The sequence below is a fragment of the Acipenser ruthenus genome, chromosome 32 (genome assembly GCF_902713425.1).
Source record: "Acipenser ruthenus chromosome 32, fAciRut3.2 maternal haplotype, whole genome shotgun sequence".
Lineage (NCBI taxonomy): Eukaryota > Metazoa > Chordata > Actinopteri > Acipenseriformes > Acipenseridae > Acipenser > Acipenser ruthenus.
The window spans coordinates 10,552,168-10,659,023 of record NC_081220.1 but is presented as its reverse complement, the minus strand read 5'-3'; the positions used below and the strand labels follow the sequence as shown (position 1 = coordinate 10,659,023).

The following is a 106,856-nucleotide window of genomic DNA, read 5'->3' as shown; positions in this document are numbered from 1 at the left end:
GCTTAACAGCCTACATCGCTTTGCGATTGCAGTCTGCTAAAAGCCTTACAGCGATCACTGTTTTCTGCTTTCCTCTGCTATTAAGTCGCCCAAAATAAGGGCGTCTGCAAAGGAATAAAATAATAATCATGTTGCAGTTTAAAAGAAAAAAGAGACACGTGTTCCTCCACCGGCTCTGCCGTGCCCCGCTGTGGAATTGACTCTGCTGGACTGCCTCAGCCCACCCTCTTGGTGCGCTTAAAATTTACCCGTTACCCGTATTGCCTTGGGTAACTATTATTTTTTACCCGCGCAGCTTGCGTGGAGGGTGTGTATTTTCGTTTCTTAACTGCCTTGCAGTTTAGAAATTAAAATAAAATAAAATTAAATAAAAATACAGCGTTATTTCCACCGGGACCCAGCACTGCTGGCCCCACTGTTGAGCGGCTTCTGCTGGCTTGTCTCAGCCCGCCTACTCGGTGCGCTGTTTAAACGCTGTCACACACGCTGCCGTGGTGACTGCTATTTTACCCTCACAACCTTGCTGTTGTGTGTGTGTGATGTGTTTTTTTTCTTTACTGCCTTGCAGTTTAGAAAAATAAATAAATAAATAAATAAATAAATAAATAAATAAATAAATAAAATGTAGTATGATATCAAACGGCAGCTCTGCTGTGTCCCACGGTTGAGTTGAATCCACCGGCTTGTTTCAGCCCGCCTACTCGGCGCGCTTGGTCACCCGCCTGGCATGGTGAATGTGTTTCTCCCATAGCTGAATGGCTGGGTATAAGCCTGTATGTACCTGTTACTGCCTTTGCAGTTAAGAAATGACAGGTTGCAGCTCCTTGGGCCTGTGCTCCACCCTGGCATACGCTATGCGCTGCCACGTTATTATTATCCGCGTTGTGTGACTGCACGAGGTCCAGAACCAGGTTATCGCCGCTCTGCACCATGGTGCAGCACCGTGCGCTCCCCTGTACTGCTCTCCTGGTTGCCTACTGCAGCCACTCAAGTCTGGGTATCCACCCTGGTGTATGCTTTGTGCTACCCCAGGTTGTGTTGATTTCACGCAGTTAAGGCTGGGCGCCCCCATTCGGCGCCCTCGGTGTTTAGATGCTCCATACCTCAGTGCTTGGTGCCCCGATGCTTCGGTGCACCAGTACTGTATTCTACCTCACTCAGTGTCCTCGGTGCGTCTGCACCCTTGGTGCCTGAGTGCTTCAGTACACGGCTGAGCTGTACGCGACGCTGGGCCTGGCCAGGCAGCAGGCTCAAGCCCTTGCTGTGGCCCTAGCTCAGCCAATAGCGCCGGCACTGGAGCTGACCCCGCCTGAACCGGTGGTTGCCCCAGATGTTACGCGCTGACATCTTCCGTACTCGGCAGGCTGTCTGGCCGGGCGAAAGGTTTATCACACTGGACTGAAAGAACGCGGATTCCACGTTGCTATTCATCTAGTGCACAGGAAGTATCTCCGCTTCACCTTACAGGGGAGCGTCCTGAGTTTTCTGTGCTGTGGTTAACCTCTCCTTAGCCCCCGCACGTTTCAAAGTGCATGGATGCCATCCTAGCTCCCTTGCGACTGCAAGTGATCAGGGTGATGAAGCAGCTGAATGACTGGTTGATCTGTCCAGTCGCAGGAAGGAGCAGTGGCCCACACAGTGCAAGTCTGCCTGTCGGACGACAGAGTGGCTGCCATTTGCAACTGTCTCGCCTTGTTCAGCAAGGGTTCACAGTATAATTGGTGTTGTGTTAAAAACTATTGGGTCCGATGGCCTCGGCTTCATCACCCACCCATCTAGGGTTACTCCACAAGCGCCCGATCCAAGTGTGGCTCAGTGCCTTAGGCTGCACCCCAAGTGCTACAGACACCGTCAGCTGACCGTGTCTCGCCTAGGCTGGGAAGCCATACGCTGGTAGAAGCAAGCCTCTCTTCTGAGCGAAGGCGCAAGCATAGGAGTGATACTGTCAATTGGTGACGACAGACACACCCAACTCTGTTGGGGGACCGGTCTGGGCAGGTGGAGGAGTTCGTGGACCCTGGTCGGATCGCTGGATATAATGCGTGGTAACTGAGAGCAGCCCACGAGTGGTCCAAAGCGTTTTTTGTATGCTTTCCCGCCTATACCGCTGCTCCCTTTTCTAGGAAAAGTCAGGTTAGAGAAAGCATCAGTTCTCCAGGTGGCCAAGAGAATGTGATTTTCGACCCTGTGCCAGCTGTTGCATAGCCAGCCCTGGGAGATTCCACTTCGTTGGATCTCCTCAGTCAGGTGGAAGGCTCTCTTTGGCATCCGGAGCCACGCAGGTTCCAAATATGGGTCTGGCCCCTGTAAGGGACTGCTGGCTAGCCCTAGGGCTATCGGACCCAGTTGTGGGTACCATGCAGAGCGCTAGGGTGAACTCCACTAGGTTTTTTGTATACCTATAAGTGGAAGTATTTTCAAGCTTGGTGTCTGGCTAGAAACCATGACCCCATCACTTGCCCTAGACCAGTCATATTGCAGTTCCTGCAGGAACTGCTTGGTGCTGGACGGTCACCTTCCACCTTGCAGGTGTATTCAGTGGCTATCTCTGCTTGCCATGCACCCTTAGATTCTATGTCTCTGGGTGCGCATTTTTGGCTACCCATTTCCTTAAAGGCGCACGGTGATTACACCCTCCTAGGAGGACTGTTCTCCACAAATGGAGCCTTAATATTGTGCTAGAGGCTCTCACGAAGGCCCGTTTGAGCTCTTAAACTCCATTGAGCTGAAGTGTCTGTCTATGAAGACAGCCTTCCTTTTAGTTATCACCTCCGTAAAGCGGATCATTGAGCTGCAGGTGCTGTCTGTTCACAGCTCCTGCATGCGCGTGTGGGAGGATGGAAGTGGAGTGTCGCTGCGCACCAACCCCGCTTTCCTCCCCAAGGTGATTACAGCTTTCCACATTAACCAGTCTGTGGAACTGGAGTCTTTTCATCCACCTCCGTTGCTTCAACGGAGGATGAGAGATTTAATTTTCTCTGCCCAGTGCGGGCATTGAGATGTTGCGTGCTAGGACAAGAGCGCTACATCAATCTGAACAGCTCTTTGTCTGTCACGGAACACTGACCCTAGGACAGCCCCTCTAAGCAGCGTCTGTCACACTGGATTGCAGACACGGTGTCGACTGAATATGATGGTGCTGGGTTACCCCCACCTGGTAGAGTAGCTGCACATTCGACTAGGTTGGCTACATCGTGGGCCCTTTTAAGGGCGCTTCGATTTCTGAGATTTGTGCTGTGGCTAGCTGGGCTATGCCGCATAATTTCACCAGATTCTACCGCGTTAATGTGGTAGATCCTGCTGTGCCATCTGTGAGCACAAGGGTCCTTGAGGGTGTACGTTCACACCGCTAACCTCTAGGTTAGACAGCGCTTGTGCGTCCCTCATATGCTGCCGTTCCTTCTCCCTCGCGACGGCTCTGGTATACATTATCCCATACTTAATGTCGGTGGTCGTCTTCGACTTGAAAGGGAATGTTAGGTTACCTACCATAACCCTGGTTCCCTGAAAGAGAAGACGACCACCAACCATTAGGTCGCTCCGGTCGCCCTCACGGGTTTGGCGGAAAAAGAGAGAGATCTTCCGGTTAGTGACGGTTTTATACCCTCGGTAGGCGGGACCGAGTGCGTCATCACATGAAGGGGCCTTCGGCAGCTCTGATATAGAGAGCTCAGTATTACCTACCTCAAGGGCAGGGAATATCCCATACTTAATGTTGGTGGTCGTCTTCTCTTTCAGGGAACCAGGGTTACGGTAGGTAACCTAACGTTTTTATTTGTATGTCATGCGATTACATTTCGTTTCCCGCCAAAACTGTAAGAAAGAGGGAGGGGGTGGAGAGAAGCGGTGTGGAAGGAGATATGTTAGTGACAATGAAAGGGTGGGGAATATAGCGAGGTTCAGGAACTATGGGGTGTTTATATGTTTTACAGTGATGAATAGACTGTCCAATTTCCAGAAATTTATATTCTCAATCACGAACAACATCCAGCTCCCAACAGAGCAGCATTCAGCTGTAACATGGAACGGCGCTCTGTCTTAATGACTCTCCCTGCACTTCCTCTCCCGCACATTCAACAGAGGAAATACATTTGCGCTTCAATGACATCACTATTGCTATTTTAATAAACTGTAGTTACACAAAATGTCCACTAGATGATAGCAGTTACTTAAAGTTATCCAAGTACATAATCCCTACTAGATCTTAGATTGAAATACAATCAAATGATTCGAAGTAAGGCTCATTTTGTCTTTACTCTACCCACTTCAGTTACATTTTATTAATTGTTTTAAAAAAAAAACTGTTTATGTGAGCTTTATGGAGTGAGACAAAACATCTATGAATTATAGATTCTAGCATAGATGGGAAATATAACATGATACAATGATACATGCAGTGACATGAATGTATTATACACACACACACACATAGATACACCGTTTCATGTAAATTACTGTTGGCTAAACAAATACATATTTAGGGTTACATAGGGACACCTCCCTTGGCTCTCCAGCAACTCTCAACAATATATTCTGCCAGAGTAAATAGGAGCTGTGGTATGTGAAAAAAATGATAGCTTTGATTGTAACCCTCTGAAGGCTGAGAGGGGTGCAAATGTACCCCAAAAATGTACCATGTGCACTTTGAAGCAGGATTGTTATTTTTTTCCGATCTAACAACTGTGATTCTTGAAATGTATTTTTCTTTAAGACTATAAGTCGCCCTGGACAAGGGCGTCTGCTAATAAATAAATAATAATAATAATAATAACAAGGTCATCCTTGGTATCAAAATAAAGGTAAGCAATTCAAGTTTAACCACATGTACGGTATATTACAATACACGTTTGAATAACTGTACAGTAGCATAGCAACTGAATCTGACTGAATCAGTTACAATCATTCGATTCAATGGGACGTTATCAAGCAAAATCACCCCACAACCTTCCAATTGGTAGAGCAGGTCCGGATCAAGCGCTTTAATGGACGTCGGGCATAGTAGCCGCTAGAGGGCGTAAACAAGCGTTGCTGAAATCATAGTAACAGTTAGTTTAATAACGTAGTTAGGGTTAGGGTTAGATATTAGGTTTAGGGGTAGAGATTATGTTTAGGGGTAGAGATTAGGTTAGTGGTAGACAATAGGTTTAGGGTCAGGGGTAGAGGTTAGTGGTTAGGAGGGTAGTAGGTACCTACTGGCCCATTCCTATGGGAAGATTTTGCCTGATAACGTCCCATTGAATAGATTGATTCTAATCGGATCGGATGGATAACTAGTTTTAGGTGGCTTGGTTTGTAGGTTAATTCGTGCCCCTGACTGCCACTCCATCTACGGAGGTATCCGGAATCTTGATCAGGGTAGCATTTTACTCTGATTCATGAACTGACTCATAGTTGTGTAAATAGACATTAACATAATTCAATGTAATCATCATAGTTATATTATTTTAACCCATAACTTCAAACACACTTATGGGTGTGGTTTCACAGACCCGTTTCACACTATGGGCTTCCATACCAAGGTTAACAACAGCTAGTCTCAAATGTACGCTAATCGGGGTCTGTGAAACCTTGGGTATATCATAGATATTAAAACTAGAAAATACTGAATTAATATATTTACCACCGTGCATTTACGTTTACACACTTGCAAATTTACACACTTGGAAATTATCTCACTTTTTTATTAGGATTTTAGCAAAGCAACAGAAGAAATACTAAACCTAAAAATAATAATAAAAAAACGCTTACAGAACGGATTCTTGCTTTCATAGAACGCAGTCTGTCTGTCAGTCTGGCTAATCTACAGTATAGGTCCACTGCCTGTCTGTTCAGCACTCTATAGGACTTTAAACACATGTTTCAAACATGTAAAGCTGTTTCTCAGATTAACTGTGATCCACAAACACCAGTTTTCAGGACCTCAAAAGTCTTCTTGTGTTTATGGGAATGTAAAGACACTGAGGCTTTTGTATATTTGTGCATTTCCGAATTGTGTGATTTAGGTGTAATCCTCTCGTGCATGGCGATCTCGTATGTGGACCGATACAAATAAAGCTCCTTTAAGCCTATTCTGACTCAATGCTTAATTTACTGACGCGCTGGCTACTCTTAAACGTAGTCTCTCTCAGGTATGTATCTAGCTGTGGGCGTGGCCTGTGGCTCCACTCACTCATTACTTTCAATATAGCAAGTTTACGGTCGAGCCTCTGTATGGCCATGTGAAGATGTTAATATTGAAACCTATTATGTTGTTTTAAGGACTTTTAATTATCACTTGAAACTTAAGTAGAGCTATCAAATTTAAACCCCAATAATTCTATTCTCTACGTATAATAACCCAATAGCCTATATAATATTTGGAACCCCCTACATTCGTTCTGTAATTGGCCTTTGGCGCTATAAAAACTCCCCATATGGCCCGTTGGTTGAAATTCGATAATGGCTGCAAGAATGTCTTTATCTGAAGAAGAAAAATATCCCAGTTTTTCTATGGAGGAGATTGAGGTTCTGCCTCAATCTCCGATCGCGGTCCTTAAAGAGTTAAACGTGCCCAAGCCCCTTGGTGCCAATCAGACACCACCATACGATGCACTTCGAGATCGGGAAACGTACCCCTGCATTACAATACCTCACTAATGTTTACGATGCTTACCTGTTCTTATCCGTGCTTTCACTGTGCTTTATTACCCTTTGATATGCTTATGGTAAACCTTTACAGAGTACAAAAGACCCCATAGTGCAGCAGTGTGGAGTAGTGGTTAGGGCTCTGTATTCTTGATCGGAGGGTTGAGGGTTCAATCCCAGGTGGGGGGACGCTGCTGTGTCCTTGAGCAAGGTACTCTACCTAGATTGCTCCAGTAAAAACCCAACTGTATAAATGGGTAATTGTATGTACAAATAATGTGATATCTTGTAACAATTGTAAGTCGCCCTGGATAAGGCCGTCTGCCAAGAAATAAAATAATAATAGTGTTCCAGGAGCTTACAAACTGCTAGAGCATGGAAGGCCATCCGGGTCAAAAAACGCGTTATTAAAGCACAGCTTTCAAATATTTAGTACACGTTCTCGTTTGACTTTAATAGGTGTTGTAATTCTAATTACGTGTACTAATTTGGCCAATCAGGTCGCTGAAAATGAAATGACAACAAATTAATTGATTTTTTTTTATCAATTATTCATATTTTTGTGAACCTACATGACCTTTTTCTTTTTTTCTTTTTATTTTGCACCTTATGATACACAGCAGTTTCCCTTTTAATTTTTTTACATTCTCTCTCTCTCTCTCTCTCTCTCTCTCTCTCTCTCTCTCTCTCTCTCTCTCTCTCTCTCTCTCTCTCTCTCTCTCTCTCTCTCTCTCTCTCTAGGCTAGTAAATAGAGAGAGAGAATGTGTGCATGTTTGCAGTCACATGTGGTTTTCACGATCACATCGCCTTCTTGCCAAAATGGTGCTGCTACAGCCTTATATTTTTGCATATTGTCATTGCCCCTTTGCCGCTGTACTTTATGCATCCAGGGCAGGTCAAACATCGGAAAAAAATCGGGCAGTGTTTTCCCGCCTTAATTCTTGACTTTTTAAAAAGCGTATTTCATGTCTGAAATTAAAAAAAAAAAAAAGTTATGCCGGAGGTGGTTGGCTATTCTTGTAATTACGCTGCATGCCTGTAAAATGACCAAACCTTACGTATGTACTACTGTAAAATTACCAGGCACTACGTAGATACTATAATACATGCGTAGTTAATTTACATTTATTTAGAACGCGTAACATTATATGTATTCTGATTGGTCCAAATCCATACCAGTACTAAGTATTTGAAACGCGTACTAATGGCCTTCCATACTAGAGTGTCGTCTGACCTGAGAGCGCGTTTACTGACGCACTCTTAAAGTCAATTTGACCTGCTGCACATAACGTATTTCAATTTGACCTGCTGCAACAGTAATACAGTAACGTATTTCGAATTGTTTTCAACTGTTAGTAAAGAAGAAAACACAACAGCAGCACGGTTTAAATGTATTTTGAAAATCATTTACTTTGTAGTACAGATTTTTTTACCTAGTGGTACCGGGCAAAAATAAATGCCTTTATTGCACTTCAGTTTACTAAATCCAAAATGAAATGGACTGTTTTTCTTTCTGCATATATAATCTATTTCACACATCCAGTACATGCAGGCCGCTAGTTTCTCTCGTGTTTTGTGGCTTACCTGCTTCGGCCTGTACTCGCATATATGTTTCTGCGTTTTTTTAAAGTGATATGGAAAATGTTGTCTGGTGTCCGGAAGTGTACAGCCAGTAAGCGCACAGCGACCTATAAGAATTGCGCTTCTAAATGCAACAACAGTATTTGTTGCAACAACTTCAAAAGATCTCCCTTCACTAGACCAGTCAATGTATTAGCACTCACGATTCTAGGAACCGCTATAAACCAACATCTAAAGTGCAGAGCAGCTCGTTCTGCAACACAACACAACCCCCACAATGGTAGAGGAAAGATGCACATTTATATGTACTGATGTATTGTTTGTTTTGTTATTTGCTTAATAGTAACAACATGTTTAAAAAGACTATGTAGCTAACTTTTACACTGCAAATCAAAATACATGGGAATTGAATATGATCTAATGCAACCGATTTTAGACTCGTCTTCAGTGCTCATTCTAATTTAATGTTTGAGAATTTATTTTTGACCAACACAATGTTAGCAAAATAAAGATGCGATGCGTTTACACTGTAAACGTTTAAATCAGAAGTCATGCTACACGTTTACTTATTATAACTGAATTGCTGATAGTATTATTATTATTATTTATTTCTTAGCAGGCGCCCTTATCCAAGGCGACTTACAATTGTTACAAGATATCACATTATTTTTACATACAATTACACAAGGGCGTCTGCTAAGAAATTAATAATAATACAGAAGCAATGGGGTGTTCTAATACAGAAGCAATGGGGTGTTCTAATACAGAAGCAATGGGGTGTTCTAATAAAGAAGCAATGGGGTGTTCTAATACAGAAGCAATGGGGTGTTCTAACACAGAAGCAATGGGGTGTTCTAACACAGAAGCAATGGGGTGTTCTAAGACAGAAGCAATGGGGTGTTCTAATACAGAAGCAATAGGGTGTTCTAACACAGAAGCAATGGGGTGTTCTAATACAGAAGCAATGGGGTGTTCTAATACAGAAGCAATGGGGTGTTCTAACACAGAAGCAATGGGGTGTTCTAATACAAAAGCAATGGGGTGTTCTAATAAAAAAGCAATGGGGTGTTCTAATACAGAAGCAATGGGGTGTTCTAATAAAAAAGCAATGGGGTGTTCTAATACAAAAGCAATGGGGTGTTCTAATTCTTATAGATTTTCACTCGACTCTATGATTGACCTTTCTGGTTAAAGGATGACTTGGGAGTTCTTAAAGAGCCATATGATATATTTGTGTTTTATGTAACTGTTTCACCATAAATAGCTGTAGACTATGTATAAAATTGTAATCTTGTGGTAGTGAAGGACCTTGCACCGGGAACTGTATACAATATCTGCACTTCCTGGCTTGTCTGTTGCAGCCCCTCTTCTTGCCCTGTTCACTGATACTGTCTGCAGTGCGGATAACACACACAACATCCTCGCCAGCCTTGCTGTGCACTTCCCACCATGCTGCTCCGGCTCATTCTGCTATTCTACACGCTGCAAGGTAAGCGTGGCTTTACTGTTTATATTCTAACATCGCACAACAAATCTGTGTTTCATTTTATATTACTCTTTTGTATATTATTATTACTTATAGTTTTTTTTTTTAGTTTCATTTAACCTACATGATTTATTTTTTTACGGCGCGGTACAATTTATACAGAATACGATTTCAATGTATTATTTAATCAAAAAGATTAAATACCTCTCTACAGTTTGAGGTATTATTATTATTATTATTATTATTATTATTATTATTATTATTATTATTATTATTATTACATTTAGATACTATGACAGATTTACACTTTTTTGTATTTATTCATTAAAAAAATGAAATTACAAAGTTTTATGTCAAATTATTTTTTTCCATTTACCAAGTAGATTCTTCTTTTTTTTTTTGTTTGTTTCTGATATGATTATTTTTGTACGGCGCGGTAGAATTTATACAGAATACGATAGCAATGTATTATTTAATCAAAATATACAACTTTCTGCAGTTTGGATTATTATTATTATTATTATTATTATTATTATTATTATTATTATTATTATTATTATTACTAGTAGTAGTAGAAGTAGTAGTAGTAGTAGTAGTAGTAGTAGTAGTAGTAGTAGTAGTAGTAGTAGTATTGTTATTATTATTACATTCAGATACAAATACATATTAAATGATGACAGCTTTACAGTTTTGTATTCTTTAATAATAATAAAAAAAAGAATGTACAAACTTTATATTTTTATGTCAGATTATTTTTCTTTCATTTACCGAGTACATTCTTAACATATTTTGGTTGGCCATGTTATTGCTGTTTGTAAAACAAAAATAAACTCCATTATTACGATTGGATTATTTTTTTTTTTTTTTTTTTACAGGTTTAGCATTAGGTTATCCTTAATAAAACGTATACAGATCATTTATAAATGCAGAAAGAATTGGACTTTATCAGTGAATGTTGTTAATCGCATTTGATATTGCATATAAGCATCCTGATACATTTTGAATTCTGCCCTAAAAAAACATTATTATTATTATTATTATTATTATTATTATTATTATTATTATTATTATTATTATTATTATTGTTATTAGAGATATAAACAGTAGGCTCTTCGTTTTTCTTTTTTTCTCGTTTCAGTTGCAGATGCAGGACTGTTCCAATACCCGCCCTTAGTCAGAGCCGAGGTCGGGAGCAGCGTAAACTTGACCTGCGATATCGAGGACATGAGTGGAAAGTGCTTCAGTGTCATCTGGTTCAAACTGCGGTCCAACAGCAGCCCGACTATGGAAGCTTATCAAAATGTCAGACCCGGTAGCAGCTTCGTGGGCAACGAAATCGAGAAAACCTGTTCCCTGAACCTAAACAACGCACAGGTGAACGATTCCGGGACTTACTATTGCGCTTTTATTAAGAGCTCAGCTATGTACTTGGGCAATGGATCCACGTTACTAATACGAGGTAAGAAAGAAGGTATTGCATAAGTATGAAAGTTTCTTAAATAATTCCAGTGAACCCACTCCTGACTTTATCAGGAATCAGATCACCATTCCGGGCGAGGTCTGGAGCAGCGGGGCCGTGTGCACGTGCGTAGTGGAAACAGAGAGCGGGCGCAATATGAGCAAAAGCGTGAGCAAGACCGGTAAGAGAGTTAGAAACCTTAACATTTTCAATGATCAATTGTTTTTTTTCCCCCTGTATCCTTAAATACATAAATAAAATAACAATATCGTATAGATATAGGGCACCAAGGTATATCCGGATTTCTGTAATGTAACAAGGTTTAAATCGCGGCCACTTTGATAGATCTATTTGGTGTAGCTTTTATAAATGTGTTTGTTTAGTTATCAATTTACCTTTTTAAAATGTAATCTAATGTTCAGCAAACATCGCATTCGGAATTGTCAACGAGTCGAACAACCCGTTATCATGAGAATTATCTTTTGTATATCATCTCCCGAACACGTGGAACTGTGTCCTTCATATCATGGAATCCGATCGTCTTTCTTTCTCTGGTTTTAAAATCGGATTTGGGGATTGTTATAATCTCATTGCTTCTCCTTCAGTCCGCATTGACAAACAGAGGTCTTATTGAGGGTGTTTGATCTCTGTATGCTGTTGATTAACTAGCCTGATACTACATTCTATTGGTATATGGAAACAAGCCCATGTTTTTATACTTTTGTTATACATTTAAAGCCCTCCCGAAATATAAAACAAATAGCTAGAAAATGAATTCATGAAACCCATCAGTATAATCAGATCGGTGCTTGAAAATCACCTGTCTTCAAGTGAGGACGAGAGATTAAGAATGTCGGAGCATCCTATATCTAACCGAAAGCGACAGACTGTAGTTACCCGAGTCTTCTATGAGCGGTATTGCATTCGAATAGAAACATTACCTTTCATTTTGTGTATCTCTGCTTTGCTTGTGTTTCAGATGCAGATTGCTTTCCTTCGGTCTGGCGGTATGTCTTCATCTCCGGTGTTCTCGTTGCGATGTGGATACACTTTGCTGTAGTTCACTGGAACTATAACAAGCAAAGGTAATTGCAATGACATGTTTAGTTTAGTGTGTTCAGTTTGGGCCCTATTCTCACTTGGTTTACGCGCTGGAAGAAGGGCTTTCAGAGGGGGCGTAAACCCGCCTTCCAGCGCGTGCAAATGGGTCTATGTAGAACCTTTTGATTCCAAATGGAACTCATTCGATAGAACCTAAACGCGCTAGGATTCTAATGGAGGAATCTTTCTTAAATATCATGTTATTTTTGTTAACGAAAATACTTTATACAAGCATATTTGACAGGGAAATGTTTAATAGCGTTTAGCTTATTTGTGATCTGACCAGAATTATTTATCGTCTCCTCACAGACGGCGTTTTCAAGAGGAAAGATGAAGCAATGGAAATGCATTTAACTAAACACGTCCTTTTCTTTATTTGAATACAGCCTTGCTTCTGTCATATTGAACTTCACTTCCATTCTCAAAGTATTACAAGAGTGCATTAAAGGCATTGAAGATGCACCAGATCATACATTCAATTGAGATCTTGACACTAGTGCTTAATGTTTTGTATATGCAAGTAGACTTCGTTATCTTCACAGTAAAGAGCTTGGTAATGTTCCCACTGTGTACAAGTAAAGAAAAAAAAAACGAATAAAATACCTGAATTCAACACTTTGTTGTTGTTGCATGTTTTACTAACTCACACAGAAAAAAACACATGTTTGAAATGTATTGCACATTAAAAACATGTCTTTTTCTAGAAAGAAAACAAAACCCTCCTGCCAAATCCCATTCCTGGTTTTACTATGAAAAGACACACCTGAGTGTGTAACCTGTACACTGTGGATCATGTTTGGAATCGAAATGTTTTTTTTTTTAATTTAATATTTTTGTGCACATTCAATAGTTACACATGTAATCAATGTGATGAGTTTTAAGTCTTACTCATGTTTAGAGAGAAATACATTTTACAGTGATTACATTGGGTCTTCACCTGTAACATATACTCTATACAACCGATTAAAAAAAAAAAAAAACATTATAATTCTTCCCAAGATTCTGACCAGAATCCTTTTTGTATTTTCACACAGATGGGGTATGCCTGAGTTTGATGAAGTTGTAATGGAGGGCCTAATAGGATTTATATTGCTACAGAATTGTTTTGTCCAAGATAAGCATTTAATAATCAAAGCTGTTAAAATTACAACTTGTTTTATCCTTTTGCTATTTACAATATAGAACTGTAAGCAGTGTGATCCAAAGAGGTTAAATCAAACATCTGTGTGTGATGTCAAAACCTGTACACTGTAAAATATAGAATTTAAAGAAAATTGAGTATTGAATTCTTCTTCTTCTTCTTCTTCTTCTTCTTCTTCTTCTTCTTCTTCTTCTTCTTCTTCTTCTTCTTCTTCTTCTACCAAGTCTAAGAATGTAACAAGACTTCTTAACCAACTGATTGTAAACACAATTTATTGTTGAATTGAAAACATACCTGCACACAAAACTACAAATTTAAAAGATGCAACTACTAGCATGTGTTTAAAATCTGTTGCAAACGATTTAAGTTGAATTCTGAAACATCTTTTTTCACTATGTTAATAAGTTGAAATAAGTCTCAACATACAAATTACAACAGCAACACCTTTCAAAGAAAAGCTGCAGTAATGGAAACAACTCTGTGGTTGGTGTGCAAAGGGTGCTTTCATTGTTTAAATCCACATTGATCTTCATCAAATACAATTCGAGACTATAACCACAGCCCATCTATCTATCAAAAAACAAAATGTAGCATTGACCACAAATGAGATGAGCCCTTGGTTTTCATGTATGCGCTGCTGAAACACACAGCACATGTTTTCACAGAGAGAGCAGCATGACTGCGCTGAGTGCATAAGAACAGGAAAGCCAGTCTTTCACACCCTGCCAGCGCTGGCCAGTGTGCACTCATCATCACCACAGTGCATCATTAAAGCAGGTCTTTGTGAAAAGCAACAGCTTTAATAGTGTGTGGGGGTCTCTAGTGCCGTCTTATCAAATACCAATAAACAATACATTCCAGGTGTCAGGCTTTTCATTTGGGATTGAATAAAAATGTAAATTATCCATGCAGCTCTCCTGTAGTGGAATGGTAAATCCCTTAAAAACCCGACAAAAGAAGTGCTTTGGACTGTTTTTTTAATCACCTCCCCTATTATTATTATTTGTTTATTTAGCAGAAACCTTTTACCAAGGCGACTTACAGAGACGCGGGTGTGTGAACTATGCATCAGCTACAGAGTCACTTACAATTACATCTCACCCGAAAGACGGAGCACAAGGAGGGTAAGTGACTTGCTCAAGGTCACACAATGAATCAGTGGTTGAGGTGGGATTTGAACCGGGGACCTTCTGGTAACAAGCCCTTTTCTTTAACCACTGGACCTCACAGACTCCCCTATCATCTTCGTTAATAATGCAAATGAATAAACAGGATGGCAAAGGGGCGGGGCAAGTTGTTTCCTAATTCCCATCACCTGGTCAATGAGTGACAGCTAACAAGGTGTGACATGTTTACTAAAAAGATATACATTTTTTTTTTTCTGTTAATAAAATGCCTTATTATTATTATTATTATTATTATTATTATTATTATTATTATTATTATTATTACAAAGAACAATTACCCTGAACAACATCCCAACCATGGTGTAGTGGCCTGTATTGTAATACTGGCCGCTGTAGGTAAGCGACAATGTCTGAACATGTATTTGCTATTATGCCACTATTGTTATTGAGTTTTCCGCGCCTCCAGCTGGACAGTGTGAGCATTACACCGCCTCTCCAGTCTCGGTGATGACTGAATGCAACCCAAGCTAGGGGGTTTCTTCAATCAGCACACATGTTGCTGCAGAGATCTGTCTGGAGGGAACGGATACAAACTCGGCCCTGAGCAAAAGCAGACGTCATGCTAAGATGACGTTTACAGTATCTGAAAATCAAACACGAAAGGATAAAGAGGCTGTGATATTACAGTTTATTAATCTCTTGCATGCATTCAAAATGAGTCATTTCTTATTTTTATTATTATAATAAAGACAGAAGTTGCCATATAATATACAGGATTTAAACAGTAGGTCTAAATACACAAACACTCATACATTCATAGAAAGTGACACCTTCCAATCAGTACAATATAAAAGGAAATGTAATCTTTTATTTGAAATATGCATTCTAAAAAGTAGAATTATATTATTTATATTATGTATTCATTTTTTTATATATAGTTGAATACTGTCTACACCCTGTAAAGAACGACTTGTCTATAGTAACCACATCCTATAGCAGGATTTCCATGAAGACCAATTGTAACACATGAGAATGTTTGACTGTCATTGCAGAGTGTATAAATTTCAGTAACTGCTCTAACTCTCCAGGTTTCCCAGCCCTGGTCCTGGGGACCCCGCTGTGTCTTCTGGTTTTCATTCCAACTGAGTTCTCATTTGCTTAATTACAACCTTAATTGAACTAACAATGTGATTCATTCGACCTTTTTAATTGTTCTCAGCTCCTAAAAAACAACTTGTCGATTTCAAGTTCCTTGTAAAATGGTGTAGTTAACTTGAACCCTGCAGCTGTTTAAGAGCTGAAAACAAGTAAAAGGTTCTAATTAAGCAAATTATCTCTGTTTAGTTAAGTAATCGAAATCTCAGTTGGAATGAAAACCAGCAGACACATTGGGTCCCCAGGACCGGGGTTGGGAACCACTGGTCTAGACCACTAGATGGCAGCAAAACCCTAATAATCCAGAAATGTTGTGTGTCTTTACCAATACCAGTAGATGGCGCTGCTTCTTCGTGTAATTTAATTTTGTGCAGAAAGTAAATGAAGTATAATTTGGGCTTCTGGTCACACACAAACGCGCGCACGCGTGCACACACGCACACACACACACACTACACTACACACTACAGGTTCTGGCTAGTTTTTTTTCTTTTTTTTAAAGCAACACGTTCTTAGTGTTGACGCTGTTGCACAATACATTTTCAAGATTAAGGTTCATTTTGCATAAAATATATATTTTTTCTTCGTTTTCAAGGTCGATTAACTCCTGGCTTCATTCACGGGTTTTCTTACTTGCTCTCCTACGTTTGCCATGTTGCAATTCCTCAGAAGTGTTTCTCATAGGTGATACAGCAGCCTCGTGTTCACTTACATCAGACTCCATTTCTAAAGGCACGTTGTCTTGCACTACTTCCCTCGGGGTGGAACACGAGGATAAGTCCCAGCAGCAGAGAATTCCTGTCCAAACACATCTATTCTTCCAGAGTTGCCGTACAAAGCTGTGAACCCTGATATATTGACAGCCTTTTCTTCTTCGGGGGTTCAGTGAATACAACAAATATGACTAGTTGTGGGAAAGTTCATTAACTCCATATAGAGAGGGGAGAGGGTAAAGGGGAGAGAAGAGAGAAGAGAGGGGAGAGAGGAGAGAGGAAAGGGGGGGTGGAGAGGAGAGAGGGGAGTGGGGAGAGGGGAGAGAGAAGAGGGGAGAGGGGAGAGAGGAGAGAGGAAAGGGGAGAGTGGAGAGGGGAGAGAGGAGAGGGGAGAGGGGAGAGGGGAGAGAGGAAAGGGGAGAGTGGAGAGGGGACAGGGGAGAGGGGAGAGGGGAGAGAGCAGAGGGGAGAGGGGAGAGAGGAGAGAGGAAAGGGGAGAGTGGAGAGGGGAGAGGGGAGTGGGGAGAGGGGAGAGAGGAGAGGGGAGAGATGAAAGGGGAGAGTGGAGAGAGGAGAGAGGAGAGGGGAGATGGGAGAGTGAAGAGGGGAGAGAAGAGAGGGGAAAGGGAAGTGGGGAGAGGGGAAGTAGATATGTTTTAATAAATTGATTTGTAAATTAGTTTTTCAGCTTTTTGGCACACTGCCCCATTTCCTGTGTTCACGAAACGGAAGCCATGTGATGTATGTGGTACGTCATACTACAGGCCAAACTGTTTTTCAGTTTGCTAAATAAAATTGCCTTTTGCTTCTACTTTATTGACAAATATTTATTTTTCATTTTTTTTAAATTTAACTATTAGTTTTTTGGTAGCACTTCATAATACAGTGAACAAATAACTATGTAATTACTGTAATGTTATGGTAATAATCCAGTTGTTTTCTGTTATTTCATACTGTTGGAATAAGTAGGCAGTTCAATGGAAATTGTCTTGTTTCCTGCTATAATTACACTGTAACAATTTGCTGTTGGCTGTCATGTTAAAGTGGTATTGTCATTAATGCACTTACTGATTGCAATGAGAAACAGGCAGCAAATAAACGAACAGTTATTCAGTTGCAGTATTCCAGTCTATTCCAACAGTAGTTGCAATGAAAGAACAGAAAACAATTGGTATTTACCCAGTAAAACTGGGTTATTATCACAGTAATTACAAGGTTATTTGCGCACTGTAATCTAAAGAGCTACCGTTTTTTATATTATTTTGCCTCCATCTTAAAAAACTGTTTCTGTTTTTTGCTCTAAGCGAACAGCTATTTAGACCACTTACCTGTGTTTTAAACGTACCAATCAGAAAACATCACACGATGCACTTCAAGATCAATAGTTAAGTTGTATTTTCACGACGGGTTTGCGGGAAACGCCCGTGAAGATCAGTTGCAGCAAATGGTAAGATTCATCGTGAAACCACAAGTACTACCTGTACCCCTGCTTTACTATAACTCGCTATTCTTTACAATGCTTCACTATGATTTACCATTCCTCGCTATTCTTTACAATGCTTCCCTATGCTTTACCAGACCTCTCTGCGCTTTACAATGCTTCCCTATGCTTTACCATTCCTCGCTATTCTTTACAATGCTTCCCTATGCTTTACCACACCTCTCTGTGCTTTACAATGCTTCCCTATGCTTTACCAGACCTCTCTGTGCTTTACAATGCTTCCCTATGCTTTACCAGACCTCTCTGTGCTTTACAATGCTTCCCTATGCTTTACCAGACCTCTCTGTGCTTTACAATGCTTCCCTATGCTTTATCATACCTCCCTGTGCTTTACAATGCTTCCCTATGCTTTACCAGACCTCTCTGTGCTTTACAATGCTTCCCTATGCTTTATCATACCTCGCTATTCTTTACGATGCTTCCCTGTGCTTTACGCTTTCATTGTGATTTAATACGCTTTGTTATGGTTTTACTGCTGGAGAATTCTACACTGTACAAACGGCCCCAGAGTGCTCCAGGGGTTTACAAGCTTCTAGAGTGCCGTCTGACGCCGAGAGCGCGTTTAAGTTTGTTGTCAAATTGACCTGCACATGACGTTAGTAACGTCTTCTGAATTGTTATCCGCTGTTTGTAAAGAAGAGAAAAAAACAACAGCACGGTTCAAGTAGGCCTAGGCTTTTCTATTGGTACCATCAAAAATACATCTTTCTTACAATGCTGTTTACTTGATCCAAAATGAAACGTCATGGACCGTTTGTTTTTTCTTTATTATTATTATTATTATTATTATTATTATTATTATTATTATTATTATTATTATTATTATTATTTATTTATTTGTTTGTTTATTTATTTATTTATTTATTAGCAGAATAAACAAATACTGTCGTTTACAGTCGTAAACAAAAAATACATTTCAAGAATGTTTATAGTATGTATATATAGTAAAACCAACAACAACAGCACAATTCACACACCCAGTACATGCAGGCCGCTAGTTTCTCTTGTGTTTTGCGGCTTACTTCTTCCTCTGGCCTGTACTCGCATGTATGTTTCTGTGTTTTGTAAAGTGAAATGGAAAATGTTGTCTGGTATGTCCGGAAGTTTACTGCCAGTAAAGACCTAGGCCTCGCGCTTCTAAATGCCACAACAGTTTTTGTTGCAACACCTTCAAAAGGTCTGCCTTCGCGAGACCAGTCAATGTAATAGCACTCAGTATAAAACAACATCTAAAGTAAGCAGCTAGTTCTGCAACACAACCCGAACCTCAACATGACCCAATCAATAAGAATTTCAGGCATCAGACAGGCAGGTCTCGCGTCTACACATTTCATGTAATGTTACAGCCCTTGCAATTAGTCAAGTTAGAATTTGCTAAGATGATTGTTTTTATATGTTGTCTATAAAGTTATTCAGTCTTTATACAATCTATAACTCAGCTTTTTTCGTGTAGTTCTTTCAAACTGGTCTATATTTTTTTTTAAAGAAGAGCGGTGTGACCTTTTAGTTAAAGCAGCCGATGACCAGGGAATTTTTAAAACGTACAAAACAGTGTACCCTAGATATAATCCAAAATGTCAGACCGGTTTGTGCTTTAATCAGGCATCTTAAACAACTTCTAAAAAGTCTCCTGTGTTTTACCATGTGTGGCTCTGTGCTCCTTTTCTCTTACTATTTTTAGTTAATTGCATGTGTGGCCCCAATGAAAAAAAAATCATCAATGAAATTTGAGAATCACACATTTGCCTATTTTGCCAGTTTTCTAAGATTTTCAGTGCCAGTGGTTTGATTTCATTAGCACAACAAATCCAAACTACAGAAGCAATGGGGTGTTCTAATACAGAAGCAATGGGGTGTTCGAATACAGAAGCAGTGGGGTGTTCTAATACAGAAGCAATGGGGTGTTCTAATACAGAAGCAATGGGGTGTTCTAATACAGAAGCAATGGGGTGTTCTAATACAGAAGCAATGGGGTGTTCTAATATAGAGGCAATGGTGTGTTCTAATACAGAGGCAATGGGGTGTTCTAATACAGAGGCAATGGGGTGTTCTAATACAGAAGCAATGGGGTGTTCTAATACAGAAGCAATGAGGTGTTCTGATACAGAAGCAATGAGGTGTCCTAATAGATTTGCACACGACTGTATGTGCGAGCTTTCTGGTTCAAGGATGATCAGGGAGATCATAAAGAGCCATATATATATATATATATATATATGTATAGGCCTCTATATACATCTGAAAAAGGAAACTGCTATGTACCAAAAGGAACACATTCGAAAAGAAAAAAGTAATGTAGGTACGCAAAAGTGTGAATAATTGATTAAAAACATAAATGATTTCAGGATGTTTCGGGCTACGAGTCCTTCTTCAGGTGGATGGAAAAATCAGTGCTGTAAGCAAACTGTTGTTATAAACAAATAGTCTTTCAAAAGAAAAGTTCCGGAGGATGATATCTACACTGTGGTCGTTTGTGTTGAAATGTCTGGCAATAGGAGATGTAGAGTGTGTTCATTCTTACATCTTACACTCGTAGATGTTGCACGAAGCGATCAGCTAAACGCAGGGCTTAGATTCTTATGGAATATTGGCCGCATCCCAACCGCCACGAATCATTAAAACTAAACGGAAAAGTAAAAGTCTCATGAAAAGAGTGTGTGTGTGTGTGTGTGTGTGTGTGTGTGTGTCTGTGTGTGTGTTTGTGTGTGTGTGTGTGTCTGTGTGTGTGTGTGTGTGTGTGTGTGTGTCTGTGTGTGTGTGTCTGTGTGTGTGTGTGTGTGTTTGTATGTATGTTAAAAAGTACATAAAATGGGCCTACTTAGTTGACTAAACATTATAAAAAGTGAGATTAAAAAAAAAACAGTCATGTCTCAAAAGAGCTGCATTGGGAGGGAGCTCTAGAAAAACTGACTTCTAAAAAAAAAAAAAAAGTTTCACCAAATTGTTTGAACTTTTACAAAAGAAACAATTTGTAAAATGATAATGGTAAGCTTTTTGTTTAAATATTGATATTGGTGTAGGAATACATATTTGTGTTGTATGTATTTGTTTAGACATAATTAACTAGACTATATATGTATAAAACTGTGATGTTGTGGTAGTGAAGGACCTTGCGGCGGGATCTGTATACAATATCTGCACTTCCTGGCTTGTCTGTTGCAGCCCCTCTTCTTGCCCTGTTCACTGATACTGTCTGCAGTGCGGATAACACACACAACATCCTCGCCAGCCTTGCTGTGAACTTCCCACCATGCTGCTCCGGCTCATTCTGCTATTCTACACGCTCCAAGGTAAGCGTGGCTTTACTGTTTATATTCTAACATTGCAGAACAAATTTGTGTTTTGGTTTTATATTACTCTTGTGTTTTGTATATTATTATTACTTGTAGGCTATTTTTTTTTTAGTTTCAATTAACCTATAAAATTAATTTTTGTACGGCACATTATACAGAATACGATTTCAATGTTTTATTTATTTATGTATTTATTATTATTATCATTATTATTATTATTATTATTATTATTATTATTATTATTATTATTATTATTATTATTATTATTATTATTAATGTATTTATTTATTAGCAGACGTCCTTATCCAGGGCGGCTTACAGTTGTTACAAGATATCACATTATTTTTACATACAATTACCCATTTATACAGTTGGGTTTTTACTGGAGCAATCTAGGTAAAGTACCTTGCTCAAGGGTACAGCAGCAATGTCCCCCACCTGGGATTGAACCCACGAACCTCCGGTCAAGAGTCCAGAGCCCTAACTACACCTTATTTGATCAAACCTCATTATTTCAGAAACCATCATACTTATTCAATAGCTTCTTACTTAACTCGTACTACTAACGTGGATCCATTGCCCGTGTACATGCCTGTCCCCCACCTGCGATTGAACCCACGACTCTCCGGTCAAGAGTCCTGAGCCATAACCACTACTCCACACTGCTTTAATAATAGTAATCTAAACTTTCTACAGTTTAGATTATTATTATTATTATTATTATTATTATTATTATTATTATTATTATTATTATTATTATTATTGGGTTGCTTAGAAATATAAACAGTAGGCTCTTGCTTTTTCTTTTTTTCTCGTTTCAGTTGGAGATGCAGGACTGTTCCAATACCCGCCCTTAGTCAGAGCCGAGGTCGGGAGCAGCGTAAACCTGACCTGCGATATCGGGGAATTCTCGAGTGCAAAGTGTTTCACTGTCATCTGGTTCAAACTGCGGTCCAAGGGCATCCCGACCCTGGAAACTTATCAAAATATCAGACCCGTTGGCAGCTTTGTAGGCAACGAAATCGAGAAAACCTGTTCCCTGAACCTAAACAACGCGCAGGTGAACGATTCCGGGACTTACTATTGTGCTTTGATTAGGGGCCAAGGCATGTACATGGGCAATGGATCCACATTAGTAGTACGAGGTAAGTAAGAAGCTTTTGAATAAGTATGAAGGTTTCTGAAATAATGTGCTATTTTGATGAAATGTTTTTGCTTTAAGGGCAGTGGGGCGATGCTGCAACGGGTCAGAGGCTAACATGGAGAGTAGATATATCGTGTTCCTCCGCTGTGGACATTGGGCAGGGTTTAAGCTTGAAGGAAACTTTAATGGGACTTCGAGTTTCCAAAACTTTTAGAAAAAACAGTAAAGCTCAAATACGTAGCAGTCTATTTAACTGTGTGTAAGGTTGACAGTTTACAATAGTGTTTCCTGTAAATTTACAGACATTTAGAGCAAACAAACCTAATCAGTTTAACATTGCTTCAATTTGCCGTCTGCTGTCCGAATTCAAACTGCTTTGACGTTGTTTCACTCTTACTCGAATGCCGGGAAATGTTCACCTACAGCTATAAATCTGACACAGAAAGTTGCCCTCGCATTTCGCGGACCCCATGTATAGAGCCAATGTTTTATTTAGGTTAAATGCACAATTTTAATACTGAACTGCAGGCGGTTCTATAGAATGGGTTCCTCATGAAAATGCTAAGCAGCACTATTCTGATTCTGCGATAGAAATCGCGTCAATACAAATTATGCGCAAGACAGCATTTCTAATCAAATGCGCAAGAATAAAATAACTTGTACAACACTGCTGAACTTCAGTAGTAAATACCCTCCTCCCCCCTCCAGCATGCTTTCTTAATGTTTTATATATTTAATGTCGCTCTTATTGTTTCCAATACAGAACGCTCCGATGACCGCGCTTATATTGAAATCCTCACCCCTTCAGAGTCAGACGGCGAAGTCCAGTCCAGCGGCGCCGCTACTTTAGTGTGTCTAGTGTTCGGGGTATCCGAGCAGGATCGTGTCTACTGGGTCATCGAACACGGACTGACCGACTCCTGGTCCAGAGATTCCAGCCAGTCCACTCCAGACTTTATCAGGAATCAGATCACCATTCCGGGCGAGGTCTGGAGCAGCGGGGCCGTGTGCACGTGTGTAGTGGAAACAGAGAGCGGGCGCAATATGAGCAAAAGCGTGAGCAAGACCGGTAAGAGTTATAAACCTGAACATTTTATGTGATGATTTTTTTGTATTATTATTTATCCATAAATGCATAAATAAAATAACATTATCTTATCGATATAGGTAATCTAAAGTAATCTAAAGTACACCCCGATTTTTATAATGTAACCAGGTTTAAATTGCGATCACTTATGATAGATCCCTTTGGTAGAGCTATAAAGCTGTCTTGCTTTTAGAAATGTGTTTATCTAATGATCGATTACTAATGTGCAGCAAACATCGCATGCACACTTCAGGGTTGTCCACGAGTCGAATAGCCAGTGTAACACCCTTGGGAGAATTATCTTGTGCATATCAACTCCGCAGATGTGGAATTGTTAACATCCAATCATGAAGATGGAATCTGATCATATTTCTTTCTCTGGTTTTAAGATCGTGTCTGTGAATTGCTTAGACTCTGCTGCCAATGCTTCTCCTTCAGCCCACATTCACAAACTGATCTAGGTCTTATTGATTCAGTGCTTGACCTCTGTATGCAGCTGATTAAGTCTGAACCGCACATGTTTGTATTGTGTTGTTTGTACTTTGCGATTGTCCTGAGTACATCTCCCGGTCAAATAAATAAATAAATAAATACATTGAAATGAGGTTATGTCTTGTTAAAGACACTTTTAAATATCGAGTAATGTTTTTGCAATGTAAATCAAGTAAGAAATACCGTTTTTGTATTTAGATACTTGTACTGTAATGTATTTATTTTTAACTTCAGCGTACAGTGCAGTGTATTAATATTAAATATCAATATCATTAACACTCAGGCAGGACCATTTCTGATGTGTTAGACAGCGCTGCTACTGGGTAATAAACTAAAACAAGCGCCCGTTCAAATAAAGCGGGAGCGAAGAACCGTCTCTGAAAGAGGAGCTTGAAAATGATCAGAATTGTGAAGGCGCCGCATCTTCTTGCGCCTCTTAATGCATCCGTCGTGTCAGCAGCACTATTGTACTGAAGCGGTATACAGTACCGGTGCGCGGTTCTCTTTTCACCTGTTTAACTGTGTTACAGGGAGCGGTGCGTGTCCACTCTTCCTCTATGTGTCGCTGGCGGCAGCTTCATTTCTTCTGATTACTTTGTTAATTACACTGGTAATATGCTATCGAAGACAGAATAAACCAGGTAACCTTTTCTGTGTATCATTAACAAGCTATTCGAAATAGAGCAAAACCACTAAGAATTTATAAGTAAATTAATATTTAGTTTCTCTTTTCTTTCTTTTTTTTTATTACCAAACAGATGCGTATTTGGCAAATGAACCGTAAGTATGTATTTAAATATCAGCCCACACCGAATAATGTATTTATTTATGTATCTATTTAGTTATTGTAAACTTATACAATTATGAAATATAACCCATTTATGACGAAATAATGCGAAGTATTTGGTTTGTCTTTTTTTTTTTAAACGGACTGAATCCTAATCGATTGGTAGATGTATGTTTTACGCATGTATGTGTTTTAACTATTTATCACAGGTTCCATGAATATTGAAGGCAGAGTTCATATTGTTCACATTCACTTTTCTGATAGACCTTTCGGATAGTATTTATAATACGATACCATGTTGATTTTTGTTTTGAACCCACAGATCGATGTATTCCGAGATTCGCGTTACAGGGAGGGCGCCAGACAAACACATAGCAGGTATTACAAACAAGCCACAGGCGATTCCTGGTTTACATAGTCTTCTAATTAGGTTTGTTCAAAATCAAAATGATGTTTAAAATGATCATTTTTCACAGGGCAACGTGAAAACACCGGTTCTGGAGGAAGGCACGCCAGACCAAAGATAAGAGCAGAGGTACAGTATTATTATTATTATTATTATTATTATTATTATTATTATTATTATTATTATTGCGCCATTTTATTATTAGGTCTAAATACATATATACAACACACATGCATATATACATGAATACAATTACATCTTAACTCAAATATTATATTTTCATTATAATGAATTAATATGAATTCTTGATAATCTCACACGGTTCTTTTGAACAGACCTATATAAATATATATTACATGTCAATTCTATATGTACAGCAACACGACGATTTTTTCCCTCCTAGCAGGTCCGTGATGACGTGCAGTACGCCAGTCTGCAGTTCGAGGCGCGCGGGCGACAGAAATGAAGACCGGGACTGGACAGATTATTAGAAACATCTGTGCCATGTAGCACACACTTCTGTGTAACTGCACTGTCCCTCGTAGCACTGAATACTTTGATATGCAAAAAGCAGCACCGCTTTGCATTATAGATGAATGTATTCATTACATATGTTTAATAATATCAAAATAATTAAAAGTACCCAATGTAATCCCCCTTTGAAATAAGTGAAATACCCAATACAATAAGCATCATATCCTCATAAATTTCCTTCTTAAAAACATTTTACAAATATTTACAATTATTTATTTTATAAAAGCCGTAGATTTGCTGTATAGCACAATTCTTAAAACTCTCAAAATGACTTTTTATGATTGTAGTTCATTAAACGCTTTTGAAAAGAATTTGTATTTATAGGATTTACATCCAGTGTATGGGTCTCTAATGTTGCAGGAAGTACCTGGAAGTACACTCTGAGTTACTGCAAGTGAAATGCATGGTGTGTTCCCTGTAAAGCTGGAGCATCATCTAAAGCAGTTCTGCCTGAGAAAAGATTGAAAGAGTCTCTATATGACTTCTTGCAACGTGTTGTTTGCAATGTAGATAATAAGGCGAGGCGATTCTTTTTCTTGGGTTTGCATGCATTTCTCAAACTCTCTCTCTCACACACATACACACACACACACACACACACACACACACAAATGCTTTACTTTTCTTTTTAAACAGCTGAAGAAGGGCTTTTGCCCTGAAAATATATATTTTTAAAATCGTTGAAATCTTTTGTGTACATTAAAATGTGTGTATATATATATACACACACACACACACACACACACACACACACACACACACACACACACACACGACAAACCTTTTGTTATGCAAATTACTAAAATGAGCCAATATTGTCAGAATTGTTTTAGCGCCCTCTAGCGGCTACTACATCCGACGTCCATTAAAGCTCTTGATCGGGACCTACTCTACCTGTTGGTAGGCTAGTAGTTACCTACTGGCCCATTCCTGTGGGATGATTTTTGCTTGATAAAGTCATATTGAATCGACTGATTTCAATCAGATCGGGTGCAATATAGCTTTTACCGTCCCTGGTTTCATATTCAAAATGTCTCATTTATTTATTCAGTGGATCAGGCAATGTAGTTATCAAACTTGCGCTTTGAAGCAAGCTTCATGTTTTTATCCAGTTTCATTTAATTAGCCCACGGGTCTCTAATGAAACTCGCATATTTGGTTTGTCTTTCAGATGTTAAGATGTAGGGAGGGAAACTTTCCTCAGAATTAATTCTTAAGAATATTATTAACATCAATACACTCCATGTATTTTCTTTTGGTTCCCACAGCCAAATACAAACTTAAGTATTGTGACCCACTCTGCAATAATATAAATATATAACACATGGATGAGGACTATTTGCATCGCGAACCATGCGTGATAATACCGTAGCAGTGACGTCAAAATGTCATATTCTAGAAGATTATACATGACCTTTCAAACAGAAAATGTCTCGTTTTCAATCGCTCGACAACACTCACAATTCGTGGTTTTTAGGCACTTTTAACAAATCTGCCTCTTTGAAGATTTACAATCATCCTCATAAAACCTAGATGAAATTATTTCCTGAAACTGACTGACAATTCTATTATTCTCTCTCCGTGTTTTCTGGATACACAGTTACATTTTTAAACAATATTTTTTTTTATTTATATGTCACGCGATTACATTTCGTTTCCCGCCAAAACTGTAAGAAAGAGGGAGGAGGTGGAGAGAAGCAGGGTGGAAGGAGATATGTTAGTGACAATGAAAGGGTGAGGAAAACAGCGAGGTTCAGGAACGATGGGGTGTCTATATGTTTTACAGTGATGAAGACACTGTCCGGTTTCCAGAAATTTATATTCTCAATCACGAACAACATTCAGCTCCCAACAGAGCAGCATTCAGCTGTAACATGGAACGGCGCTCTTTCTTCATGACTTCCCCTGCACTTCCTCTCCCGCACATTCAACACGGGAAATACATTTGCGCTTCAATGACATCACTATTGCTATTGTAACAAAGTGTAGTTACATAAAATGTCCACTAGATGGTAGCAGTTACTGATTCACTTAATCATGTGTTAACCTTGAAGACCCTCCACTCCCCTTGCGTTCCTAACATTGACGTTGTACAGTGCTTAAATTTAAAGTTATCCGAGTACAGAATCCTTACTAGATCTTAGATTGAAGTACAATCAAATTATTCGCAGTAAGGCTCATTTTGTGTTTAATCTATCCCCTTCAGTTACATTTCAGTCACTGTTTACATGAGCTTTATGGAGTAAGAAAAAACATCAATGAATTATACATTCTAGCATAGATGAGAAATATAACATGATACAGTGATACATGCAGTGACATGATGTATTATACACGCCTGTTTCATGTAAATTACAGTCTTGCAATCTGCTTCCGTTTTGGGTGCCTCTGCTTGATTGACCTGCGTACTTGTTGCCTTGGCAACTGCTAATACTGCTCTGCTATTGCAGAGGGGCGTGACATAGCAAGGGGAACTTCATGTGGCGAGAGAGAGAGAGAGAGAGAGAGAGAGAGAGAGAGAGAGAGAGAGAGAGAGAGAGAGAGAGAGAGAGAGAGAGAGAGAGAGAGAGAGAGAGAGAGAGAGAGAGAGAGAGAGTTTGAGTTTGAGTTTTAAATCCCTTTATTGAAACAAAAACAAAATACATAAAACAAGATAGCCACAAAAGGAAACCATCAAAACAGCAATTAAGCAGTCAAAAAAAAAAAAAAAAAAAACAGCAACAAAAGTTACAATATAAATCTGTTTAGCGTGACAAGGTTAAAATAACAAAATGAGCCACCCCTCCTCACTCTCATCACACAGCCCACCCACCTCACACCACCTCTGTTTAAACTTGTCCAAGTCCTTTACCAAACGGTAATAAAAAAAAATCTACCTGAATCCTGCTAACAAGCAGAACTCTAAAAACACTCCAGGCATCGGTAAAACCAGTGGCTAAAATCTTGTTTTTTCGAGATTTATAAATGGCTAACTTCGCTTGACCAAGGATAAAACTAACAAGAACACATTTTTTTACGTTGTTTTGATTTGTAGGTGATATTAAAAACAAATAACGTTTTACTAAAAAATAACACCAAAAGATGCCAACAGGTCTTTTAAATGCTGGAAAAAGGGTAGCAATCGGGGGCAGTCAGTGAACAGGTGATACACAGTCTCGGAGGCAGGGCAGAAGGGACACTGTTCACTCACTCCAGGCTCCACATGGCTCAAGTAGCAGTTTGTGGCCACAATGATGTGCAACACACGCCACTGCAGGTCTCCTGAGTGCTTGGGCAGGGGCAGTTTATACAGAGAGCGCCAACTTGGGAGCACGGCCTCGCTCACCCCCAGGTGTGCCCTCCACTTAGTATCCACCAGATCTCTCAACTCGGGGGAGCAGTGAGATTTAACACACAGGTGGTACAGTTGTTTCTTCTCTGCGGCATGAAAATGCAGCTCAGTGAGGTTGTGCACTGACAGCAGCCTCCCTGGCTGCTCCTCCTGTGCCAGGGGGACCGAGGGAGAGACCAGCACTGTGGGGAACAATGGATCAGGTTCGGGGACCACACGCTCCGTCAGACACCTCTCCACAAACCCAGAGACAGCCGGGCTCAAGGAGGCCCTCAGGTCAGCCAGCATCTTCTCCAGGAACCTCTCTGATCTGATACCCAGCAACACACTCAGTTCCCTGCTGGACCTCCACCGAAAATTTGTGAATTCAATAAGATGGCCCAGTTTTGTAAATCCAGCATTTAAAAACACACCACACATAGTGACAGAATTAAAATGAGTGTGATTAAAAATAGGATTAAAAAACAGGGGTTCTTCGAAGATCCACTGGCTGCACAGGGAGGAGTCAGTCCTGCTGGTGTGAAGGAGGTGCCAGGCATTAAACATAGTACTGTAAAAAGTGTCCAGTCCTGAGTTGGGGAATCTGTCAGGGGAAATAATAAAAAGATGTCTGTCCAAACCTAGCCGGCCTGCCCGGTGCAGCAGAGAGAAGGCCAGCCCCTGCCAGCACAGCCCAGTGCAGTAAAGCAGCCGCTGGGCCGCTTGCAGTTGGAAAGCAGCCACCCTGCAAGAGAGGTTAATCAGTCCCAAGCCCCCCTCGTCTGGGTGAAGGTACAGCACCATGGGGTGCAGCCAGTGATGCCCGCTCCAGAAAAACTACAACAAGCTCTTCTGGATTTGCTCCAACAGTCCAGGGGGAGGGTCCAGACACACCAGTCTGTGCCACAGCATGGAGGCATAAACTGTTCATTACCCAGGAACACTCCCAGGATCTTGAGACCAACTGTATTCCAGGACAGGGTCTGGGGTAAGGAGGGAGGGGTAGCACCCTTCCAGCTGCCAACCAGGTACGCCCCACTCTGACAAAGCCCTCTCAAAGGTATGGGTGCAATCCTGCAGGGTGGCTACATCTCGGTCTCCAGTGACAAAGACATTCAGGTCATCAGCATAGGCAGAGAGTTGTATGGGCAGGGCGTGGGGCAGTGCAGGCACTGCCAGGATAGTCAGGTGCAGGCGGAGCTGATGCAGCAGGGGCTCTATGGAGAGGGAGTACAGCATTCCGGAGAGACAGCATCCCTGCCGAATCCCCCTCTGCACTGGGAAGGGCCGACTCAGGCTGTTGTTCACCTTAACTGCACTACACATTAAAATACAAAAGATTAATATAAGAAATAAAAACAGGACCAAAACCAAAAGCCTTCAATGTGACAAATAAATATTTGTGATCAACCCTGTCAAATGCCTTCTCTTGGTCAAGCGAAATTAAGCCAAAGTTCAGGTTAAAAAGTTTGGATACATTTAAAAGGTCCCGAATTAAAAAGAGGTTGTCGGCGATGGAGCGACCGGGCACACAGTAAGACTGATCCCGGTGCACCACCGACACCAGACAGCCCTGCAGCCAGACAGCCAGAGCCTTGGAAAATAACTTGTAGTCACAACAGAGTAGAGACACTGGACACCAGTACTTAAGGTTACACAAGTCCCCCTTTTTAGGAAGCATGGTGATGACGGCAGGACAACAGCTCAGTGGGAGTATTCCCTCCCTGAAACACTCAGTCAGCACATGGTACAGGTCCTGACCCAGCAAGGGCCAGAAGTGCTTGTAGAACTCTGGCTGCAGTCCATCGATGCCGGGCGCCTTGCCGTTGGACAGCTGCATAACAGCTTTGGAAAGCTCTTGAAATGTGAGGTGGGAATCCAGTTCACTGCTCTCCCCCTCACTCAGTCTGGAGAGACCTTGATGTATTTGTGCCATATCCAGTAGGTCGCAGCCTTCAGATTTATATAATTCACTATAAAACTCCACTGCAGCCTGGCGCAGCTCCACTGGGCTGCTCACCTCCTTCCCACAGGGCAGCCTCAGACAATGTATCTGTCTTTGTTCTAGCCTCCTCTTCTCCAGGCCGAAGAAGAAGGCTGTGGGAGCATCCATGTCTCTTAGCTGAGTGAAGCGGGCCCTGAGCAGCGAGCCCTGCACCCTCTCCTCCAGCAGCCTACCCAGGCACTGCCTCCTTTCCCGTAGGCTCTGACATGCTGTCTCACTGCTCTGGCCATCCAGCTGCCTCTCCAACTCCAATATCTCTCTCTCCAGCTCACTGACTGCCGCTGCCACACACCTAGTGGAGAACTGAGTGTACTGTTGGCAAAACACTTTAATCTGTATTTTACCAATGTCCCACCACTGTCTCAGGCTGTCAAAGTGATGCATCTGTGTCTGCCAGTTAGCCCCAAAAATTTTAAAATTTTCACAAAACTTTAGGTCTTGAAGGAGTTTGATGTTAAAATGCCAATAAGTTTTAACAAGAATTTCAGAAGGTAAAGAAACAGTGGTGGACACAAAGTGGTGATCAGATAATGGCGAAGGGGAAATATGGCAACCAATAAACTTATTGCTATGAGTTCTAGTGGTGTAAAAGCGATCTAACCTCGCACCAGAAAGCAGACTATGTTGCAATTTAATCCAAGTATATTGTTTAACATTGGGATGAGCAGTTCTCCAAACATCCACTAGGCTGTGTGTATTTACAACAGCAGGTTCCCCGTGGTTGCGATCAAGATTAAAATTCAAAGTACAATTAAAATCCCCCCCACCACGAGTAAATGTACCGGGTCACACTTTCCCAATAACTCTGATAATTTATTAAAAAATAAAATCCGTTCTCCCCCTAGGTTAGGAGCATAAATATTAATAAGATCAATAAAAGTCCCCCCCCCAAGCTTAACGTGCACTCTTAAAAAGTTTCCCTGGTAAAATTTCATCAATTGATAAAATCTCTGCGCCCAATCCAGGAGATAATAAAACAGCAACCCCCCACTGAGATTCGAGCCATGGCTTAAAATACAATCGCCTTTCCTCTCAGACAGCCAGTGAACCTGGTTAGCGCTGTCTGAGTGCGTCTCTTGTAAAAAAAACTATATCTGCCTATTTTTGGTTAATAAAATCAAACTGGGCTCTCTTTTTAAAATCTTTACAAACATTAATATTAAAAGTTGCAAAAAATAGTTTCTCCATGGATAATAAAGTGAGGCATGCATTTAAAAAAATAAAACAAGCAAGGATAAAAGTCTGCACTGTACAATAATCAATTTCAATGCTTGGTTTTAGTTAAACATTTACGGGAACTACTAACAAATTTTTTCCAAACGATAACGTTTTTTCTGATCAAATTCGGCCAAAGTTGTTTTGCTGAGAATAATATTGGCAGACAACAAAAATAATTTCAAATCCGGGAAAAAGGATGAAACTTCAACCCCCCTCTTACCTTCTGTCTTACCTAAAAAATCGTTAACCTGAGCAAGTGTATATAATTTTGGCTGGCCGGGAGGTCAGAGAGCTGCAAGAAGTCAGAAACCTCTCCGTCATCCTCCTTTTCCTCTCCGCACCCCGACACCCCCCACTCCTCGTTCCACTCGCCCTCTTCGGTCACCTCCGATTCCAGGGTTGCCTCCTCAATCTCCTGGTCCTCGACCAACGCCGTCTCTGCAGCTCCAGTCGGCTCAGAAGGAGCATCCAAGGTTAAGACAGTGACAGCACCAGCATGAGAACCAGTGCTCATGTCCTCAGCCTTCCCCGAACAGGAGGGTTCGCCCTGGCCAAGATTAGACTCAGCCTTGGCACTCCCTCCTAGCTCCGAATCACCCAGAGTGGCAGTATGGGGCGGGTGTGCCTGACCCTGACTGCCACTGTCCACGGAGACGGAGCTCGGCCCAGCCGCACACAGGGGCTGAGACCCTCCTCTGCTGGCTTGGGAAACCGAAACAGAGCCCCAGATCGACTCTTCCCCGCTCCCCGAAGCCGCCGCAGAATCCTTTTTTTTATTTTTCTTTTTTTAATTATTCCTGTGAACATGCTATCACGTTCAGTTACAGTAGCACTGACTGCGGGAGTCTCCGGGGCAGCAGTCTGCACTGCGGGTTCCTGCACTTCAGCTGGTCTCGATCGTCGGGGTGGGGGTACAGGTCGCTGTCTCACCGGTTCTTGTTCCTGAGCTCCCCGTGCCTCCCCGGCTGCCTCGCCATCGCCAGCGGCAGCACTAGCAGGGGGGTTCGGTTGTAATTTGGGACAGGTATGTTTCAGATGCCCCTGTGCTCCACAATTAAAACATTTCATGGTGTCTGTAGTAGCAAACACAACATAATATCTGCCGTCAACACTGAATTTCCAAGCAACATTAAGCTCAGTATCAGGGTTGTGTAACAACACAAACACTTGCCGCCTAAAAGACATTACGCGTTTAATTTCTTTTGTTTTACAGCCCAACGGAATAATCTTAAAAGGGGACACTATCTTCCCTATCTAAGAGTGTATTATCTATAAAAGGAGGAACATTAGAAATAACAACTTTAGTGAGGGGGGTCAACAAAGGCATCGCTGTAACTAGGGAATTGCTAACTGAAAAACCCTCCTCTACTATATGATTTACCAATCGCTCCTGACTCAGGAAAACAACAAGGGCCTTATTCATCCTCGAAGCAGATTTAACATTATCAAACCCAACCACTTCTCCCACCACTAACACCACTTCCACAGAAATGGAGCTGTCAGGAACACACCTGAAGCCATGTCTCCGGGTTAAACCACCCATCCCACCCGAGCGAGAACCTATCGGTTATATAAACAAATAAATAAATATAAATTATATATATATATATATATATATATATATATATATATATATATATATATATATATATATATAAATAATGCAGTGAGCGCCGACTAGCAACAACTCACACACGCTCCCAAACTCTCACGCCCCTCCCACAACCCACAATCCTCCGAGAGAGAGAGAGAGAGAGAGAGAGAGAGAGAGAGAGAGAGAGACTTTTTAGATCCTTTATTAAACATTCCAATTAAAATCCATTAAAAATCAATAAAGGTAAAACACAACAAAATTAAGATTTATCTTAAAATATATCATGTTCTCCCCTAAAAATAGATTTTAAACAAAAAAAGGATCGTAAAAATTCAATTTAAAAACAGTGTTTTCTTTCTGTTAAAAATAGATTGAAGCCAAAATTAATAAAAACACTGTAAAACAATAAAAAATAAAATAAAAAACTAGAACAAAAACTGGAGCTCCCCCTCCTCACTCACAGCACACAAGGCGTCTCCCACACACCACCTCTCCTGGAAGTCCTCCAGGTTATTACTGAGTTTAAAAAAATTCAAAATCCACTCTTATCCGGCTGACCACCAACACCCTGAACTGCACCACAACATCAGTCAGCCCGGCCCCAGAGATACTGTTCTTTCTGGATTTTAAAATGGCCAATTTTGCCTGACCCATTATAAAATTAATTAAAACACACCTGTTTCTAATGTGATGACTTCACACACATCTGGTAAATCTTCTTACTCTCTGCTGTATGAAGAGTTAGATCTTTAACTGTGTCTAAGTTTAATAGCATTCCCTTGTTTCCTACACCCTCCTCTCCTTCACCTACTGCTGGACACACTAGCAGCCCTGGAAAGATAAAGTTTTGTCTCTGCCCTGTGCCACTGGACATCTCCTCCCTGAACTCGGGGGAAAGAGAACTCCTCAGTTCACTGACCATTTTCTCTGCCAGTATCTCAGAGTGCCAGCCCAGCCAGCTGTGTAGCAGTCAGCAAGCAGGAGAGCTCAAAGTTGATCAGGTGTCTCAGCCTGGTCACTCCTGCCCTCTCAAAGCTGGCACAGAGCGTCATTGACTGAAAAAAATGTACAGGAAAGAGCGTATTGAAAAATAAGGGTTCCTCCAACAAGACCCTGCCTGTCCAAGACCCCTCATCTCTTTTTACCCTCACTGCCCTCCAAGCATCTAAAACACTCAAGTAAAAAGAAGAGAGACCTCCTTTAGCTAGTCTGGTACTCTCAATTAAAAACAGGTGTTTGTTTATCCCCAGCCCCCCTACTCTGCTGAGTAAAACAAAAACAAGCCAGCTTCTTCCAATGAGCCTCCTCCCCAGCATACAGGAGCCTCTGAACTGCCTGCAGTCTGAAGGCTGCCACCCTGCTGGCAATGCTGACCAGCCCCTGCCCCCCTTCATCAGTGGGGAGATACAGGACCGCTGGCCTCAGCCAATGTCTCCCGCTAAAGAAAAACTCCGACAGTACTCTTTGGATCTCCTGCACCATGCCCTGGGGAGGGTCCAGACACACCAGCCTGTGCCACAGCATGGAGGCCACCAGATTATTGATCACCAGGACCCTTCCCCTAAAGGACAGCTGAGCCAGCAGTCCCCTCCATCTCTGCAGCAGCCCCCTCACCCTGTCCACTAGGCCCTGCCAGTTTTTCTGCATATATATCTCCACTCCGAAAAACACTCCCAGCACTTTCATACCTGTCCTGTCCCATCAGTGCCTCGGGCAGGACAGGGGGGTTACAATCATGCCAACTGCCTGACAGGAAGGTGTCACACTTTGCCCAGTTAACTCATGCTGTAGAGGCTCTCTGGAATGTGTGCAGGCTCTGCTGTAGTGCCTTGATGTCTCCATCACTGCACATAAACACGTTCACATCGTCTGCATAAGCGGACACCTTCACTGCGACAGGGGAGGGTGAGGAGGGCACTGCCCAGCCAACCAGCCGACCCCTCAGCAGGTGCAGCAGGGGCTCTAAGACCAGTGAATAAAGCATTCCAGACAGGGAGCAGCCCTGCCTAATACCCCTGCACACTGGGAAGGGCTGATTCCGCCCATTGTTAATCTTTAAAATGCTAAAAACATTCAAATATAAAAGCTGGATTTAAGAAATAAAAACAGGGCCAAACCCGAAGGCTTCCAGGGTTTTAAATAGGTATGTGTGGTCAACCCTGCCAAATGCTTTCTCCTGATCTAAAGAAACCAGCCCAACATTCAAATCACATGTATTAGCCAATGATAAAAAGTCTCGAATTAAAAACAAATTAACAAAAATGGAACGTCCCGGTATGCAGTAAGTTTGGTCCATGTGAATTACAGCTCCTATACACATTTTTAGTCCATTGGCCAGACATTTTGAAATTATTTTAAAATCGGAACATAAAAGCGAAACAGGTCTCCAGTTTTTTAGCAAGCACAGTTCTCCTTTTTTGGGCAGTAATGTGATTACTGCCCTCCTGCAGCTGAGGGGCAGTTCTTTATCTCGGAGGCTCTCTCCCAGCACCTGCAAAAAGTCCTCACCAATCACAGTCCAGAAACTTTTAAAAAATTCAGTGGGCAGTCCATCAATGCCAGGAGCTTTTCCATTTGAAAGCTGTGTAACAGCACTGGTCAGCTCTTGATATGTTAACTGCTTATCTAATTGGTGCTGTTCTTCCTTTCTCAGGGTGGGCAAATCCTGGAGCAGCAGGTCCGTATCCTTCTGGTCACATGGCTCTTTGCTGTATAGTTCAGAATAGAATTTTACTGCCTCCCTGTTGATCTCCTCCCAGCTGTACAGCTCCCTGCCGCAAGGCGTCCGGACGCAGTGCACCTGCGGGCTGTCTGCTCTCCTCCTCTCCAAGCCAAAAAAGAAACTGGAGGGGGTGTACATGTCTTTAGCTCCATGAAGCAAGAGCGCACCAGCATCCCCTTCACTCTTTCCTTCAGCAGGCTGCCCAACATGTGTTTCTGCTCTCTCAGGGTTTGCAGGGTCTGCTCCTGGTGGTCTGTGTCCAGGCTGCTCTCTAACTGGAGAATTTTCAACTCCAGCTCTCTCACCGCTGCGTTCAGTGACCAGGTTGAATTGAGTGTGTACTGCTGGCAAAAGATTTTAATCTGCGTTTTGCCAATGTCCCACCACTGCCTCATATTTTTATAATGTGTTTTTTCATTTTTCCATATGTTCCAGAAATCATTAAATTGTGTCCTGTAATAACTTTAAATTAAAATGCCAGTAGGAGGTGCTGTGAGAGTCAGTAGTAAGTATTACTGTAACTAACAGGCAGTGGTGGTCAGAGAGGCTACTGGGGATGATGTTGGCTTTAATTAATTTATTCAAATGAGTGTGTGATGTGTAGAAGCGGTCTAACCTGCACTGTAAACTTGAATAGTCAAACTCATTGAATAAATTATTATTATTATTATTATTATTATTATTATTATTATTATTATTAATTTATTTATTTCTTAGCAGACGCCCTTATCCAGGGTGACTTACAATCGCAAGCAAATACAAATACATTCAATTGTTACAATACAAGTAATACAATAAGAGCAAGAAATACAATAATTTTTGTTCAAGTGTGACAAACCACAATTCAATAATACAGCAGATAATAGTGATAGATACATCAGGATATGATTAAGTACAAAATACTACAGGTTAAACACTTGGCAGATTACAATATTCTGAAATACAGGATTAAATGCAGTAAAATAGGGGGCAGATAAGAGCAAAATAAAGCACATTTAAATGAAGGGTGATAGTGTCCCAGGATACAACAGAGGAGTTCTACAGGTGCTGTTTGAAGAGGTGAGGTGAAGAGGTGAAGAGGGGAGTCTTAAGGAGGCGACGGAATGTGGTCAGGGACTGGGCAGTCCTGACATCTGTAGGAAGGTCGTTCCACCACTGCGGAGCAAGGGTGGAGAAGGAGCGGGCTCGGGAGGCAGGGGAGCGTAGCGGAGGTAGAGCCAGTCTCCTAGTGCAGGCGGAGCGGAGAGGTCGAGTGGGGGTGTAGGGAGAGATGAGGGTCTGGAGGTAGCTGGGTGCAGTCTGGTCAAGGCATCTGTAGGCTAGTACAAGAGTCTTGAACTGGATACGAGCGGTGATCGGGAGCCAGTGGAGTGAGCGGAGTATTGGAGTAGCATGGGCGAAGCGAGGCAGAGAGAACACCAGGCGGGCAGCAGAGTTCTGGATGAGCTGGAGCGGACGGGTGGCGGACGCAGGGAGGCCAGCCAGGAGGGAGTTGCAGTAGTCTAGGCGGGAGAGTACCAGGGCCTGGACCAGGAGCTGGGTAGCATAGTTGGTGAGGAAGGGTCGGATTCTTCGGATGTTGCTCAGGAAGAATCGGCAAGTGCGTGCCAGAGTGGAGATGTGCTGGGAATAAGAGAGGCAAGGGTCCAGGGTGACTCCAAGGTTCTTAGCGGAGGAAGAGGGAGAGAGTGTGGTAGATTCCAGAGGAACAGAGATAGAGAGATCAGAGGAGGGGGAGGAGGAGGGAAAGAAAAGGAGGTCAGATTTAAAGAGGTTGAGTTTGAGGTGATGTGAGTGCATCCAGGAGGAAATAGCAGACAGACAGGTAGAGATACGGGAGGAGATGGTGGAGTCAGAGGTGGGGAAGGAGAGGAAAATCTGAGCATCATCAGCATAGAAATGGTATGAGAAACCATAGGATGCGATGAGGGGGCCCAGGGAGCGGGTGTAGAGAGAGAACAGGAGAGGACCCAAGACTGACCCTTGGGGGAGGTGTGGAGGTTGCTCCACGCCAGGTTACCTGGTAAGTGCGGTTGGAGAGGTAGGAGGAGAACCAGGCCAGACACTGGGGGATACTGCTGTTGTACCCTTGAGCAAGGTACTTTACCTAGATTGCTCCAGTAAAAACCCAGCTGTATAAATGGGTAATTGTATGTAAAATAATGTGATATCTGTATAATGTATGTAAATAATGTGAATCTGTATAATGTGAAATAATGTATAATGTGAAATAATGTAAAAAAAATGTGATATCTTGTAACAATTGTAAGTCGCCCTGGATAAGGGTGTCTGCTAAGAAATAAATAATAATAATAATAATAATAATAATAATAATAATAATAGTGCCAGAGATCCCCAGGTCAGCGAGAGATTATAGTAGAATAGAGTGATCAACAGTGTCAAAGGCAGCAGAGAGGTCGAGGAGAATTAGGACAGAGGAGAGAGAGGCAGCTGGGGCACACTTAAGTGAGTTGGTGACAGACAGGAGGGCAGTTTCAGTGGAGTGAGCAGAGCGGAAGCCAGATTGGAGAGGGTCAAGCAGAGAGTGGTTGGACAGGAAAGCAGAGAGCTGGCGGTGTACAGTCCGCTCGAGGGTTTTGGAGAGGAAGGGTAGGAGGGAGACAGGACGGTAGCTCTGGAGGGAGGTGGGGTCGAGGGTAGGTTTTTTGAGGAGGGGAGTGATAGAGGCTTTTTTGAAGGCAGAGGGAAAGATGTCAGAAAGTAGAGAGGTGTTGAGGAGTGAGGAGATGAAGGGGAGTAGAGCAGGAGCACCAGCTTGAAAGAGGTGGGTGGGGAGGGGGTCCAAGGCACACGTGGTGGGTTTGTGACCCTGGAGCAGGGAGGAGAGGTCAGAGTCTGAGAGGGGCAAGAAGGTGGAGAAGGAGGGCGAGTTAGTAGGGGATGTAGTGGGTGTAGGGATTGGAGCAGGGGGGGTGCGGGGGAGGGAGAGGTGTTAAAGAGTTTGCGGATATCTGAGATTTTAGAAGAGAAGAAGGAGGCAAAGTCGTCAGGGGAGATAGAGGAGGGAGGAGGAGGGGGGGAGGGTTTAGGAGGGAGGAGAAGGTAGAGAATAGTTTGCGTGGGTTGTTAGTGGAGGCTTGGATTACAGATTGGAAATAAGCACATTTAGCAGAGGAGAGAGTAGAGAAGATGGAGGAGAGGAGAGTGCGGTAAAGGTCTAGGGCAGCAGGGAGTTTGGTTCTCTTCCATTTCTTTTCAGCAGATCGCAGTGTGATTCTTGCCGAGCGGAGCGCAGAGGAGAGCCAGGGATGGGGAGGGGAGGGGCGAGCAGGTCGGGAGGTGAGGGGACAGAGGGAGTCGAGGGAGGAGGTGAGTGAGGAGAAGAGGGTGGAGGTAGCAGAGTCTACGGAGAGTTGTGAGAATGAGTCGATAGGAGGGAGGTGAGAGAGAGCAGTGGAGGCAAGGACAGAGGGGGAGAGAGAGCGGAGGTTACGGCGAGAGGTGACAGTGGGGGTAGGAGGAGCAGGGAGAGGGGGGAGAGACAGAGAAAAAGAGATGAAGAAATTAAGTATTGGAAACACAAAAGGTATAAAATATTAGTACTGACACAAACGTTTTAACTTGCAACTCAGTTTTGATTTTGTAGCAATTATGTTTTTGATTCAGAGGAACTATATGTGGGATTTTATGTAAAGAGAACTTCTGATATTAGATTTGCTGACACACAAATCTTTTCAGTTTGAGTTTATTAACGTGCAACGTCACAAAACGTCATCAACGTTGGATGGCACAGTCGAGAAAAATCATCTAAAATATGGTGGCTCTTCCTGGAGTTCGACTAATATTGTAGGTTAACTAAATGTTTAATCTCTTCTGTCTGCTGCGGTGGAGAAATTGTATACGGTAAACTTTTGAATCACGATCAAGTATGTAAGTCTGCTAAGCTGCCAGCCCGCTAAATCAGCTTACTTGCCGGAAAGCTAGCTAGCTATCATAGTTTAGTTGAGCATGAATTGAGTAAGTGCCAGGATAGTTGTGTAGTGATGCAGATGCTAAAAATCTAAAATATTTCTGGTTATTTTTCAAACTAATCTGTTTGAAATTTACGAAAGGCAATTTTCAGATGCAGGCTAGCCAATCGGGTGTGTTTTTTGCATGACGTTGGACAAATGCGTTGGTGCGATTGGCTGGTTTGCCTGTGTGTCTCACTGCACCTGGACACTTGTTTTCCACACTTGACGAGCAGTGTACCCGCGGATAAGGTCTCGGGGAGTACGATTGTCGATTGCATTAGCTTCTCAACCGACTAATGATTCAATGATGTAAGAACTGTTTACATATATTTGCTATGTTTTAGCTTTGTGAAGAGCCTTAGATCGCTATCACGATCTGAATTCTGTGCTAACACGTTCAATGGCTAGCTATCCGACGCAACTAACTGGCAGTTTTCTAACATGTCTTCAGCTTTGGACTATGTAATGTTTACCAGGCCCACCGAGAGGGCGGGGAGGACGGGGAAATAAAATATTTTAAAACAACTAGTACTGCACAAGACCCTTTGCGTTCCCACCACAACATTAAAAATAAAAACTGCTGTTATATATACCATTGTATGAATTATTCTATTATTAAGATCTATAATTTGTTCAAAATAACGTGGTGTAGCAGTTTGTTAGAAAAATAAAATAAATAAAGTACTTTCTTCAGCTGGTGGTAAACACAATTAGAGAATGATGGGTTATATTGCTTAAAATACAAATATATTTACCAGTACAGGCTATTAGTTAAGAGCAGAGATGAGTGGTTTATTTTTGGCATGGGATAAATAAAATAGTGTATAGCAACACCATTGATGTAGTTTATGCTAAAAACGTATGTTATTTGATGTTAAGTAAGCTTCCGATAAATGACCATTATACACGTGGCAGCGGGACATACCAATCCTTCCCCGGGGCCCATGACGGCTCTCGGCGGCCCTGACATTTACTTATCAACCTAGGTAGCTAGCAAAACAATACAAGCTTCCATTCGTTTCAAATATGTTGCATGTAGCTATGGAAGTCATTCCTGCTAGCCTGTTAACTTTAGTACCTAGCTAGCCTGGAAAAAGCCAGAAGAAACTTGTAATGTCGGATGGCCACGTTTTTGATGAAATCGCATGGTGGCGCCAGGTGCACAAAATGGTGGGTTAGAGTAGACCAGGTGGCTATGACAAGATAGGTCTAACGTTAGCAGCCTTTAACATGGTGTAGCTGAGTATTTTGCTCCATGATAGTTATCAAGTAAAGGTATTTTGTTTTTAGTTTTGAAACTGTTAGGGAGGGGCATAGGTAAGGCGGTGACACTGATATTTTGCCATGTTTCATTTTTTAATCTCAATTACTCCGAGTATGTCAACGTTACAATCTATTGCAGGTCAATTTAGCCATTAAGCTCTGATTAAATCGTCTTTGAATGAAAATGCATAGTTGACCAAGTACTTAAGGTTTCAAATTATTTGTCATGTTTCAAAATGAGGAATTAGGACATCAATTTATTTTTGCTAATGAGATCTCTATTTCTCACTACAGGCTTGACTGAAGGATGCTGGTGCTCATCTAGCTAGCTTAGGCCCTATGCTATATCCCAGCAGTGAAAAATACACTTTACAAAAACACGTTGGATTACATTTGTGATAAACATGTTTATCATGTCTATCTTTACCATGTAGGGTAACAACATTTGTTATGCTTCCGGGTTGCTGATGGAATGGAATGGCTTGGAATTGTAAGTTGTGTGTGGCCATACTTCACTCCAGGACAGAGTTGCTAAAACACTATCGCCTGCAACATAGTCACTATTCAAGAGTCAGTACACTTCCGTGTCTCTACAATGATTATGTTTGTACATTTCATTCATTCAGTGGACTCAAAACTCATCTAAAACGATACCATTCTGCACGCTAGTAACACAATCTACAGTACATCTAAAGTCACTGTTGATGGCACTCACTATGCTACTGGAATGTTTGTATCAGTTGGAGTGAATGGCTGTCTGCCTCAAATCTGCAACATTGCTCAGATCTATCTTGTGAATTACAATGTTTCCTTTCTCTGTAGTCACTTTGAATCATGGTATGCTGAACATCTGCGTTCCTACGAGCTGTCACCTACACAAGGGAGCCTGTCTGTCCACCTGATATCTGAGCTCAAAGACACTGTCACGTTTGCTGCTTACACCGTTGGCCGGCTGCTTTTGACCCCCAAGAGATACATTTTACTGAGAGAGTGCTGAGTTAATCTTGAGGTGAGCAATCTGTTGGTTCACTAGTGATAAAACTTTTTTAAAACATATTTTTTCCCTAAAGAGATACTTGTGCCTAGATCAACTGTGTTTCTAAAGTGAAGGAGTTGCTCTTGTACTTATTGGCTGACACATTGTCTTTTACAAGTGGGCGTAATTGTAGAATTACTTTGGTTTTAGCTCATTATGTGACCACCTTATTATTGCCTCATTGATAAGGTTATGTTTTGATATTGGGCATACAAAATGTTGAAACTGTTTATTCTACCACAGAAATATGGCAGCCGTATCCTCTCAAGATTACACTTGACACCCGCCCTGAGTCTGTTGATGACCTGAAAAGCATTTTGAAGGACAAGCTCAAGTTGGATGCAGACTTCAGCTTGCAGTACGAAGACCCTGATTTTGATGGAGAACTTATCTCCCTAGTGGACATTGATGAGTTGCCACAGAAAGCTACACTGAATCTTTTCATGGCAGAGGTGGAAACCAGTTCTATTTCAACTACAGACAGAGTTGCTGTCAGATGTGTCCTCTCCAGAGCGACTTAGTAGATGGCCGCCAGGTATTTTTCCCATGCCCACTTTTGCTTATGGGGTAGAATTGAAGCTCAGAGAAGGAAACACTGCCTTTGAAAGAAACTGAAAGTGTCTTCAGTTATCTAGAGATCAAAAGCATGACATCCTAGAGAAACTTGCAGCTACTATTTACAGTTTCAAAGCTTACCCGAGTGACAGAGAGTTATCAAAATCAGCTGAAGCACTTGTTTCCAAACACCCTGCCTGAAAGAGCTTGGATCTGAGACTGGCTGGTATGGATGGAAGAACAGCATAAAATACAAATTGGGTAACTACAGAACCAAGTTGAGGAGTGCAGGATGTCAGCAGTGTAAACGCAGGAAAAAGAAGCAGAAGTAATCCAGAGAATGAACCATCGCATTCAAACATAAAGAGACCCAAGCGTGCTGAAGTGAACTTTTTGCCTGACTTCCCCAAAGGACAGGACATGGCAAGTCTTGAAAGACAGAGGCTGGAGATAATCCAAGAAGTTCAGAAGACTGAGAAAACCCTACCCCTCATCGATAGGATGATGCAGACAACATTTGTCCTGCGGCGGCAGGAGGTAGTCACCAAAAGACCACCTGTGAGAGATATCCTTGAGCGCTGGCTGGCTCTACATTTGGAGTCGCAGGTAAAATTGCACAGCTTTGTTTTTTCAGCAATATTTTGTTTTTCCAGATAATATTAATTAAATAACTTGTCTTGAATACTGTCACTTGTCTGTCGTTTCTGTGTGTAGGTGTATGCAGAGTTCCAGCGGATTACAAACCAGAACTTGCCAAACATCTTTTATGAAGAGCTTGACCGCCACACTCTTCGCTTGATGACCTTATACCGACAGATGGCATCAAAGACAGGAAAGACATCTGATGCTTTGGCTGACATTCTGAGGATTCATGATCTACAGGTAAGATGGTCAATGCATACTTCACTAGGTCACTGCATATCTAAAGATGGGAATCAGACCTGGGTCAAAGTAAATCAAGCATAATCTATTTGACTCAGGTCTGGTTGAATACTTGTACGTTGTTATCACTTTAGTGATCTGAGGGTTCATGTACTGGTGAGTTTGTGCATGATGTATCCATTCTAACTATTCACAAGATTTGTGTGCCAGGTAGACGAGTATGACCCAATATGAAGGTCAACCCTAAGCCCTCCTGCCCTGTGGAGATCTGAAAGGATACGTAGGTAATATGCTAGCAGCTCCACATAGACCTCTGATAGGCTAGTTGGAATGTATGGCATATTGCTGTCACCTGCCAAATCTTGTCAGATCTCCAGAGTGCATAGGGCGTGAGGGCTTGGGGTTGATGTTGAGATTAGACCTATGTCTCAAAATGGATTTGGGATAATTATCTCTTCAGAACCAACATGATGTCCGTGCCCTTCCTGTGTTGCTGCGCGAGGTCGTCTCAGGATTTTTCAAGACATGCAGGGTTAGTTTTTTGCCCCTCTGGTGTGTGTGTTGATTGTGCGCATTTCCAATTTGTGATTGTTATACAGCATGTTTTTAAAGCTATTTCAGTCACTAAAGTCTTAACCTTGGTCTTCTAAATGCTACTTTTCCTGTCATTTGTGCATTTCAGGTGGAGGATTCTGATGAGCCAGATGTTGGTGATGCACCTGTCGCCATCCTTACAGTCGTCAGTGACGACACAGAAAAGCCGATCCACTTCAACCCAATCAAGATTTCCATTGTCCTGGAGAGTGAAGTCATGGTGACCAACCTACCCAGACTGGCTGATGCTTTCCTGGTAATGTTCGGTCTGATCTATGCTACGCTCCCCTGCCTCCAGAGCCCGCTCCTTCTCCACCCTTGCTCCGCAGTGGTGGAATGACCTTCCTACAGATGTCAGGACTGCCCAGTCCCTGACCACATTCCGGCGCCTCCTTAAGACTCACCTCTTCAAACAGCACCTGTAGAACTCCTCTGTTTGTATCCTGGGACACAATCACCCTTCATGTAAATGTGCTTTATTTTGCTCTTATCTGCCCCCTACTATAATGCATTTAATCCTGTACTTCAGAATACTGTAATCTGCCAAGTGTTTAACCTGTAGTACTTTGTATTTAATCATATCCTGATGTAACTATCACTATTATCTGCTGTATTATTGAATTGTGGTTTGTCACACTTGAACAAAATTTATTGTATTTCTTGCTCTTATTGTATTACTTGTATTGTAACACTTGAAATGTATTTGCTTACGATTGTAAGTCGCCCTGGATAAGGGCGTCTGCTAAGAAATAAATAATAATAATAATAATAATAATAATAATAATAATAATAATAATAATAATAATAATAATAATAATAATAATTCAGAAAATCCTGCTGGGCCTAGAAGATGGGAAACTTAAGCCAAGACTGCAGGCTTTGAAGAAAGACTTGCTGATACATGTGTAGTGATTGACCAAAGACACGATCCGCCTGGGTTCTGGTGGATGCATTATTTTTATACTGTGGAAGACATTTTGAGTTTGCAGCCAGTGTATGAGTTTCATTTATCTTATTTTCTTGTGATCTTAGTTAGGGCACTGAAAGAGCTGTTATGGTAGCTGGAATACAGAACAAATCCTGAGTTTTTGTTTTCTAACAGGGAAAGCAAATTTTCCAGGCCACAGAAGTGTTTTACTTTAGTCATATGGCCTAAGGCGGGCGAGTGGAAGGTGAAGGTGACGTAACAGAATTGTTGTAATACAGTTGTGGGCAGCACCTATGAGCCCAGCTTTAGTTTGTTGATAATCATTTGATGCAGTTGATTCTACTTAATATAAATTTTTAGGTTGCTCACATACTCTGCCAACATGCTTCTGGTGAGCTTTTTCTAGAGAATTTCTATTGTTGAAAAGCACTAAGATCATGGTAAATGTTTTTTTTTTTTCTCAGAGACTATCAACATCTGGAAGCAGAGGCAACCTCAAAATGGTCATAGTCATTTTCTGAATCCCAAATAGACCCCTACCTCCTATGTAGATCTGAGTAACAACCCCACCCTGCCTTTACCATTTTTTACCATGTTTACATTTATCCTAGCATCTCTATGAGAGTATCTAGGGAGTAGGGGCTTGGCAATGATTTGGGATTCAGAGAGACAGGATCACTTAACCTCTTTTCACACTACAAAGCAAAGTTGCACTGTGTAAAGTAACAGACCTCTCAAATACTTTATGTGGTTATGACACCATTATTGCACCTTTGTTAAACAGAATTTTCAAATTGTTATCGTTACAATAAAACATTCTTCATGTTTTAATTATGCATTTGAACATGTTTTTTATTTTTTTTTATTTGGGGTAACTTTATATATTGCATGTATTATTTAGTTTGAGTTAGTGCTACTCAATTAAACTCCGGTAATCACTTGCCTAAAAAAAAATTGATTAACCGTACAATTGCCTTTTGAGTTTCACTAAGTTATATTTTTTAATTTACATTGAAGTTACCACAACTTAAAATGTTAAGTAAAGTGTAAGAAAATAAATCAGTAAGCGGAACACAAACACATTAAGTTATGACGACATAATATGTATACATTAAGTGCACTTCAAATGGGAAGTTGTGGTTAATTCAATGTATTGAGTTTTAATTAGCAAAATAATTGAGTTCATCATCATACTATTTTAAAGTATAGTTTAACTTTAAAGTTATATTAACTAAGAATAGTAAGTACTGTATACATTTTCATTTTAAGTTTCATTACTCAAAAAATCAAAGGCAATCAGTTGCCTCATTTTTTTTGAGTTAGCAGAACTTATCGGGGTTTACAGTGTGGCTCTATATATTTGTTGTAAGCGACAATGAGACCAGGTGTACTGTCTTGCATTAGGATGCAGACACCTCCAGACATCAACCAGGCCACTGAAATGAAAAACTGCAGCTAATTCACTTGAGGATTGGGGATTGGGTTCCTCATTGTTTCTATCCATTGTAAAATCAATAGTGCAGTTAAAATCTCCTCCTCCCACCACCACATCATCATTATCAATACTTAAAAGAGCTTGCTTTAATTTAGTAAAAATTGAAATGCGTTCCCTCCCTTTATTTGGTGCATAAATATTAATAAAAACAAATACAGTACCACCCAACCTTGTTATTACTTTTAGTAACCTCCCTTTTTCAATTTCTTCAGTCTAAAATTGTTGCTCCTAGGCTGGGCTTAAATAAAATTGCCACTCCTGCACTGGTGCTTGAGCCGTGGCTCAGCACACACGGCCCCCTCCACTCTGCCAGCCACGCCGCCTCATTCTCCCTGTCTGAGTGCGTCTCTGCAGCAGAGCGACCCCCGCCCGCTTCTGCTCTAAAAACTCACAAAGCTGCGCTCTTTTAAAAGACTATCTGCAGCCATTCACGTTAAAAGAAATAAAAATGCACTTTTCCATAGCGGCTAAAAAATATAAAACTGACAGAATAAAACAAGCAACAATAAAAAAATTCTGAAAAGAACTATCCATTATAAAATTATTGTTTAGCAACATTAGCGATCTTTTTCTTAATTATTTGTACATATTTTTTGAGACGGTACCTTTTTTTCTGGTCAAACTCCTCTAATGTTGCCTTTCGTGTGACGATGTGTGCGGAGTGGAGGAATAATCTCAAATTGGGGAAGAAGTTTTCAATGTCAACACCCCTTTTCCCTTTTGTACTCTCCATAAAGAGTTTAAATTCATCTAGGGTATACATTTTTCCCCCTGTTAACGAGTTGGCTATCAGGGATGTCAGAGATAAGCGAGGAGTCAGAGAGCTCCCCCTCTATTTCCTCTGCTCCGTCGTCCACGGCTGCCAGCTCCTCCGCGCCGCTCTCCTCTCCTCCTCCCAGGACAGCCACAACCGTCAACGCTGCCTCTGCCTCCGCTTGCTGGGGTTGAGAGAGAAGAGCGCTGCACAGCGCCGGGTTGTAAGCCTATCGCCGTGCCGCTCCCCTCTCCCTCCATGTCAGGAGGGACAGACACCCCTGCCTGAGACTGCAGGCTCCCCTCCAGCACAGGCTCGGGGCTCTGCTCCGTTCCCCTCTCGCAGTTAGGCAGATCTGCAGCTTCTTTCTTTTTCTTTTTTTTTAGCTACCATCACAAACGCCTCATCATTTTCAGTAGCTTCATTTTGTGACGAACCGTGGCTGAGTCTCTTCAGCCTCGGCTGTGGTGTGGGCGGCTTCATCCCGTTCGGCGGCTCCCTGGTCTCTGCAGACTCCGGCTGGCGCTGCGATGGGGGAGCAGCCTCATCCTCCCGCTCACCCCCAACATCCCCAGCCTCCTCCCTGCCATCAGTCCCCTGCTCCTGCCTTTCCTCGTTTCTGTTTTTTCTCGGGCAGGCTCTCCTCTGGCATCGGGCAAGCAGCTAACCCCATGTCGGCGTCTGAGAGCCCCCAGCCCTCCAGAGTGAGATCCCATAACGGGACCTACACACACAAAACACTTCTCTATACACGGTAAAATACAAACAAAGCAACGAAACAAAGATATATAAACGAACTCAACAATTAACAAATAAATATAGAAATTTGCAAAAACAATCTTCTACCGCACCAGCGTTCAAAACGCTACCGCCTCTCTGCAAGCTCCACCCACAATCCTCCGCGTGAAAGAGAGAGACTTTTTTGATTTTTAAGATCCTTTATTAAATCATTGCAATTAAAGTCCATTCTATAACAATAATAAGGTAAAACACGATTAAGATACTTGCTGGCTCCGGGGATCAGCCGAAACCTCCCAGCGCAACAGCATAAAAACCTAAGCAGTGTTTTTCCTGTAAAAACAGATTATTAGCAAAGTAATAAAAACACTGTAAAACAATAAAACCAAATATAAATTAAAACTAGAAGTTAACCAGCAGCTCTCCCTCCTCACTCAATGAGCACAAGGTGTCTCCCACACACCACCTCTCCTGAAAGCCCTCCAGATTACTGACCATTTTAAAATAATTAAAATCCACCATGAACCGGCTGATTGCTAAAATACGAAACAATCGGACAACATCCGTTAGTCCTGCCTCTGAAATCTTATTTTTCCTGGATTTTAAAATGGCCAATTTTGCCTGCCCTAAAATAAAGTTAATTAAAACACTCATATTCCTTGCTTTAAAACTATAGGGGAACCTAGAAATAAAAATCTCCTTGCTAAAAGCTTGCAGGAGATGAAAGAATGACCCTAGCCTGACACAGTCACTGAACGTGTGAAACACTGGCCCTGTCCACACTACATAACCGATCTCGAGAACCGTACTCCAAACCGCTCTAATTAATCCAGCTCAAAGTGTCCACACTGAAGTACCGTTTCATGTTTAGTCAGGCTTAATGCGTACACACACCATTAGAATAGTTCAGTTACAATTCCCAGCAGCGCAACGAACCGTGGACATTAATACGATAGTATCCCACCATGCACTGTATTTTATTTTAAAATAATGTGTTATGCCCCATATTAACAGAGGTCCATATTGCATAAATGAAATATAACAAGTATTGTGGAAAAAGTAAATCCAAACACACACACACACACACACACACACACACGTAGGGCTTGAAGTTTTCAGGTTTTATTTTTAATCAGGTGAAGTCCCTTTAAATAAATTGAGCTGATTCTGTTTTATAATTAAACTCAGAAAAAGCTGTTAATTACAAAACAATCTTTGTTTTTAACTTCATATCTTGCCTGAGCCTAATTCTGATCCTCTTAATTTTATTTCAAACAAAGCTGACAAATTACGTAATTTGTTCATCCCCGATCCTACCTTTAACTCGCATTTCATGTTTGCAGTCGCCTAATTTAACGCTGTGTTTTTGTTATTTATTTATTTATTTATTAATTAGCAGACGCCCTTATCCAGGGCGACTTACAGTCGTAAACAAAAATACATTTCAAGGATCACAGTACAAGTAATAATAGAGTTAAGAGCAAGATAAATACAATGACTTTGGTTCTAGCAAGTATAAGTACGATTCAAGAAAAAAACGATTTTCCCCACTAGTTTAACAGAGATGTCCTGAAAGATTTTTTGAAGCATAAAAATGAATACGTAGTGCGGCGTGTACACTCATAGCAACTCCTTCGGGCGCCTGCTCTGAGTATTTAGCCAAACATACCACAAAGCATTTTGGGATATTGCAGGATACACAAAAAATGTAGTTTGGTATTACAGCGTCCACACTTCTGATAAACCGCACTACCTGATGCGATCTAATTTAGAACCGGACTCGAGACTACCTCCTGAGGTGGTCTCGAATCCGGTTCTCGAGTACGATATTAAATGCTGCATAGTGTGGACGCAAACCGTATTTAGCACTTTTAAGCCGGCTTAAATGCAACTAATACGGTTTAAAGGCATAGTGTGGACAGGGCCACTGTCTCCTTCTCCTCACAGAATCAGCAGTCCACACTGATGCTGGGGTCCAGTCTGTGGAGGAACCATCCCGTAGACACAGCACTCCACTGCAGGTCCCCTGCTCTTTTTGTTAAGGGCAGTTTGTACAACAGCCTCCACACTGGCTCTCTTTCTTTAGCTACCTGCAAATAGCTTTTGTGTCTACAAGCCCTTTTAGCTGCTTGGACTGGACTGTTTTAACATGCAGCTAATATAGTTTTTTCCCCTCTACTGTGTGGAGATCTATATTTTTAACTCTCTCCTCTTTCCCTATTCTCGCTCCTTCCCCGACCTCTTTCTCACCTAAATACGGGGATAAAAAAACTATAGGGAAAAAGGGTTCCCCTCCCTGACCCCCCCAGCTAGCCCCTCCCCCAATGCCTCCTTGAGTTTCGGGGGAGAGAGAGTTCTTCAGCTCATTAATCATTCTCTCAGCCAGCCTCTCCGAGTGCCAGCCCAGCCGCCTGGCCAGCTGAGCCGCTGAGATCCAACAGGGGAGGACTGACACGATCAGGTGGGCCCTTAAGAAAACTGGCACACAGCACCCCCGACTGAAAGAACTGAATGGGAAAAAGGGTATTAAAGAAGAGGGGCTCCTCTAGTAATGACTATCTCTCTCCAGTGAGCACCTTCCTCAGCATACAGGAGCATACAGGAGCCTTTTCACTGCCTGCAGTCTGAAGGCTGCCACCCTGCTGGCAATACTGACCAGGCCTTGCCCCCCTTCATCAATGGGGCGGTACAGAACTGACGGCCTCTGCCAGTGTCTCCCGCTCCAGAAGAAATCCAGCAATATCCTCTGAATCTCCTCTACCATTCCCAGTGGGGGGTCCAGATACGACAGCTTGTGCCATAACATCGAAGCTACCAAATTGTTGATGACCAGGTCACTCCTCTTGTATGACAGCTGAGCAAGCAGCCTCACCTTATCCACCAGGCCCTCCCAGTTCATCTGCATGAACAGCTCTGTTCCAAAGAACACCCCCAGCACCTTAATCCCAGTCTTGTCCCACTGCAGGGCCTGAGGCAGTGTGTGGGGCCCCCCCTCCTGCCAACCGCCTGACAGGAAGGTGTTGCATTTTGCCCAGTTTATCCGTGCTGAAGATGCTCTCTGAAACACTGCCAAGCTCTCCTTCAGGGCCTGGACGTCCCCATCACTGCACACAAACACATTCACATCATCAGCGTAGGCCGATACTTTCACAGAGACAGGGACGGGTGAGGCAGGCACAGCCCAGCCAGACAACCTGCCCCTCAGAAGATGCAACAGTGGCTCTATAGACAATGAATACAGCATGCCAGACAGAGCACAGCCCTGTCTAATGCCCCTGCTCACTGAGAAAGGTTTGCTTAACCCTAATCTTTAAAACACTAAAAACATTCGAGTATAAAAGCTCTATGTAGGAAATAAAAACGGCCAAACCCGAAGACACTCAGGACTTTCACAAGGTAGGTGTGGTCGACCCTATCAAAAGCCTTCTCCTGATCAAGGGAGACCAATCCCAAATTAAAATGACATGTTTCACTCAAAGTTAAAGCATCTCTAATTAAAAACAGGTTATCAAAAATAGATCTTCCTGGGATAAAATAACTTTGATCTTTGTGTATTACTGTACTTAAACACTTTTTAAGCCTATTTGCGAGACATTTGGAAATGATTTTCGAATTGACACATAACAGTGAAACAGGTCTCCAGTTCTTTAAAAGGCAGAGGTCTCCTTTCTTGGGCAGCAGTGTGATCACTGCCCTGCGGCAGCTGAGAGGCAGTTCTTTTCTCTCCAGACTCTCCTTCAGCACCTGGAAGAAGTCTTCCCTGATCACCGCCCAGAAATGTTTGAAAAACTCAGCGGGGAGGACGTCTATCCCAGGCGCCTTCCTGCTGGAGAGCTGTGTCATTGCAGTGGTCAGTTCCTCGAAGGTCATATTTCACTTGTAACTTGTTTGTTTTATTGTTCCTACTAACATAGGAATTAATAGTATCTAAAATAAAATAAAAAAACACATCAATTTACCAAAAACAGTGAAAATGGACATTAGAATAGAATTTCTCCAGACCTGTTCAATATTTCATTGCTTTCCATTCACAGAGGTTCAGTCTAATGAGACACTCTGTATCCTGCTGTGCTCTGTGCAGAACTCCACTGCAGTGTCTATGTCCTGGATCAGAGATGGAGTGTCACTCCACATAACACAGCTAGCACTGAGAGTGAACACTTCAGAGTATAATTTTGCCGGTGTGCCAGCAATCTAGTCAGCAATAACTCAACCCAGCCTGTCACCGCTTCACAATACTGCACTGAGGAACAAACACAAACAGACGTAAACATTTTATTAGCGTCTTACTAGAATATAAAACCATTTAAAAAGCTTTTGTTAACATGGTCAATACTGTTCCTTAAAGGAGCGCAAACTAACCATCTTTAAATTCCTCTCTTCTTATTATTATTAAGTTTATTAACATTATTACTGGGTGGCGTGGTGGTTAGCGCTGCTGCCTCCTCACAGCTCCAGGGTCCTGGGTTCGATTACGCCCTAGGAGGTCTGTCTGTGTGGAGTTTGCAGTTCTCCCCAATGTGTTTCCATTGTGAGTTTTCTACAGGTACTCCGGTTTCCTCCCACAGTCCAAAGACATGCTGGTCACTCGCTTGGTCACTCTAAATTTCCCTCTGTGTGAGAGTGTGTGTGTGTGTGTGCGTCTGTGTGTGTGTGTGTCTGTGTGTGTGTGTATGAGTGTGTGTGTGTGTGTGTGTGCGTCTGTGTGTGTGTGTGTATGCGTGTGTGTGTGTGTGTGTGAGTGTTTGTGTGTGTGTGTGTGTGTGTGTGTGGTGCCCTGCAATGGACTGTCGTCCTGTCCGGGGAGTAGTCCTGCCTTGCGCCGTGTCTGCCGGTTTGGGCTCCGGCTCACCGCGACCCTCTAGGATTAAGTGATAATGGATGGATGGAACATTATCACTACCCTCCCTCCCTTTAAAGGAGTGTTAACTAGCTAACTAACCATCTTTAAAATCTTCTCTTCTTCTTACCCTGTGCTGTAGGGAAGTGTGTCTAGTGGCTATTCCTCATCATTTGTAATTCCTCTGTGTGTGTTTTCTCTGTACAGACTCTGTATCCAGCTGGCTCAGCACTGAGCTGACCGTGAGAGTGCTGCTGTTCACACTGCTGACTGCAGCTCTGATCACAGTGTGTGTGTGGCTCTACAGGAACTGGAACAACCTCACCACACACGGGTACTGGAGCTATACTGTAGAACTGCCAGTGAAGCATGGAGGAGCATTGTGAAAACACAGAGAGAGAGAGGAGGGACAGTGGTGAAGCACATGGAAGCATTGTAAAAGCAGAGTTATTAATTAACAACAAAATATGTGGTGGTTTAAACAAGTTGTGCTCACAGATTCATGTTTAGAGTTTAACGGGATGCTAAGTTGTCTCCTCTGACAGGACTGATGAGAAACACCCCAAACAAACTGCAGATAAAATGAGCACTGTGTATGAAGAAGTGCAGACCTAGAAATCCATTTCACTTCAGTGATGCTAATAGTGTCTCACCAAAACCTTTTTATATACACTCAGTGTCTTCTTCAGTGTCAATTCAATGCCACTAGAAGTCTTTCTCAGTGTTGTCTTCAGTGTCAATTCAATGCCACTAGAAGTCTTTCTTTGTGAGTCTTCAGTGTCAATTCAATGCAAGTCTTTCTCAGTGTCTTCTTCAGTGTCAATTCAATGCCACTAGAAGTCTTTCTTAGTGTCTTCTTCAGTGTCAATTCAATGCCACTAGAAGTCTTTTTCAGTGTCTTCTTCAGTGTCAATTCAATGCCACTAGAAGTCTTTTTCAGTGTCTTCTTCAGTGTCAATTCAATGCCACTAGAAGTCTTTTTCAGTGTCTTCTTCAGTGTCAATTCAATGCCACTAGAAGTCTTTCTTAGTGTCTTCTTCAGTGTCAATTCAATGCCACTAGAGGTATCTCAGTGTCTTCAGTGTCAATTCAATGCCACCAGATGTCTTTCTTGTAATACCACGTTTGTACCACAAGAAGTCATCTGAGTAACTTTTAAAATAATTTACAAACAATTTTTGTGTTAGAATAATTGATGGACATTGGTCTTAACTTAAGAGTCTGCCTATAGTTTGAGCTTAAATCAATGATTGGTCAGAATATATATCCATCTCCCCTGCGATCCAAAGATTTAAAATATCGGTGCATTTGTCTATTTCCAAAATATTGGACACATATTAATATATATAAACATATTGATATATTATGTTTTTGCGTATTTGTGTGCGTGTCTGTTTGAGTATGCATGTGTTTGCATATGTGTGTTTACGTGAGTATTTGTGTGCGTGTGTTTGCATGTGTGTTTTTGTGAATGTATTTGCATGTTTGTGTGTGTTTGTGTTTGTGTGTGCATGTGTTTGCATATGTGTTTTTGTGAGTGTGTGTTTGGGTGAGTGTTTGTGAGTGTGCGTGTGTGTGTTTGTGTGATTGTATGTGCTTATGTGAGAGTGTTTGCGTGAGTTTTTGTGTGTGCGTATGTGTGCTATTTTCAATCAATCACTCTGAAGTGTATTATCCATCCACTATCAATAACCACTTAATCCTTTAGAGGGTCGTGGTGAGCCGGAGCCTAATCCGGCAGACACAGGGCAATGGAAGGCAGGATTACACCCTGGACGGGACGCCAGACCATCACAGGGCACCACATACACACACACACTCACACCGAGGGCAATTTAGAGTGACCAATCAACCTGAACAGCATGTCTTTAGACTGTGGGAGAAAACCTGAGTACCCTGAGAAAACCCACGCAAACACGAGGAGAACATGCAAACTCCACACACAGACCCCTAGGCTGGAATTAAACCCAGGACCCTGGAGCTGTGAGGCAGCAGCGCTAACCACTGTGCCGCCCCTGAAGTGTAGTATTATTATAATAATTTATCTCTTAGTCGACGCGTCCTCTTATCCAGGGCGACTCACAGTAATGTTACAAGATGATGACATCACATTGTAGGGAACCTTTTCAATGAGGGTCAGGGAGTCAGAAAGATGGAAGTAAGCTGCCTTTATTCGGAGATCTCAGGAAAAGTACACAAGAAAGTTGACAGAGCAGTTCTGATTAATTATAAGTTCAATTAAGTAATTGAGAGTTGGAATAAAAAACAGCAGGACAGGCAGGGAGTCCCACGGTCTGGTGAAACAATTTATACTGATAGTGTTTTCATTTGCATATTAATACTTTTAGTGTAATAAAATAAATAAATCATTAAACTGAGGTACCGTTATAAGTTAATGCTGGTAAACTGGTTATTGCAAAGTCAGTAACATGAATTAATGTGTGAATGATCAGGGTTTTTTGTTTTAGTAATTGAACTTTTTTAAATACACACAGTTTTCCACAATATAAATACTATAAAATCATTTTCACATCCTTCCGAAGACCATTACAAATATATATATATATATATATATATATATATATATATATATATATATAGGAATCTTAAAAATATTACTTGGCTTTTAACACTTGAGCAGCAGTTAGGGCAATTTCTAAAATAAATTTCATAGCATAAATCACACAATGCAGGATATATATATATATATATATATATATATATATATATATATATATATATATATATATATATATAGATAGATATATATATCACTTTAATCCTTTTTAAATATGTGGTCTGGGGTTTCATCTAATTCCTCTATCAAATAACTTACTAAAAAACATTTTATATATAAAAATAAATACAGCAATACATTTATGTCTCAGTACAATACAGTGGTAATTATTGGTCAGTAGCAAATGAGGAGTGCATACACATTGTTCACATTGTTAATTGTGGAATGATGGACATCCCTTTCCCTTCATTATCATCGTAATCATTTTAACCGGAGCCTAACCCTAATGCTTGGAAGACATGGGGGGGATTGTCATAAGAATATAAAAGTTTTAAGTTAAAATTACCAAAACATAAAAAAAAAAAAAATCCTGGCAGTTTTACAGCAGCTTACATTTCCAGTTTTGAATTAGCCGACACCTGCTTGCCTGCCTGTTGTTCGCCTAGCAGTAGTGGTGGGACCGACAGACGGTCTTAAAAACAACTGGGATAAAATCGGGAGGTAACAGATATTTAAAAAAATAAAAATGAAAAGATATCCTAAGCAGCTTAAAATAACTGAGATTGTAACAAATACAGCTTGATATGACACTCCTGTAGAACCTGAAGTTTGATCCAATTGACCCATATTGCACAGAAGTAAACATTAAGTCTTAAGTCATTTGATCAAATGTTCCACTATAAATTCCGTTTTTTATTGGAATCCAGGCTATGCCAGAGTTCCCAGGGGGCGGTGCACGACTGTCAGAGCAGCCCGGACGGGGAGGGTTTGAGTTGGCAGGGTAATCCTCGTCTCACTGTGCATTAGCCACTCCTGTGCTGGCTGGGCGTCTGCCTGTGAGTTGTCTGAGTTGTCTGCGGAAGTGCGTTTCCTCCAACGGCGCGATAGCTTTGGTTGACTTCGCTGTCGGCTTGCGGTGTAAAAAAGGAGGTTGGCTGAAAGAACACGCTTCGGAGGACGCTTGAGTGTGCTTGTCTGTCTGTCTTCGTCTCTCCCGAGCCCACATGGGAGTTGCAGCAGCACCGAAACAAGCTCTTAATAAAAACAATGGGATATTCCAAATTGGGAGAAAATGGGGGTAAAAAAAACTGAAGAATCCAAATTTATTTAAAAAAAATCCCTTCTTTACTTTGCAATAATGTGTGGACTCTAGGTCTGTGGGGGGAAAAAAATCATTAAGTTTCTTGTGTTGATAACATACTTGTCAACATTTGAAAACAGAAAAGAAAACAGAAGATTTTTTTAGGGGTGGGGGTAACTATTTTACCAATAACCTTAACTCTGAACTTACTGCGCAAATAAACAATATAGAAATCAGTCCAGCTTGAAGAAGCCCTATATATAGATAGAACTTAAAAACCTGGAAATACTCTGTGCCGATCTGAAACCAACACATTTAATTAAAACCAGTACTCACCAGTGCTGAAGATTCTACCCTGTTGAATCCTGTGTGCTGTTCGTTGGTCTGTTGGATTCCATTTAAAGACAAGAAACTTTGTTTTATTTGCATTGTTTAGCACCCAAACTATAACTGTAAATTACATTTAAAACCAATCCGCTCGTACACCGGCTTTCAATTATGATAGCAGCAACATTACTGATTGGACTGGATTTTGTTGTGCAAGTAAAATACTGGTAAGCTGTTACATCAGTACAAGAGATGGGATTTACTGTACTGTGAATTTATTTAGTAGGGGGTTGAAAAGTTATCAAATAAAACAAAAATGCTTTTCTAAATAAAAAAAAAAAAACATGTTGCTTTTTATCTTTATCTGTGCATCATTCTTGTTTTTTAATCAAAAAATGTTCGGGACTATTTTCTTTTGGGGACTCCCTGTCTGTCCTGCTGGTTTTTGTTCCAACTGAGCTCTCAATTACTTAATTGAACCCTTAATTGAACTAATAATATAACTCTGATTAGGCTAATTATTTCAAACAGATGGAGATTTCAAGCTCAATATAAAATGATATAACAAGGAAATTTAATTCTCCAAGTTTTTGTAAACTAAATAATTTTAAAAGTCAAATTAAGCAAATGGGGCGGCACAGTGGTGTGGTGGTTAGCACTGCTGCCTCAGATCTCCAGGGTCTTGGGTTTTGATAATGCCCTAGGGGGTCTGTCTGTGTGGAGTTTGCATGTTCTCCCTGTGTCCGCGTGGGTTTTCTCCGGGTACACCGGTTTCCTCCCACAGTCCAAAGACATGCTGTCCAGGTTGATTGGTCACTTTAAATTGCCCTGTGAGTGTGTGTGTGGTGCCCTGTGATGGACTGGCGTCCCGTCCAGGGTGTAGTCCTGCCTTGCATTGCCCTGTGTCTGCCGGGTTAGGCTCTGGCTCACCACAACCGTCTAAAGGATTAAGCAGTTATGATAATGGATGGATGTATTGACTCCTCTAAAGGATTAAGCAGTTATGATAATGGATGGATGTATTGACTCCTCTAAAGGATTAAGCAGTTATGATAATGGATGGATGTATTGACTCCTCTAAAGGATTAAGCAGTTATGATAATGGATGGATGTATTGACTCCTCTAAAGGATTAAGCAGTTATGATAATGGATGGATGTATTGACTCCTCTAAAGGATTAAGCAGTTATGATAATGGATGGATGTATTGACTCCTCTAAAGGATTAAGCAGTTATGATAATGGATGGATGTATTGACTCCTCTAAAGGATTAAGCAGTTATGATAATGGATGGATGTATTGACTCCTCTAAAGGATTAAGCAGTTATGATAATGGATGGATGTATTGACTCCTCTAAAGGATTAAGCAGTTATGATAATGGATGGATGTATTGACTCCTCTAAAGGATTAAGCAGTTATGATAATGGATGGATGTATTGACTCCTCTAAAGGATTAAGCGGTTATGATAATGGATGGATGTATTGACTCCTCTAAAGGATTAAGCAGTTATGATAATGGATGGATGTATTGACTCCTCTAAAGGATTAAGCAGTTATGATAATGGATGGATGTATTGACTCCTCTAAAGGATTAAGCGGTTATTATAATGGATGGATAGAAATTAAGCAAATTATTGGTTCAATGAAGTAACTGAGAGCTCGGTTGGAACAAAAACCATCAGAACAGACAGTGGATCCCCATGGACTAGAATTGAAAATCAGTGCTCTGAAAGATTAAGCGGTTATGATAATGGACTGATGGAATATTTGAGTGTTTATTTAAAATAAAAATGTAACAGAACAGTTTGAGTCTCTCTGCTCTGGTATAAGAGCACAACACTTAGTCTGGCTAGTATAGCCTCGTAAGGTGAGGCAGGCTAGATTGATTCAATGAAATGTCTGGTTGCTGTCATCGACTTACCTAAGAGCAACACCTTGTTCAGGATCTTCAGTTTCAGCTTTTTTGTTTCTTCTGCATCTGGACAGAATGACATCTTTAAAAACAAGATGACATTTATGATGATTAAACACGGGCAGAGAAATGTCAAATCCTCGATTCTGATTGGCCGAAAAGCAAGGGCAGGACTTAGGCAGTTACAAAATTTACCAATAACACATAATGACTGCCCCCCACCCCCCCCCAGGACCAGGGTTGAGGCCGGGAGGGAGGCAGGCATGGAGGGAGGGAGGCAGGCATGGAGGGAGGGAGGGAGGCAGGCAGGCAGGGAGGGAGGGAGGCAGGCATGGAGGGAGGGAGGGAGGCATGGAGGGAAGGAGGGAGGCAGGCAGGCATGGAGGGAGGGAGGCAGGCATGGAGGGAGGGAGGGAGGCAGGCAGGCAGGGAGGGAGGGAGGCAGGCATGGAGGGAGGGAGGCAGGCATGGAGGGAGGGAGGGAGGCAGGCAGGCAGGGAGGGAGGGAGGCAGGCATGGAGGGAGGGAGGGAGGCAGACAGGCAGGCAGGGATTGAGGCAGGGAGGCAGACAGTGAGGCAGAGAGGCAGGCAGGCAGGGAGAGAGGCAGGGAAGCAGGGAGAGAGGTAGGGAGGGATGCAGGTAACCACCCTCCCCACCCTGGCAGTTCAAGCTTGTCTAATTGTGCACCAACCCCTGGGAACCCCCTGGGAGCTCCCAGCAGTCTTGTTTTTTTTAAATGCAATCACATGTTACAGCAAAGAGCAAACACTTGACATTAAAAATGTGTAACTTCTTCAGAGCTGTTTAAAGTATTTTAATGTTATTCAGTGCATACGGCACATGAGCAGCAACAACTAGAAATGCTTCACGTGCTGCTTCATCAGAAAAAAAAAGAAACTTGCCGCAGAGGAACTCTGTATGCGAATGGTACTAGTACAGTACAAAATGATGAAGATATTGCGTAGTCGGCAACCAATTTTTGGTCATAAAGGTACTACATGAGTGCACAGTTTTTGCAAAGGCATTGTTAGGCACACAAGCCGTCGTCTTATTTATATATATTGGAAATTATAAAACGACGACTCGTGTGCCTAGAAAAAAAAAAAACCCTGGTATTCTGAAAAAGGTGTTTACAAGGGCTAGTATTCCGAATACGAGGGGAGTATTCCGGAATACGGATTTGGAATACTGATATTCGGGATACGGCTGGTATTCAGAATACGCGGTATTCCCAATGTAAACGTCGTGATTGAAACAGGTACCTACGTTTATATTTCCAGATCACAATCCCAGCAATCACAGTAAACACAATTCCAAATCCAATTCCAATTCCAATTCCAATTCCAATTCCAATTCCAATTCCAATTCCAATTCCAGGATTCTCAGTGGTTTTATCTAAATCTTAAAGAAATGTAGGAAAGAAAAATAAATGTCTGCGAAAAATACATCTAAATGTATACATTTTTAATAGTTAAATATTTAAGAACAGTTAATTATATACAAACACATTTTAAAAAGCTAAATATGAAGAGCTTCATTCCAAAATGATCTATATCCATTTTCACTGCTTTTGGTAAATTGATGTTTTTTTTTTATTTTTTATTTTAGATACTATTAATTCCTATGTTAGTAGGAGGAACAATAAAACAAACAAGGTACAAGTGAAATATCGCAGTGATTTTTACACTATGTGATAATAAGGCTACCTCTCCAGGAGTAAATCTATAGAAATATCTGGAAATGTGTGGAATTGACATTGAACTAATTTTGGTATGAAGAAGCTCTTCATATTTTTAAAGAAAAACTAGACAACATATCTCTTTTTTTTCAAATACATTAACAGTCATGAATCTACTAAAATTATATATAAAAAAAAAGTAATTGACTGCCAGCACTATATGGCGCCCAAAAGCAATCCCATTGGGTATAAGGCAGTGAGTGAGTTAAATAATAACTTGCGGTGCTTACTTTACATCTTGGAAAATCTTATGAAATGAGAGAGGCTTGTTAGGTATGTATATATTTTTACCTTCTTTGGTTTCAGTGCCGTTTTGTGCAGGGGCGACATGCAGGTCTTCAAGTATTGGATAACGGGCTGTATAAGGGAGGAAGAAGAAGCAGGTGGGAGTTAGTGTTTTAGCAGCAAGCAGACAGATACTTTACCTCCTAGATTGATAGACAGACAGATAGCTAGCTAGTTAGACCCTTGAACAAGCAGGCAGGTACTTTACTTCTTAGATTGATAGACAGACAGATAGCTAGCTAGCTAGTTAGACCCTTGAACAAGCAGGCAGGTACTTTACCTCCTAGATTGATAGACAGACAGATAGCTAGCTAGTTAGACCCTTGAACAAGCAGGCAGGTACTTTACCTCCTAGATTGATAGACAGACAGATAGCTAGCTAGTTAGACCCTTGAACAAGCAGGCAGGTACTTTACCTCCTAGATTGATAGACAGACAGATAGCTAGCTAGTTAGACCCTTGAACAAGCAGGCAGGTACTTTACCTCCTAGATTGATAGACAGACAGATAGCTAGCTAGTTAGACCCTTGAACAAGCAGGCAGGTACTTTACCTCCTAGATTGATAGACAGACAGATAGCTAGCTAGTTAGACCCTTGAACAAGCAGGCAGGTACTTTACCTCCTAGATTGATAGACAGACGTAACAAGCAGGTGTGGGAGTAGACTTACGGTATACGGTCAGATTGTATTTCTTCTCAGATGCCCGATCTCCATTAACTTGAATTTTGTAAAAATTGCTGTCGTTATTTTTCAAGTTGGATATTATAATTGTGTTTTCTTCCAGCCTCATTCTGCCCTCAAGTTGGACATCTATGTATGTTAAAGTCTTGTTTATAATAGTTGCAATTTTTATGCTTTGGAATGTGTCCTGGCCACGTCTCAAATTAATTTCCTTCCCAGTTGGCACAGTTGGTAATTCCATTCTGAATTGATCTCCCTCGACCAAATAGACCATTTCTGCAAAGAGAAAGAAAAATTAAAATAATGTAACAGAGTTTTACAGAAGGCCATCTGGGTAAAAAAACAATAACACAGTTGATATTGTATGAACCACCTCGCTCAAGTGGAAGATCGTTCAATGTTCTTTTGTTTTCTTATTTAGCGCGCCATTGGAGGAAACGCAGTTCCACAAATAACTCAGTACAACTCACAGGCAGGCAGGCAGGCAGGCGCCCGGCCACCACAGGAGTCGCTGGTGCGCAGCTGTGATGAGACAAGGATTACCCTGCCGACTTAAACCCACCCCACCCGGGCAGCACTCGGCCAATTGTGTGGTGGCCCCTGGGAACCCCCTGGGAACTCCTGGCCATGGTCGGCGGAGCCTGGATTGGAACCAGCATTGATGTCCAGCCTATAGGACTATAGCACTCTGCACTTAGAACCAGCATCAATGTCCAGCCTATAGGACTATAGCACCCTGCACTTAGAACCAGCATCAATCTCCAGCCTATAGGACTATAGCACCCTGCACTTAGAACCAGCATTGATCTCCAGCCTATAGGACTATAGCACCCTGCACTTAGAACCTGCATTGATCTCCAGCCTATAGGACTATAGCACCCTGCACTTACAACCCGCATTGATCTCCAGGCTATAGGACTATAGCACCCTGCACTTAGAACCAGCATTGATCTCCAGCCTATAGGACTATAGCACCCTGCACTTAGAACCAGCATTGATCTCCAGCCTATAGGACTATAGCACCCTGCACTTAGAACCAGCATTGATCTCCAGGCTATAGGACTATAGCACCCTGCACTTCTGGTGAAGCACCTTAGCTGGATGCAATGACACTCTGGAACCCTATTAAGCACTTCTTTGTTAAAAAAATGGCCACTTTGGCTGAACACAGTGATGAAGGCCGAAGTGCTGAAACATGTTTGTTCTGCTCCGAGTGCTGGAAAAAGTTTACAATTTCTTTTAACAAAAGGTGTGCTTTATCAAGAATGTTTTTAAAGAAATAAAGCTCATATGAATTCCCTTTTTGGGCAGCACAGTGGAGGGGGCAGCTGTCTGTGTGGAATTTGCATGTTCTCCCCAATGTGTTTGCATTGTGGGTTTTCTACGGGTACTCCAGTTTCCTCCCAGAGTCCAAAGACATGCTGGTCAGGTTGATTGGTCACTCTAAATTGCCCCCTGTGTGTGAGTGTGTGAGTGTGTGAGTGTCTGTGTGTGAGCGAGTGAGTGTGTGTGAGCGAGTGTGTGTGCGTGTGTGTGTGTGTGTGTGTGTGTGTTTGTGTGTGTGTGTGAGTGTGTGTGTGTGTGTGGTGCCCTGCGATGGACTGGCATCCCATCCAGGGTGTAGTCCTGTCTTGCATTGTCCTGTGTCTGCCAGGTTAGGCTCTGGGTTACCCTCTAAAGGAATAAGCGGCTATGATAATGGATGGATGTAATTCCCTTTTTTGAGCGTGGACCCATACCTCTGAATTTCTAAAAAAAAAAAAAAACAACCAAAGAAAAAAAGCTGGTATGTAGACATTTAAAATATTAAACCATATGTGGAAGGGTGAGGGTATTCACTGACACGGGAGACAGAAGTTTTTATTTAGAAACACCGCACAGGTGCCCAGATTTATTTATTTTTCTTATTAATTGTTTTATTTACTTTAGCCCGCAGAGGGCGCTGTTGTCCGTGGTCTGGATACTGCCGACAGTAAACCAGGACCACGGGGTTACCAACACAGGTATCCAACTCCGTGCACCTTCAAGTGCTCAAAAGTAATAATGAAAACAGAAGGCGAAAGAAAAAGGGAAAATAAAACACAGTAATAAAACTACAAACGAAAGTGTTGCTTATGCAGTGCCCCCACTGCCGCTAAGCCGGTCAGCACGGGTCTCCGTCCTACACTCCGCTGTGCTTATACACTGGGGTTGGCCAGGGTTCCCCTTATATCTATACACGTCCCCTCGGGTAGGTAATTGTTTCTTTTATTTTGTAAATTATTTTTACAGAAGGCTGTCCCCTCAGTCGGGCTCGCCTGCTCCTTATTTCACGCTGGCCTCTTCTGCCAGCGACACTGTACTTTCCCCAACCCGGCCACCCGAGCGCATAACCAAGCCAGTTCTTATGGGCCGAGCAGTCTCCCAAGGCCCGCCCCTCAGCCACTCAGAGAGAGGGAAAGCACACACACACTCTTCCCCACCTCTCCGTGTCATCGCCATGGCCGACAGGCGGATCCCACGAGACTGCTGCCCTCTACCTGCAGTAATACGGATGTGCCAGACAGTCAGTCCAGATCTCCCCTGTTACACCATATATAACAATAGTCTCTCAAACAGGAGTGGGCTGGCTGAAGTCATCTCTTGACAATCATAGAGATGAAAACCACATAGACAGTTGGCACTTAAACACACTGCCACTATAAAGCATAACCTACAAAAAATGACTCTGCCTCCCATGAAATGTTATTGAAAACACTATGTAACACAATTTTTGTTCCTGGGTAGTAAGTGTTATTTCCTAATTGCTTATGCCTCAAAAGTATAGAAAATGGCTATTATTCCCCACAAACTTTGCTTTTGTGACCAGGACAGTGATATTTTGAAATTTACCTATTTCCAATGAGAAAACGGGCGAATTTGTGTCTTTTCGTTCACATAAAGTCAGAAAAAAACAACATATGAATCCAAATTAACATGTATTTATACTAAAGTAATACAAAAATGACTACAAAAGATTTAGAAGTGAGTAGTTTTTCGAGATTTACGATTATACTGTAAATCACTTTCACGAATCAGCCCCCAAATGTAGTCTCCCATCATGTTCTCGTTATACTGTCCTTGGTAGCGGCGTTCAAAGTCCAGTATATCCTGGTGGAAGCGCTCGCCTTGCTCCTCCGAGTACGCTCCCATGTTCTCCTTGAATTTATCAAGATGAGCATCAAGATCAAGGATATGGACTTTGAGGGACATCCTACAGCCCATTGTGCCGTAGTTCTTCACCAGAGTCTCAACCAGCTCCACATAGTTTTCAGCCTTGTGATTGCCCAGGAAGCCCCGAACCACTGCGACAAAGCTGTTCCAAGCCACTGTATCCTTACTAGTGAGCTTCTTGGGGAATTCATTGCACTCCAGGATCTTCTTTATCTGTGGTCCGACGAAGACACCGGCTTTGACCTTTGCCTCAGACAGCTTAGGGAAGAAGTCTTGAAGGTACTTGAAGGCTGCCGACTCCTTATCTAGAGCTCTGACAAATTGTTTCATAAGGCCCAATTTGATGTGCAGTGGTGGCATCAGCACCTTCCGGGGGTCCACCAGTGGCTCCCACTTGACGTTGTTCCTCCCCACAGAGAACTCGGTCCGCTGTGGCCAGTCCCGCCTGTGGTAGTGCGCCTTGGTGTCCCTGCTGTCCCAAAGGCAAAGATAGCAGGGAAACTTGGTAAAACCGCCTTGGAGACCCATCAGGAATGCCACCATTTTGAAGTCTCCTATGACCTTGATGCCATCTCAGAAAAATGCAGATATGTATCCACTTAGGCAGCTGGAACTAAACTGAACTGGTGGGCTTAAGGCCCCTGTATTTATACTACTATTTATATTACTGGAAAGTTCTAGAAAGTTCTAGAAGTTACTCCAAGTTTATTCAGCACTGAATCTATCTGGAATGTTCTGGAAAATAGGTAAATTTCAAAATATCACTGTCCTGGTCACAAAAGCAAAGTTTGTGGGGAATAATAGCCATTTTCTATACTTTTGAGGCATAAGCAATTAGGAAATAACACTTACTACCCAGGAACCAAAAAAAAAAAAAAAAAAAAAATGTTACACAGTGTTATTTATTCATTGGCAGACACCCGTACACAACACAACTATACTTGTTGCCAACAGCTATGAATATTTTTTGGTTTTGTTCTATCATGTACGGTATGAACTTTGAATTTAGATACTAATAATAAATACTGTACTGCCTTGGTCTCTGTTACTGCAACAGGTGTAATGCCAAATAGTGTCACACTGCACATTGCACTATTAGGCAGTGACAGTATTGGGCACAGTAGATGCCAAATAGTGTCTGTGAGTCGCTGACACAGTATTTGGCAATGAAAATGACAAGTTTGCAGTAGGCATGCGCAGATGAATTCGCATGCACACAAACGACAGAAAAGGCACTTCTCTGCCGATGACAGTTTTTGACATAACACCGGCAACACACGTAGTCTGAGTATATCTTCACAAAAAATAAATCAATACACATTTCAAGAATTACAATAAGAGCAAGATACAAAATACAATGAATTCAGTGCTACCAATATATTATGTATTATAAAAATGGGTCAGAAGCTAATTAGAAGCACGACTGGCTTTTTGTAAACTATGCAGGGACCCCATTAATGCATACACGTTCTGTACAGCACGTTGTGCTTTTTTTTCCTGGTTGTTTTCTAACTTCAACACTGAAGCAGATGCTGTAGTTGAAGTGCTGAGAAACTGTCTGTAATCGATTTCATTCTTGCCACGCCAAAGTAAATAAATTAGATTTAGCACATGTACTACTCGGACCTGTTACATATTTGTAAATAATTATTACGTGACCATAAACTATCACCTGCTCGGACTAGCAATATTGTTATTATATAAATAAATATTCATATAGTTACAGCTCACCCTCCTGCAACTTTCTTATATCACCCTGTGACGATGATGTCTCTTTAAACATATTTTTGAGCCGGTTCCCTTTCTTTCTTAATCAATTCGAATTACCAACGGGTTAAGAAATTGTTTATTTGTACACGCGTATATATCTTGATTGAGCTAATAAAGAATTGTTGTCCTCGACTGGTTCTGAACTGGCAAGAAGTCGCCAAATTCAGCTTATTAACCAACACTAAAGTTTAGTTTAGTTTCTAGTAGTAGTGCTAGTACGAGTTTGTTTGCTCTCTCCCCCCTTGCTAATTTAAAACAATGTTTCTCTTTATTTGGTATGCAGCAGTGAGTTAAAGGCTTAACAACAAACTATTATTAATTAAAGGTTTAAAGGGAGAGAGCGCGAGATGGAAAAAAACGTATTTTGCCGTTGTCTCTTGTACTGTCTATAAAGATTTGATGAACCGGAAGTATTTGCAGCGTATTGCTAGTGTAATCCACGTGTGTGTGTCGGTCATTAGCACCGTATGTCAAAAAAGGGGTTACAAAAATACAAATGGATTTTTGCTACCGTAACCGACGAGAATGGAGGACTGCAAACCAAAAGCAAACAGAAAGTTTGAATTGGACATGAAGGGGTCAGAAACGAAGAACATACACACAAAAGGTAGGCTACAGTTCAGCACGCTTAGCCATAATATTACAAAGGGGCTAATTTAAGAACCCTTCAGATCTAGTTTGTAAATTGCTTTTTATAATATTGTTTTGCAAACTCCAATTTTCAATACATTACGTTTCATAGCAGCTTACATCATAACAACCTTTTTACTGGAGCAATCTAGGAGGTCAAATGTCTTCTGCGTTCCCCTCCCACCGGCTAGAAAACTTACTGGCGTTTTCTAAATCTTTTTTTCTTCTGCCTTGCATTTTAAAATATTGTGGGTTTGCACTTTTATATTTTTAATGATTGTTTACTATTTATTTAGTGTCGTCTTCCATTGTATTGTGATTTATTTATTTCTTTTGTCAAATGTAATGTCGTTGATGTTAAACAAGCGCGTCAATACAAACTCGTGTCTAATAGTAAACAATCACGACATTAAAAGCACGCGAATCTAATGAAAATACGCGCATTTGCATTACAAAAATAATAATTCAAAATGCAGTCCTGCTCTTATGTATACGTAATACACACAGGTATAACGATATATAACGTTTTTTTTATTCTAAAACTGGATCATATGCTAATCATCGTTCTGAAATGATGTGATTTTCAATCTTTTTGTTTTAAAAAAATATATATAAAAAACGTACCTGTACTTGCTACAACTGGTTGTAGCAAAACACTGAAAAATAATACTGTCCGAAACATTGTGACAGTGCACACATTCTGATTTCCCGAAACAACATTCAGTTGTTGTTCTTGCATCAGCTACTGTTTTAGTAAACTATATAACAAACATTGTGGTGTGACATTTGGCCCCTCCCCTGCCCTGCCCGCCCTCTGATTCATATCCTGCCCTCCTTCTTTGGAGACTGTGTTCAATTATCCGTTTGTTTCTATTGCAACAATACTGTTAGAACGGAACCCTATAAAAATGTACCACTGGATTTTGGAACAAGGTACGATGGTATCTGTGAAAGTACAATTGTATTGTATAATATGTGTCCTACACCATCAATGTACATTCCTTGTGTTACAATAATGCAGTACAACCATAATAATAATAGTATAGCTACACTATAAAACCGTGGTACATTTTTATAGGGGTAGAGCTTCACACAATCTACATTTACTTAATCGTATTAAAACAAGTGTGCGTCATTCTCATCTTATTTACAATGTAAAACTGACCTGCTTACATGTCTGTATACACAGTATAATATAGGAAGCTGAAGTTCAGGTCGTCACTCATATTATTTGCAGCCCAGTTTTTGTTCTGTCCTTTAAGCTCATATGCCAATTGATTTATCAAAGTTGAATGATGATCCCTTTGTTTAAGCCCCTTTGGTTAAATCCTGTTGACCTGCTTTTTGTCTGTGAGTATCCCACAAGGATCATCCCTTCTACAAGTGCATGTAACCTGGCCCAACATGGATTTGTGTGGCACATATGCCAATGGAGTTTGTATGTCATAGCTAAATATCCCTGTGCCATGTATTTACATATCCTAAATGAAATACAGACTGAAATTAGAATTTCAAAGTAGATGTAAAATAAAAAATACAGGCCTGTGTAAACCACTGTGCAATCTCAGTACCAGTCAAAAGTTTGAGTACACCTGCTTGAAACCAGGTTTGTCATGATTATCTATGCTTTTAACTGTACAAACTTGTCTATAAACACTTAATATTTCATTATATGATACGTGTACTTGTATAAGCTGATAATCATAAGTGAATTGCATTCCAAAATTTTATTTTTAAATGAAAATGTAAATCTTGTCAATTTCAATGAAATGGTCACCCAAAGCAAGGGGATTTCAGTCTGAAGCCCAAGTCAGTTAAAAGTCTGAAATGTGTATAACACTGTGTTAGAACACTGGCCTAAGTATAAAAGTGTCTTTGTTAGATGTTCTCCGAGTTAACTAGCATGTTACCTAATTAACCTTTCGTCACCAATTATTGTTAACAGGTGAGGGTCCATGATTACTATAAATATAGGTAGCATAGGCATAAGTTTGTCATTCCTGAATGTAAGGGAGCAGAAAATGGCAAAATACGCTCACTTAAGCAAAGAAAAAAGTCTGCAATTACTTTAAGAAATGAAGGTCAATCTTTAAGACAAATCGCAAGAACTTTGCAAGTGTCTGTAACTGCTGTGGCCAAGACCATCAAACGATTTGAAGAAACTGGCACTGAGGAGGACCAAACAGGGTCAGGCAGGCCAAGGGTGACCTCAGAATCGGAGAACAAGTTCATCTGAGTTACAGGTCGGCGATTTACTGCCCCTGAAATACAAGCTCAGCTAAATGCTACTAGAAGTACAGATGTTTCAACATCAACTGTTATTATTATTATCATTATTTATTTCTTAGCAGATGCCCTTATCCAGGGCGACTTACAATTGTTACAAGATATCACATTATTTTTTAAATACAACTATCCATTTATACAGTTGGGTTTTTGATGGAGCAATCTAGGCAAAGTACCTTGCTCAAGGGTACAGCAGCAGTGTCCCCTACCAGGGATTGAACCCACGACCCTCCGGTCAAGAGTCCAAAGCCCTAACCACTACTCCACACTGCTGCCCTGTTCAGAGGAGATTGCGTGAAGCTGGCCTAACTGGAAGAATTGCTGCAAAGAAACCATTGTTAAGAGTGCAGAATATGGAAGAGACTTGCCTGGGCCAAAAAACACAGAAACTGGATGTTTGAGGAGTGGAAGTCGGTCTTATGGACCGATGAGTCAAAATTTGAAATATTTGGGTCCAACCACCGAGTATTTGTAAGATGCAGAGAGGGTGAGTGCATGAGTTCTGCATGTGTGGTTCCCACTGTCAAGCATGGAGGAGGCAGTGTCGTAGTCTGGGGTTGCTTTGCTGGTGACAGAGTTGGTGATCTTTACCAAGTCCATGGCAAGCTCAACCAGCATGGCTATCATAGCATACTTCAGAGGCATGCCATTCCATCAGGATTATGGCTAGTTGGGCAGTCCTTCATTCTTCAGCAAGATAATGACCCGAAACACACCTCAAAGTTGTGCAAGAACTATCTGGTGAAGAAGGAAAGTGAAGGACAACTCAATATGATGACCTGGCCTGCCCAGTCTCCAGACCTCAATCCCATAGAACTTGTATGGGACGAACTGGACAGAAGAGTCAAAGCAAAGCTACCCACAAGAGCCCTACATCTCTGGGAATTGCTACAGAAGAGCTGGGAAGACATGTCGGGTGATTTCCTGCTGAAACTTGTTAACCGAATGCCTCGTGTTTGTGAGGCTGTTATTAAGGCAAAGGGTGGCTATTTTGAGGAATCCAAGATTTAGAGACAATTTTCAATTTTCTTGAACATTGCTTTGATACTCCTTATGTTTTGTTTTGTATATTGTAGCATGCGTTTTCATTTTCAAGTATTTACAGAAATGTATATGACGTAAAACATTATCAATTATGAAAAAAACCTAGTTTCCAGCAAGTGTACTCAAGCTTTTGACTGGTACTGTCTCTCTGTGTGTGTGTGTGTGTGTGTGTGTGTGTGTGTGTATATATATATATATATATATATATATATATATATATATATATATATATATATATATAATTATATATATTATATACACAGACATGTTCAAATTTGTTGGTACCCTTACAGCTCATTGAAATAATGCTTCATTCCTCCTGAAAAGTGATGAAATTAAAAGCTATTTTATCATGTATACTTGCATGCCTTTGGTATGTCATAGAATAAAGCAAAGAAGCTGTGAAAAGAGATGAATTATTGCTTATTCTACAAAGATATTCTAAAATTGCCTGGACACATTTGTTGGTACCCCTTAGAAAAGATAATAAATAATTGGATTATAGTGATATTTCAAACTAATTAGTTTCTTTAATTAGTATCACACATGTCTCCAATCTTGTAATCAGTCATTCAGCCTATTTAAATGGAGAAAAGTAGTCACTGTGCTGTTTGGTATCATTGTGTGCACCACACTGAACATGGACCAGAGAAAGCAAAGGAGAGAGTTGTCTGAGGAGATCAGAAAGAAAATAATAGACAAGCATGGTAAAGGTAAAGGCTACAAGACCATCTCCAAGCAGCTTGATGTTCCTGTGACAACAGTTGCAAATATTATTAAGAAGTTTAAGGTCCATGGAACTGTAGCCAACCTCCCTGGGCGCGGCCGCAAGAGGAAAATCGACCCCAGATTGAACAGAAGGATAGTGCGAATGGTAGAAAAAGAACCAAGGATAACTGCCAAAGAGATAAAAGCTGAACTCCAAGGTGAAGGTACGTCAGTTTCTGATCGCACCATCCGTCGCTTTTTGAGCGAAAGTGGGCTCCATGGAAGAAGACCCAGGAGGACTCCACTTTTGAAAGAAAAACATAAAAAAGCCAGACTGGAATTTGCTTTGTGCAGCATGCACAAAGTGAATTAGATATAGGGTACATTCACTCCTGGACATGTTCACATAGATATACCAGCATGTGGATTAGTGTTTAGGGCTCGACTCTTTACCGGAGGGTTGAGGGTTCAAACCCAGATGGGGCACTGCTGCTGTACCCTTGAGCAAGCAGGTAATTCACAGATTGCTCTAGTAAAATACCCAGCTCTATAAATGGGCACAAATACAAGTCACTTTGAATAAAAGCATCAGCTAAAAAAATATCTATAGCAATTTATGTCCATATGTGAAACACACAAACACACACAAAATACAGCAATTTATCATGTAGTCACATAGAGGTGGTGATTAAATGGGTCTCTTTTAGCAAGATGCAGTTGTATTGAAGTGAAAGTGGTTGCCTATAGGTACTAAATTGGTGGCTGAAAGTGGAATTGAAGACAAAACAACCCTAACCCCAAACCCTAAATAACAAGCTGTGATGCAAATAAAAATCCAACTACAGCCTTGTATTAAAGATTATAATCATTGAACACATCTGTGATGTTTGTTGGTATAGAAATGAATTGGTAGAAAGGGAGTGGATTCTAATAGGATCTGTTACTATTAAAATTGTAAGATTTTTTTGATTACATACATAACATACACATAGGGTAGCAGTGTAGAGTAGAGGTTAGGGCCCTGGACTCTTGACTGGAGGGTTGTGAGTTCAATCCCAGGTGGGGGACACTGCTGCTGTACCCTTGAGCAAGGTACTTTACCTAGATTGCTCCAGTAAAACCCCAACTGTATAAATGCGTAATTGTATGTAAAAGATAATGTGATATCTTGTAACAATTGTAAGTCACCCTGGATAAGGGTATCTGCTAAGAAAGGAATAATAATAATAATAATAATAATAACCACTTAAGGTTTTAACAAAGAACTTGATTACAATCTTTGCTCTTATGATTTGTCATTTATATTAGGTTATAGTTTGTGGCATGGTGGTGTGGTGGTTAGTGCTGCTGCCTCACAGCTTCAGGGTCCCAGGTTTGATTCCCGTTTCAGGGGAGTTTGCATGTTCTCCCCGTGTTCGTGTTGGTTTTCACCAGGCACACCGGTTTCCTCCCCTCATCCAAAAACATACTGGTCAGGTTGATTGGTCACTCTAAATTGCTCTCTGTGTGCATGCTTGTGTGAGTGTGAGAGTTAGCCAGTGATGGACTGGTGTCCCATTCTGGGTGTAGTTCTGCCTTGCACCGTGTCTGCTGGGTTAAGCTCCAGCTCACCGTGACTCTGTATTGGATGAAGTGGTTATTGATGATGGATGGATGGTTAATATTTGTAATAATGCATTTATTGACATCCACATGTTCTCCGATTAATAAACATTTGGACTGAACATGTTTAATTTTCCCTCACATAAATTGTCAAAATCCCACATCAAGTATAATATATACATTTAGTGGTGCACAATTCTGCTCCTCCAGAGTCGCAGTCAGTCCAGCGGGTTTTTGTAGCTGTCTGTAAATCTCCAGCTGCTTAAGAGCAAATAAAAGGGTAAACTTGTCCACTTAAGCAAATTAATTCAAATCAGGTAATGAAGGCCTCGGGATAAAAAAAAAAATGAAAACCTTCTTGCCCCAGTTCTGCACCCCTGACAAAGTAGATCTAACACAGTCATTCATTCACAGTTGTCTGAAGGTTTTTTTTTTTTTAATTTTTATTTAAAAGCACTTATCTGTTTTGATTGCTTTTCCTGCTTTCCTGTCAAAAGTACAATGAAAACAAACAAGGAGATCAAAATTGAAAACAAAGAACTTTATTACAAATATATAATGCAGTTTGGATATTAAAAATTAAAATGCAGTTATTTTTGACAGCTATGTTTTTTTTTTAATGATATAGCAAGAAATAATGAATGTAAACTTGCTTTTTGTTGATATTTTAAAACCAACTCTGGGGGGATTAAATCAACATTTAGACCCATCCACTAAAACCAAATTAGAAATATGTACTTTATAGCAGTTTGATTTATCATAAGTGGACACTTTCTTCTACTAATAAATACAGCCACCATTAAATTCTGACTTTGCGATTAGCTGGTGGGTCAAGTTTTAATTTAATCCCCCCATTTCATTTACACTGAATAAAGGGTATGAATAATTATGGAGCCTACTGTATTTGCAAGTGAGTATTCCTGAGCATTCTTTATAAACAGATGTAAACAATAAGTATTAATGACTTTATGCACAATATTTTACTTGAAATTCATATTGTTCATTAAATACATTAAACAACCTTCAACAATGCTGCATGTAAAAACCATTAAATAACAAACCATCACACTGCACTGCACCCTTTAGATGCACATCCAAGTGCTTTTTTAAATGGTGGCATTTATTGGGTTTATATTTGCTTGGCTGGTATAATGGACAGTGGTACAATCTGCAGCATTGGGTACACTGTTTCACCTCAGGCAACACTCCTCCTTTCACTGCTGTTATATGTAACTGAAATACAAAGAGCAAATTACAACATGATTAATAACCTACAATTAATGTACATCAGTGTATCTACATTGATATTGGATGAAAGTAATGTGTCTGCTAATAAATGAATAATATTAATGATCTGTAGCTAATGTGAAATTTAGAAAAAAACTGATGTATATTGGTACAGTGAGGTATATTGATGAACTAGTGACAATGGCCTCTGTACTCAAAGCATTTTTTGCACATTTTGTATTGGCATCATTTTTTTTTTTTTTTTTTTTTTTAGAGCTGTAAATGTTGACATAAAATGCAAGTTATGAAGTACGATCTCCTCATACACAACATCTATACATATTAAGCATATGTGCTGTGACTTTGTTATTCCTTCTAGAAAAAGTGTCAATAATATCAAATTTGTGTAAAATGCTTTGAGTAGAGACCAGTGTTTCTGTGATTAATGCTGTGTTGTGTGTGTGTGTATATGTATGTGTGTGTGTGTGTGTGTGTATATATATATATATATATATATATATATATATATATATATATATATATATATATATATATATATACAGACGTGCTCAAATTTGTTGGTACCCCTCCACAAAAAACAAAGAATGCACAATTTTCTCTGAAATAACTTGAAACTGACAAAAGTAATTGGCATCCACCATTGTTTATTCCATATTTAATAGAAATCAGACTTTACTTTTGATTTTTTATTCAACATAATATTGTAAATAATAAAACAAATGAAAATGGCATGAACAAAAATGATGGGACCGCTAACCTAATATTTTGTTGCACAACCTTTAGAGGCAATCACTGCAATCAAACGTTTTCTGTAGCTCTCAATGAGACTTCTGCACCTGTTAACAGGTAGTTTGGCCCACTCTTCCTGAGCAAACTGCTCCAGCTGTCTCAGGTTTGATGGGTGCCTTCTCCAGACTGCAAGTTTCAGCTCTTTCCATAGATGTTCGATAGGATTCAGATCAGGACTCATAGAAGGCCACTTCAGAATAGTCCAATGTTTTGTTCTTATCCATTCTTGGGTGCTTTTAGCTGTGTGTTTTGGGTCATTATCCTGTTGGAGGACCCATGACCTGGGACTGAGACAGAGCTTTCTGACACTGGGCAGTACGTTTCGCTCCAGAATGCCTTGATAGTCTTGAGATTTCATTGTGCCCTGTACAGATTCAAGGCATCCTGTGCCAGGCGCAGCAAAGCAGCCCCAAAACATAACCGAGCCTCCTCCATGTTTCACTGTAGGTATGGTGTTCTTTTCTTTGAAAGCTTCATTTTTTCGTCTGTGAACATAGAGCTGATGTGACTTGCCAAAAAGCTCCAGTTTTGACTCATCTGTCCAAAGGACATTCTCCCAGAAGGATTGTGGCTTGTCAATATGCATTTTAGCAAATTCCAGTCTGGCTTTTTTATGTTTTTCTTTCAAAAGTGGAGTCCTCCTGGGTCTTCTTCCATGGAGCCCACTTTCGCTCAAAAATCGACGGATGGTGCGATCAGAAACTGACGTACCTTCACCTTGGAGTTCAGCTTGTATCTCTTTGGCAGTTATCCTTGGTTCTTTTTCTACCATTCGCACTATCCTTCTGTTCAATGTGGGGTCGATTTTCCTCTTGCGTCCGCGCCCAGGGAGGTTGGCTACAGTTCCATGGACCTTAAACTTCTTAATAATATTTGCAACTGTTGTCACAGGAACATCAAGCTGCTTGGAGATGGTCTTGTAGCCTTTACCTTTACCATGCTTGTCTATTATTTTCTTTCTGATCTCCTCAGACAACTCTCTCCTTTGCTTTCTCTGGTCCATGTTCAGTGTGGTGCACACAATGATACCAAACAGCACAGTGACTACTTTTCTCCATTTAAATAGGCTGAATGACTGATTACAAGATTGGAGACATGTGTGATACTAATTAAAGAAACTAATTAGTTTGAAATATCACTATAATCCATTTATTTATTATCTTTTCTAAGGGGTACCAACAAATGTGTCCAGGCCATTTTAGAATATCTTTGTAGAATAAGCAATAATTCATCTCTTTTCACAGCTTCTTTGCTTTATTCTATGACATACCAAAGGCATGCAAGTATACATGATAAAATAGCTTTTAATTTCATTACTTTTCAGGAGGAATGAAGCATTATTTCAATGAGCGGTAAGGGTACCAACAAATTTGAGCATATATATAAAATATATATTATATATTTTATATATATATATATATATATATATATATATATATATATATATATATATATATATATATATAATTTTAATGAGATTCACAAAAGTATGTGCACTACCTGGTGTTTACAATGTACATGGATTAACCTTTAGGTCATACTAAGGTACGCAGTCCCTCCTCTCTCTGTGTGCTTTTACAATGCTTCCCTGTGCTGTACTTTACCACTGTCCCTCCTCTCTGTGTGCTTTTGTCAGGAAAATGACTATCAGCACTCCTAGAGAATCCCTGTACCGGCAAATAAAGATGAAGAGGACAATTGGTTCCCTAGAAGAACAAAAGGCTGCTGGCCAGACTTTGGTAGAGTTGACCTTTGCACCCCACCTACCCTGTGATTGAAATACATGACACTGAAGAGAGTGAGCTGGTGTGTGTCTTCACTGTCAGCAGCAATTGAAAGCAGTGCTAGTCAGTGCAATACTCAAAACCTGCCTGAGGATCAGAGAAAAGGAATGTGGCATGCCATTGCTTTGAAAATGGAGGACAGAGAACCAGAATTAGCAACAACTGGCTGGAAGCCAGCTGCTGTGTGAGTAACCCAGCCCAGAAATTACCTACAGCTTAAAATGTCCAGAAGAACAAAAACACCAAGCCAACTGTTTTGTGAATTGTTATTATTAATTCATTCCGTTGCAGACACCCTTAACCAGGGCGACTTACGATAATTTTTTTAGTTTTACATACAATTACTCATTTATACAGCTGAGTTTTTACTGGAGCAGTCTAGGAGGTAAAGTCCCTGCCAGCTTGCTGAAGGGTACAGCAGCAGTGTGTCCCCCACCTGGGATTGAACTCACACAAAACCCTCCACTCAAGAGTCCAGAGCTCCCCTTACCACTACTCCACACTTTTAGCTTTGGCTAACTATCAAAAATGGCTAAGAAAGCAAAAATCAAGTCACCTAACCTAGAGTTTTTGGCTGACTATGTTAAGCGGCCAAAAGGAAAACAAAAACCTACAATCTTAGGCTGACTATCAGAAATGGAACTCTATAAAAATCTTTTTCACAGAAAAGCAGAAGACACTTGGTTAGGAGACGCTACGATGACCACTTATCCTGAAACAGACTTTCATGTGCCAGATCAACTCATGTGCCAGATCAACTGTTTTAGCTCTACTGTAGATCTACATTTCTTACTATATCTTTGGGTTCTATTTTTAGGTCTTTGTTTGTTTTTGATCCCAGTTGCCTGTTTTTGCATTGTTAAGTTTTACCCATGTATGGGCATGCCTGCTTATTCTTGTCTGCAAGGATTAGAGGTGGTTGCTGTCATGTGAACTTTTAATAAACTCAGCCAGCCGGGAAAAGGAAACCATTCAGGTTTAAAAAAAAAAAAAAACACCCACAGAGGAAACTGAGAAACAACCTTCTGTGTTAATGGATCTTTGTAGTCTGCATTGCAAACCTTAAAAACAAACAAACAAATGTAACAGAGACAGACAGACAGCTATTTTTAATAATCAGATTTAGTAAGATTTCACAATCCTTGGGATTAAGAGATTTATTATATATATATATATATATATATATATATATATATATATATATATATATATATATATATATATACAGTGCCCTCTGGATTTTTTCATACCCTTCATAGACTATAATGGGATTTAGCAAAATAAATGCAAGTGTACGTTCAGTATTTGTTGCATAAATGAATGAAAACAGTAATATTTTCAGACATTCAGTATTGGACTTCGCAAAAGTATATTTGTCCAATATATTTGCATGTTTTTTCAAAAACTGAAGGTTCAAAATTATCCATCCATCCATCCATCCATTATGATAACCGCTTATTCATTTAGCCGGAGCCTAACCCGGCAGACACAGGGAAGGCAGGACTACACCCTGGACAGGACGCCAGACCATTGCATGGCACCACACACAAAGAGGGCAATTTAGAGTGACCAAACAACCTGACCAGCATGTCTTTTGACTGTGGGAGGAAACTAGAGTACCCATAGAAAACCCACAATGCAAACACATTGGGGAGAACATGCAAACTCCACACAGACAGACCTCCTAGGGCGTAATCGAACCCAGGACCCTGGAGCTGTGAGGCAGCAGCGCTAACCACCACGCCCCTGTGCCGCCCGGTTTAAAATTATTCATACCTTAAACAATAAAATGCAATTAACTTTGGACAGAAATGTTTTTGCGTTATCTAACACTGATAGTCTTACAATGTTTCATGTTTGTGTCACAGGGTGACTTAATGTTTATAACTTATTTTTTTGTTTGTGTGCACTTTTATTCTAGGTATCTTAAAGCACCTTTATAAGATTACTGTATTAGTTGTATATTAAAGGAAATGAAAGTTTAGGAACCATTTGATTGCAAATAACAACCACGTTTATAATATATAAATGTTTTGGAAGATTTTTACGATATGATTGAACGTTTGTTAATCGTTTTTGCAGCTGCCAGAGGTACACACAGTAAGACTGCACAAGTTATTTGAGAGTTGTTTTGAGCACGTTTTATAAATGTTATATTGGTTTGGTATTTAAGTTCGATTTTGCTTTACTTGGAGTGAATTGTATGTATTATATTTTTATTATTATGACAGTATGTACACGTTTTTTTATTATTAAATTTGGCCTTACCTTGTGTCTTGGTGTGGGACGGCGTCTAGGCTGGGAAGGAGCTGAGAGCGAGTGATGTCACTTCCAGTGGGAGGTTTTAAGCAATTTCCGCAATGATGCTGGGAAATGTAGTTTGTACAAATACTGTTAATGGGTCTTGCCAATTGATTCGCTCTGGATAGTTAAGGGAGGAGTTTGATGCATATAAAAGAGTGGAGACAGAGACAACGTGCAGGACTGCGAGAGACAGGGAGTGTGCCACAGAAGAGAGCCAGAGAACCAGAGAGACGGCAGAGGAGAGCTGCAAGAGCCACAGGAGTTCCTGAGAGAGCAGAGACGTGGAGAACAGAGACCGGGATCCAAGAGGAATCCTCAAGACTAAATGTATTAGTAGAACAAGCAGGCTGTACTGGAGAGTGGATTCAGGACTAAAAGAGTGCAGTTTAAAAGGGAAGTAGCCAGACCACTTTTAATGATTAGTACATTGCCTAATAGGGTTTATGACCCGCTTGCTGTTTAGGGACCCTAGTGCACCTTTATATTTTCTCTGCTAGAGTGATACCTGTGTTTTTAAAAGGAGATAAACCCAATATTTGGTATTTGCCTGTAACTTGTAATTTATGGTTCTTGCACCTGTTCTATTGATATAAATATCTATGATAGAGTGGCATTTTGGGGTGTTGCATTTTAAATTACCTGTGGCTATAGGTTGTGCTCTTAAATATATGGATTGGTATAGTTAACTATAAAGAAATATATTTTAATCTCTGTTGGGGTGTTCTGTATACTGCATAATTGTGAGTCACTCAGTGCTGTTGCTTTTTTTCTGTCTCCAGGGGGGGTGCCTGCCATATCCAGGGAGGAGCTTGGCACCAGTGTGGGGGGGTCACTAGCTGCACCTTTTCCTGGAGCGGTTGATGAGGATCCAGTGGTGTCTATTGTGACTTTGGCCTGAAATTCATTTCTTTTGTATACTTTTGCACCCTAGCAAAGTAGTGGGTGCTTTTATTATTTTCTTTTGATACTTTGTGCACTAGTAAATTGGTGTGTGCCTTGTGTTTTTTTTATTTTTATTTTTGGTAACCCTTGGTACTATAGAAATTGTATTATCATATTTTAATGATTTTTATAAGGATAATAAACATTGTTTATTGTGAAATGGTACAACTGTCTGCCTTTCTTGTCATGGTCGATCTGTTCTGAGTTCCAACTGGTCATAATTACGAACCTGTGTTTTAGTGTTGCTAGGGTCCTAGTGCCCCATATATTTAGTCACTAGGTGGCGTAGTTGGCTACTGTTTGAATTTTAACCCCAAAAGAGTGTCCCGTGACATTTGCATGGATTTATGCAAAGAAAACATTATGTACACTTGTTTTTATTTTGCTAAAAACAACTTTTTGTTACACAATCAAGGGTATGTATTTGATCAATAGTTATTCTGTTCTTTTTGCTTTTGTCTCTAATGTAGATTCTTTCTGTTTATAAAAGAAAAAGTTTACTTATGAAAAGGTTTTCTCCTTATTCTCCGAGAGTTGAGATTTTAAATGACCTACTGCGATAGGTGTTTTGTCTGAGATTGTGCAAGGGGAAGCACTGACCTTTTGAATAAACCATCTCCTCAAAAGAGAATATTTTAAACTTTTTCAAACAAGCCTGGACATCAGTGATCGACATGACTTACAAGGATGGTTGTTTTTATCTTTTGTGTCCAGTTGAAAAGTGATGCTGTCTTAATCAGCAGAGGGTCAGATACATTTTTATATGTTAATATACACTAGTCAAGTTTCCAGTTTCTATGGCTAGTCTAAACCCCACAGCTCATACAAACATATATAGTGTTTTTATAAAATACATGTTTACTTTTGTGTTTGTCCGAGCAAACGCAACACCTTTATAATGCTTCCCTGTGCTTTACTTTAGCACTGTCCCTCTCTATCTCTCTGTGTGCTTTTACAATGCTTCATAAGAACATAAGAACATAAGAAAGTATACAAATGAGTGGAGGCCATTCAGCCCATCTTGCTCTTTTGGTTGTTAGTAGCTTATTGATCCCAGAATCTCATCAAGCAGCTTTTTGAAGGATCCCAGGGTGTCCGCTTCAACAACATTACTGGGAAGTTGGTTCCAGACCCTCACAATTCTCTGTGTAAAAAAGTGCCTCCTATTTTCTGTTCTGAATGCCCCTTTATCTAATCTCCATTTGTGACCCCTGGTCCTTGTTTCTTTTTTCGGGTCAAAGAAGTCCCCTGGGTCGACATTGTCTATACCTTTTAGTATTTTGAATGTTTGAATCAGATCACCGCGTAGTCTTCTTTGTTCAAGACTGAATAGATTCAATTCTTTTAGCCTGTCTGCATACGACATGCCTTTTAAACCCGGGATAATTCTGGTTGCACTTCTTTGTACTCTTTCTAGAGCAACAATATCCTTTTTGTAATGAGGTGACCAGAACTGAACACAATATTCTAGGTGAGGTCTTACTAATGCATTGTTAAGTTTTAACATTACTTCCCTTGATTTAAATTCAACACTTCTCACAATATATCCGAGCATCTTGTTGGCCTTTTTTATAGCTTCCCCACATTGTCTAGATGAAGACATTTCTGAGTCAACATAAACTCCTAGGTCTTTTTCATAGTTCCCTTCTTCAATTTCAGTATCTCCCATATGATATTTATAATGCACATTTTTATTTCCTGCATGCAATACTTTACACTTTTCTCTATTAAATTTCATTTGCCATGTGTCTGCCCAGTTCTGAATGCTGTCTAGATCATTTTGAATGACCTTTGCTGCTGCAACAGTGTTTGCCACTCCTCCTATTTTTGTGTCGTCTGCAAATTTAACGAGTTTGCTTACTATACCAGAATCTAAATCATTAATGTAGATTAGGAATAGCAGAGGACCTAATAGTGATCCCTGTGGTACTCCACTGGTTACCTCGCTCCATTTTGAGGTTTCTCCTCTAATCAGTACTTTCTATTTTCTACATGTTAACCACTCCCTAATCCATGTGCATGCATTTCCTTGAATCCCTACTACGTTCAGTTTGAGATATAATCTTTTATGCGGGACTTTGTCAAATGCTTTCTGGAAATCTAAATAAACCATGTCGTATGCTTTGCAATTATCCATTTTCAATGTTGCATCCTCAAAAAAGTCAAGTAGGTTAGTCAGACACGATCTCCCTTTCCTAAAACCATGCTGACTGTCTCCCAGGATATTGTTACCATATTGGTAATTTTCCATTTTGGATCTTATTATAGTTTCCATAAGTTTGCATATAATAGAAGTCAGACTTATTGGTCTGTAGTTACCTGGTTCGGTTCTGTCTCCCTTTTTGTGGATCGGTATTACGTTTGCAATTTTCCAGTCTGTCGGTACAACCCCTGTGTCAAGAGACTGTTGCATGATCTTGGTTAGCGGTTTGTAAATAACTTCTTTCATTTCTTTGAGTCCTATTGGGAGGATCTCATCCGACCCAGGGGATTTATTTATTTTAAGAGCTCCTAGTCCCTTTAACACTTCTGCCTCTGTTATGCTAATTATTTAAAATTGGATAGGAACAGGTTGACATGTGGGGCATGTTGTCCGTATCCTCCTTTGCAAAAACCTGTGAAAAGTAATCATTTAATATATTTGCTATTTTTTTTCTTCATCTCTGATTTTGCCATTTGTGTCTCTTAGACATTTAACCTCCTCTTTTGAATGTTCTCTTGCTGTTATAATAGTGGAAAAACATTTTGGAATTGGTTTTAGCCCCCTTAGCAATATTGATTTCCATCTCTCTCTTGGCCTTTCTAACTTCCTGTTTGACTTGTGTTTTCAGTTCCAAGTACTCTTTCTGTGTACTTTGTTTTTGGTCCCTTTTCAACGCTCTGTAAAGTGCCTTTTTTCGCTGAATATTTTTTTTAATTGATCTATTAAACCATTTTGGCCATTTTGTTTTAGATTTAGATTTGTCTACTTTTGGGATGTAATTGTTTTGCACATCTAGTACTACCATTTTAAAAAACAGCCATCCTTTTTCCGTGGATGTTTTCTCTATTTTACTCCAATCTACTTCTGTTAGTCTCTGTTTCATACCTTCATAGTTTGCTTTTCTAAAATTGTAAACCTTAGCTTTAGTCATTACTTTTGGGGTTTTAAAAAATACTTCAAATGAGACCATGTTGTGGTCTGAGTTTGCCAATGGCTCTCTGACCTCTGTTTTATTTATTCTGTCTTCATTATTTGAAAAGACTAAATCAAGGCATGCCTCCCCTCTAGTCGGTGCCTTGACAAATTGCGTTAGGAAGCAGTCATTTGTCATTTCCACCATTTCAATTTCGTCCGTCGTGCTCCCCACCGGGTTCTCCCATTTTATACAGGGGAAGTTGAAATCCCCCATTAGTATGGCTTCTCCTTTTCTACATGCATTTCGAATGTCATTGTATAACAGATTATTTTGCTCAGCATCTGAATTTGGCGGTCTGTAGCATGCTCCTATTATTATGCCATTTGCATTTTTGTCCATTATTCTGACCCATATTGATTCTGCATTGTTTTCTTTGTCCTGATTGAACACCTGGGCTTCAAGACTTTTTTTTATGTATAGTGCTACCCCTCCGCCTCTTCTGTCCTGCCTGTTTTTCTTATACAGTGTGCACCCACTAATATTATATTTGTCTCCATCACTCTCAGACAACCAAGTTTCTGTAACACCTATCACATCGTGCTTTACGTTACCACTGTCCCTCCTCTCTCTGTGTGCTTATACAATGCTTCCCTGTGCTTTACCACTGTCCTTCCTCTCTCTCTCTGTGCTTTTACAATGCTTCCCTGTGCTTTACCACTGTCCATCCTCTCTGTGCTTTTACAGTGCTTCCCTGTGCTTTACCACTGTCCCTCCTCTCTCTGTGCTTTTACAATGCTCCCCCGTGCTTCACCACTGTCCCTCCTCTCTCTCTCTCTGTGTTTTCACAATGCTCCCCCGTGCTTCACCACTGTCCCTCCTCTCTCTCTCTCTCTGTGTTTTCACAATGCTCCCCCGTGCTTCACCACTGTCCCTCCTCTCTCTCTATGTGTTTTCACAATGCTCCCCCGTGCTTCACTGGCAGTTCTACAGTATACCTCCAGTACCCGTGTGTGGTGAGGTTGTTCCAGTTCCTGTAGAGCCACACACACACTGTGATCAGGGCTGCAGTCAGCAGTGTGAACAGCAGCACTCTCACTATCAGCTCAGTGCTGAGCCAGCTGGATACAGAATCTGTACAGAGAAAACACACACAGAGGAATTACAAATGATGAGGAATAGCCACTAGACACACTTACCTACAGTCTGTACAAAATGCTGTATGTCCATTTTCACTGTTTTTGGTAAATGTATGTGTTTTTTTTTATTTTAGATACTATTAATTCCTATGTTAGTAGAAACAATAAAACAAACAAGTTACAAGTGAAATATTGCAGTGTTTCGCATGAAGATTTTTACACTACATGATAATGAGGCTACCCCTCCAGGAGTAAATCTATAGTAATATCTGGAAATGTGTGGAATTGGCATTGAACTCATTTTGGTATGAAGAAGCTTTTCAGATATTGATCTCTTAAAAACCTTAAATATGGGCCAAATGAGATAAATGTAAGCATTAAGGGAGACTGTATGTTCAATTAAGAGTAATTACATATAGTAACTGAACAGTAGGGGGTGCTAGATAGAAAGTCTTCCCTGTGCTTTACCACTGTCCCTCCTCCTCTCTCTCTCTCTCTCGCTCTCTCTGCTTTTCACTTTTTCCCTGTGCTTTACTTTACCACTGTCCCTCCTCTCTGTGTGCTTTTCACTGTTTCCCTGTGCTTTTACTTTACCACTGTCCCTCCTCTCTCTCTCTGTGCTTTTACAATGCTTCCCTGTGAGTGAAATACCTTTGATCGCTGTGCTAGGGCAGTAATCTGAAGGCGTGAAGGTTACTGTGTGATTGTGGACTGGGTTGCTGGCCACACAGGCGTATGTGTTGGTAGAGTTCTCCCCCTGTAGTTCGTAGTTGGACAGTTGGAGTCGGGTTGTGCTTGTTGAGCTCGGTTGAGTCACTTCAGTCCAGTTTCTTTGCCAGGATAGAAGCACATTGTTGCTTTCTGTCACTGAACACAGAAGAATGCAATAATCATTGTCCCTGGCTTCACTGCTCCTGTTAACTTGAGGGATAGGAACTGCATCTATCGAGACAAATACAAAAACAGACTTTTCAATTCCTGCATTTCACTCGCCGTAGACAGACAGAGACACAGGCAGACAGAGACGCACACACAGAGACACAACTAGGCAGACAGAGACACAACCAGGCAGACAGAGACACACACAACCAGGCAGACAGAGACAGACACAGACAGACAGATAAAGCCAGAGTAATGCCTTTACTGGATACAGCCCCACTCTAGTGCTCTAAATTTCAAAGCACTTTTAATACATACGTACCGTAAATGGACAAAAGGAATATTTTCTGGAATTTGATTTTTCTGTACACTTCCACAATGTAATGTCCACTGTCCTCTTTCTCCAGTCTGCTAATCTGAAGAGCGCTTGTCGTGTTGTCTGTCTGCAGCCTCGCTTTGTATCTGTCCTCATAAACTTCAATTCTCCCTCTCTGAACCCTTGCAATCAGCCAGTCTGTTTTCTCAGACCCGTATCTCCAGTCAATTTCAGTGTCAGGCTGCAGGTTTGGTATCTCCACAGTCAAAGTGACCGATTCACCCACAATCCCTTTCACCTGCTGGGCTACTGGCTCTGCTGTGTAAAACAGAACAAAAACGTATTCAGAACTTCATTTCCCACCATCACCCCCATCACACATAGATACATGAGCAAGCGGAAGATGATGATGGGAAATGTAGTTCTGAATGAAGTTCTGTAGGGAAAGGAAACTAAAATAAATACAGTTTTACAGTATATATCTCTCTCTATATAAATACCATTAGAAACTAAACAGTTTTACAGTATATACAGCTGCCTCCAGATTTATTCATACCCTTGATTGTGTAACACAAAGGTGTTTTTAGCAAAATAAAACAAGTGTACGTAATGTTTTCTTTGCATAAATCCATGCAAACATGAAACATTGTAAGACTATCAGTGTTGGGTATCGCAAAAACATTTCTGTCCAAAGTTAATTGCATTTTATTGTTTAAGGTGTGAATAATTTTGAACCTTCAGTTATTGAAAAAACATGCAAATATGTTGGACAAATATACTTTTACGAAGTACAATACTGAATGTCTGAAAAAATTACTGTTTTCATTCATTTATGCAACAAATACTGAACGTACACTTGCATTTATTTTGCTAAATCCCATTATAGTCTATGAAGGGTATGAATAAATCCGGGGGACACTGTATATGTAAATCCCATTAGCAGTGTGGAGTAGTGGTTAGGGCTCTGGACTCTTGACCGGAGGGCCGTGGGTTCAATCCCAGGTGGGGGACACTGCTGCTGTACCCTTGAGGAAGGTACTTTACCTAGATTGCTCCAGTAAAAATCCAACTGTATAAATGGGTAATTGTATGTAAAAAAATAATAGTGTAAAAAAAAAAAAATGTAATTGTATGTAAAAAATAATGTGATATCTTGTAACAATTATAAGTCACCCTGGATAAGGGCGTCTGCTAAGAAATAAATAATAATGTATGTGTGTTATATACTACTGGTCAAAAGTTTTAGAACACCTCCATTTTTCCAGTTTTTATTGAAATTTAAGCAGTTCAAGTCCAGTGAATAACCTGAAATGGTACAAAGGTAAGCGGTAAACTGCCAGAGGTTAAAAAAAAAAGTTTAGGTTACCAAAAACTGAAAAATAATGTACATTTCAGAGTTATACAAACAGGCCTTTTTCAGGGAACAAGTAATGGGTTAACAACTTACAGTTGTTCTGCAGCAATGGAAGTAAATTAAGCCTTGAAAGTTGATGCTAACAATTCCTACAGGTGTCCCAACTTTTGTTGATTACTTACAAACCCTCTGTCTGTATAAAAGCAGTGTTGGAACAGACTGTGTTACTACACCCTCTTAAGCATTATTTGGACAGTATTGTACTGCAGGAAGTAGTATATTGCTCTCATAATGGCGAGAAAAAGGCAATTAACAAAGGAAGACTGACAGGCCATTATAACCCTTAACCCTTTGCGGTCCATTTATTAAATGCGCGTCAGGCACGCCAGGTCTAATTTATTTTCACACGCGCAGTTAATTTTAGACGCGCTGTTTAAAAGTATTTTTTTTCACAGTCAAACATGTTTAAATGGCCCTGCATATCAACAAAGCACTCACTAGGCATCTCCAGCCCCGCCCCACCCTTTCGTTCGCTTTAGCTTTCACCTATGTAAGAAATAAATAATAATAATAGTCGTACATACCGATCAATCATCTCCTGATCACTCGTTTCATCACCAAACCCCTCAATAATGCGATCAAGTCATTATTTTATTACTATGACATCTCAAAAAAGCTCTGCAAATGTCCGTGTTCTCTGTGCGCTGACTCACAGGCAGCCAGCTTGTTTACTTACGACCGCCCCGTTATCTGATACCAGGGCCATGTATGACTATTCATGAGATACGGCTTTTTTTTTTTTCGACTTGTCTCGGCTCCTGTTGTTCATTGAATGGTTTTCTCGACTTTTTCCGGAGAAAAAAACAACTAAAACCCGTTTTTTGCGTTTTTATAATGATGTCGGACAGGGTCCGACAATGGACCTGATAGGAATAATTGCAATGTCAGACCAGGTCCGACAATGGACCGCAAAGGGTTAAAAGTGTAGGTCTTTCCTTTAGAGAAATTGCAAAGAAAGCCAAGGTGTCAGTGAGTACAGTTTCCTACACCATCAAAAGTCACTTGGAAACTGGAGGAAACTCTGACAGGAAGAGGTCTGGCAGACCCAAAGCCACAACAGAATCAGAAGACAAGTTTCTGAGAGTCAACAGCTTGCGTGATAGGCGGCTCACAGGACAACAGCTTCAAGCACAGCTTAACACTGGTCGAAGTAAGCAAGTCTCCGTTTCAACTGTGAAGAGAAGACTTCGAGCTGCAGGTTTGACAGGTCGAGTGGCAGTAAGAAAGCCATTGCTAAGATGGCAAAATAAGAAAAAGATGCTTGCCTGGGCCATGAAACACCGCCAGTGGACTACTGAAGACTGGAAGAAGGTCTTATGGACCGATGAATCAAAATTTGAAATCTTCAGTTCATCACGCAGGGTTTTTGTACGCCGTCGAGTAGGCGAAACGATGGTTCCTCGGATGACCGAGCAAGAATGAGACTAATCAGAGAGGCTACCAAGAGGCCAATGGCAACTTTGCAAGAGCTACAGGCTTTTATGGCCAAGACTGGTCAAAGTATGCATGTGACAACAATATCCTAAGCACTCCACAAATCTGGCCTGTATGGTAGGGTGGCAAGAAGGAAGCCATTACTCAAGAAGGCCCACCTTGAATCCTGTTTGAAGTATGCAAAAAAAACACTCTGTAGCCATGTGGCAAAAAGTTTTGTGATCTGACGAAACTAAAATGGAACTTTCTGGCCTAAATGCAAAACATTATGTTTGGCGCAAACCCAACACAGTGCATCACCCAAAGAACACCATCCCTACTGTGAAGCATGGTGGTGGTGGCAGCATCATGTTATGGGGATGTTTCTCATCGGCAGGGACTGGGGCACTTGTCAGAATAGAAGGGAAAATGAATGGAGCAAAGTACAGAGAAGTCCTTGAGGAAAACCTGCTGCCCTCTGCCAGAAAGCTGAACCTGGGACGGAAGTTCACCTTACAGCATGACAATGACCCAAAGCACACAGCCAAAGCTACACTGGAGTGGCTAAGGAACAAGAAGGTAAATGTCCTTGAGTGGCCCAGTCAGTCCTGACCTAAATCCAATTGAAAATTTGTGACATGACTTGAAGATTACTGTCCATCAACACTCCCCAAGGAAATTGACAGAGCTTGAACAGTTGTGTAAAGAAAAATGGTCAAATATTGCCAAATCTAGGTGTGGAAAGTTGGTAGAGACCTATCCCAACAGACTCACAGCTGTAACTGCTGCCAAAGGTGCTTCCACCAAGTATTCACATCCTATTATGATCTTTCAGTTTTGTATTTTTAATATATATATATATATATATATATATATATATATATATATTTCTCAGTAAAAACTTTTTCCCCTTAACAGTGTTGTGTAGATAAGTGGAAAAAATCCTCATTTAAATGCATGAAACTCGGAGGCACTGACACAACAAAATGTGAAAAAAGTTCAAGGGGGTGTAGACTTAGTATAGGTACTGTGTGTACATATATATATATATATATATATATATATATATATATATATATATAATATACACACACACTACTACTAGAAACTAAACTAAACACAGTTTTACAGTATCTAGCTATTCATACATAGGGCTAGCATACTAGATAACATTTGTTTAAATTAGCAAGAGAGAGAGAGAGAACAAACTAGTACTAGCACTACTACTAGAAACTACAGGGTACTGCAGGACCAGTCTTGAGAAACACACTCTTCGAGAAGGTGCTTGTTTTTTTTTTTTTACTGCAGTGAGCTAGCCTTTCCTGTGTAACCTGAGCTTTCATTTCTAACCACAGTACTGTGTGATGCATTTTCCTTCTCTCTCTCTTTCTCACTTTATATCTCTTTTAAACAGTGTAGTAGCAACATATGGGAACATGTAACAAACACAAACAACTTCTCCTTTTAGTCTGACATTTTGAAATTAACTACAGAAAGCTAAAGGAGAAACTTGAGTCATTGTTTCCATTAGTCAATAAAAAATGAGTTGAAAAAAAAGAATTTGAAACTAAAAGGAGAACTGGGCATATTCATTGCTGCTTTCTGTCACAGTCATTTTCTTTGGTGTAAATTAATATTATTATTATTATTATTATTATTATTATTATTATTATTATTATTATTAATTTCTTAGAAGTCCTTATCCAGGGTGACTTACAATTGTTACATTTATATTACATTATTATTTTTTACATACAGTTACACATTTATATATACAGTTGGTTTGTTTTTACTACTTGAGCAATCTAGGAGGTAAAGTCCCTGCCTGCTTGCTCAAGGGTATAGCAGTAGTGTGTGTGTGTGTGTGTGTGTGTGTGTGTGTTCCTCCCACCCCACCTGGGATTGAACCCACACAAACAAGACCCTGTGGTCAGGAGTCCAGAGTCCCCCTAACCACTACTCAACACTGCCTTTCTTTCCTTTTCAGTAGGTCCTCTGCAATTCCCCAACACAACACTAAACAACGAAGACACTGAATCTAGAGCAGTACAAATACAAGAGGAAGATGGTAAGTGTCTGCAATAAATGCATAATAATAATCATAATAATAATCTGTGAATAAAGTGAAATGTTAATTTTTTTTCCCATCTCTCTCTCCCTCCCTTTAAACCTTCATTAATAGTTTGTTAAGCCTTACATGTTAAGAGTTGTGAAATTGTTAATAAACTGCATACTAGATAATAAGAGACATTTAAATTAGCAAGAGAGAGAGAGAAAACAAACTAGTACTAGCACTACTACTAGAAACTAAACTAAACACAGTGTTACACTATCTAGCTGTCTATATCTAGTATGCTAGTCTTATATATAGACAGCTAGATAGTGTAAAACTGTGTTTAGTTTAGTTTCTAGTATTAGCACTACTACTAGAAACTAAACTAAACACAGTTTTACACTATCTAGCTATCTATATATAAGACTAGCATACTAGATAACATTGTTTAAATTAGCAAGAAAGAGAGAAAACAAACTAGTACTAGCACTACTCAACAATGCTGATCCTAAATGCATTAGTGTCTAAATGAACAGATGGGGGTGGGGGGGGGGGGTGTACTGCATTACCAGGGTTGAGAGCACACTGTTCGAGAAGGTGCTTGCTTTTATTAGTTTTTGACTGCAGTGAGCTAGCCTTTCCTGTGTAACCTGAGTTAGTTGTTAACCACATTAGTGTGTAAGAAAATGTATTTCCTGTCAAACAAGCCTGTTGTTTTTAAAATGTCCTCTCTCTCTCTCTCTCTCCTCTCTCTCTCTCTCTCTCTCTCTCTCTCTCTCTCTCTCTCTCTCTCTCTCTCTCTCTCTCTCTCTGTTTTTTTGTTTTTTTCATCCTTCCTAACTCTTTCTTTCTCTCTATCTCTGTCCTTTTTTCTCTTTCTATCTTATCTTTTTATCTTTCTTTTTTCTTTCTCTCGTCTTTCTTTTTCTTTCATTCTGTCTTTCTTTCAGGACTGACAGTCTTCTATACATTGACCAAGGATAATTAGGATTTTAAAATACAATGTGGGATTAGTTTCCCCCATTTTCATTTAACTTCCCTAGCTTGTTCTCAGTTCCATTATTGCCTGTACCACTGTAATTAAGCTCTCTCTCCCCTCTCTTTCTTTCTCCCCACCCTTCTCTCTTTTCCCCTCTCTCATATTGACCTCTCTCCCCCCTCTCTCTTTTCCCCTTTCTCTCTAGACGGCTCATATTGACCTCTCTCCCCCCCTCTCTTTTCCCCTCTCTCTAAACGGCACTTACTATAGACACTTTATATTGATAGCTAGATAGTGTAAAACTGTGTTTAGTTTAGTTTCTACTAGTAGTGCTAGTACTAGTTTCTCTCTCTCTCTCTCTCTCTCTCTCTCTCTCTCTCTCTCTCTCTCTCTCTCTCTCTCTCTCTCTCTCTCTCTCTCTCTCTCTCTCTCTCTCTGTGTATATATGAAGAGCTTCATTCCAAAATGTTATATATCAATTTTCACTGTTTTTGATAAATTGATGTTATTAATGAGATTTAATGAGCTGGAAATTCCCTGTGAGTTTGACTGTAAAAACTAAAAAATAAATGTTTGCTTAATACACATTGTTGGGTAAGAAGAGAATTGTGAATTGTCACTGACTGCTTGCAATGTGCCCTGCGATGGACTGGCCTCCCGTCCAGGGTGTAGTCCCGCCTTGTATTGCCCTGTGCGTGTGTGTGTGTGTGTGTGTGTGTGGTGGCCTGCGATGGACTGTGTCTGCCGAGTTGGGCTCCGACTCACCATGACCCTCTGAAGGAATAAGCAGTTATGATAATGGATGAATGGTCACAGCTTCATTCCAAAATGCTCTATATCCATTTTCACTATTTTTGGTAAATTGATGATTTATTTATTTATTTTTTTGATACTATTAATGCCTATGTTTGTAGGAACAATAAAACAAACAAGTTACAAGTGAAATATTGCAGTATTTTGCATGAAGATTTTTACACTACGTGATAATAAGGCTACCCCTCCAGGAGTAAATCTAGTAATATCTGGAAATGTGTGGAATTGGCATTGAACTCGTTTTGGTATGAATAAGCTCTTCATATTTTACTTTTAAAACTTTCATTGAAAAGTTAAAATTTACAATTGGGAACAAATTGATGATAGTAGAGTGAGATAGATACTTAGTTACAATAGCTATGCAATCCCTAATTAAACTCGTAAATCTAACATGTAAAACCAGATAGAAATATTAAGCTTACCCCTGCCACATGAAATGCTCAACAGGATTATGCTTTTCCAAAAATAAATCATTTTATGTTTTTCTGACAAGACAAGTTTCCATTCCATACCAGTTACAGGTGTGCTTAAAAAACAAAAAGAAGTACCCTACCTAAGTTTCGTTTGCTTTCACCATCTCAAACCAGATGCATTGTGTGATTTCCTGCCTATTGTTGAATACACCAAATGTATCCTTTTATAGCTGGGCAGCAGTGTAGAGTAGAGGTTAGTGTTGGGGGAGGGAGGGCTCTGGACTCCTGACCGGAGGGTCTTGTTTATGTTGGTTCAATCCTAGGTGCGAAAGCTAGTTAGACCCTTGAACAAGCAGGCAGATACTTTACCCCCTAGATTGATAGACAGACAGATAGCTAACTAGTTAGACCCTTGAGCAAACTCAGACAACTTGCAGGCAGGCAGGCAGGCAGTCAGGCACCCGGCCACCACAGGAGTCGCCGGTGCGCAGTGGTGAGACAAGGATTGCCCTGCCGACGCAAACCCTCCCCACCTGGGCGGCTCAAGCTCAGACAATTGTGCACCGCCCCCCCTGGGAACCCCCGGCCACAGTCGGCGATGGCATAGTCTGGATTCTAACTAGCACTGATGTCCAGACTATAGCACCACGCACTTATACAATGTTTCTGAGCCCCTACATCTTCACATCATTAAAATATTATACATTATATTGTCATGATGTTTGGCCAAATGTTTTCATAACGTTTTTATGATACCATTATGTATTTGCTGGGTAAACTACTAAGGCATGATAAAGAATTGGTATGAAGATGAGCTTTGGGTAACCCAGCCAGTTGTGTTGCTCAAACAAACATTTTGTTCCCTGATTATGGTTTTATAGATAAGGTCAACACTGCATGGAAATGCTAGTTTTTTTTTTTTTTTTAATTATAAATCTCACAAATATCTTAATCCCAAGGATTAGGAAATCTTACTAAATCTGATTATTAAAAATAGCAGTCTGTCTGTCTCTGTTACATTTTTTTGTTTGTTTTTAAGGTTTAAGAGATCCATTAACACAGAAGGTTGTTTCTCAGTTTCCTCTGCAGGTGTTTTTTTTTTCTTTTTAAACCTGAATGGTTTCCTTTTCCCGGCTGGCTGAGTTTATTAAAAGCTCACATGACAGCAACCACCTCTAATCCTTGCAGACAAGAATAAGCAGGCATGCCCATACATGGGCCTTAGGCTAGAAACAGGAGAGTACAGAGATATGAAAAAACAGGCAACTGGGATCAAAAACAAACAAAGACCTAAAAACAGAACCCAAAGATATAGTGAGAAATGCAGATCTACAGTAGAGCTAAAACAGAGTTGATCTGGCACATGAAAGTCTGTTTCAGGATAAGTGGTCATCGTAGCGTCTCATAACCAAGTGTCTTCTGCTTTTCTGTGAAAAAGATTTTTATAGAGTTCCATTTCTGATATTCTGTCTAAGATTGTAGGTTTTTGTTTTCCTTTTGGCCGCTTAACATAGTCAGCCAAAAACTCTAGGTTAGGTGATATGATTTTTGCTTTCTTAGCCATTTTTGATAGTTAGCCAAAGCTAAAAGTGTGGAGTAGTGGTAAGGGGAGCTCTGGACTCTTGAGCGGAGGGTTTTGTGTGGGTTCAATCCCAGGTGGGGGACACACTGCTGCTGTACCCTTCAGCAATCTGGCAGGGACTTTACCTCCTAGACTGCTCCAGTAAAAACCCAGCTGTATAAATGGGTAATTGTATATAAAACTAAAAAATTATCGTAAGTCGCCCTGGTTAAGGGTGTCTGCAACGGAATGAATTAATAATAACAATTCACAAAACAGTTGGCTTGGTGTTTTTGTTCTTCTGGACATTTTAAGATGAAGGTAATTTCTGGGCTGGGTTACTCACACAGCAGCTGGCTTCCAGCCAGTTGTTGCTAATCTGGTTCTCTGTCCTCCATTTTCAAAGCAATGGCATGCCACATTCCTTTTCTCTGATCCTCAGACAGGTTTTGAGTATTGCACTGACTAGCGCTGCTTTCAATTGCTGCTGACAGTGAAGACACACACCAGCTCACTCTCTTCAGTGTCATGTATTTCATTCACAGGGTGGGTGGGGTGCAAAGGTCAACTCTACCAAAGTCTGGCCAGCAGCCTTTTGTTCTTCTAGGGAACCAATTGTCCTCTTCATCTTCATTTGCCGGTACAGGGATTCTCTAGGAGTGCTGATAGTCATTTTCCCGACAAAAGCACACAGAGAGGAGGGACAGTGGTAAAGTACAGCACAGGGAAGCATTGTAAAAGCACACAGAGAGAGGCGGGACTGCGTACCTTAGTATGACCTAAAGGTTAATCCACGTACATTGTAAACACAAGGTAGTGCACATACTTTTCTGAATCTCATTAATATATATATATATATATATATATATATATATATATATATATATATATATATATATATATATATATATATATATACACACATATACACACACACATATATATACACACACTACATACATACATTATATATATATATGTGTGTGTATAAACACTGCATTAATTACAGAAACACTGGTCTCTCTACTCAAAGCATTTTACACAAATTTGATATTATTGACACTTTTTCTAGAAGGAATAAAATTTAAGAAGTCACAGCACATATGCTTAATATGTATAGATGTTGTGTATGAGGAGATCGAACTTCATAACTTGCATTTTATGTCAACATTTACAGCTCTAAAAAAAAAAAAAAATGATGCCAATACAAAATGTGCAAAAAATGCTTTGAGTACAGAGGCCGTTGTCACTAGTTCATCAATATACCTCACTGTACCAATATACATCAGGGTTTTCTAAATTCCACATTAGCTACAGATCATTAATATTATTTATTTATTAGCAGACACATTACTTTCATCCAATATCAATGTAGATACACTGATGTATATTAATTGTAGGTTATTAATCATGTTGTAATTTGCTCTTTGTATTTCAGTTACATATACCAGCAGTGAAAGGAGGAGTGTTGCCTGAGGTGAAACGGTGTACCCAATGCTGCAGATTGTACCACTGTCCATTATACCAGCCAAGCAAATATAAACCCAATAAACGCCACCATTTAAAAAAGCACTTGGATGTACATCTAAAGGGTGCAGTGCAGTGTGATGGTTTGTTATTTAATGGTTTTTACATGCAGCATTGTTGAAGGTTGTTTAATGTATTTAATGAACAATATGAATTTCAAGTAAAATATTGTGCATAAAGTCATTAATACTTATTGTTTACATCTGTTTATTTAAATGTTTATAGAGAATGCTCAGGAATACTCACTTGCAAATACAGTAGGCTCCATAATTATTCATACCCTTTATTCAGTGTAAATGAAATGGGGGGATTCAATTAAAACTTGACCCACCAGCTAATCGCAAAGTCAGAATTTAATGGTGGTTGTATTTATTAGTAGAAGAAAGTGTCCACTTATGATAAATCAAACTGCTATTAAGTACATATTTCTAATTTGGCTTTAGTGGATGGGTCTAAATGTTGATTTAATCCCCCCAGAGTTGGTTTTAAAATATCAACAAAAAGCAAGTTTACATTCATTATTTCTTGCTATATCATAAAAAAAAAACATATCTGTCAAAAATAACTGCATTTTAATTTTTAATATCCAAACTGCATTATATATTTGTAATAAAGTTCTTTGTTTGCAATTTTGATCTCCTTGTTTGTTTTCATAGTACTTTTGACAGGAAAGCAGGACTTCAATCAAAACAGATAAATAAGTGCTTTTAAATAAAAATTAAAAAAAAAACCTTCAGACAACTGTGAACGAATGACTGTGTTACATCTACTTTGTCAGGGGTGCAGAACTCTGGGGCAAGAAGGTTTTCATTTTTTTTTTTATCCCGAGGCCTTCATTACCTGATTTGAATTAATTTGCTTAAGTGGACAAGTTTACCCTTTTATTTGCTCTTAAGCAGCTGGAGATTTACAGACAGCTACAAAAACCCGCTGGACTGACTGCGACTCTGGAGGAGCAGAATTGTGCACCACTAAATGTATATATTATACTTGATGTGGGATTTTGACAATTTATGTGTGGGAAAATTAAACATGTTCAGTCCAAATGTTTATTAATCGGAGAACATGTGGATGTCAATAAATGCATTATTACAAATATTAACCATCCATCCATCATCAATAACCACTTCATCCAATACAGGGTCACGGTGAGCTGGAGCTTAACCTGGCAGACACAGTGCAAGGCAGAACTACACCCAGAATGGACACCAGTCCATCACTGGCTAACTCTCACACTCACACAAGCATGCACACAGAGAGCAATTTAGAGTGACCAATCAACCTGACCAGTATGTTTTTGGATGAGGGAAGGAAACCGGTGTGCCTGGTGAAAACCAACACGAACACGGGGAGAACATGCAAACTCCCCTGAAACGGGAATCAAACCTGGGACCCTGAAGCTGTGAGGCAGCAGCACTAACCACCACACCACCATGCCACAAACTATAACCTAATATAAATGACAAATCATAAGAGCAAAGATTGTAATCAAGTTCTTTGTTAAAACCTTAAGTGGTTATTATTATTATTATTATTATTATTAGGCTACTAGGTAGAGTACCTTGCTCAAGGGTACAGCAGCAGTGTCCCCCACCTGGGATTGAACTCACAACCCTCCAGTCAAGAGTCCAGGGCCGTAACCTCTACTCTACACTGCTACCCTATGTGTATGTTATGTATGTAATCAAAAAAAATCTTACAATTTTAATAGGAACAGATCCTATTAAAATCCACTCCCTTTCTACTAATTCATTTCTATACCAACAAACATCACAGATGTGTTCAATGATAATAATCTTTAATACGAGGCTGTAGTTGGATTTTTATTTGCATCACAGCTTGTTATTTAGGGTTTGGGGTTAGGGTTGGTTTGTCTTCAATTCCACTTTTAGCCACCAGTTTAGTACCTATAGGCAACCACTTTCACTTCAATACAACTGCACCTTGCTAAAAGAGACCCATTTAATCACCACCTCTATGTGACTACATGATAAATTGCTGTATTTTGTGTGTGTCTGTGTGTTTCACATATGGACATAAATTGCTATAGATAATTTTTTTAGCTGATGCTTTTATTCAAAGTGACTTGTATTTGTGCCCATTTATAGAGCTGGGTATTTTACTGGAGCAATCTGTGAATTACCTGCTTGCTCAAGGGTACAGCAGCAGTGCCCCATCTGGGTTTGAACCCTCAACCCTCCGGTAAAGAGACGAGCCCTAAACACTAATCCACATGCTGGTATATCTATGTGAACATGTCCAGGAGTGAATATACCCTATATCTAATTCACTTTGTGCATGCTGCAAATTAACAGTTATTGAATGTTATATATATATATATATATATATATATATATATATATATATATATATATATATATATTATATAGACGTGCTCAAATTTGTTGGTACCCTTACAGCTCATTGAAATAATACTTCATTCCTCCTGAAAAGTGATGAAATTAAAAGCTATTTTATCATGTATACTTGCATGCCTTTGGCATTTCATAGAATAAAGCAAAGCTGTGAAGAGAGATGAATTATTGCTTATTCTACAAAGATATTCTAAAATGGCCTGGACACATTTGTTGGTACCCCTTAGAAAAGAAAATAAATAATTGGATTATAGTGATATTTCAAACTAATTAATTTCTTTAATTACACATGTCTCCAATCTTGTAATCAGTCATTCAGCCTATTTAAATAGAGAAAAGTAGTCACTGTGCTGTTTGGTATCATTGTGTGCACCACACTGAACATGGACCAGAGAAAGCAAAGGAGAGAGTTGTCAGAGGAGATCAGAAAGAAAATAATAGACAAGCATGGTAAAGGTAAAGGCTACAAGACCATCTCCAAGCAGCTTGATGTTCCTGTGACAACAGTTGCAAATATTATTAAGAAGTTTAAGGTCCATGGAACTGTAGCCAGCCTCCCTGGGTGCGGCCGCAAGAGGAAAATCGACCCCAGATTGAACAGAAGGATAGTGCAAATGGTAGAAAAAGAACCAAGGATAACTGCCAAAGAGATACAAGCTGAACTCCAAGGTGAAGGTACGTCAGTTTCTGATCGCACCATCCGTCGCTTTTTGAGCAAAAGTGGGCTCCATGGAAGAAGACCCAGGAGGACTCCACTTTTGAAAGAAAAACATAAAAAAGCTAGACTGGAATTTGCTAAAATGCATATTGACAAGCCACAATCCTTCTGGGAGAATGTCCTTTGGACAGGTGAGTCAAAACTGGAGCTTTTTGGCAAGTCACATCAGCTCTATGTTCACAGACGAAAAAATGAAGCTTTCAAAGATAAGAACACCATACCTACAGTGAAACATGGAGGCGGCTCGGTTATGTTTTGGGGCTGCTTTGCTGCGCCTGGCACAGGGTGCCTTGCATCTGTGCAGGGCACAATGAAATCTCAAGACTATCAAGGCATTCTGGAGCGAAACGTACTGCCCAGTGTCAGAAAGCTCTGTCTCAGTCGCAGGTCATGGGTCCTCCAACAGGATAATGACCCAAAACACACAGCTAAAAGCACCCAAGAATGGATAAGAACAAAACATTGGACTATTCTGAAGTGGCCTTCTATGAGATTTGATCTGAATCCTATCAAACATCTATGGAAAGAGCTGAAACTTGCAGTCTGGAGAAGGCACCCATCAAACCTGAGACAGCTGGAGCAGTTTGCTCAGGAAGAGTGGGCCAAACTACCTGTTAACAGGTGCAGAAGTCTCATTGAGAGCTACAGAAAACGTTTGATTGCAGTGATTGCCTCTAAAGGTTGTGCAACAAAATATTAGGTTAGCGGTCCCATCATTTTTGTCCATGTCATTTTCATTTGTTTTATTATTTACGATATTATGTTGAATAAAAAATCAAAAGCAAAGTCTGATTTCAATTAAATATGGAATAAACAATGGTGGATGCCAATTACTTTTGTCAGTTTCAAGTTATTTCAGAGAAAATTGTGCATTCTTTGTTTTTTTTTGTGGAGGGGTACCAACAAATTTGAGCACGTCTGTATCTCATCATTTATGTCAGTTTTTCAAACTGTGTCTGCTGTTTCTGTTCCAACTAAGTTCTCAATTATTAAATTGATACCCCAGCTGAACTAACAATTAGTGACTTAATGCAGTGTTAGAAATAACTTGAAATATCCAACTCTATTGGCTGCTTTCACAAACCCTGATCAGCACTAACCTTGGACTACCTTACCTGAGTTAACATTAGGTAGGTATAGATTAGTGCTAATTGAGGCTTGGGCAGGCAGCCATTTCTACAAATAATTCAAATGCTCTGATTAGACATTTTATTCATTCAATTGAGGGTTCAATTCATAATTTAAAGCTCAGTTGGAACACAAATCAGCAAACACTGGGTCCTCAGGACCAAGATTGGGAAACACTGTTTTATGTAACTTGGGGAGCATTCACGACACTTTTTTGTCTGCTAGATTGCAGACGGGAGTCTGCACGTAACGTCACGGTCTTTGCAGACGGAGCGTGGACAGATCTGGTAGATGAACAGCAGTTCTGAGCAGAATCAAAATGGAGGTGATGTTGAGAGAAATTCTAATCGCAGAAGTGGATAGTATAGCATAGTAGAAACAGTCCCTGCTATACAGAGATAATATAAACATATGTTTTGTGATGTGAGACAAATTAATGAGTATTATAATGGGCAGGATTCCCCCCGCCCTCTCACAAAGAGGTTGTTAGACAGTACTGTATTTTGATCTGGGACAAAAATAGTTCAAATACTTGCACATATCGTCACATATCTCACTTCAACTACTTGTTATTAAAGCTGATTTATTCTCCTTAATTCAAAGTAGGTTATTCCCTGTCCGATAGCGTTTTATCAATAACCAATTACACATGCTGAAAATAACAGAGCGGTTTTAGGTTCATTTCAGCCGTTTAGCATTATTTTAAACCTTTAGAATAAATATCTGAATATTTGAAAAGTATAATAACTGTGTGGAAAAAGAGTCAAATCATTTTAATTTGTATTACAAATCATTCATAAGATAATTAATGACATGACTCGAAGGCGATTCACACCCCGACGCCTTCTTAAGACTCACCTCTTCAAAACAGCACCTGTAGAACTTCTCTGTTGTATCCTGGGACACTATCACCCTTCATTTAAATATGCTTTATTTTGCTCTTATCTGCCCCCTATTTACTACATTTAATCCTGTACTTCAGAATATTGTAATCTGCCAAGTGTTTAACCTGTAGTATTTTGCACTTAATCATATCCTGATGTAACTATCACTATCTAATCATATCCTGATGTAACTCTCACTATTATCTGCTGTATTATTGAATTGTGGTTTGTCACACTTGAAAAAAATTATTGTATTTCTTGCTCTTATTGTATGACTTGTATTGTAACACTTGAATGGATTTGTATTTGCTTGCGATTGTAAGTCGCCCTGGATAAGGGCGTCTGCTAAGAAATAAATAATAATAATAATAATAATAATAATAATAATAATAATCGTATCTGCTTGCCTACACACTTCTTTGTCAGTCAACGCTCGTCTATTGTTTTGAGCTGCAACTGCTCCAGCGCTGTACCTCTTGAGAAGCTGCGTGTCTGTGCAGACTTTTAAGCCTGTGGATATGTGACCTGGTGACATCTTTTCTGTCTGAGTTCACACAGACGATGAATTTGGACAGGTTTTCCACAGACGTGAACGCAGCCTTGCTTCCTATATTAGTACATACCTGTTAATTATTATGATGTACATGATTACTGTGTTTATGTTGTTATTATATAAACTGCTTTCCTTGTATGTCACCTTGGATAAAGGCCTAATTCATGTTAATAAATTAACATTTGTTGTATGGGAAAGTATTTGAAGTCCATTTAGCATCTGTCACATATTTGCATTTGTATTTAGTTTGGTAGTAAATGTATGACATTTGCATTTGTATTAAGCAAATTTACAAGAACATTGACATTGCCACTGGACTCATCAGTGTCCTACTATCTGGAAAACACAAGTATGCTCAAAACCAAAACCATCACATTTAACAATGGAGTCACCCATACCTTTCAACATTTATGTTCAAAGTTTGAAATCATGGATAGAGTCTACATTGTTCGACAGCAGTTCCCAGTCATTGGTGCTCATGCAATCACTATTCACAAATGTCAGGGGATGACTCTACAGTTATGATGGATCTCCTATGGACAAAGTTTTGTTGCACTTTCCACAGTTACTTCCTTAAGCGGTATCCATCTTATCAACTTTGACCCCACCTGCATCTACGCATGTCAATCTGCAGTTGAAGACTACCATCGGCTCAGAGGAATTTATTGTCCGAAGTTGAAAAGCTTGAAGAAGACTAACACGCACAAGGGACACAAGGTAAAAGATCATGCGCATTTCATTCACCGAGCCATCATTAATGTTCAGGAACAGCAAAAGCCTCAGTCTTCTAAGAGAACATTGCACTTACACATCCATTCAGAGGCTTGAGCAACCCCAATTTCACCTCATGCTATGCAAATGCAACATTGCAGTACCTTCTTCACTTGCAACCTCTGAAGGATTCATTAAAACACAGTCAACAAGAGGCTATCAGGAGCTTTGTTCATAAATAGGATCACTTGCCATCCACTGCATCTCTAACTACTGTAGATATTTGTCATTTCTTAGGAGAACCTTTCAATAGAGGTGAGCAGCAACATGTTGCAGAGTTTCTCCCCAAATTGTCTGAAATTTTCCCTGAAGTAACTTGCATGGTTTCAGTCACAATAATTCATGACATTCTATGTACTACATGTAACTACTGCTCATCAAACCGAGAAGTGTTGTATATTTATCCTCTACATGTACCTGCTGGTACAGATTCCATGTGTTTGGAAGAACTCATTTATAGAAATGACAAATGGGCAATGATTCCTGGTAGCAAATGTAGGCAATGCAAAACTACTCCAATCATGAAACGTGGACTTATTCAATGAGCAGGGAGACTGATTGCAGTCCAGCTTATGCTTTGGGAAACCAAACCAGACGGGACCGTTACAAAGTGACACAATGCTAAGTTTACTGCTGTGCAGAAGAGCACAATTACTGTGGACAACAGGAATTACCAATTAGATTCCATTATCATACACCAAGGACAGGATGTTACTTCAGGACACTCTGTGTCTGTTCTTGCTGTGGGTGCTACTGGAAAATGGGTGCATGCAAATGATGCACTTATTGAAGTCAAACCATGGCCAAGAAATGTAAAGGACATGTATATGGCCTTTTATGAAGGGATCTAATGCTTTACAAATGCCTTAGCTTAAGTTCATAACACCACTATATCAAGGAGAATAATGTTTTTTTTTCCAGCATTAAAATGTGTTAGTATACTACCCTTTAGCACGGACATGCATATGTACCTTTTGAACCATTTATAACATTGTAGTTTTGTACCTACGTAAATATCAATATATCAATACCTACCAAAATAGACATATTGTTTTCATCACTCATGCAACTATAAGAATACAATGTTTACACTTTCAATACTGTCCAAAAGTCCCTTCTACCATTATTTTACTTTCAAATCTTTTCTCATTTCTCTTATATTACTCTACTTATTACTCTCTTCTCTTGTCTATCTGTCTTTTTACCATACACATTCTCGAATATCTTTCCCTCGCTTTATTCATTATTTGAGGAAGTAAAAAAGAAGTGATATCTATAACAAAATCATTGTCAATGTAAAAAAAAACAAGTTAGAAAAAGTCCAAGTTAGGAGAAGCAATTAGGCCAATCTTGTCAAACATCAAGCAAATAGGCACAATTGGAAAGGTGCTGGGGCCCAAGATTCACACAATTCTTGCTTCTAACTTGGCGCCTTTTTTTGATCGCTTCGCTCCACTTTATCGCTCTTTGAATGACTTGAAGTGACTGAGACACACACTCACACACTGAGACACACACACACACACACTGAGGCACACACACACACACACACACACACTGAGATACACACTGACACACACAAACACACACACATTGAGACATACACACAATGAGACACACACACCGAGGCACACATACACTGAGAAACACACACACACTACAACACACACAGTCTCAGTGTGTGTGTGTGTGTCTGTCACTTCAAGTCATACAAAGAGTATTTCAAGTGGTTTGAACTTGCAACATGACGTTCTTGAAGAGCACATGACCTTATTCCGCTGCGCCACTGCGCATTTCAAGTGGAGCGATAAAGTGGAGTGAAGCGATCAAAAAAAGGCGCCAAGTTAGAAGCAAGAATTGTGTGAATCTTGGGCCCCAGCACCTTTCCAATTGTGTCTATTTGCTTGATGCTTGACAAGATTGGCCTAATTGCTTCTCCTAACTTGGACTTTTGTGTTTGATATCACCCCTTTAAACGGCTGTTGCGTTTTTCTAACTTGTTTTTTTACATTGACTATGTTTTTATTATAGATGGCATACACAAAAAGAACAAGAAAAAATTAGAACAGTGTAGCAGCAAAACTAGCCTTCTTCAGGGTGTAGTCTCAACTGGCAATTCTTTTCAGATGTATTTTTCTTCCATTGTATTACTCTATTCTGCTCTTTTACTGCGTTCTGCTGACCTCTATTCTACACGCTCCACTCAGGGGCGGATTTAGACCTGATTAGACAGCTGTAGAAAAGATCGATCTTTATTGGTTACAAGTAGCTGGACTTGAGCTTGATACAACCAATAAGTTCAAGCAATGAGAACGTGTATTTATTTACTTTTTAAATTGTAGCATTAGCACATGAACACAACCCAGAAATGGCTGCAAAAACACCAGACAAGACACCGAGAAATTTTCAACTTTTTTACGTCCTTAAGGTAATCTAGCTAATAAGTCTTATGAACCTGAAATGAAACCATAAAAAGTAAAAACAAAAAATCAGTCTACCGTAGCTGACACTAGAACAAAATGTTACTTAAATTTACCTAAAAATAATTTGTGTGGTGTAGTTACAAGGCTAGATCCGCCCCTGCCACTAAATACAGTCTAATCCACTGTGTTTTCCTCAGTGTATTTAGTGCTCGGGCCATTTTAGAGGTAGAGTTGTAAAAGAAAAGTGAACACATAACCAGTGTGGCCTCTTTGCAAAAATAAAAATAAAAGATATATTTTTGGATAAAAAAAAAAAAAAAACTCTTCTAAAACTGTACAGAACCAAAAATGTTAGGTTACTTACCGTAACCCTGGTTCCCTGAAAGAGAAGATGATGCCCATTGGGTAGGTATTGCTGAGCTCTCTATACCAGAGCTGCTGATAGGCTCCTTTCTGGGATGATGCACTCAGTCTGCCCACCGAGGGGATAAAACTGTCATCCAAAGGAAGCCATTTTTCTTTTTCCGTCGACCCGTGAGGGCGTCCGATGCGACCTTGCTATGGTGGTCATCTTCTTTTTCAGGGAACCAGGGTTATGGCAAGTAATCTAACGTTCCCCTTCAATTCGAAGATGACCACCAATGACATTACATATGGGATAATGTATACCAGAGCTGTCGCGAGGGAGAAGGAACGGCAGCATATGAGGGACACACAAGCACTGTCTAACCCAGAGGTTAGAGGTGTGAACTTACACCCTCAAGGACCTTTGTGCCTAAAGAAGGCAAGGCAGGGTCTACCACATTAAGACGGTAAAACCTGGAGAAAGTATGCAGCGTAGCCCAGCTAGCTGCAGTACAAATATCAGACAACGAGGCACCTCTGAAGAGGGCCCAAGATGACCACCACTGTCGTGTTGTCCTTCCGGATCAACACATGTGTACCGCCCAGCACTGGGAGAAAGTGGTGGAGAGCAACTCCAGCATATTTATGTGCAGGGATGTCCAGCTGTCTGGCTAGGATCCGCGTACTCCTCTGCATTCCCAGACCGCTCCCCAACCCTAGTTGGAGGTGTCTGTTGTCACCACTTGGCAGCTCAACACTACTCCCATTCGCACACCTTCGTGCAGATGAGAGGTCATCTGCCACCAGCGTAGGGCTATCGAGCACGCATGAGACACAGTCAGCCGACGGTGTCTGTCACGTTTGGTATTGAGGTGGAATGCATTGAGCCACGCTTGTAGCGGGCGCATGCAAAGCACACCCAGCTGAATGGCCGATATGGCTGCGACCATCAGACCCAATAGTTTCTGCCCCAAAAGGAGGGTTACCTGCGATCCCTGCTGAAACAGGGAGAAGCAACCCTGGATAGCTGCAACTCTGTCGTCTGACAGGTATGCACGCATCGTACTAGAGTCCAGCTGGAGCCCCAAGTACGTCATGCACTGCACCGGTGTAAGACGACTCTTTGCATCATTGATGGTGAGGCCCAGCCTCGCCAGATGCTCTGTCAAGACTGCCGTGTGGGCCACTGCTCCCTCTCGCGACTGGAACAGATCAACCAGTTGTCGAGATAGTTTATTACTCTGATCCCCTGCAGCTGCAGGGGAGCCAGGATGGCGTCCACACACTTTGAAAACGTACAAGGAGCTAGGGAGAGGCCGTGTGCCAGCACAGCAAACTCATAAACACTTCCTTGAAAAGAAAAGCAGAGATAATTCCTGTGCTCTGGACGAATGGGATTGTGAAAGTACGCGTTGCTTAAGTCCATGGTGGTG

The 106,856-nt window shown here is 40.5% G+C and overlaps 3 protein-coding genes and 3 long non-coding RNA genes across 11 annotated transcripts; 4 read left to right on the top strand and 2 right to left on the bottom strand.

Annotated features, from left to right (window-relative positions):
* The first annotated feature begins 11,206 nt into the window (after positions 1–11,206).
* Positions 11,207–12,949, top strand: LOC117970546 (uncharacterized). Its single transcript, XR_009309764.1, has 3 exons — positions 11,207–11,332; positions 12,131–12,236; positions 12,562–12,949. It is a non-coding gene; the product is annotated as an uncharacterized LOC117970546 (long non-coding RNA).
* An 8,165-nt stretch (positions 12,950–21,114) lies between these two features.
* Positions 21,115–23,646, top strand: LOC131703216 (uncharacterized). Its single transcript, XM_059006194.1, has 3 exons — positions 21,115–21,179; positions 22,004–22,327; positions 23,090–23,646. The coding sequence occupies exons 1-3, from the start codon at positions 21,140–21,142 to the stop codon at positions 23,425–23,427; spliced, it is 702 nt and encodes a 233-aa protein (XP_058862177.1). The 5' UTR covers positions 21,115–21,139; the 3' UTR covers positions 23,428–23,646.
* A 641-nt stretch (positions 23,647–24,287) lies between these two features.
* LOC131703217 (uncharacterized) lies at positions 24,288–25,220 on the top strand. The gene is made up of 4 exons (XR_009309727.1): positions 24,288–24,546; positions 24,664–24,685; positions 25,015–25,070; positions 25,169–25,220. It is a non-coding gene; the product is annotated as an uncharacterized LOC131703217 (long non-coding RNA).
* Positions 25,221–56,320: 31,100 nt separating this feature from the next.
* LOC131703143 (uncharacterized) lies at positions 56,321–68,674 on the bottom strand. Of its 4 annotated transcripts, none has more exons than XR_009309683.1 (7): positions 68,521–68,674; positions 62,293–62,580; positions 61,629–61,694; positions 60,866–61,000; positions 59,607–59,679; positions 57,695–57,742; positions 56,321–57,432 (listed from the first exon to the last, which is right to left on the bottom strand). XR_009309683.1 is itself a non-coding variant. In XM_059006065.1 (7 exons), the coding sequence occupies exons 1-6, from the start codon at positions 67,277–67,279 to the stop codon at positions 57,709–57,711; spliced, it is 648 nt and encodes a 215-aa protein (XP_058862048.1). In that variant the 5' UTR covers positions 67,280–67,534; the 3' UTR covers positions 56,321–57,432; positions 57,695–57,708. The 4 variants fall into 4 exon arrangements, 1 of the variants encoding a protein (XP_058862048.1); XR_009309685.1 differs by having other exon boundaries at positions 56,321–57,311; XR_009309684.1 differs by lacking the exon at positions 68,521–68,674 and adding an exon at positions 68,028–68,153.
* Positions 67,674–96,954, top strand: LOC131703144 (uncharacterized). Its single transcript, XR_009309686.1, has 3 exons — positions 67,674–67,873; positions 90,868–90,948; positions 96,138–96,954. It is a non-coding gene; the product is annotated as an uncharacterized LOC131703144 (long non-coding RNA).
* LOC131703142 (CD48 antigen-like) lies at positions 74,229–93,408 on the bottom strand. Of its 3 annotated transcripts, none has more exons than XM_059006063.1 (5): positions 93,148–93,408; positions 86,060–86,371; positions 85,510–85,800; positions 84,718–84,853; positions 74,229–74,769 (listed from the first exon to the last, which is right to left on the bottom strand). In XM_059006063.1, exons 1-5 carry the CDS (start codon positions 93,233–93,235, stop codon positions 74,760–74,762), a joined length of 837 nt encoding a protein of 278 aa, XP_058862046.1. In that variant the 5' UTR covers positions 93,236–93,408; the 3' UTR covers positions 74,229–74,759. The 3 variants fall into 3 exon arrangements, with proteins under 3 accessions (XP_058862046.1, XP_058862047.1, XP_058862045.1); XM_059006064.1 differs by having other exon boundaries at positions 84,727–84,853; XM_059006062.1 differs by lacking the exon at positions 74,229–74,769 and having other exon boundaries at positions 84,640–84,853.
* Positions 96,955–106,856: the final 9,902 nt, after the last annotated feature.

Excerpts from the sequence above, each read along its gene's own strand:
- LOC131703216 (XM_059006194.1), top strand. The coding sequence starts at position 21,140 with ATGCTGCTCCGGCTCATTCTGCTATTCTACACGCTCCAAG. Across the intron at positions 21,180-22,003 it reads GCTATTCTACACGCTCCAAG|TTGGAGATGCAGGACTGTTC; the intron begins GTAAGCGTGGCT and ends TTCTCGTTTCAG. Across the intron at positions 22,328-23,089 it reads ATCCACATTAGTAGTACGAG|AACGCTCCGATGACCGCGCT; the intron begins GTAAGTAAGAAG and ends TTTCCAATACAG.
- LOC131703143 (XM_059006065.1), bottom strand. The coding sequence starts at position 67,279 with ATGTTTAAAGAGACATCATCGTCACAGGGTGATATAAGAAAGTTGCAG. Across the intron at positions 62,581-67,227 it reads TATAAGAAAGTTGCAGGAGG|AAATGGTCTATTTGGTCGAG; the intron begins GTGAGCTGTAAC and ends TTCTCTTTGCAG. Across the intron at positions 61,695-62,292 it reads ATACAATCTGACCGTATACC|CCCGTTATCCAATACTTGAA; the intron begins GTAAGTCTACTC and ends TCCCTTATACAG.
- LOC131703142 (XM_059006062.1), bottom strand. The coding sequence starts at position 93,235 with ATGGAATGGAAACTTGTCTTGTCAGAAAAACATAAAATGATTTATTTT. Across the intron at positions 85,801-86,059 it reads ATTCCTTTTGTCCATTTACG|ATGCAGTTCCTATCCCTCAA; the intron begins GTACGTATGTAT and ends TTGTCTCGATAG. Across the intron at positions 84,854-85,509 it reads CCCTAGCACAGCGATCAAAG|ATTCTGTATCCAGCTGGCTC; the intron begins GTATTTCACTCA and ends TTCTCTGTACAG.